This window comes from Glycine max, chromosome 12, assembly GCF_000004515.6.
Source record: "Glycine max cultivar Williams 82 chromosome 12, Glycine_max_v4.0, whole genome shotgun sequence".
NCBI classification, from domain to species: Eukaryota; Viridiplantae; Streptophyta; class Magnoliopsida; order Fabales; family Fabaceae; genus Glycine; species Glycine max.
This window is the reverse complement of record NC_038248.2, coordinates 33655331-33799509: the sequence shown is the minus strand read 5'-3', so window position 1 is coordinate 33799509 and position 144179 is coordinate 33655331. Positions and strand designations below refer to the sequence as shown.

The 144179-nt window shown below is 34.9% G+C and overlaps 11 protein-coding genes and 2 long non-coding RNA genes across 30 annotated transcripts in view; 5 read left to right on the top strand and 8 right to left on the bottom strand.

Annotated features, from left to right (window-relative positions):
- The window catches only part of LOC100805604 (protein transport protein Sec61 subunit gamma), a 4064-nt gene extending 1775 nt beyond the window's left edge, over positions 1–2289 (top strand). The window contains exon 3 of the mRNA XM_003540105.5: positions 2102–2289. The gene's annotated coding sequence lies outside the window, so the exon portion shown is untranslated. The remainder of the gene's footprint in view (positions 1–2101) is intronic.
- Positions 2290–3665: 1376 nt separating this feature from the next.
- Positions 3666–4959, bottom strand: LOC100305389 (serine/threonine protein kinase). Its single transcript, NM_001251535.2, has one exon. It carries the CDS (start codon positions 4904–4906, stop codon positions 3863–3865), a length of 1044 nt encoding a protein of 347 aa, NP_001238464.2. The 5' UTR covers positions 4907–4959; the 3' UTR covers positions 3666–3862.
- Positions 4960–11845: 6886 nt separating this feature from the next.
- Positions 11846–14552, top strand: LOC100814151 (transcription factor TCP8). Its single transcript, XM_006592605.4, has 3 exons — positions 11846–12395; positions 12501–14109; positions 14202–14552. The coding sequence occupies exon 2, from the start codon at positions 12794–12796 to the stop codon at positions 14096–14098; it is 1305 nt and encodes a 434-aa protein (XP_006592668.1). The 5' UTR covers positions 11846–12395; positions 12501–12793; the 3' UTR covers positions 14099–14109; positions 14202–14552.
- A 12624-nt stretch (positions 14553–27176) lies between these two features.
- LOC100804703 (protein EI24 homolog) lies at positions 27177–33958 on the bottom strand. Of its 6 annotated transcripts, XM_003540104.5 has the most exons (11): positions 33630–33952; positions 33083–33233; positions 32589–32641; positions 30268–30402; positions 30092–30155; positions 29881–29966; positions 29710–29792; positions 28932–29008; positions 28647–28762; positions 27655–27770; positions 27177–27525 (listed from the first exon to the last, which is right to left on the bottom strand). In XM_003540104.5, exons 1-10 carry the CDS (start codon positions 33791–33793, stop codon positions 27704–27706), a joined length of 996 nt encoding a protein of 331 aa, XP_003540152.2. In that variant the 5' UTR covers positions 33794–33952; the 3' UTR covers positions 27177–27525; positions 27655–27703. The 6 variants fall into 6 exon arrangements, 5 of the variants coding, with proteins under 5 accessions (XP_003540152.2, XP_006592667.1, XP_025980484.1 ...); XM_006592604.4 differs by lacking the exon at positions 33083–33233 and having other exon boundaries at positions 33630–33953; XM_026124699.2 differs by lacking the exons at positions 32589–32641; positions 33083–33233 and having other exon boundaries at positions 30268–30384; positions 33630–33956.
- A 9840-nt stretch (positions 33959–43798) lies between these two features.
- LOC100813614 (uncharacterized) lies at positions 43799–48182 on the bottom strand. Of its 5 annotated transcripts, none has more exons than XR_005887406.1 (8): positions 47899–48182; positions 46086–47624; positions 45764–45978; positions 45013–45524; positions 44869–44937; positions 44458–44798; positions 44277–44369; positions 43799–44197 (listed from the first exon to the last, which is right to left on the bottom strand). It is a non-coding gene; the product is annotated as an uncharacterized lncRNA (long non-coding RNA). The 5 variants fall into 5 exon arrangements; XR_005887410.1 differs by having other exon boundaries at positions 45797–45978; positions 47901–48181; XR_005887408.1 differs by having other exon boundaries at positions 45013–45511; positions 45797–45978; positions 47901–48178.
- Positions 48183–49567: 1385 nt separating this feature from the next.
- LOC100804175 (probable magnesium transporter NIPA4) lies at positions 49568–55560 on the bottom strand. 2 transcript variants are annotated; one of them, XM_003540103.5, is made up of 9 exons: positions 54980–55560; positions 54086–54142; positions 53485–53575; positions 53252–53412; positions 53034–53161; positions 52796–52933; positions 50923–51015; positions 50218–50323; positions 49568–50106 (listed from the first exon to the last, which is right to left on the bottom strand). In XM_003540103.5, exons 1-9 carry the CDS (start codon positions 55146–55148, stop codon positions 49997–49999), a joined length of 1053 nt encoding a protein of 350 aa, XP_003540151.1. In that variant the 5' UTR covers positions 55149–55560; the 3' UTR covers positions 49568–49996. The 2 variants fall into 2 exon arrangements, 1 of the variants encoding a protein (XP_003540151.1); XR_001383943.3 differs by lacking the exon at positions 49568–50106 and adding an exon at positions 51271–51355 and having other exon boundaries at positions 54980–55519.
- Positions 55561–69456: 13896 nt separating this feature from the next.
- On the bottom strand, positions 69457–76786 carry LOC121173123 (uncharacterized). 6 transcript variants are annotated; one of them, XR_005887404.1, is made up of 12 exons: positions 76272–76786; positions 75992–76066; positions 75697–75912; positions 75171–75314; positions 74309–74391; positions 73759–74221; positions 73549–73611; positions 73274–73342; positions 72770–72908; positions 72622–72690; positions 70827–72544; positions 69457–69936 (listed from the first exon to the last, which is right to left on the bottom strand). It is a non-coding gene; the product is annotated as an uncharacterized lncRNA (long non-coding RNA). The 6 variants fall into 6 exon arrangements; XR_005887401.1 differs by having other exon boundaries at positions 70827–70926; positions 72467–72544; positions 73759–75314; XR_005887403.1 differs by having other exon boundaries at positions 74309–75314.
- Positions 76787–77728: 942 nt separating this feature from the next.
- On the top strand, positions 77729–85189 carry LOC100803648 (ribosome biogenesis protein BOP1 homolog). The gene is made up of 18 exons (XM_003540102.4): positions 77729–77951; positions 78024–78146; positions 78252–78335; positions 78423–78577; positions 79672–79789; positions 79914–80015; positions 80115–80271; positions 80385–80493; positions 80570–80672; positions 80816–80966; positions 81048–81180; positions 81284–81390; positions 81641–81711; positions 81799–81859; positions 82392–82619; positions 82727–82811; positions 84000–84178; positions 84865–85189. The coding sequence occupies exons 1-18, from the start codon at positions 77853–77855 to the stop codon at positions 84948–84950; spliced, it is 2151 nt and encodes a 716-aa protein (XP_003540150.1). The 5' UTR covers positions 77729–77852; the 3' UTR covers positions 84951–85189.
- A 1171-nt stretch (positions 85190–86360) lies between these two features.
- On the bottom strand, positions 86361–88250 carry LOC100803112 (nifU-like protein 2, chloroplastic-like). The gene is made up of 4 exons (NM_001252910.3): positions 88053–88250; positions 87904–87976; positions 87484–87794; positions 86361–87005 (listed from the first exon to the last, which is right to left on the bottom strand). Exons 1-4 carry the CDS (start codon positions 88137–88139, stop codon positions 86817–86819), a joined length of 660 nt encoding a protein of 219 aa, NP_001239839.1. The 5' UTR covers positions 88140–88250; the 3' UTR covers positions 86361–86816.
- A 1464-nt stretch (positions 88251–89714) lies between these two features.
- LOC100811983 (WEB family protein At3g51220) lies at positions 89715–90564 on the bottom strand. Its single transcript, XM_003539344.5, has one exon. The coding sequence runs from the start codon at positions 90557–90559 to the stop codon at positions 89864–89866; it is 696 nt and encodes a 231-aa protein (XP_003539392.2). The 5' UTR covers positions 90560–90564; the 3' UTR covers positions 89715–89863.
- A 36408-nt stretch (positions 90565–126972) lies between these two features.
- LOC100810915 (uncharacterized protein At5g49945) lies at positions 126973–131151 on the top strand. Its single transcript, XM_003539343.5, has 3 exons — positions 126973–128040; positions 130410–130613; positions 130703–131151. Exons 1-3 carry the CDS (start codon positions 127102–127104, stop codon positions 130931–130933), a joined length of 1374 nt encoding a protein of 457 aa, XP_003539391.1. The 5' UTR covers positions 126973–127101; the 3' UTR covers positions 130934–131151.
- Positions 131152–134987: 3836 nt separating this feature from the next.
- GLYI-17 (putative lactoylglutathione lyase) lies at positions 134988–138081 on the top strand. Its single transcript, NM_001249653.2, has 2 exons — positions 134988–135324; positions 137534–138081. The coding sequence occupies exons 1-2, from the start codon at positions 135164–135166 to the stop codon at positions 137925–137927; spliced, it is 555 nt and encodes a 184-aa protein (NP_001236582.2). The 5' UTR covers positions 134988–135163; the 3' UTR covers positions 137928–138081.
- Positions 138027–144179, bottom strand: part of LOC732614 (probable ion channel SYM8) — a 7602-nt gene continuing 1449 nt past the window's right edge. For 2 of the 3 annotated variants that reach the window (XM_003539342.5, XM_006592602.4), the window contains exons 3-12: positions 144039–144179; positions 143665–143847; positions 143447–143506; positions 143140–143343; positions 142537–142785; positions 142212–142310; positions 139925–140119; positions 139163–139255; positions 138797–139063; positions 138027–138595 (exon numbers count right to left, since the gene is read on the bottom strand). The exon at positions 144039–144179 is cut by the window's right edge and continues 477 nt beyond it. In XM_003539342.5, the coding sequence (XP_003539390.1) occupies positions 138377–138595; positions 138797–139063; positions 139163–139255; positions 139925–140119; positions 142212–142310; positions 142537–142785; positions 143140–143343; positions 143447–143506; positions 143665–143847; positions 144039–144179 (1710 nt within the window). In that variant the 3' untranslated portion in view covers positions 138027–138376. Of the gene's footprint in view, positions 138596–138796; positions 139064–139162; positions 139256–139924; positions 140120–142211; positions 142311–142536; positions 142786–143139; positions 143344–143446; positions 143507–143664; positions 143848–144038 lie in introns of those variants that run through there. The other variant, XM_014764974.3, reaches the window with a different exon arrangement.

Sequence of the window (144179 nt, the reverse complement as noted above, 5' to 3'; positions counted from 1 at the left end):
TAAAAAATATAGTAAATAATACAGATTTGTTTAAATTTGTCTTTAAATTATAATTTTCCTACGGATTTTCTGCAAAATATTAAATGGACTTAATATTTTTAATTATATATATATATACAATTATATTAAAATATTAAATTCATTTAGTTATACCTTATCATTACTTATTCCCTGGATATTTTACACACTATCATATTTTCAGAAATATTTTTCTGCAAAATATTTTTAAAAATGGAAATTTTAATAAATAAATTTGTAAGAAAATTCATAGATACTTCTATGAATTTTCTTGTAATTTTTATTCTTAAAATATAAATAATTTTATAAGAAAATTTATAAAAAAAATTATGTATAAAAACATTCCTGCAAATTTTGAAAATAAAATAAAATTTTTGTGAGCATATAAATCTAGAGACAAAATTTGCAGGACAATTGGCAACAAGCGTAAAAGTTTCCTACATAATTATTTTCTAACGTATTTAAATATGCAGGAAAAATATATAATAGATAATTGTGGTAAATATTGCAGAAGTTGTTGAAAAAGGTTTACATCTTATTGATAATTCTTTGGTCATTTATCGTGCATTGTTTATTAAGTATGATATAAGATGCGGAATATTTACTTCACTTTGTTAAATACCAATTAATGAGCGTTCATACGTGGGGGACATCTAAGATAATTTGTGTTTGGTTTTTTATGTGTACAAAATGTTTCTGGGTTATCTATCGTAAATGAAATTATCGTAAACGAAATTAATCTCCGAATAAATGAATTGAAAAATATTTGTGATCTTTAACATTAGATAACAAAAAAATACCAATGACTAATTATTTTCTTTCCAAAAAATCAATTAATTATTTTTAATAAAATCTCTTATTTCAATCAATTTTTTCTATTTAAAAAACTACTTGAACTTATGTGGAGTTTATTTAAGCTAATAAAATAATTTATGACTTTTATAAGCTTTTTCCATTTTATTTCAATAAACTTTTGGGCGTAATAGTTTATGAAATTAATTTTAATTTATTTATTTTATAGTCAATTTTATCACGCCCAAATTTGACTACCACTTAATTGAAATAAGATATACCAGTTGTAATTTGTAATTGGGCGTAGTATAACATACCTTCTCCTGATAATTAAAAACTTATGTCCCCAAAACTTATTGAATATTTAATTCAGTTGTATATTCAAACAAGCCAAATTATTATATGTTGATTTGTATGTTGGTCTATACTGCTACTGCATAGTGAATGTAATTGATAAAATGGAGGGACAGTATGAAACATTGAGAGAGACAAAAAAACCCAATTTATATCCCAATTCCCAAGTCTCACTTAGTCTTATCATAGGTATACTAAAGCTGTGTACAATTTTTTTTTTCCTTCAAGAAATTAATTTTGATAAGTACTCAAGTCAGTCAAGTGTACTTAACGGTTACTAATATCCCGTATGTATCGTGTACTTGTTCGTCTAGGGACGGTGGTATGTGTTGACTAATGCATATCAATGGTGTATTCCTGGCCATAATTGTCTGGTTCTTGGACTGTGGTATGTGTTGACTATGTTCTACGTTGCCTTTGCTTATTTGGAATGGGATTGTTTTTGATGTAGATTGTTGAATTTGTTTAAAGTGTCAATAAATTAATGAGTTAATTGACCGCATTATAAAGTGACTTCTTTAGGGTATAGTCTACTGCAGCAATTTTTTAAATAAACATATTTGACAATGAGGTGCTGTGATTTATCAAGGGACAACCTGAAGATGTAATCAGTCTGTATGCATATTTCATGTTCTAACATCTCAGGGAGAAGTTACTGCATGGGTACATGAATGAGAGATGATCCTTGATTATTTGTTAGTAGCCTATCTTTGCTACCTTTTCCCAACGGAACCAACCTATTTCTATGATGAGAACTTTTATGTTTTTGGAATATCTACACTCTTTGAAAGCTTTTATAGATAATCTAGTTTTTATTATCGATTTAATGTTGTTTTTCTTTTGTCTGTTTTGAGATGTTGGCCGTTTTGTTGGTGAAACTGCGTCTTTAGCTAAGTGTGCAAAATGAATGATAAATGATCCTTGGTTATTTCTGCAGGATGAGGGGAATCGCAATCGCCTCAGGAATTCAAGTTATCAAACAAAATGAGAGGCAGAAAGAGTTCCAACTTCAAATAGATAGCTCAATGAAATTAATTGTAGTTCTGCTGTATTTCATTTTTGGTTTACCTTTGTATCTTCGGAAGCATTACAATTTTATTTGAAATGTAAAATTTTGTTTTTCCATGTGCTGGACCTTTAGACACATTGTTTTGATTCAGGAAAAGAATGAAAAATATCTATAGTTAGCCAATATCCCTTTCTCTCCATAATTAAGAACCAAAGCTGCCACACCACACCATAGTCACCTTGCATTCACCTTCTTAATACCCTCATTTGACCTTGCTAAAAGCTTACCATTAGAGAGAACCTTTATCCATAAAACCCCTACTCCTCTAACAGTTATGCCTCCATTTTCGACTAAGCTTCTGTCGCAATTTCTCACATCCAACTATAACTTGTCACAAAACTATAGTACGACCACCATAATTTGCCCGAGCTCTTGTAAATCGTCCACACCATCACCACATTGTTCTATTTAGTATTCATAGAACCTTTATCCCGCATAAACAACCGCACAGTTCCCCCTTATGTTGTGCCGAAATCCATAACCACCATGAAACTCCTGAAAATGTACTTTTGATGTAATAGGTAAATCACACATTTACGCATTCTTTTAAATTGGTGTGGTTGGGTGATGATTGGATGATTCAGAAGTGCGGGTTTCACTCTGATTTACCGAAAATAAAATGAATCATTCAGACTTTCACTTAACGATTCTAATTTAAGTGAACGTATAATTTTTTTTATTGTAGGAAATCTAAATCTAAAGCTCCCACGTGTTAACCGATAGAATTTGGGTCTGATTCGTGTCAAAGGACTTTCATCATTAGTTTGTAAATACCACTGTAAAATTTCACTACTAAGACTTAAACTTGTGTTATATTCAGAGATTTTAAGATGAAATAACTTCCCTTTCTCGTGACAACTATATGATTCAAATACAAGGCGATGAAGGTATTTTTTTTTTCTTTCAAATTTACTCGTGCCAATTGAATAAAACAAAAACGAATATAACTTGTTTTAATATTTGATATACAATAAATAACCAAGGTAAAGGACACCGACAAGTCAAGTTCGGGACATGACTACTACACTATCAAGAATCCAAATGGAAGACAACCACATGCATAATATATTTTTGATCCTTATAAACATAAATTTATGGAAGTTATTAATGAAAAAAAATACTAAAAGCACTAAAATTAAAAAAAAACTTATAAAGATCAAAATTAAAAAAATAAACTTATAAGGACCAAAAATAAAAATAAAAATATTATCTCATAATATTTAAGTCTTAATAATTTTCCAAAAGTCTAACACATTTTAAGGAAGAAAGTTTTTAAATAACAAAACAATAAAAACAGATTGTTTCAACCCAATCTTTATTTTTTTATTTTCTTAAATAAGTAATGAAAGAAAATCATTAGAGCATGCAAATATCATAAATTTACAATAGAAAAACTAGAAAGATAAAGAAGAAAAAGAAAGAGAAAAAAAAAGCTCGAAATCATCATGATTCATGGGCATCCCCTTAAAGGCTTTGTATTCTCTGCCTACCCCATACGTAACCATCACGTTAATTAGGCTTGGTACGAATGTTTGTAGTGCATTCCCTTTCCCTGCAGGCCCAAAAACAAAACATATTTTATGTATTAAAGCGGTTGAACATTGAGAAAAACGAGTTGAGCCTCAGTCATCAAGAATGGAATGTAAGATCAGCCAAAACGTCCTTGATGGTCATGGTCATCGATGACTTCTTCTTCCCACTTGACACACTTATAATACTCACAAAAGGCTTCTTCCTCCTCTTTCTGTTTCTGAACCACACCACACCCTTCAAAACGCATAATCTCCAAGCAGGGACTCTGAAGAAGCAATTTAACTCCATTTCCATTCCCATAACAACTTCCCCTGCCCAAGGACGTTCTTCTTCATTTAGTGACACACATCGTGCAGCAAAGCTTAACAAGCGAGTGACGCTACCAACCATGTAATTCGGTGGCAGTGGCATTCTCGTGTCACAAAATTCTTTCAACTCATCACTCGTCTTCACCCGCTCCACAATTGAAGCCGGCGTTTTGCACACATCAATGGCTTTTCTACCACTTATGATCTCCAACAGCACAACCCCAAAGCTGAAAATGTCGTTTTTGGTGCTAAGTTTATCTGGGGTGGTGTAACATGGGTCTATGTACCCTATTGTCCCTGCGGGAGCAGGACCCGGTTCACTCAATCCTCCTTTCACCGCGAGTCCAAAATCTGCCAACTTAGCATTCCAATGTGAATCAAACAAGATGTTAGAGGACTTGATGTCTCTGTGAATCACTACAGCTTCGTGAAGAAACTGAACTGCACGAGCAATTTGCATGGCGATTTCAACGCGTTTTGGCCACGTGGTTTTATTAGCATGGCCATGGAGCAAGTCATGGAGGGAACCATTGGGCATGAGTTCCATCACGATGAGCTTCTTGTGATCATTATAGCTACTCGTCCCCAGAAGATTAACCACATGAGGACTTTCGCGTAGAGAAGATAGAACTCGGATTTCGTTTTCGAGCTTGGAGTTGTCGTGGAGTGATTCAAGGCCTTCAGATGGCTTCTTCACAGCAACCTGCAATCTGTCGTTGAAAAGAACGCCTTTGTAGACCATGCCATGGCTTCCTTTGCCTATGATTCTTCTAGGGTTGAAGTTTTCCGTTGCTTTTACAACCTCTTCATAATCAAACTCCATCTCTTCCATTCTTAATTACTTATCACTCTTTCTTCTTTAGCATTTGGGGATATATATCAACGGAGTGCATGTCGAATACTTACGACAAATTTATATCTTTTATTTTACAAGAAATAAAGAGATACCAAAAGAAGAGAAATTAAAGAAATAAGGAATAAGATTGTTAGATGAATATATAAATAAATAATGTAACCATTTTTTTTATATTAATTTGTAGTAAGATGAGGCCGTGAGTTTCAATATCTAGATGCACATTAGCTTAGCTTTTTGTAGTACCCAGAGAATAAAGGTGCTTTGGAGACCTAAGAAAGAATTAAAACTAATATAGATTATTGAGAAAAGGAAAAGTTAAATGAAAAGCAAAAGAAAAGAAAGTGTCCTGTGAGTGTCCTCTATACCAAAGGGACAGGATTCTGACGAGGGATGCCATGCCCATTAGCTGGTTATTGGGACCCCTGTCTCAGTTCTTTGCCTTCTTTTGTTTCAACTTTTTTTAAAAAAAATTCCTCTCCCATCCTCTATTCTCATCTCATCAAATTAATTATACTGGTGTGATTACATCATATTATATTATGATTGCTATATTTCTCTACACAGGTCTTTTTATTTATCATAGGAATAAACTTATAAACACATAATATATAATTATCTTACAAATCAGTTACAATCCTTATATATATCCCAAAGACAAACCTTAACTTCTCAATCACGTACTAATATAAAGTTAAGATAAGCGAGGCATCTGAGGAGAGATTTGGAATGTGTGAAACAAAAGAGACTATGCAAAACTCGTTTGTTTATGTAAGATTCATTTATTGTTATCTACACAAGTAATTTTTAAGGTGTAAGGTAAGATCAAAAGAGGAGAAGCAATGATATATGATTCACGTACGCCACGGTACCTTTGCGTTCTTCCTGAGAAGTTTACCTCATAATAGCCTAATCAGACGATAGTCGTTTCGTTTCTACTGAATCCAAACTTTTCAGTCCCTAGTGAATTCCATCTTACTTTTATGAGTGCATGTTTAAGATTAATCTGCCTTGCTAGAGCTATTATGTTCATTTTTAATTATTAATGAAATCAATCATTCTGATTAATTATATTAGTTTAATGCTTAGTTAACATATTTTTAAGATAATAATTGTTTATTTTATTAAAATAATTAAAATTATTTGTAAGGTAGTTGCAGGTCTCCAAAGATCATATATTAATATTTTTATTTCAATATTCAGATAGCATGTTTTAAAACTAGTCATTTGGACACTATCATAATTAGCATGTCCTCTCAGCAGTTGCTTTATTAAGAATCTCAAAATTTAATCTTCTCCCTAAGAATACAGGTCATTTATTGAACCACCCAATGTCCTTCTTAGTAAATTAAATATTATAGTATCACCTATGGACTAAAAATACTCTAATGGAGAGTGAGATGACATTTATTAAAATAAAAGCAAACAATCTATTGCATTATGTGATTTTTTCAATGAACCAAAAAAAGGGTATGTCAACAGATCAGTTAAAGTATTAAACTGTGCGTGACATATTGTGCCTGGTCCAATTTAATTGTGTGCTTCTTCTTGAGCAATGTTCAAGTGAAGCGTGCGGGCTTAGGCCCAATGATTAGATCCATATTTTTTTCAATTGCGGGACTGAGCTAGCATAGCCCATAACACAAAGTTATCCACCAGATTATTAGATTACATCATCAGAACTTGTTCCTTCCAAATCTTACTTCGTAGTTCTTAATTATGAACTTGTTGCTACATTATTATTGTTAAAAAAAAAAAATCACACAGTTGAATGTAGCTTCCCGATATTCTGGTAAGAGTCTTTAAAAAGGTATTCTTAGGATCCATATATCTTTTTAAAATTTACTGTATCTGTATGTGTTACCTTGATGCTGCTCAACTGTTAAGGACTCTTTGCCTTTGACTCGAAACATGTCACACCTTTGAAAATGACCATTGTCCTGTTTTTCAGGAAGAAACAAAAATTTGTAAATCATTACCATCCTGAATCTTACTCACTATGTGTTGGTTTCCACTTTCGAAATAAGTAGAATATCGTCATGATTTACTGAGAATGTTATTCCTCTCTATATAAGGGGTTGTTATTTCGTGTTTTTTCTCTCTCCCTGGAATATCCAACCCAGGCACCCACAATTTCCTTCCAGCATCCTTTATTTTTTTTTTTAATTCCTTTCGTGAAGAAATGGGCGTATTGATGAAAAATTAATTTCACGTAGTGAATTGGGCTAGCAGACTTCGGTCCAAAGTGATCTGGGCTATGTTCAAAGCCTGTGTACAAGGCTGTTGCTACGCGCACCCAGTATAATCGCTGGTACACCCAGCAAACCAGCACAATTCCTGTTTTACTCTTCCATAAAACAGATACGGATGGGACAATCCTTAAGCCTCATACGGATTGGCAATCGAACATGTGACTTTCGTGTTATTAGCACGATGCTCTAACCAACTAAGCTAATAGGTCAATTATGTTATAAAATAGTTAATGTTGCTATATATAACACTAAAATTTCTAATGTATATTTAATGCACATGTAAATTTAGATAATAAAATTGTTTTAAAAATATTATTTCGATAATGTGTTTCAGATGCTTTCAAGATCAATTATTATTTCCACAAATCAATACGATATTTTTTAGCATACTTTATTCTTACTCACACGCTTTCCTAGGAAACTTTCTTGAATATCACTAATGTCATAATTGCTCAAAGCAAAACACACTTAATTGTAGAGTTCTTAGGTGATAGGTTACCAAAAAGTATATGTGTCTTATGATATATGTAATATCAATTAATTTCTTCAAGTCATCCTTAACGGTACAATATCATAGTTGTTCATCATTTAAATCTCTCTCATTTCAGTGTGATTCATTAGGGATATTACAATGTAAATTAAGATTCAAAATTTGATCAAACTGATTATAACATTTAAATGAACCATTTTGAATACATTTTTTAGGAGAGGAGTGTTAGTAACACCCTCTTTTTAATTAATTAAAATTTATTGAAGACTACAAAATCAGATAAGAAAATCATTAAATGTGATATGAAACCCATAAAAATTTGTCATTTTCAATAAAGTTAAACCAATCAAAGAGAGTGCATGCAAAAAAGTGTGTCATATAATGTGTTCTTAACCTTTTTTTTATAATATACATTTTATTTCAATTAAAATTGTTATTTCAGATTTAAAGAAACATCAAATTAATTTTTTTTTTATTTTACTATTTAGAATATTTGATTATTCTATAAATGCTCAACATATTTGTCAATAAAAAAATATTTTTTCTTTTAAAAAATACAAGGGAGGGATGCAAGTATCTTCACATAGAGACAGCGTAAGAAGGTCGTTTAAATTTTTCAAGTGAGTAGGTCCAATGCAAAAGTCTACGCAGCAAATCTGAAATGGGCCTCACGAAAATCCCCGTTCAACGTGGATAACGAGTTAGCTGTAGATAAAACATACTAAATACTAAATAAACAAATGGCAAGCAACATAGAAAGCTCTGCAAAGCAAAGCTGACGTTGCCCAAAACTTACCTTTATCTCCGTCCGCTATACCATTCCATTCCAAGTACAGGGGATTCAAACTATGAGAACTGAAAAGTTTTGCAAATTTTGCAGCTTTCCATTTTTTTTTATTTGACCCTTTGTTTCCTTGGATCCATGCACATTTTCTTCACATTAGATTATTGCTTAGTTTGCCCCGCTTAACACTCTTATTAAAATTATGATCAAAATATATTAACATTGTTCTTCTTTTTTTATATAATTTTTCAATTTAATTCTTTCATTAACATTTTAAGAATATTTAATAATACTTTCCTTTGTCTAATAATGAAGTAGATGTCTATTCTTGACCAGTGTATTTTAATTATATTATATTTTACCTATTACATCTATATTTTTAAAGACAAAAGTATTTAGATCAATTAATTGAATAAAACATGTGACTTGTTAAGATTACAGATAAAAAAAAAAGACATTAGAAGCATATAGATTAGTTTATTTTACTTTTGAAATATGTTCATTTCTCAAATTTTAGTTAATTTTAAAAATTAACAATTACTTATTGCTCTCTCCGTTTTAGAATATATGATGTTGTAGAGAGAAAAATTTATTTTAAAATATATCTCATTTTACAAAATCAATGTTACATTAAATATTTTTTTTAAAAAAATATCCTTAATAAATAGTTAATAAAAGTATTACATAGGAAGAATAACTAGGAACAAATGCAGTATAAAAGTGAATTTGTTTGATTTTTTAATTAAATATCCTTGCATGGTTATATTTGGCAAAGAAAAGCTTGATTAAGGCAAAGATCGCATTTAAAAAAGGAAAGCAAGTGGGAACAGAAAGAAATAAAGATTGGCACTGAAATACCATTGATAGGACATGGTAAACTTAATTTTAGCAGAGGGGCACAGATTTAAATAACACGTAAACCACTAATTTATGATCCTGATTCAAATACAGCGTAAGTGGGGCTGAAATTTCTCTGACAATCCTGTGACACATCATTTTGAAACGTGACGTAATATATTATAGCAATTTTCAATTTTTAGCAGATTTTTGTATTAGTCAGAACTTGTATCAGTTGTATAATACTGTAATACGTGCAACAAAATTAGTGAGGATAAATTTTTAAAAAATAATAGAGGAAAAATGGAGAAGTCTCTGTCAAGAATCCTTTTTTTATAGGAAGAACCAAACAAAGAGGGTGTGATGTATAAGAACAATAATTCTCACTGTGACTGTCCTCGCATAGCAGCAGGCACTACAGTGAAATTAATAGAGCTCAATTTTAGTTATTTACGAACATACCCATCGATGTTAACTGCACAAGTTTGTGATATCATCACCATAGTGAATTAGGGATTGGTTTATTATTTATGCATTAATTGTGATCTGAGTGATAATGGCAATTGATTTGTTGAATTTAATATTGTGAAGAGGTTAGAGATAAAGATGAAGGTCGGGCTTCTGTGGTTAGTAGATTTAATTATATCTGATGATTATCTGTACAAACGGAAATAGTATAATAAAGCAAGGGGGTCCAGATTGGATTGATGGCTGGCTAGTAATTTTCTTTGTTTTTTTTTTTTAAGTTGTGGTTGATTAGTTTTTTGAATTTTTTTTAGTAGGAAATTTGTAAATTTTATACGAGAATAATACTTGCTGGAAATATAAAGAAAGTAAAAGTGATAGGGGCATGCATCAAGTCCTCTTTCCAAGTCTGGTCACCATAGTTGTGACAGGACAAAATTGTACACTTCATAAAAAAACAACTCAAAGTGATAGAGAAACCCTTTTCTGTAATTTAAAAACTAAAAACAGTACAACTTATTTCTCCAGCTGGAAAACATTATAAAGTTTTAAACTCAACCAATGAGAAAAGATTGCTCTTAAATTTTATTAGGGGAAGCTGAATGTTTGCTTTGTCAAAAAGTGTTAGGTTTGTTTTGGTTAATTTTCTTTTTCATTCTTTTATTTTTCTGGAGATGGAGGAGTGAATGGAGTACTTACATAATAGGGTTGGCATATAAACATTGGAATTATACATGAGAGGCGAAATCTAAAATGTGCTAGCCAGAAAACTTTATACTATTTTCAAGACAAGTGCCAAAAAAAAAAATGAGAAAAACTTACGTACTATTATGTTTCTCCACCCTCCGTGCATTAACTCATACCAGGATTATACATTATAGGATAAATTAGTTCCTCTCTCTCAAAAAAGGTTAAATTAATTTATTTTCCTTTAATTTATTTTTTAAGTCGATTTGATCCTTTATTTTTTTTATAATTTAATTTGATTTTCTAATTTTTAATATCGATTTAATTTAGTTCTATACTCTAAATTAGATCATCGAGTTAAAAAATTATACTTTATAATAATTTAAAATTATTATTAAGTAATTTTAAACTATCATAAAACATATATTTCTTAACACCATCAGTTTAATTTGAATTATTGGACAAAATTGAGTCAATTTTTAAAAGTAAAAAATTAAAAGATAAAATTAAATCTAAGTAATAGATTAGATGATAAAAAAAACTAATTTAACTTACCGTGTATAAGATGTCAAAACTTCAAACATTTCAAATGATTGCATAACGGTCCTAACACGTGGCATGCGATATTTCGTGCTGCTTTGAGGGCTTTGAATGGTTTCGACTTTCGACTAAGGTACAAATTTATTAAGTTTCATTCACTAACCATATTTCTAAATAAAAAAATATACTAATTGCACCATATAATTTGTACTAATAATATTCCATTCTCACAGCTTTTTTTTTCTTTTCTTTTCAAACTAATTATATAAACTTTCCGAACAGGTTAATAGTTTTTACATAACTATTAGTATTAAATTTTTATACAGGTTTAAGATGGTAATATTGATACAAATTATGATTTGAACTTTTACTGAAGGTTTTCTTTGAGAGAGAAAAAATGTTGGGTAAAAGATAATTACGCAAATAATATTATTTAATCGTGATTTCAATTATTTCTCCATTTTAAGCTTAAATGATTTTGTTTCCTTTCAGAATGTTTGGTCTAAATATCGTAGGTTAAAGCATTTCAGTCATAAGCATTCTACTACTTTTAGTTATTGAATATGGCATGGGCATAAGATAAACTTTAAATTAGATGGGATCAAAGGAATAGAAAGCTAGGCAGGTTTTTGTTTCCAGTAGAATAGAAAAAAGAAAATTGCATGGAGTGGGGGCAATTGTGTCATTGTGAAGGGTCCACTAAGAAAAAGCTGGAGTGGGAAACCAAAATGGAGCATGAGAAAATAAAAAATAAAAATTATGAAAAGGCAAGGCATAAAAAACAAAGAAACAAATGTGATTTGGGTAGGGGATGAGCTGTCTTGCTGCATTAGATGCCTTTATCTGATGCTCACCTGTGCTGTTTAGCTACTCAGCTCAGCTACACTGGACTCTCTCTCTCTCTCTATACCCCCCCTTGGCCCCTTCCCTTCACTTTAACCATCTCACCCACCCACTGCCACTGCCCCCTTCCTTCTGCTTCAACCTCAATTATTATTTTCACAATTCACATTTTACATATATTATCAATCAACTCGATCTCTCAGTTAAAACTTGACCAGCCACACTTGACACTGAATCTTTCATGATTTTTTTACTTCAAAAGAAGAGATCTAGACTGACGGATGTAATATAATTGCACGGAGTTTAAAATATGTTTTGGATTTTTTTTGTTCTCATTTGTTTGGGCTAGCCAAGGGAAGGGTGTGAATGCAATATTTTGACACAAAAGAGAAGCAGGTCGATCCCCTTGACTTTGAGGTTTGAAGTGGTTACACAATTACACACACACAAAGGTGCAGGCATCTATGTATTATGTGAATGTGACTAACAAAGCACAATTTTTAGCATTCCTTTTGCGAGACCCCACGAGTGGCCTTCTGTTCCTTTTTTTAATTTCTCCTCCCAAGTAAGGTGAGGTCCCCCCCTCTCTCTCTCCTCAGTTTTAAGTTGTAACCTACACTTACTTACTTACTTACCCTTCTCTCTCTCTCTCTGTCTGTGTCCCGGTCTGAGCAGAGAGGAAGACAACAGTCAATCAAAAACCGAGAACCCCACAAACTCACAGTCTTAGTCCTTAGTTGGGTCCAAACACTCTACAATTTTAAAAACTCTCTCTTTCTCTCTATTTCCGTGTGTTTGTGTTTGTGTTTGTCTGTGCCTGTCTGTCTCTCTCTAACCCCATCTATCTAAAAAGAAAGAAAGAAATGGGGACGAGGGAGATAGTGTTGTTGGAAGAGCAAAAGAGAAGATGGGTCGAAAAGAAATAAAGAAAAAACAAAAGTAAAGCTGGTGAGAGTGATCCCCACCTAATGGAACTATCAGATTTGCAAAACAAGAAGCAGAGCAGCAGCAGCAGCAGCACAGGTGCTACTCATCAACAACAACAACAACAACAACAATCCTCTTCTACCCATCTTGTTGTGCCTTCCCCTTCCAATTCTTCCGCATCCCTCATCGACGCCTCCTTAGCCATCGCCACCAGATCTGATGATTCGACCAAGAAGACCCAACAACCCTCCACCAACACCAAGCGATCCACCAAGGACAGGCACACCAAAGTCGACGGCCGCGGCCGCAGAATTCGAATGCCCGCCACCTGCGCCGCTAGGGTTTTCCAGTTGACAAGAGAATTGGGCCACAAGTCCGACGGCGAAACTATCGAATGGCTCCTCCAGCAGGCCGAGCCCGCCATCATCGCCGCCACCGGAACCGGAACCATCCCCGCCAATTTCTCCACCCTCAACGTCTCCTTACGCAGCAGCGGCTCCACGCTCTCGGCGCCGCCCTCCAAATCAGCCCCGCACACCTTTCATGGCGCCCTCGCACTCGCTCACCACCCTTACGACGAAGCCTTTCAACACCCCGCTCTTCTTGGCTTCCACCCTCACCATCACCAGCAGCAGCTTCTCTCCGCCGATCAAATCGCAGAAGCGCTTCCCAGCGCTGGCGGCGGTGACTCCGGCGGCAACTACCTTAGAAAGCGCTACCGAGAAGATCTCTTCAAAGACGATAACATCAACAATACCCAATCTCAGAACGATAGCGGTGATGCTGATGGTGATGCTGATGGTGATGGGTCTTCGCCTAAGTTACCCAAGGAAGCTGGGTCTGGGCTTCTTCGGCCCACCAATTTGCTTCCCGCAACAGCGATGTGGGCTAGTGGACCCCCTGGAAGCACAATTTGGATGCTTCCCGTAACCGCCGCGGCGGCTTCTTCTTCTTCTTCATCTTCTTCTGCTTCGTCTGCGGCAAGTTCGGAGAGTCAGATGTGGGCGTTTCCTCAGAGTGTGAGTGGTTTCATGCCGAGGTTCAACCTTCCGGTTCCGGGTGCGCTTGAATTCCAAGGCGCACGTGCGGGTTCTCTTCAATTGGGCCCCTCCATGTTAATGCCGCCGCCGCCGCTGCCGCCGCAACAGCAACAGCAGCCCTCTCAGCATCTGGGCCTTGCCATGTCCGACTCCAACTTGGGCATGTTGGCAGCCCTTAATGCTTACGCTAGGGCTGGTTTGAATATTAATTCAGACCATCATCATCATCATCATCATCATCATCATCATCAACATCAATCTCAACCTAGTGAGAGTGGAGAAGATGCTCCTAATAGCTCCCAATGAACTTTAGTTTGGTTAGTTCTTCGCTTCCTTTTCATCTCTACTGTAAATATATACCTCCATTTAAACTAGAGTTTGATTATTTGATTTTTCTTCTCTCTTGCAGATTCGAAGTTGAGTTTAATGAATTTGTGATTAGTGAGTGCTTTTGAAATATCCATGCATGCATGCTAGCTAGCTCATCTCACTTCACTTGAGTTGAGTTCAGTTTCTAATTAGTCATTTTTTTTTTGTATTTCTTCTCTTGTTTTTTTAGCTTGATTTGGAGATCTTGGTATGTTTTATTTATTTACAGCTTGGTTTTGGTCCAAAGGGACTTTAGCAGACGGAGAGAGTTTGTATAGGAGGAAATTCGTCTTTGGTATTTTTATCTTTATTTGCTTCTTTTTTTTCTCTCTCTCTCTCTCTATGTATGACAGCATAAAAAACAATTCAAACAAAAGAATTTAAAGGGAAAGATTTGAATGCCTTCCTTCCTTCCATGTTGCTCATATATTTTTGTTTCTTTCCTTTTATATTTCAAATCTTTTGTACACGTAAAATAGCATGTTATTATTTTCCCTTCCTTTTGATGGTTATTTTTGTAAAACATTTGTTGTTATTATTAAATGAAATATTTCCTTTTTAACGTTTTTATTGGGTGAAACGTTTAATGTTATTTATTAAATGAAATACTAGTTTCAAGATTTTCTCTTCCTCTTACTCCGGAAAAGTGTATAAACATTTGTGTTGCCGTATAAAAGAAATGATTTTTTTTACTAAAATTATAAAAAGAAAAAAAGATAAGCATTAGAATTTAGAATGGAGTAGCCAACTAAGCAAAATAAGATTGCCAGGTAAAGAAAGTAGTGCGAGCCCAAAATATAAAAATACTAATTGTTGCCAGCTAGACTATACAAACCTCAGTTACTTATATGTGTCTTTGAAGATAACTTCAGGGAGCATGTCACGAAGGCATTTATTTCCACCACTTTCCTTCTCTCATTCCATCCTTTTTTTTTTCTTTTTTAAATCTTTATTTACAGTTATATGTATATTTTAAAAATATCATTTGTTAATGACTAAAGATAAGAGATGATTATCGGAAGTAATTAAGAAGAAATATACGAAGTCATAAGTAGTATATTATACCTATCATGTTCGTTGATTGTGCATACTTTTAGCAAGTGATATATATATATATATATATATATAGAGAGAGAGAGAGTTTGCTTTGACATTTTGATAATACTATAATATTTAAATGAAAAGTATGGAAACCTGCTACATATACAATGTTGATAGGTTATAATTGTGCATACATTTGTAAGTCTAGCTAGGGCGAATCACTATTGCACTGTTTTTATTTATCTTTGTAGGTTATAATAATTGCATAAAATTTAACAAATTTGAATAAGTGGATGGTTTGTCAAGTGAATGCGAAAATGGGAAAGTTGAACATTCAATTGCGATGGGCAAAAGACAAAAAGAAAAGAAAGAAGATGGGGGAAGAAAAATGAGGGTGCATAATTAAAGGATGGTAACGTTGTCTATAAGCCAGGACGGCAAGGAAAATGACTTTGGTGTTGACTTGAACAGTCAATTTCAAATGACTCGCCTCTGTTCATTGCCCAATCATTCTTTCTTTTTATTCCCCATTTTCATCACCTCACACTTTTAACCATTTACCCTTATTTGCTATATATGTACAACAGTGACGCTTTGGATTCCCAATTCATTATATACTGTGAAAGCAGTTTCTATAGCTGGATTTGAATCCTGATTATATTTTTCAATCTGACAAGCTAATTTCGGGTGTAATAATCTTGTAATGTAAATGAGAGAGAGACGGGAACTAATTACTTTACGAGTAAGTTTTTTTGGTAAGGACTTTACGAGTTAAGTTGTGGATACTTATTCTGTTTAATAATGTTCTAAAATATAAATTTAACATATATAATATTGTCTTAATAATTGTGTATTAAGTTTTAGGTAATCAAACACAAACAATCTTAAAAAGTAATTGTATGTTAAAATAAAATTGATTAATAAAATATTAACTATTTTTAAAATGATATAAAAATTTATAAATTTAATTTAAATAAGACCTGTCAATTGAACAATTATATTAAAAAAATTGTATTTATAAGAAGTTACTGAACTAAATTGTACAATAAGTGAATCCTCATTTCTTACTGTGTATGTCTAAGCGGGTAAAGAAAACACTACTATTATTCTCACAAAAAGTGTTGCTTTATTTTTACATTGGTTTTTTCCAGAATTGATATTTCTACTTCCTCTAAGAAGTGGTTGTAGACGACATGATTGATTTATATATACCGCATTCGGGTAATTTTTTTCTTACTAGTAAAGATCTATGCTATAAACGGATATTGTGCACTCCACGGGAAATTAAATTAGATCTTCCATCCTAATTCTAAAGCATAGTCATCTAAAAGACACAGATGATGCTATTTGCTACTACCTTCATGTGTGTTGTAGAATAGGATCCCTACTAAAATAAACGCCAGAATATGTATAGCTAAGTTACCAAAGCAAGACATTTTGGTCATTTCCTAATGTGTGGATATGGCATATTATGATTCTAGGGGAGGGGAAACACCATAGGATACCCCTAGCTTCTAGTTTATTAGCAGACAAAACTAAACTTTCACCCACTTTACAAGAAAAATTTACTTTTTTTATGAAAATAAAATAAAATTAAAAAAAAGGCGCATTCACTCCCTGGGATATCTTTATCACTTTGGCATTGTTTGGATATTAGCTTTCCTTCCTTGTACCAACCGCAAATCCCGCTATGAAAAGCTATCAAATTGGATATATAATAGTAGCATTTTTAATAACAAAAAGCATAAGTTTTGACCTGAGAATTAAATTAATAGAAAAATAATTTAGTTTTGAAAGACGTGTTTTGGGGTTTTATTTTATGTATTTAAGGAAAGAACATAAACAAAGATGGAGGAAGAATGAATGATGATAGAGGATAGATAATTGATCCTTGAATAAAGAAAAGGACGGCCAGGATGGATTGTGGTCACGGATGTATAGTGTACATCAACTTGTATTAAGTATTGGATGGGGACCACCTCACCGAATAATAATAATAATAATAATAATGCAATGAAGATAAAGTACCACGCGCTTCACGTGCTCCAATCATATGGCTGCCAAGTGCGGGTTTGGTTGCAACTTGCAAGTGTGATTCCACAACAGTGCCGCGCGTGGCCATCAAATTATCGGACAATGTTTCTCTTCTTCCCACCCCGATCTCCTACTCTTCCTTTGCCTTTATGTCTAAACTCTTTGCCACCGCGTATCAAATAAAATAAGAATAGGGATAAATTATACGACTAGTACTAGTATATAAAAAAAAATGTGTAATATAAAATTAAAAAAAATACTTATTACATGTTTTTAACACACTCTTTTAATACATTTATTATTATTAAAAACACAATTTTTTTTATCGCATTTCTTATTTTTTATTCTCTCCTAATTATAATTTAATAACATTAGTTAATATTGATATTCGTCACGTATAAAAGCAAAAACAATGATTGCATTTTAAATACAATACATAACAGAAAAAAATATTTTCAATGTTTATTGATTTAAAATTGATGACAAAAACATGTTTTCATTATATATTTTGAATTTGGATTAATTAGACTTCAGTTGCCCATCTTTCAAGTTTTTTTTTTTAAAAAATTTTGTCACTAAATTATAAAATTTGCACATTTTATTATCAAAATTTCAAGATTTGAAAGTCATTAGGTGGTTTGGTGGGTCTGGGAGGGACATAATGGTTGGAGTGATAAGGAGGTCTTGTGTTTAATTAATATTTACTGATAAAAAAAGCTTTTGAAATTTCACCTGTTTTGTCACTCAATCTTTTTACAAATTTTGTTGCCAAAACTTTATGCATTTTGCCATCTAATTTTCTAAACAAAAATGCTCAATTACAATATAAGAAGCAAAAATGTGAGATTTTTTGAAAATTAGATGACAAAATGTTCATAATTTTAAAAGTTTAAGTGATAAAATGTATAAATTTATTAATGGTCATAAAATTCACAAAAACATGAATGATTTATGACAAAAGGTGCAATTAACCCTTTGACTTAGTAATACACGACATAATTAATGTATTTTTATTGTGTATTTGGTGGTGTAAATAAAATATGTTCAACGGAAACATATTTCTATCAGGAGTATTTTTGGTAAAAGGAATATTCATTAAAAGGTTGGCGGTGAACTTAGCAAAACAGAGCGTAGGAATAGCAAATTCCTAAACATAAACCCAAGAAATACTATTCACTAAGATGGTTTTAAGGCAATTGTTTTGGGCACCCATCAAGTAATGTGAAGTGGCAAAAATGTCATTCACTTAAAATTTAAAAACTTTTTCCTCCCTCTTTCCCATTTCGTCTGTACAAAGTGCCTCCGTCTTCTTCCTTCTTCGTTTCTCCTTCTCCTTCTGCTGCCACCGTTCGCGCCGCCTTTCTTGCCGCCTGTGACCATCGCCAAGACTGTCGTATTCGTCTTCTCTTTCGGTAAGTTTGTCTCCATTGTTTGTGCGTTTGTTACAAGGATTGAGGGAGATGGAGCAATCCATATAAGGCATACGGATCACTAATCCGTATAAGGCATACGAATCAACAATCCGTATGACTTATATGGATCACCAATCCATATAAAACATATGGATTGTCAATTTGTATGACTTATACGGATTATGCAATCCTTCAATCTGTAAATTGATTTTAATTTTTTTATTTAAATTTGAAAGATTTTTTTTTATAAATTATCTAAAATTTTAAATTATTATTTTTGTTAAAAAATTGTGATAAATAAATTAATATTTTTGTATTTTTATTTAATTAATTTTTTTGAAGTTGGTTTTTATTTAAGAAGTTAAGTAATTTTTTTATTTTAAAACAAATGTAAATATATTATTGTAATTTAACTTTTTTTAAGTATAAGTAAATTACAATTTGTTATATTTGTTATTTTAATTACATAGTTATTGTAATTTTTAATCAATAAGTCAAGTAATTTTGTTATATTTGATATTTTAATAAGTGTTTTATAAATTGGTTAGATATGATAAATTTCAAATTTTTATTAGTATATATTTGACAATTTATTATTAAATATTTATATGGAAGTATAAAAATAAAATATTTTTAATTAGTAAAAAAAAATTAAATTTATTTTGATAGTAATTTGTTGAAAAATGAAATAGTTATTTGTTAGAAATAAAAATCAAAATTGTAGTTATATTTTGGTCATTACTTTAAGTTTACTAGAATTAGTATTGTCAACTCTATATATTTGAAAAAATAATTTCTATATACATTTATGAATATATTAAAGTAATAAAAAAGTTAATAAACAAATAATCAAAATTTTATTTATGAACTATTAAATAATGATTGATTGAAGTATTATTTGAACGCTTACATAAATTATTATGATTGTTTTAATGCGCATATTATGGTTAGAATCAAAGGTTTAGATCGGGTTTTAGGCAGGGTTATAGGAAGAGACCTAGGGAAAGAAGTTAGCCGTGATGGGATGAAGTCCCCCAGCGGCAAAGACTCACCACATCCGCACATAGGTAAAAGGAAGTTGCACCTGTTGTTGAGGATGTTCACCATATAGATCATGCAGATGATGAAGTCTATGAACAGCCTGAAGAAGCAGTTGCTAACGATGTGGCGACTGATGCTGAGGGTTTTCTAGGCAGGCCCCATGACACATCAGTGTTGCAATACTATGTTTAGCATGTGGCCGCGAAATTTTGAAATGGAGAGATAGTTATATTTTTAAATAAATGTTATTTTCGTAAGTAATTGTTATTATTGTTGAAATGATTTAAATTATCATTTTCAAGAACGTTCGAAGCTGAAATTATCCTCCCATGGAAGGAAGGTTGAGAAATTTGACAGGCATGCCCTCGAGATCGAAGGCTTAGTGGCTGCCACATGATTAAGTCCTCTAATCGCATGTTCGCTGCACACTAGTGATCGGGGACTTATGTTTGCTTTCGTGGAGAGGTGGCATAAGGAAACCATTAGTTTTCATCTGCCGGTACGAGAGGTGACTATCACCTTGGATGATGTGGCATTGTTGTTGCATTTGCCCATACAGGCGTATTCCATAGCTTTAAGCCTCTTCATGTGGACGATGTTGTCTTCCTCTTATTCGAATTGCTTGAAGTGAGTGCTAAAGAGGCAAGAGCTGAGACGGTACAATGTCATGGGGCATATGTTCAACTATCCTGGCTGTGAGACATAAATCGAAGAAAATGTGATGCAGCACAGTGAACTTTAGCACTCGTTCATGTGATATTCTTGGTTGCACACTCTTTGCTAACAAAAGTGCCACACACGTTCATGTGATATTCTTGGACGCATTTCGTGACTTGACAGAGTGGAAGCTATGCATGGGAAGCTGTTGCACTAGTGCATATGTATGACAATTTGAATGATGCGTCAAAGAACAAGACCAAACAACTTGTAGGATATATCACACTTTTACAGGTAATTTGAAATTTTATTAAAAATTTATTTTTAGTTGTTTTCTTTATTAAGAATTGTGTTGAATTTATTTGTTTTTAAAATATGTACAGTGTTGGATCTACGAGCACTTTCCTTTTGTTGATTCTATTGTTGCTGCTGAGGATTATGATGAGAGGAAACCACGTGCCTGTCGTTGGAAGTCTAGGAAGGCATTACCAGTATCGACATATCATAGGCGTTTGGATAGATTGATGTCTGATGTTGTATGCTGGATTCCGTATGGTGACCACCATGCAATCAGAAAGTTTGAGATTATCTCTTTATTTTTCGGATATATCAGATGGGATCCATCTATTGTCATACACAGCTCGGAAAGGGTCGTATGACAGTTTGGGTATGTGCAGACCATTCCTCCACATCCTGCTACTCATTCTTTCTATATACAAGACATTAATGATATATGGATTCAGTTTTTTGAATATATTGCACTAACGGGTCAGATATGTGTAGTGCCTGACCAGTGTTCACTGGACTATATGGATTGGCTCTACTTGATATCTCATCCCTTCATGAGTCCGACACAGCCTGAGGATCCTCCTGGACATCTGCCCGTGAAACATCATGACACATTTGTTGAACCAGATGTTGCTCAGCATCTAGTGGCGACAATGACTATGGATGAAGCACCTGAAGATGCACATGTTGATGTAGAGCAGCCTCGACATGCAGTGGTAAAATATATTTTCAAATGTCATTGTTACTTAATTTATGTGAACATTCATTAACCTTAACATTTTTTTTTATAATGTTCTAGGAGGCTTGCCAAGCAATAGCTAAAAGGTTGGAAAGGCTGCTCAACCTAAGGATAGTGACTGAAGGAATTGAAGCATACATTGCCGCTGAAGAATGCCTAATAATAGCAAGAGGTGTCACTGCACAACGGAATGTCTACGTTCATTCGAGACGAAGGTGGCATATGGAAGACGCATAAAGAGTTTTGCGATTTACCTGGTTTTATATGATTTATGTATGCAATATGATTGAAAAATGTTTATTATTTAATATTATTTGTTTAAGTTCTATGTGAATTTAAAATTAATGACCAATTTACATTATTATGTTAATCCTTTAATAACCATAATTAGTGATACCAACTTAATTATTAAAGTAACACTAAACTCTGATTAGTGGATTCAATGTGACATAAACACACTAAGTAACTAAATATGAAAATTTAGTGAAATACATAATTATATCAACGTCGAAGGAAACACACATATATTATCATATTACATGACAATCGCAACAAGTAACTAAATGTTCAATCTTCACCTAATTCAACAAATTTTGTGTTCAACCTTGATAAATTTGTATACTGCTGCATTCTACTAATATATGGTGTGTGCCTAGGGATGGAAATGAGCGGAGTCGCTTGTCAAGGACCTATGGTTAGGCCTATTTAAGGCTCGGCTCGGTTTGACTTGTTTACTATAAAGGTCAAGCTCAAGCTTTTTAAAAAGTTTTTTTAGATAAAAAGACCAAAGTCAAACTATAAAAAAGCTTGTTAAGCTTGACAAGCCGACTTGTTTAAGTAATAATAATAATAACTATTATCTATACCATTTTTATGACATTATGAATGACAGGATGAAGTGGTATAAAGTGCTTAGAGAGTTCACTTACATGTGGAAAATTTTCAAAACGAAAAAGACTTAAGTTAAAAGGATAATGCAACCAGATTAATACTTCCAAAGAAAAAAATATTTTGTAAAGATATTTTCAGACAATTTAAATATTTTTATTTGGCTATATTAGTATAAATCATCTCTAATCCATATATTTTTTAATATTATGTTCTTTTTTTTCATTTTCTTTTGATATACTTTGTGTTTTAATAACTTGAATTCAATATGATTTTGTTTATCAATTATTTTTGGATTTGTACATTACTTATAAGAAATTTTATAAGTTTCTTTTTTTAGTTAGTATTTCACTAGGTTATAAAACCATTAATTGGTTAAAGACGTCTTTAAGCAGACTTTTAAATAGACTCGTAGGCCAAACCAGACTTTTATGTAAGCCGAGCCGAGCCTTTAAACAAAGTCTATGACAGGTAATGAGTCAAACTCAAGCCTAATAAAGTTTGGCTTGGCTTGACTCATTTCCACCTCTATGTGTGCCACTGCTTTTCCAGATGATGACAATGTGTAGACCATAACAACGCTATTGGTGATAATGGACAACGGTCTCTTAGAAATACCTATTACATAAGCACATACTCATTGAAAATACCATGGGACATATTTTTTTACAATAATTATACAAAGAGGATAATCATGCATTTACCTGAACAAAATTATTGGCATACACATGACTGATACATATGACGCGATGCACAGAAGAATCTGTTGGTAGTTGACTTCTAAGAGGGAAAAATGTTATGTTTTGTCGAGGTGAAAGAAAAATAAGGATCACATTATACCTTGATGCAATGTCATATCCCATGGCGTTTATATTCATTCACTTGTTCATGGTAACCTACATGTAACAGTCAACAAATTGAATTTATTTAAAGCAAATTTAATCGAACAAAATGTAACAATAAAGTTATATACCATGGATAATCCATCAACAAGTAGGGACCACTTTAATTCTTCAAATCGGTCTATGCCACCAACCAAGTTCATATACTCATCAGACCATTTTGTAAGTTCTTTAAACAAATGGTTGCGCACCAATGACCATGAATCTTCACTCATACCTAATAGGGCAGCAATTGCACGATATCAACAGTTACCATCAGCTTTGACATCAACAATGTTTACAATGGAATCATGAATGCATGGATGAAATTGATCTAGCATCGGCATGATCATTCTTTGAATTGGTTGCTCAGATGATGATGCACTATGTTTGACTGAATAATTACTATTTTGCACAGAATGTAATGCATCAACATACTCTCAGCAGGACGGATCATGCTTAGTTGATGTTTGTTGCTTAGTCATCGGTCTCTTTTGAGCACCTTTTGTTTTCACCTTTTCTGGAGGAACACACATAGAGTTTAGATCAGGGTAAGCAATTTCCCGAACTTTACTCTTCAAAGTAACTTTCCCACAAACATCAAGCTCTTCAAATCGCTTGGATATGGTTTCCATCTCTTCGGTTATGGTAACTTGGGGCTCAGATAACCCTTGGTTTAAAAAATTTAGCCTCCGTCAAAACATATGGATTGTCTCAAGTGGTATGGTACCAACAACATATTTGGATAACTCACATGCACATGGAAGACCGTGAGTAGTTCTCATCACACATCCACAATGAGAAGGGTTTTTGCCAACATAATGTACACGCTCAAACTCAGCAACAATTTGATTTAAAGCATACCTTGATACCATGCCAAGTAGTCTCTTGAATAAGGTAATTTTAAAAACATGTCCAACCACATATGTACTTGTCTCAAAAGATGTGTCAATTTCAGTGTGTTGCAACGAGATTATGTTGTTCACGTCTTCCCAAATGCTACATAGGTCTCCAAGGTTATTTTGTGGTAGTCTCTATAAGGCCCAATGAGCAGACTCAATCCTGCATATGAATGCACAACCAGGTAAAGAAACACAATATTTTTTAATCCATTCAATCGCAAACCCTAATGACTACAAAAATTTACAATCTTCATACTTGTTAGTTATTGTGTTTCCTAAGTACATCACCTTATTTGTCCAGGCTTTAACAAATCTTTCTTTGTGAGGAATCACCCATGTTTGGTTGACATAGTCAACAAACATTGGTCATGGTGAGTAAACAATTTCAAACTTCTTAAGACACTCATCGAAATGTTGCTCAAAAAGATAATCCACCAAACTCCCCTAGGCTTCCATAACATAATCTCATGCATTTTTTTTACCAACAAGAGTTTTACATTTTTCCTTCACATTCTTATCAATGTGAAATCGACACAACAAATTGGTAGCCTCATAGAATACAGTTTTCACTGCATTCATTAATGCTAAATCTCCGTCGGCAACAATAATTCCAGGGAGTGCATCACATCTGAGGAAAAGACCTCGAAACCGTTGTAAAGCCATAACAACATTATTCAGATGTTCTCCCTCCAAATAGGCAAAGGCAGCAGAGAATATCATCCATGTTGGTGTCACACCAACAATATCAAGTAACAGTAGCCTGTACTTGTTATTGTCTATCAAAAATATCAAATTATAGGCATTGGTTAATTTGATTGCATCAGGATGACTCCAAAATATGTCACGTACAACATCTTCATCCTTCAATCTATGTCAATGAATATACTGATCCCGTTCAAGAAGCTTCATTAGTTGTTGTATTTCAGTATTATTGCCTCTTATGGAAGAACGATAAACATTTCTTGCATTGTATATTTGCTTGATTATTGTATAACTATTGGCATTGTGTTCCTTCAACGTTAGAAGAATATTTCTTGGTTTCACCATTGACTTTGTCATATTAGCAACAATGATCTTCTCATCCTTAGTCAGTAGACTGACATATGGATGTCCAACTAATGACTTTGTCAATTCATGATTGTGACTCCCAAAAATTAAATTCATCTTCCATCCCTTGCCTCCCACAACTAGTTTCACACGCGACTTAAAGGGACACCCACATTTTCTACTGTCAGTACATGTTCTTACCAAATCCTTCTTCTTAGTCCTATACTGACCACTCCTTTCACAAACAATTAAAACAAATGAGGTCCTCCCTCTAATACCATTATTTGTGTCTGATCTCATAATCACTACCACAAATCCATTTTCATAAGCAACAGATTTAGCCCAATGCAGAACATCATCACGAGTAGAAAACACCTACAATGCAATGCAATACATACAAGTTTAGTCTTTAAGGGACATTCATTTAAATACTATAATAACAATAAATCATATTAATACTTAAGAAGTATTGAACGCATCAGAATAATCAACATGTTCTTCATTCACACCAACTTTGTCTTCATTTTGGTCTTTCATATCAACTTTAGACATTACACTATCATACATCCATTGATCTTCGTCCATTTTAACAAAATATTCAAAAATTTCAATCACAAACAAAAAAAACCCTAACCACACCATAATTATAAAATCATGTAATTTTCGCATTTTTTACTGCATTTATTAATATAATACATAAAATTAAAAACAAAAAAATAATAATTATGTATCAATTCTTTTCAAATTAATATCACTTTCAAACTATGCACACTACAACTATCTAATGAATATTCTAGCTATATCTATTTAAAAAAAATTATCAATTCTATTTTTTTAATCAAACAATAAAAAATTAGATAAATAATAAATAAATTTAAAAGAAGCATACAGATTGATAATCTGTAAGAAGCATACGGATTGATAATCCATAAGCTTCATACGAATTGGTAATCCTTATGAAGCTTACGAATTGTCAATCTGTATGCTTCTTACGGATTGGTTGCAATCCGTATACTTCTTATGGATTGCTAATTCGTAAAAAAACATATGAATTATCAATCCGTAAGTTATAAAAAACTTACGGATTATCAATCCATAAATTTTACATGATTTACGGATTATCAATCCATAACTATTACGTTAAAAAAATCAAATGAAGAACTTACCTCCATCATTAATGACCAAACCAACCGTTGTGACAACCACCACTTTCCGATGAATCACCGTAAACAATGCACCTCCACAAAAGACAACACAAGAACAAACAACAAACTCTGACGGAATAACTCTCACGAGAACGAAGCTCAAGGAAAAAAAGCAAGGTTGCATGAAGAAGGAAAGCGCTGAACAACAACTTATAACAAAGAGGGGTATAATGGGGATTTTCAAAAATTGACGGGTGTACCAGCAATTTTGCTGGTGACCAAAGCAATTCCCTGGTTTTAATCCAATAACAGGTGTATTGTATATATACTGTCTTTTTATTTAATATTTAAAAAATAAGCACTTTGCTCCTTTGCAAGATTTTTTCGGTTACAAAGTATAAGAAAAAGAAAATACACATGAATTGTTTCAACGAAACTCAGATTATGGACTTGGTCAAGCCCAATCCCAAAAACGAGTTTTAAGATAATCTGTTTTCAAGATGATCCATACCGAGCATGAACACAAATTTTTCATCTCTAATCTAAACCGTTATTGTGTTATGTCCCTCATATATTTAAGTTTTTATATTCTTTTAACCAACTCTTAACTGTTAACCGAAGAAAATATTAAACTTCTTTTTTTAATTTTTATTTTTAGTTTGTATTTTCTGAGTATACAAATAATTATAAAATATAATGTTTCAAGATAATTCATTACTTGTCAAACAAGTACAAGTTAAGCATGACAAAAGTTCAATATGCACTATGCCATGTCAAAAAAAATTATTTTTATTTTATTTAGACTACAAATAATATCCTCTACTCAATCTTGTCTGAGTTGAGAGCATTTTCAAGAGGGTGACACAAGAAATTCTCAGTTTATGCGAGTGCGTATATACACACATAAATCCGAGACTTTGTTTTAGAGAAATCAAACATATACTACTTGAACTAACAAATAATCTCAAACAAACCCATCACTGCATCAAAGATTCATACTCTACTAAGTACGATGGCAGGGAGATATATGCACGTACTGTCAGCACACTTCACATTTCAATGACCGTGTCATTTTAAATAGTCACTCGCAAAGAGTCACGTTGCATGTACACAAAATACAGCATAATGTCTATATAAATTATAATGTTACACAGTAATTTTCTTTGTAACGTGGTCCACTTTGGTGAATTTGAATCTGGTCTGGCAGCGGTTAGTAGCTTTAACTTTCTGAAGTCACGTGTGCAACCAACCCATCCTATCCCATCAGAGCTTGTTACATAGAATTTGTCCTACAGCATTAAACAGGAAACAGACAGCAAACGAAACAAATTAATCGTAAGAGAGAAAGGGAGTTCCACATATTTTTTTACATAGTAAACAACACAGCAAGCATAAAATAAATCAGTTCGTGTTCTCACTTGTCATCTGCTATGCCATGCCATGCCAGAATAACTGACTACAACAACCTTATTGTGCTTTTCTGTCATGCACCTGGTCCCCTTTTTCCAGGGGTAAAAGAGATAACATCCACATCCTACACAAATACCAATCAAAGTACGCGGTTAAAATTATACGAATAACTAAGGTCCACTAGTAATAACTCCTTAGGTACTGCATAATACATCACGCAAGCTCATCAGCCATTATTAGAAATTTGGGTGATCAAATAGAGATTGATTGAAAAATGAACTATCAAAAAAAAGTTGAGCATCAATCTTAGCATTAACTATCACCATTCCATTTCCCTTAATAGCATCTTAAGTCCTCACTTCACCAGCGAAACAGATAGAGACAATTGAATACCCAAATTTAGCTCATAAATGAAAAATGAGAAGATCGATTAACCAATGTCTTAGATTACTAGTTAAGATACTTGATCATTTGCTAGAAACTCAGAATCATTTAGAAATCCTCTTAGACAATTCCTTTTCCAATACTCTTCACAAGTATAAAATACAGAAGGACAAGAAGAGTTTAATATCTTCTCGTAGCCAAATAATAATAATAACAATTTTAATAGAGTTCCATGAGCAATTTTCATTTATAGCACAGCACATTGGTGAAGATTTCTATTAAACAGAGAACAACATATAACAACTTTAATATATATTTTCAACTTGAGAGGTCAATGTATATATAGAGGCAGCAACAAAGAGGACACTGAAGGAAATGCATGGTAAGTTTAACTAACAAGGATTTGACAACCTAAAACTTGTCTAATTAACACAGAAAAATGCATTTGGCATCATTCTTGAAACAACTAGCTCTTAGAAGAGCAAATAGTGACTTCACACATCATATAACGTCATTAGGCATTAATCACCACACGAGTGTTTTTGGGCCACTTGCCAAGTAGTTAAGTTTAGTAATGCAATGTCTAGAGAAAAGGGATAAGCAATGAAGAACTTACGACACTTTGTCTGCAACATAAAATATTGGTAGTCTTCCCACTCCTGCAACTCTCCATTTGTGTTTTTCAAAGGATATTTCTTGCTCGGACTCTGACCCAGTTGCAGTTAGAACAAACTGAAATATAAAATGTATGTTACTAATTATTGATTCATGAAAAAGTTAACATGATATTTTAATTTCGAATAACAAAAGGAAATGCAAAAAAGCGTTAAAAAAACACAAAAATAAATTCAATGCAGGAGGAAGAAAGAAATACAAGGGAAATAAACATGGTCACCCATACCAGTGGAAAAAGTATAGCCATAATCCCATAACTCACAAGGGGAGAGAAAAAGAATATGGCCAGAACACAAGGGCTCCCTGTGTAAGGACATAAGTTACATATTGATCTCAAACATGAAGTGAATCAGAGGATACAGTATTATATATCTATACTAATAATAAAGGGAATATGATGTTTTGGTGTACACATTTCTTTTTCCATTTTGTCCCTAAAATTACCTTTTCAAATTTCTTTTTTATCTCTATAAGTACTCTCTTCAACCCACACCCCACTCACATCCTACAAACCACCCAATATTATTTTTATTTTTCAAAAAATTTAAAAAGGCACGCATGGAGTGCCTTTTCCCCCTAGTTATATATAAATATAATATACAAATTTTGTTCAATGTTCAATATTCTTCAAAAAGAGAGAACTTAGAATGAATTCTAAACTTCATCAGCCAAGGAGTCAATTTCACATATGAATTATATGGCATTCTGCTTAATAACTTCACACTTCACAATGTTGAAATTCCCCAATCCTCATCCATATTCCCTTGGTTATCCTTCCACTAAAATCCCATAACTTTTTTTGTCTCTTGCAAGTGTTACAGAGACTGCTTATTGATTTACCAAAAAAAGGAACTGCTCTTCCTCCTAAGGTTAATATTATACGTTGTTTTGATCTCGTAACCAATAAAAAGAATAAAAAAGCCAAAAGATCTAAACATATAAAATTCTCTAGTAGCTAAACATTTAATAAAGTTCCAGTAAATAAGTTAATAAAAATAACTTACCAAAACCAGCAAAAAATGGCCAGTAAGATTCAAAGTAATCCAGCCTTCTGTCAAGAGCCACTTCATTGAAATTCCATTTGTACCTAATAAAAAAGCATATTTTTGAACAAGCATTTAACAACTGTTAAAGACATCAAATAAAAAGCATACATGAAGTTATGGACCACATACTCGAAGCAGTAATATGCATACATCCAGGAAAGGAGTAAAAAGTTGAGCAGCTTCCCTATGTATGGTATGAATCCTGTTGCATAGACCTGCATATAACATCAGAAATTGCTTGTGTAAGGATAAAACGATGGAAAATCGATTTCACTGCATATCAAGGCATGTATATAATACCATATCAATTTGGAAACTGAAACTATAATGATTTTATTACCTCAAGAAAAAAAACACTCAAAAGGAGTATTGAGTACACCTGCTGTCCTATTCCAATCATGACCCTGAGTTAAGCAAACACAGTAGTTGAACCTTTTAGCAATATTTACCCAGTAAGAATTAATAGCAATTAGAAAATGAGAAAAAAAATGAAGTAACTACTAATTAGAACTTTACCCTCCCAAGCCAGATGGTCCTTTTACATGATGAGCATTTTGCACAGTTGGTGAGTTGTTTTGGCTTGAGCCTTTCTCTACAGTAAACTTAGATCTTCCCATTGCAGCATACCCATATCTGGCAATGTCATTGTACCTAAAAACATTCTGTTAGCAATTCTTATAGGAACAAATCCTATCTTTCAAAGGCAGACTAGTATATTCAGCAAGAAACAGGAAAAGCAAATATAAAAAATAAGAGCAAGAGCTTCCACCTATGGAGAAACCTCATAGCCTTCCTCTTTCCTCTAAACTAACTATCAAATTCACCCCCAAACTCACAATTTCAGAACTCTTTCTAATTTGGTTTTCACCTACAGTATAAAATATAGGGCCTTAGCTTTTGGATCTTCAGTTCAAAAGATGTCTTATCCTCAGGGCAGAGTTTGGGGAATTGACCTCTGATGCTGGTCTCCTCTTCCCAAGTGACCTCTTCTACTGATTTAGATTTCCAAAGGATCAACCATTCAGTCAGTCTTTCCTAGGACATTGGTATGATTAGAACCCAAGACTGCGTCAAGCTTGTCATAGACTGACAATTTAGGACTGATCCTTTTTGCCACTGAAATCTGCTTATGTGAGTAAAGTTTGACATAATCTCAGTCGCTGACGGTGACTTCCATCCTATTAGTATCAATACTGTTCCTCATATCTGTCCATGATATGCTGTATTTGATACTTGAGTGCCTCATATCTGTCCCTCACCCAGCATCTTAGCTACTAAGTCTACTAGTCTTGCCAGTGAGACAGCATGTACTATGAGGGAGGGAAACCATATACTGCAACAACAAGAGTAGAACTGGTAGTAGAGCGGCTAGTGGTATTGTACCCATAGCTTTTTCTTCCAACTAACCAGATCCCTCGCACACTTTCAGAATTCTTGCTAATTTGGTTTGGACCTGGAGGAATAAACACGTAGGGCCTTAACTTAGGATCCTTATTTCCATCAAATTCTCATTTAGACGACAAGTGAAACAACATACTAGTTCATGTCCACTTTACGTAATAGTTTATTGGATATGGAAATCTAAATTTGAGAATACTGCACTTGTTATTGTAATGGGAAAATGATATTCGACTGAAGCATTTTCCTTCAGAGCCAAACACTATTAGGCATTATCGATGCATGTTGAAATTAAGTGGTTTTAGGTATTGAGGGAGGAAATTGAGAGAATGCCCAGGGCTGCTATGGGATTCATATAGCAGAGGTTTTCTATAGTGGCCATAGCAGCCAAAATAGCATTTTTTTTTTTTTTTGCATGCTATAGAGGCGCTATCATGATATAGGAGTCAAAACCCCACTTTTAGCCCTGAAACAATGCTGTTTAGTTTTTTTTTTTTTGGTTGGGGGGGGGGGGGGGGGGGGGGTTACAATTTTCTCACCCATTTTGTTGCTTCAGAAACATAATAGGATTTGAAAGTTGAAACCCTTCTTCCATGACTACAGAAAGTTATCCATTTTGGCAGTGATGGGACAAGTCACAAAGGATGGTACCATTCCGATACCATGTTGAAATTATGGAACTTTAGGTATTGAGGGAGGAAATTGACAGAAAAGAGACTTAGAATAATGAGTATTACATTGACTATAATGTGACAGTATATCCTGATAAAAGCTAAAGCACGAACCCTTATTTATACTAATCATAACCCTAACTAAATAAGAAAACAAATTATGAGATATTAGGATAGATGGTAACCAAACCTAAGAGATAATGAGGAAATTAAAAAGTTAACCATAAAGATATAAGGTTAGTCCAGTGGTTGGGGAAGGGAGAAGGGAAAGGTAGCGGGTTCAAATCCCCCCAACTGACATTTCTGACAAAATTAACAAACTAACATTTACCGATATAAAAAAAGAAGGATAATCTAGGATATCCTAAGATATGATCAAGATAATACTGGATAGTTTCATACATTCTAAAAATGTATTTAACACCAATGTTGGGAGTCAAACTCTAATTTCTAACAAGAATTTTAGCCCAGAATTTATTTTGGATAGAAAAAGCAGTTTATAATATTTATTTGGGAAGGATTGTTTAGATGCATGTAAAATGGGACTGGAGGGCTATAATATTTTTACTTCTCGGTGTTCTTTTGATATCTAGTCCTCTTAAAATTACTTTGCTAATTTTACCTGCTTGAAGAAATTCCATTACTTAGTATAGAAGACATATACAAATATGAATTAACTTGACAGCAAACATGAACAATGAAGAACTGCCCAACAGATACAACATTAAAATAAAGATGCAGGAAAGAAGATTAAAAAGAAAAGATTACCAAATTGTACTAAGAACTATGCTAAACACGTATAATGGGTAAAACCAAAGCACCTGCAGGGAACAAAAAAGGACAATCACAAAATATTAATTGGAAATACATTCAAATTCAGAGTTTTTTCTTGTGCAAACTAGATACAGAAACGTATCTAAAATGCATTTCATCAAAATGAAAAATTATGCAACAAGCATTCCAAAATCCAAACATGGACTTTTGAGATTTCAAATTTCTAGTAGACCTTCCATGTTTTTCTAAATCAATGAGTTCATTTAACTCATAACAAAGCATTTGGAGCAACTTATTGATGAGACTCTGATTCAAGGCAAGACTTGTCAAAGTTATATTAGTTCAGGATAATCAATAGATTCTTTAAATACTATAATACTGAAATTCCATGCGTGTTATAAAGGCAAACAAAATCAACTTGGAGAGCAATGTAACAAAGTACTTTTACAGTCAATGTGCACTTTAAAAATAGTATGTTTCATACTTACATAAAAGAGCTGAATGAGAGCAAGACGTAAGAAAGAATAAAATTTCAAAGTGCCACCTAAGTCACAGAGTTTATGAGAAACAAACTGTGAGCATTGATCAGGTAATATCCACCACAATGCAGGGATGACAACCGAGTTTAGGACGAATATACTGCACAACAATTTAAAGATGTTGAAATAATTAAGCATGTAGATTTTAGATTCACGATTTGTGCAGGACAATCCATGGATGACAAAAACATGTAGGTATCAACCAATAATTGTCAATCAGATTTCTTTGAGTCATTACGTCAAAAGTATACATAATCCAATTCTTTGCCACAAATTCTCATTCACTGTGTTAAAATAAATCGAAGCTAGTTTCATTAATTCATGAGCTAAGCACTTCTAAGAGACAGATCTCCTTCTACAGACCCTGGCCCCTCCAAAACCCCATTGTTCAAATTGTTGGGTTAAATCCTTGTGCCCTAATATAATCGGTCACAGATACAAGTATACAACACCATAAAAGCTTGAAATTCATTAGATTAGAAAATGAATAGCATACCTTCCTAAGAAGATGAAACCATTCAAGAGGAAACACTGACCAGTGCGCATCAATAGCTTGTTGGACCTCATACACAGAATAACAACGCGATGAAGGCAACACGCCTCTACTAAACCTTCCAACCATAGAAACCCACCCACCTTCACTTTCACTTTCGCGTTCATCGCAACACTCTTCACTTCATCACCCACATTTGCTACCTTTTTGTTGCCTTCAATCTTGGTGTACAGTCATATATTGAAGTTATGGATGATTATTTAAATAAAAAACAAGACAAAGATGAAAGAGAATAAATTAAAAGAGATGATTTTGGGCTCATGCCCCGTTGAATATAAAAACATACATAAAAGGCTAAAAAGATTTAGTAACAGATGAATTAAAAGTAATAGTTTGTGAGTTGACACGGTTGAAAAAAAAAAAGTAGTTATAGAGTAACATGGGAAATATAATTCCAAAAGATATAAAAGAGAATATTAAAAATACCTATTAGAAAGTGAAGAATGAAAGAATTACTCATCATGTTATGTATTTTAATTTATAATAGAAAATAATAGTTATTATTAGATTGTGTACACGTCTAATTTTTAGTTTTTAACATTGATATGTTTTTATTTCGTTAAATATAAGAGTATTTTTGTTTTAGTTCTTTAAACTTAAAATTGCATTTTTTTATCCTTCAAATTAGTGAAATATTTTTTCAATCCCTGGACACATGATGTTAAATTGGGTGGTGACATGGCAGATAGACTTAAGTGAGATGGATTTAATTTTTATTTTTTTTTGCGGTAATTCAATTTTGATTTTACGAATCCCTAATTTAAGAGCAGGGGTGTTTGGCTTCTTCCTATACAGAATCGGGGCATATGGGTAGTTATTGGAAGCGTTTGTGTTTTATCTTTGTAAGGATTATTATTGCAATCGTTATAAGGTAGAATGTTGCATCTCCATTTTCACGTCACGCAAGTGTAGTGGTTTACAAAGACTAGATCCTCTTTGTAATTGGTTTGAAATGTGTAATACTTGTAATAGTTGCTTAATGTAATGAACAATATGCTGATTCGTGAATGTTTTGCAATGCTTTATGAAAGTAGCAAATTGCAGGTCCCATTTACTTTGTAAAAGGAACAACAAAGTTAGCTTAAACATTTACATATTCACATCAAAGTACAACAAGACAGCTACAAAGGTCGGCAAATTGTCCCCTTTGGGGCACTTTTAAAAACTATTTCAACATATGGGGTCATTTTTAAATATTTTCTGTCAGGGTGTTGTTTTGCACGTAAATTGCATGTATGTCCCAAGCAAACTGCCAGTCAAACTGACGAGTTCGCTGGCAGTGAAGAACCCATCATCCCCATTGGCGAGTTCGTGGCAAGAGAGGGCAAAGGGTCAGGGCTACGTCGTAGGGGGTGCAGGTGAACGTTGCATGGGCTACGCAGGTGACAGGGAAGCGCCATTGGCGCTGGCAGGTTGCAGGAAGAACTCGCTACCATTACTGGCAAGTTGCATGTTCAAAAAAAAATTCGCTTATATAGCACAACGCGAGGCAGCTGCTCCCTTATGCATGCATTCCTTTCTTGTCTTTGGATCCCTTCAGTGCATTCTTTTCTTCTCTTGATTCCTGCTTCCAGTGCATTCCTTTCTTCTCTTCCTACTATAGGTTTGTGTTCTTGGTAAGTATTTTGTTAACTGAAAATTTTAAATTTTTTTGTGTTATATATATGTTAAGTTAAGTTTAATTGATATATTAATATTAATCGATAAATTTTTTATGTGTTCTAGGTGAAGTTTTTGATCCTATTTGCCCTACACTGTTTGGTTGCTCTTCTTAGTACGTGCTTTCGATAAGTTAATTTTTTTTATCCTGTTTACCCTATACTTTTGTGTTATATATATATATATATATATATATATATGTGTGTGTGTGTGTGTGTGTTTTAAATTAATTTCAATATATATATATATATATATATATATATATATATATATATATATATATATATATATATATATATGTTAGGTTAGTTTTAGTTGATTTATAAATATTATTTTAAGAATATTAGTTAGGTTAGTATACATATGTTAAGTTAGTATTAATTGAGCTTTCGGTTAGTTTTTGATAATATTATTTTGTTTAGATTTTGTAAATTAGTATGGTATTATTTGTTTTATATATGTGTAGATTTTGGTTAGTTAGCTTAGGTGGTAATTTTAAATTTTAAGTAGTACCTTAAAATAATAAAATTATTTGTGTTATACATATATGTTATAATTTTAGTTGGTATCTAATTATTTGTGTTATACGGTACATTAGTTGTAGTTAATTTGTTAATATGAATTTATTGAAGTTTTTTAAATTGGTATGTTATTATTATTTGGTTTAGATCTTTTAGATTTGTATGGTATTATTTATGTTATATATATATGGTATGTTAGGTTTAGTTAGAATGTTAATATTATTTAGTTTACTTATTTTTTATTTTTTATTGGAATATATGATACGTTGTTAATTATATATATATTGTTTAAATTTTTGTTTCCATAGTATTTTTTGGATTTATTTTAATTTATTTGTATAATATATTTTATTTAATTTAAATTTTATTAATCAGAAAAAAAAATTGGTAACTTATTTAAATTTATGTATGTATTTTAATTTTTAATTTTGTTATTTGTATAGTATTTTAGTTAGTATTTTAAGTTTTGTATGTATTTTAATTTATTAGGATAGTATATTTAAATTTTATTATTTGTATCATATATTTTGTTGTTCAAATTTATGTATTTTGTTATTTATTCAGATTTTAATTAATTTGTTGTAAGTGAATTTAATTTTTTTAATGTTAAATTTTTGTTGTCAATTTTTTGTATTATATTTTATTTTACAGTATCAATGGCATCTTCGTCGTCATGTTCATCAAGTATACAAATTAAGTCTGGTCCAATAGATGGAGACGTTTTATGGATGCAACCTAAACATGTTTAAGAACATGTTTGGAATGGGGAACCAGACACAAAATTACACATCAGACGAGTTGTCCCGATTTATCAAGGTCAAGAAGAAATACCAGAGGAAATTATTCTTCTGCTTTGACAATCTGGTTTTTATTGGATAATGAAGATGGGCTACCTAAAAATAAATTCGTCATTAATTACTGCCTTGATTGAAAGATGGAGGCCCGAAACACATATGTTTCACATGAGATGCAGAGAGTGTACGATTACTCTTCAAGACGTCTCTGTATTATTAGGTCTGCGTGTTGATGGGCACCATTAATTGGTCAAACTAATCTTGATTGGGCTGAATTGTGTGAAGAATTGTTGGGAGTTAGACCACAAGAAGGTGAACTTCAAGGCAGTGTGGTCAAATTAAGTTGGCTGGCTCACCATTTTTCACAAATAAATATTCATGACGGTAACGTAGAACAACTACAAAGGTTTACTCGTGCATGGATCCTCAGATTCATAGGAGGTGTTCTATTTGTTGACAAAAGCAGCAGTAAAGTTTCCCTAAGGTACCTCCAATTTTTACGTGACTTTGAACAGTGCAGCACGTATGCATGGGGACCTGCCGTGCTTGCTTATTTATATAGAGAGATGTGCAGCGCCACCGATTACAAAATTAAATCAATCAGAGGTATGTGCATCTTAATCCAAATGTGGGCATGGGAACGCTGCACGACTTTGGCTCCAAAGAGAACCCCCCGTATTAGAAAATAAACCACTCGGACATAGGTTAGTTGTTTTAAAAATAAGATTTCATTTGAAAATAATTAATAATGTAACGCGCCGCCACTAATTATTTCATATTTTTTTTAGGTGGCTGCAACGTGGAAACCAACATATTGGCAATGATGATCTGATAGTTTTTCGTCGCAAATTAGATATCATGAAACGACATGAGGTAAGAAGATCGTTATGTATTCGTTAAATAATAAATAAAATGTCATGTTTAATTCAAAATTAACAATTGTGTTATTGTATGCAGTTTCTGTGGGAGCCTTACACAACAATTGTTATGTCGACGTTGCCTCCAATTTGTTTGGTTGATAGTGTAGTGTGGTGCATAGTGGTGCCACTCATTTGTTTCCATGTTGTTGAGTGACATCAATCTGATAGAGTATTGCGACAATTTGAAATGCAACAGCCTATTCCCAAGTGTCCTTCGCAACCACTGAATATCCATGGCCTAATGCTGAAAGGAAAACAAGATGAAAATTGGTTTCAGCTGTTGGCCTCAATGATCAGTCAATGGAACAATCGAGCTGGGTTTAGGGTCGACATTTATCCTCGACAGGAGGACCTATTGAGTTTTAACTCCGATTACATGGTCTGGTATAGGCGAAAAACAAAGATGTTTGTCGACCCAAAGAATGCAAACACAGCTACATTGGTATTTATTTCTTTTTGAATATTTAACTTCAATTTATTTTTTAAAGCATTGACATTAATTTCCAGATCCTAATAATTGCAGGGTGAAGTTGCGGAGACATTATAGTATATGGTGTCACCACAAGGGAGGAACACATGGACAGTTGATGATCTCGTGCCTTATGTGGAGAAGATAACGATTTTATCCGAAGAGCAAGAGAGGATCACTGAGTCTGTGGCACAACAGTTTCACATGCTTCAGTCAAGTGTTGAAACTCGGGGTTTTGATAGACGAATGGAGGTTGTTGAAGCGGAAGATTTTTCCCAACAAATGGAGCAGCGTGGCCATGGAATGTATTACACGGCACCAACATTTTCTCAATATCCTTCGCAGATGTATCAGTATCCTTTCGAAGGTCATGACACTGATATGTCTGCAAGCGAACATTCATTTGGTGGTGTTGCGGAAACACATCCTCATTTTTCATGGCCGACTATGACCCCTTCGCAGCAACATGATGCCCCGATGGCAACACCTAACGCACCATTAGCTCCGCAATGGAATGTACCCGGAGCAATACATGATATGGGTGACTTATTAGGTGTTGATTTGCATCACAAGTTTTCTGCTGAGGCTGATCAAGAAGGGCGGAGACAGCGCGCAAGAAGAAATGCTGATCGTCAAGCCCGAAGGTGGGATCGACCATGTGGCACATCCTCACGCCATCACGGACATCATAATGAATGATGTTGATGTCTCTGTTTAAAATTGTTGTTGTATGTTTGTAATTTGAATTTGACACTTAATTTATGGTATCTCATTTATTAAGCCTTACTTATGGATACATTTTATGTCGCGCATCAAACTAGAATAATAAATAAAGTTATAAAAAAAACTAAAGTAGACAAATGAAAATAAGTAATGGTATTAACTAACGACGAACACCAATTTCAACTTCTAAATGTAATTTTATTTCATTACATGCATCAATTTGGACTTTTTCCACCAACCTATTTGCTCAAATTATAAGGTTCATCATCAGAAGCTGCATAGATTTGAAGGGTTTATGGCTGAGGGTTTAGGGTTTAAGGTTTAGGGATTATAGTTTAGGGTTTAGTGGTTAGGGTTTAAGGTGTAGGGTTTGGGGATTAGGGTTTAGGGCTTGGGGATTAAGGTTTAGGATTTAGGGTTTAGGATTTACAGTTTAGTGTTTTATGTTTGAGGTGTATGGATTTGGGTTTAGGGTTTAGGGTTTTGGGGTTAGGGTTTAGTGTTTTATGTTTGAGGTGTAGGGATTAGGGTTGAGGGTTTGTGGATTAAGGTTTAGGGCTGAGGGTTTAGTGTTTATGGTTTAGGGTTTAGTGTTTGAGGTGTTGGGATTAGGGTTTAGGGGTTAGGGATTAAGAGACTGTTACATTCCAAAATAAGTAATGTTAAAGATATAACTAAACTACACAAATCAAAATATGTAATGTTTCTAACACACGCTTTCATTGAAGACCACAAAGTCAATACATTTAAGACAACTTAAACCAATACAAGTATCAATTTCGAAAATATGTAATGTTTCTAACACACGCTTTCTCCTTTAGTATCAATATCGAAAATAAGTAATGTATAAATTTTCTGACAAAAGTACACCTTCAAACTTAACTAACTAACGATTTCATTGAACACCACAAAGTAAATACATTGAACAGAACATAAACCAATACAAGTCACTCATCTAACATACATAAATCAAATAAATGAATTACTCCCACGGTCAGATTGCATTGGACATCGGCACCTATTGTGCCCTTCTGCTCCACATCTACTACATTTTTTTCGGTGCTCAGATGGTTCGAGCCAATCCATCTCGTTCCTTATCCTTGTTGATTTTGGCCGACCTTTCGCACGAATTGTAGTTGGGTCAGGGATAAGTGTCCATGCGTCATCAGAAGGAGGAATAACCGCTCCATTCCCAAGAGGCCACCATTGTGCGGAGTAAGCTTTTAAGATGTGCTCATTTGTGTAAACAACATCTATATATTGGTAGTAGTTCATGCTCACGTAACCACAAGCTGCAATAATGTGTGAACATGGATAGTGAAGCGCAGAATACCTTCCGCATTGACAATGATGACCATTCAAGTTAACTGCCCACTTTTGTCTGCCACGTTGCGTTATAGGGTTGAAGGTCTCCTCTACTTCAAACCTTGTGGAGTGGATATCATACACACGAACGATGTGCGAACAAGCTTGTTCTTTATTTTTTCTAAGTTCTTTAACAAGCTTTGAACAATATACTTGTCCTTCATTTAACTGTCTTTGGGCTTGGCGGCCACGATCAACAAAGTACTTTCGACACCTATTGTATGTTGATTTGACCAACGCTGTTATGGGAATGTTGCGACAATCCTTCAAAACCTTATTGATACATTCTGAGAGGTTGGTTGTCATGTGACCATATCGACGTCCTTCTCTATCATAAGTCATCGTCCATTTTTCCTTTGAAATGCGATCAATCCATGTTGCTATGGCTGGACTCAGTTGACGAAATTTTTCTAAATTTTGATCAAAAAAATGTGCTTACAAGGAGTGTAGGCTGCATAAAATTAGTTATGAACAACAATTTTAAGTATATATGAAACTTAAATTAACGTGACCATCAAATATGAAATCTTACCCAATTTCTTCAACATTTCTTTTTGTTTGGCATTATTGAATTTGCGATTGAAATTGATTGCCATGTGTCGGACGCAGTAAACATGATAACCGTGGGGAGGTTGCCAACCAAGTGTTTCGTTAGCCACAACAGACTTTATACTCGCGTGACGATTAGATATGAGATAAATACCATTTTTATTTGTTACGTGTTCACGCAAGTGTGCCAAAAATCATGACCACGCTGTCAACGTCTCACCTTCGACCACGGCGAATGCTAAAGGAAGGACACCACCATTTCCATCTTGTGATGTGACCATTAAGAGGGTCCCATGGTATTTGTCATACAAATGTGTGCCGTCAACTTGTATGATTGGCTTACAATACTTGAAAGCCTCTTTACATTGACCAAAAGTCCAAAACACTCTATGAAACTAACGGTGTTCGTGACTAACTGTATTCTCAATAATAAAATCGTCATGTAGTATTTGAAAATATGATTCAAGAGAATGATTTTGCATGTGTGTTAGCCACGACGACAGTTTCGCATATGACTTTTCTCAATCGTCATATTCTATTACAATGGCTTTTTGTTTCGTCAACCAAGCTTTTTTGTACGACACCTTGTACGCAAATTCACTGTTAATCCTATCTTGAATCAAAGAAACTTTTATTGATGGATCTTCTCTGGTCATGCCTGTCAATAGAATAATAAAATTTAAATGACAATTAACGCTAAAGAATAACATAATATGAACATAAAATACGTACCTACTACACAAGTGGCAATTAAATCTGAATCAAGCTTCTCGTGATCTTGGCTCATGGTCATATTGAGACATGTGTGTGGTCCACCCCATTGAGTGACTTTCCATGAATCAGTTTTTTTAGATAAAATTGCCCTCATATAGAAAGGGCAAGGACAATCTGCATTTTTATTCAAGCAACAAACGACATACTTATTCCATTTGCTTTCAATCACTTTGAAACTTTGATGCACATTCATAACATATTGTTTGACTGCATTCTTGACCGCATCTTTACTATCAAAATCCATGCCAACATATAATTCTTGGCCAACATTAAAACTGGATGGCATCTCCAAACCACAAATGTCCTCCTCATCAGGATGACTCCAGTTGATATTATTATAATGCAAAACATCATTCCAAAATGGATTTTCAATTCCTTGTACACCTAATAGTCCAAAAAAAATTCAAATCATACTTATTTAGCATTAAATACAATTGTCGTCAAATAATAAATGTATTGACGTATTTTTTAAGAGGAAATTATACCTTCTGCTGGGTGAACAATTCTTACTGGTTGAATCATGTCGGTGACTTCATCGTCTGTATCAGTTATACCGTCAATACTATCATCTTCGTCTAAAGACTCTTCCACGTATGAGTTAGACACAAGATAATCATCATCATCTTCATCACCATGTAAATTGCTCACATTTCTTGACGATTGCGTCTCATTATTAGATAAATTATTTCCACATGATGTAAGAAAATTTGTAGAATTAAACATAGAACCACCAGCCACATCCTTTTCTATGTACAATTCCAGAACTGACATTTGATCTTGTTGTTGAAAACTTTCGAGCATGGTTTCAACATCTTCGTCATCACAAATTTGCAACGCAACATATTTTCCAGATACTAAAAATCTACAACTGATAGCGCAAATAATTTCATTATTTTCTAACTTTACCTTATCTCCAATTTTTTTTCTTCAACGCATTGAAACTAATTTCACGTTTAATCTGAATCATTTTTTTACTGCCTTCAAATATTACACCATCATTTCCTTCATATATCCTTCCATTGAAATACAACACTGTTATAACCGAATTCATGATGTACCTACAAAAACAATATTTTAATTAATTAATCATAATAAATTCAAAATTGTAAAATGTAATTACAAAAAATCCCTTTAACACAATTTGACATGAAAACTTTATTCTATAAAAAAATTATTAACTTTAAATATTTTTTATGGTAAACATTTTAAAAAATAAATGATTCCAAGGTAGTAATTTTAAAGCCCAAATAAACCATAAACAAAGTTAGTATTATTTATAAATAATTCATTTTAACAATAATAACTTCAACATACGTACTTCAAATAAATATAATGGGAAAAAAATTTAATTTTAAATACCGTTCAAGTTGAATGCTCATAAATTTTTAGTACACACCAACAAATCATGAACTTCAACCTTATCTAATTAAAAAATTACTATAACTTTATATTAAAATAAATTTCCACACTCAAAATACTTACTTCAAATAATTATGATGTTACAAATTTTTTTTCTTTCAAACACTTTTGACAATACCCGCTTGATCAATTTTTAACACACTAACAAAGTATCAACACCAATCTAATCTAATTAAAAATATACTAAAAATTTCATACTTACAAAATTTTTTCCAGACTCAAAATATTTTCTTCAAATAAATATGATGTCAAATTTCTTCTATTTTATACACACAAACAAGCATATAAAATATAAAACTAATTTAATTAAAAAATTAATAAAAACTATACATTCAAACTGCTCTAAAAAATTACTTAAAAAAATTTATAATACAAATTATTTGACTGGAAATTACGAACCTGATTGACAAATTTAAGCCTCAAGAAGCAAATTTCAAACCTTATGCGGACAAATTTAAATCTCAAGAAACGAGAACACTCACAGTTTTGGAAACTGAAATCTAGTTTTGAACACACAGCAACACTGAAGCAATTTTCGCGTATATAAAGACACTAAATCGCCATCCGAAATGGCTATTCCCTTCAGTGCCCTAACTCGTCAATGGCAGTTGCAACTTGCCCTTAACTCGCCAATGACAGTTGCAACTTGCCTTTGGCCTGCCATCTGAAAAAGCAAGCCTGCAACCTGCCACCTGAGCCTACAACTGCAACTTGGAACTCGCCAGTTGGACTGGCGGTTCCCTATGCATGGCGATATCGCCATTGCCACTGACGACTCCTTCGCAAACAGCAAACTCGCCACTGGCGGTTTGCATGGTGCATGTATGCAAATAACGTAAAAAACAGCCCCCTCGCGAAAATACTTTCAAAATGACCCCATCTGAAAAAATAGTTTATAAAAGCGCCCCAAACAGGGAAATTTGCCACAAAGGTCACTTCCCAAATTAAAAGGTAAATATAATGGCCACATAAGATAACAAACAAAGGCCACATACAGAAAAAAAAAAAAAAAAGTTATTGTAAAGGCTAAATAATGTCAAAACATATTGTCCATCCATTTACATGGTGTCACGGGCAACCTATTCCCCCACAATAAAAAAAATTGTACAAGTTCCCTTCTTTCAAAAAACATTGTTTGCCCCAATAAGCCCTAGATTCCACTATGTTGTCCTTCATTTAACACGTGGCTACTCTGAGTGTTCCCAAATGGCACATAGCCTTGGCCTTCTACTTTTTTTGTGGATGATCCCACGTGTTGATGGGAATACTTACTGTTGTTGCTGCTTTGTTTTTTGTTGATTTGTTGAAGTTGCTTAACCTGATTGCATCAACACATGTAAGTTCCAAAAAAATGTAAACATGTTCAAAAACTAATTGAATAGATATTATATTTTTACCTTGTGATTTGTAGCAGCAACCACACATTGAGCAACAGTATAAGCTTGTATTTTCTTACCAATGGTTGGGATTAAAGGGTGGTTTTTCTTTCCCTAAAATAATATGAAAAACATATGGACCTTCAATTACAAAAAATTCAAGGGAATATGTCACACCACATCCTGAATGCATAATATTTACCTTTCCTTTTGTATTTTGGTCATGAGATCCCACACCAGCAGCAGTAGAGGGTGCACTTTTGGAAACACGTGTAGTTGGTGGTTTAAGAATTTTTGGAGCACCAACAATAGCTGGTTTCAGAGCAGCACTAGCAGTAGCTTGTTTTGGAACAACAACAACAACAGAAGCTGTTTTTTAACACTTGCAGAAGGTGTAGTTGGACCAATAGCAGTAGGTGGTTTTGAGCAGCACCAGTAGATGTTGGTTTTTTCACAGCATCAGAAGTTAATACTTTTGGAACACCAACAAGATTTGATTGAGGCATCCCACATTCCTTCCTCTTTTTTACTTGGCTTAGTCACCTACATATTAAATTTAGCATTTATAAGTAATTGCTAAAAACAATAAATAGTGTCAATAAAATTTACACACTTTTGCAGATTCAACATGTTGTTCCTGTTTTAATTGAGCAGTTTGGCGCACTTGATTCATTCTATTGCTCTGCATACTCATAAAGAGGTATGTTAATATATACACACAAATAATAATGGAAGAATTATTAACTAGCAAATATACCTCATTAATCCCAGATCCTGTCAAATTAACTGTTGTGCCATCACCATCTACTTCATTATCAAATTGTGGATTTGTAGCATCAACATTGACAGTGGCACCAACTGGATTTTCATTTGGAGTCACAGAATCAATGACTGCCTCATTGACTTCAACAAATTCATCAACAGTCTCAGGTTAAGGGGGTGGTACAGGGCATTTCCCAACATTGTGACCAACTTCCCTGCATCTACCACATTTTTTCTTTGTACATGTCCTTCTATATTTGGTAGCACTAGGTTCTTCATCTGGCTCCCTTCTCCTTAATTTCTTGGGTCTTCCCACACCTTGTTTATATTCAGGGGGTAGTATGCTTTCAGCAGGAGTCTCAGGCCAATTGATAGGACCATTAATTGCTGTAATTGCATGCTCATAGCATTTCATGTAAGTATCCTTTAGATAATACTTGTCAACATAGTCTTCTGGTTCTTGACTGTTGTCTTGAATGGCAGCACAAGCATGTCTGCAAAGAATACCTGTTATTTCCCAAAGATTTCAAGAACAAGACCATGAATTGAGATTTACAATAAACTTATCACTCAACATTGAATGTGAGACTTCAAAGACTAAATGGCCAGACAATGTTGCAAACCAATTTCCACTTTTCCCTAGCACACAATATTGTGCTATTGAAAGCGTCACACAGGTTATTCATCAATACATCACATTTAGTGTAATAAGAAAATGTGTGCTTACGCCATAATTTAGTTCCAACCTTAATTAACCAGTCATAGGCTTCATTATTCACCTCTTTGATATGTTCATCTTCTCATCCCATGCCTCCTCAAAGCTAGCCTTAGCAGCCCTCATCATCAAATTTCTTAGCAAGGTTCCACCAACAAACTTATTTTTGAAATTATTATAAATATGTCTCTCACACACCCCGTGCTCTACATCTCCCAACAATTCATCAAAAACTAAGTTCAGGCCCTACAATGCATGCACATACAACAACAACAATGAGTTTTGCAAACTGTAGTAGATCACTAATAAAATATAATCATGGAAAAGATATTTATAAAAAATAGTAAACTAACCTTTTGTCGGTCTGACATGAAGACCCACTTATATGTCCTCACATCCCCAATGTCTTGAAATAGTAAAGTTAGGAACCATTTCCAACTTTCCTTTGCCTCAAACTCAACTATAGCCTATGCCAAGGGGAAATATTGATCTTCCATCTCTGCCCACTGCAGCCAGCAATATGCCTCCATAAGGGGTCTTTAGATGGCATCCATCTACCCTTATGAATGGTCTACAAGCAGCCAAAAAACTTCTTTTACACCCGTCCAAGCACATATAAAATGCTCCAAATCTTGGTTGCACATCAAGGGAAGGTCTGAGTAACTCTATCTTACAAGTGTTTCCTTTTTTTTTTCAACATAACACAGCAACATATGAATTTAACAAGGAGTATTGCTTAGTGGCATCCCTTTCAACATCTTCAATAGCCAATTTTCTAGCCCAATCTGCCCAAGCCTGAGAAATACCAACACAGAAATTCCTTCTAATGTTATCTTGAATTTATCTCTGACAACCTTTGCTACCCATTTGGACCCAGATTTTTTTGTCAAACACTCTGCCACACCTATGTCCATCCACTAAAGTTTGAACCCTACAAGTTTGCTTGTTTGTCACCTTGCTACACAGTATGATAAATGTGCATCCCTCTTGTTTACATCTCATCCTTACTCTTAATGAATCATTCTTGAAAATTTTTAGTTGTCTACCATTCAACACTGCATGTTCCAAAAATGCTTTCTTGAATTCTTTCATGGATGAAAAATCTATACCTTTCTTAAACTTGAATTGTTTACACAATTCCTCCTTCTTAAAAGTATATGGAGTTACTTTGGGTATTACATTTCCCTCAACATCACTGTCTTCAATGTCACTAACTAGTTCCTCACTAAAATAGTCTTCCTCAATTTGGTGCATGTGCATTTCATCATCCACAACTAACTCAAACCGGAATGCAGAACCAAATGTGACATGACTGTCAAAGCCAATGCCACTGCCACTGCACCTGCATCTTGTGAAAAATGGTCATCGCTATCTTCATCATTTGGCTGATCGCCAGTTCGCCACTACAAACATCCCTGCTACTATTTTGTTTAGACTGACCAACACCATCAACGTTTTCAGACTCACCAACATTCAGAAAGTGACCATCCTCACTACCAAGTTGTTCCTTCCCACACACGTTAACTGTGTCATCATCAACTTGCTCTACAATTTCAGCAATTGACACAGTGTGTTCAACATAAATCCCTACTTTACACTTATTCAACAATGCAAACTTGGGCAATTTCAATGCATCATTGTCATTCATAAATGGTTTCAGGTTCCCTTCAAATTGTGCATCCTCTGCTTTCCACCAAAATTTCATTTTACCATCATAGACTAAACCCTTCAGCAATCCCACACCTTCAAAGAATGACCATGTATCAATGTTCAGGCCATGGAAAGTATCCTTTTTAACATCAGCATAATGCAAGGATGGCTCAAACTTGAACTTTCCCATGTGGTGCATTACAACCATGAATTCTTCTCTTGTCCAATCCATGTTGTATAACCTACCAAAAACACAATTAATATGCCAAATTAATTATTCCCAATTTAAACCCATTAAGACCCCCCCCTTCCCCAAAATAAAATCAACATAAATCGAAATCCAAATTTATAGATATCAGTTTACAAACAACCAAAACCCCACAAAAATCGAAACCCCCAACATGGAAAATTTATAAGTGATCATAGTTAACACCTTAACCCAAATTAAATACTACAATGACACATTAATCACTTATCGCAAAAACAACTTCAGCACTGTTTAACAGAATCACACACACATCGTTGAAGAAACGTTGTTGAAGTCCATAAACGAAAGCTTCAACACGGATCTTCCTCCAAGGACCGAAACGCCTCTCAATGGTCAAACAAACGCCATTGAGGCACCCATACTACACCGTTCAATCTTCAAACTCCGTTCACATAGTCCACAAGAGAAGTTAACGGTGTTTATGCTCTTGCAAACAAGTGAGGTGTGAAAAATAGGTTCTCTATTTTTTTTTAAAATAATAATAATCCTCATCAGCAAACACAAAAGGCTATAACAATATGACTATTAAATCATTTGTCACATCACTCTTTCCCATCACTATTTTTTAGGAACTAAAAACACGCAAGACCTATATTTAAGGGGGGAAAAACATACTTAAACCGTAAGATAATAATGTCGTTCATTGTCTTATAAAGTTTAGATATTTTGCTGGTCCAAGAGTTTATAATTTAATTCCAATTTATATTCAAACTTTTATTATAATTAAAATGATACGAGTTTATTGATTAAAAAAATGTACACGTGCATGCTAATGAAATCACTATTTTTCGCGTTACCATATTTTAATTTATAATAATATACAAATATATCAAAAACTACTTTTAAAATTTTTGTCATACATATTAATTTAAATTATATGACGATGTAAAAAATATTTTAAATTCTTTTCTGCGTTTTTTTTTTGGGTTTATCATCATAAACGTTTCTTTCTGCTTGTTAATATATTCAGCTTTATATATGAATAAACTTTCTATTAATTGCTAATCATTTATGGATATTTTAAACTTGAGAAAGATTGTCAGATGTTAGTCTTAAAGAAGATACATAGGGTGAGTTTGATTCTGATTTTGTTTTAGTATTTAAAAATTATTTTAGAATACAGTTTTAAAAAAATAATAATTCAGTTAATAGAAGTAGAAGAAAAGGATGATAAGTGGGGGGTGTGCTGTCCCTATTGGGCTGGGCCCTTCCCCAAAAGGCCCCACCGTCGGGGCATAAGCGCCCTCTTGCTAATATTAAAAGAATATTGTATCACAATATATGTTTAAAAATATTTATTTATTACAGATTTTAATTATATCATGTTAACATTACAACTTATATTTTTCTTATCATACTTTTATGGGGATAGCTCAAGCGACGCACCAGAATCATTAGTAAAGGTTTTAAGATTAAAGTATTTTTATTATCATAAAAAGAACAGTAGTAAAAAAAATAGAGCGTCATTACAATTTACTCTTTTAACATTCATGGCTTATGTTGAGTTTTGTATGAAACCTGGAATGTTCAACCATCATTACCGATAGCACAACCACAACAAATATGGCCAATATTAGTTGTTTACAGATGAAACAATTACTGTGATGTTTTACATCCATTTATCTCAATCCTATTAAGCACCAATAAATTATGCAGTTGGCCAGATCAAGAGAACTTACCCCCACTCCAAGCATAGAACTCTGATGTAACAAGTATTTTATTTTACATCCCTGTTCACCACGGTAAAGCTATGAATATGATGCACGCTAAGATATTTATCAAGTGAGGAAAGGAAAAGACTAGGGCCTATGGATTTTGTTATACCATATATTTCCCAGAAAGATGCCAAGACCATGCGTAGTGCTAAATCTACAAAGCGACTAAAATTTAAAACAATCCACCGTATTTAACGATGCATTTGACCTGGAATCTACACATCCTAATTTTTATATTTAGCTCCAACAAGCACAAAATATTGAGGTCAGCTCGAGTTCAAATGGCAGCAGACACTGATAATAACATTGCAATGCTGTCCAGTTCAAAATTTGATGATGAATATTTTCATTTAACTGAGGTACACTATATATAATCAATGTGCAGAAAATTACATTGGCCTTTGTCTCCGCTATGGAGTGTAGAGGGGCATGCTAGGCAAGATCAGAAAGCATAATCATCGGGAGACCAAAAGAACAGTGATAGGAAACTCACATCCTTCGACTCCAACTGTATCAGGTAAAAAATATGATGGGGAGGGAAATAATCAGTAAATTACAGACGACCTTGGCAAAATCCCTCCCCAGCGCCTCAAGCTCATTTAGAAAAGCAAGATGTGATGCAAAGAATATATCATGGCGATCTCATGGCTTCTTGCCGTCTAAGAGGAATGCCTTCACCACCATCAAAGCCATCCTCTTCTGAATGCTTAGGAAGTCTAACAGATAAAGATGGTTGTAAACCTGCACATGAAGAAAATATTAACAAAGTCATGTCTGAAGAAAGTGCATGTGAGCACGAGAGTGTAATCTAAAGTTACATGAAATTGCTACTGTAGGATCACTAGATCATACCATCAGCCATATCCTTAGTTTTGTGAAGAAGAAAAGTTCCTGATAGAATGGTCACAAACCCACATATTTCTGTGATAACTTGTGTTGGACTTTGTCTATCCCAGTCCTGACATCAAAATCAATTCTCAATCAAAGGTCAACCCTAAGATATGGCAAAGAGGGGACAGACATTGAATGTGAAAGTAACAATTAAACTGATTTTTTTTTTTAACAGCAACAATTAAACTGATGATTTGCACATCAGATTCAAGACAAATAGTGAGACAAAAATTAAAGATTTGCATCTCCATATGCTTGTTAAGGGAAAGAGCAAAAGAAGTTTCACACCCTATTGAAATTTACGAGAAAACAATTTTCACATCAAGACGTAAATGCCTCAGCAGACACTCGTTTATTCATAAAAGCATTCACCTCTCACACTTCATTTGCAAGCAGTTCTTTACACAGGTATATGCAGGGACCTACCAAGAGAATCTTGACTAGCAAATAAAATTAGGTTCACATAGTTATAGGCAACAACCAGCATGCAAGTATCATTGAAGATCTAGTGGCAACACCAAAACAAAATGATATTAAGCATTGCCTTAACAAACACAGATTATACAATATACAATCAATCCGGATTATTTTAACACAATTTATACAATCTTAAAATTAGAGTAATGAAGCAGTGTCTAACTATACCAGTTAGGTAACAAAACTTACCTTAAACATAATAACACTAGCCACAATGGTAAATGTAGTGAACATAACATAATATATGGGAGATACCACTGCCGTATTAAAAGTATCCAGTGCCTGATTGCAGAAATGAAAAAAATATTATCACATGAATTATAAAGCAGAAAAAACTATTCATCAACCCCCCCCCCCCCCCAAAAAAAAAAATGGTGACAGTATGTAAAAGTAATTGCCTAATACTAGTAAGTAGCAGAATCATGACAAATCGACATCCAGCACCAAGGAAACATATAGCTTTATCCTAATCCAGCATATCCAAGTTTAAAGCCAAAGAGAAAATGAACTTGTTCACATAATAAACCATCCAGATACCTAAACCCAAGTTTGTCAAACTCGAGAGTCTACGTAACCCGGGCAACATTTGTAGACTCGATTCGTAAACTCGTAAAAGTTTTACCTAATATAAAAAATAATATAAAAAAAACTATTAATGACATATTTGCATAACATTAAACTTTTAACACAACAATAAATCAACATTTCAACTTCATAATATAGCAAGTAACAAATAACAACAATAAAGTGTGATAGTACATTAGTACTACAAAAGATCAAACCATTAAAATGACCAAATCATATATAAATTAAAAGTGTTTGATAGCAAGTTAACTCGTTTTCTCTACCTAGACCAGTAAAATCATAGGAGTCTAAGAGCTAACTTGAGTTTGACATCCATGTCCAAAGTTGCCTTTATGTGCATTTAGATTTAAGAGGAGTGCTAGCAACACAACTCTTTCAACGCATTCTTTATTATTGATTAAAATTTATTGGAAACTACAAAATTATGAGTGGGGGCTCATTAAATATGGAATACGACCCACACATATTTGAGATTTTTAATAAACATCAGCCAATAATAAATAGTGTTGCTAACATTTCCCTTAGGGGGGATATTTGGTATACAAAGTCTTTTTTCATCCCCGAGAATCATGTCTCCAAGGAATTATATTTCCTGGGAATGTCATAAATATGTTCGGTTTGTCTAAGATATTCCCAGGAATGAAAGACATAATTATACAAAAAACTTTCACCCTTCGTAGGAATCTTGGATTCCCAACCCCTCCCATGGGAAAGTTTTAGTGGGAAATTTAATTAAAAAACAATTCCTGGGAATGATTTTTAAAATATTTATACCAGACATAGGAATTTAACATTCCCAACCTAAGATTCCTAGGAAACTTTAAAAAAAAAAAACTACCAAACACCCCATTGGATTTAAATTACAAAATTCATCACAGTAGCTTTCTCATATCTTCTTCCCAAAAAAATTAAAAGACAGGGAAATCTTGGCCAACTGACAAACGAGAGTCAAACTTCTGTTTTCCTTGTTGACCTTCCTCATTTAGCTGTCAATTTTCCGATCAAGTTCTTTATCTTTAAACCAAGGGATAAAATTTTCAATCAATCACAGTAGTTTACTTAAAGATCACAAGGTTATATCAGATGGTAATATGTTTAAAGTTACAAGATTTACACAATAAAAAGAATTATGGTTCAAGAAACATATCATGCATAAGTCCAACAAGAAGATAAATAACCAACACTTAGACAATTTTATATTCTTCTCAACACAAGCAAGAAAAGATTACATACATAAAATGTTTAAAAATCAAAATACATTTAAAAAAATTGTGAGCATAAATACATGATACTTTCACAGATTTCACTGAATGGTAACAGAAATTCAATCAAACTATTTTCATGTACATGATACCTGTTGACCAAAATAAGTAGTGAAGTACATTACAAAACTTGTTGAGTGTTGACAAAAACAAGTACATAATAGTACATCAAATAAATAAAAAGTTCAGGGAACTAACAAGAAAAACTACTGTACCTTATTTAAATAATTCATTTGGGTAAGAACACAAACAATTACAACTAGAGTGAATGCCCAAGTTTGAGGGTAAATTAGCTGATTCATCCCCGACAGTGTTAACTTTATGACAATTCCAAGAGCCTTAACACTCATAACCTGTCAAAGGAAAACCTTACAATACAAATACAGGGGGGAAAATAACAAGGGGAGACAAATACTATTAGAAAGTCATCAATGACTACATAATGAGACATACCGTTAGAGAACCTACAAGGGAACAAACACCGATATAAACCATTATGTGTGTCTGGCCATAGAGAGGAATGAAGTGGAAGATAAGGATAAAAGTAGCTGTTATTACCAAAGCTGCATAAAAGAGAAATGCTGCAGTAGAAAGATTATGTTCTTGGTTAGTCGTTAAATACGATATCTATTGAGTAAAGACAGTGATATATCAAGTAGGAACATGGCTACCTGGTTCCATAGCAAGATCCCACACTTCTGAAACAGATTCAATTTCCCGTTCTTGAGGAGCATGCAAAACAATTGTTGTAGATCCCACGACACACAAAACGCAACCAAGAATTCCAAAAATATGTAGCCTCTCCCGTAAAATAATATGAGCAAGAGCAGCACTGCAAGCAAACATCACAAATCAGAATTTACCATGAGTCAAGCATCAATTTGAAGCTAAATTTTTATCATGCCTGATAATAATGCTAAGAGCACCAAGAGGGGTGACCAATATAGCTGGGGCAAATGCATAAGCTGCAAAATTGGCAATCTCCCCAACAATCACTGTTGAAATTGCAAATGTGTTAGAAAATTATAATAGAAATTTTAATCCACTTAATAGTATATGCAACTCATAGCATAGCATCTTTATATGCCCTTTGTGTCCATGCTGAGATATTCCCTTGGAAAATATGTGAAGCAAAAGAAAGGATATAAAAGAACAAGTTAGGATGAAGGTACAGGCTTTAGCAACTTTTTTTTTATTTATTCTTTATTTTGTGCAATGCATAAATTTGGATAATAAGTAGCAGAAAGATGGATTATACATGGATGAAGGGGAAAACATACAGATGAGTGCCCCTCTTTGGATTTGTTAAGGTGCTACATAGAACTCAATCTATAGTCTACAGAAGTATAGTAACTACATTACTTTCTGCACTTGTAAAATAACTGTAAAATATATATAAAAAAAAAGGCAGGAGCTCAAGAGATACACTTGGGAAAGGAAAAATCAACAATACATTCAATTCATTTGTCATTCCAAAACCAAACAGAATAATATGTATTACTCACTTGTTATCATTCCCACCCACCAAAGCGGCTCATACAAGTAAGAATAACCTCCACTTCCTGTCAGATATAATTTTGGATAGTCAGTCACTATTGCACATGATCCATCAGGGAGACAATGAACCAAAAAAATAAAAACTATTAACAGCACACGATAATACAAGTGCACTGACTTATATTATATCCATCCTAACAGAAAGAGCAAATGCTAGAGATACAGAAACATTAGGCAACAACTATTTTGTAGAGTAAATTAAATAAATCAAAGAAAAGAGACCCATATAGTTTAGAGTTAAGCATCCATTTCATTAAAACATAATATAATTTCTCTATAGGAGAAGAATAAAAGATTTCCCTAGTGATGAGTTGCTACAACATGAAAACATGAAACTAGCAGACAGTTTATCCACCGATTTCTAAAATTTAAAGCAAGATCTCAAGTCACACAAACTCCATTTTTCTTCGTGGCAATAAAGACGCGGCTAGAATAATATAGATCTATCATCATTCCATACCAAGGAGCAAAAGAAAAGAATTGTTAAAATTGCCAAAAAAAAGTTGGATGAAAATCTTAAGGATGAGAATCGAGAACATAAAAGTGTTCCCTTCCTCCTCACGCCGAGACCAAATAAGCTTATTCTACAACAATTTCTGGGCAAGAAGATATAAAAAAAAAAGCCAGGCAAAGCAACGCATCGAGTTTAAACTTGAGAGATTTGAGACAGATGAACTCGCGGCCCAAGAGAGTAAAGAAAAAAAGCTCCAGATCCCAAGAAAACTTAACCAAACACGGAAAATAAACTCAATACAAGTGAATAAAAACTCCTCGGGAGATCAGCGAAGCACGAGAAACGAGTACTAATTCAAAAGAAATCGAGAGTGAAGGATGAACGATACCGGCCCTGATTCCACTAGCACCGGCCTTCTTCAAACCCTTCTTTTTGACAATGAAGCTGGCACCGATGAAGAAGCTAGAGGAGAGAGCGAGACACAGTCCCTTTATGTTGTCGGAGGACATGCCCTCGCGCCAGCTCGAAGTCGAAGAAGAAGAAGAAGAAGTCGCCATGCCAAAACCCTAACCCTAGGTGCAGAGTGAGATCTTGCCGCGAGAAAGAAAATAAAAAATCAACAATCGGAGTGGATACAGCTGTCACAAAAGTTCTCTCCCTCAGGATCGGAAATGCTTTGCAATTGCATATGCATTTGAGATTTTGAGAGATAAGTAACCAAAAATTTACAGTGTGACTGAGACTGCTAACAAGGTTGATGACTACTATACTCCATTCTTCTTCATTCCTGCTAATCTAAATCTTTACTTGATTGGGAATTACTCTCTCTCGTTTGCCAAATTCCCAATACTCTCTTGTCTTCCTCCTCACCTCCTTTTTTCTTTCTCCTTTTTTTTTTTTTGTTTTTATCTCTATCGTACGATTAATATGAATATCACTATCTCGTCAAAAAAAGTAGTAATATGAATAATCTTATTGTTGCCATATCATCTCTCGCACAACCAATACCAAACGTTTTTTTTTTTTTTTTGTTATTTTATCGTGGAGACCCTTTTTCTATTTTCTTCATGATTTACTTAAATTTAAACAATTTTACTTATCAAGTTTTTTAATAATTCAAGCAGATTATTTGAGGGTGCATGAGTTATATAAATAATTATTGCTTAATTTATTTTTATTAATTAAAGAATCATTTTTTAATTAATTCAAGTTAAATACTCTATCTATCAACTTTGATATTGAAATTAAATTTTTGTGTAAAATTTTAAAATTTATGTAATATTATAAGACTCATAAATTTAGAATAAACAACTGATTTACATAATTATGTACATAGATGCTCTTAGTTGTAATTTTAAAAAGATTAATAATAATAATTTATCTACATCGAATTTTACGGATTAATTTCGAGTTAAAAACAATTATAATCGGCTGTTGAAGCCCATGGGGATAATAAAAGAAAATTTGCCGCCTTTTCTTATTTTAGGATCCAAAATTGTCGATCAAATCTATGCTGTTTTTTCTCAACAACAAAAAAAATCTATGCTGTTTTTTGGCTTCACTTTTATGTTTGATTGAGTAACGTCCATAAATGAAATGAAGTAGACTTTTCACTTAAACGAGTAAGCTAAAGGCTAAAGGGACAAGGTAACAAGTTTTGGGTGCACCTGTATTTTCTCATGGGTTTAATTGCATTATTGATTTCATTTTTATTAGTAATTACGAAACATCACGTTCATTCTTTATTTTTAAAGGATTATACAACAAATAAAGTAAGAAAACCGTAAAAAAAATAAAGTAATAATGAATTATCATTTTTATTACTAATACTAAACACAGTTTTGTGAGTTAAGCCTAGTTAAAAAAAATGTTTTTTTAAATGATGGTTATAGCAAAATTCACAAACATGTAGACATTGATTAGGTCAATCTAAGTGCACCCCACCTGACACGTGTTGTACCTATCCACCATTGTTGTAGAGCATTGGATTTATTATTGTTGAACTGTATGGTTTAGCTGTAATTTTTGCAACTGGTATGAAGAGTATGGGAACGAAATTTGTTGAATTTGTAAAATAGCTTTTAATCATATAAAAATATGTTTATTTACTCCATGTAAAAATCATTGGTTGTGTACTCAAAAATATATTTTTGACATTTTCATAATTCAAGTGCTACATAACCTTTCAAAATACTAAAAACATGTTTGATACCGCATCTAATAATAAAATAAACACAAAAACTACACAAATTAGCTTGTCAAATAGCAACATAAACGCAAAAGCTACACAAATCAACTTCTATTTAGACGCGGATCGAAGTGGATGTGATGGAAAAACAAACATGCAAGAAACGGTTGCATATGCAGACAATGAACACTCCCCTCCCATTTTGTTCATGGCAGTGGTGTAATTCAGTTAGGATCATTGATAAATATGAAGAAGATACAAAGGCATTGAATAGTAAGTTGTCAAAGAAAAACTATTTGTAATAAGGAGCAAGCAATAATAGATAAGATACAATACTTAAATTGAGGCCAACAAATAGATCGAGTTTTTAATTTAGGCATAAGTGAGTGGTTAAACAAGCTAATGTTATGATTAAAGTTGAAGTTTGGAGAAAACTAGAAAGCATCGAATTCAAAATGTGTTGAAGTGTTTTCAATATATGGAAATATAAATAAGGTGAAAACAAGATGGTTGCGGGAGTCAATATTGTATTGTTTGGTCTGGGACAGAGATTCAATTGTGCTTTACAAAATTGTTAATCTAATTGACAAACCCTGATGTGTTTTTCCTCAAAAAAAATAAAAAAATACTACAGCTTTGTTTTCATATTTAGGTGAAATGAAAGATTAAAATTTTCAAGGCAAAATTATAATTTTATAACATGAAAAGATACCTTCAAAGAAAAAATGAATTGATTCATGCCCTTACATTCTAATTGAGATTATTTTGTTTCTGGTTATTTGGTAGGTGATATAAATTATCCTTTATGAAAGAAACAATGTTAACTTCTCTCTTATAATAAAGATGAATTACTATTACAAAAAATACTCCAATAAAGATGAATTTGTTAAACCAATAGTTTTCATAAAAAAAATTACCAAAACTTTAAAATATATAAGTGATTGTTTAATAAATTAAATAAGTCAAGAAACTTTTAATAGTCATTTTTTTCCTTGTTGTATCAATACAGCAAGCTACTAATTATTGTATCTTGGAAACCTCAATTTTTTTATAAGATCTTGGACACCATTAGAGCATCTTCGATAATAAATTTGACTTTGAGATCTTAGAGTACTTTTTCGTGAATCTCACACAATATCACGTATGCATTAATATATTTCTTATTTTTTATTTTAACGGTAGATTTCAATTTGAAATTTTTAGACACATTTTGTGGATCCACTTAAAATTCACACTACACACACCAACCTCCTTTGCCACCTCCTTTGTTGGCCCCCACCCTCCTCTGTCAGCCCCACCGTCCTTCGCCCCCAACCTCCCTTTATAACCTCTACTTTCCTTTTTTCTTTGCACCTCAGCCTCCACCTCTTCTGCCCCCACCTCCTTTGTTTAGAAGTTTCACCACACACACCTTGGTGTTCCGCGATTTATCTAATCGTTGGTGAGGGTCACCACGCCTACCTTGATGTCGTTGTGCACACCTCTTCATACCAAATTTGTGTTTTTAATTGTATTTCATTTTTTAATTTATTATTTTCGTTATAGTTGTTGTTGTTTGGATCTGTTGTTCTTCTTGTGTTTGATCTATTTTGTTTCCTTCTTCCCTCTTTCTATTTGTTGGTTCCCTCGAGAAGCTATTAGGGAGAGAGAGATTAAAAAATATTTTTTTTAGAATAGTGCATATCTTTAAGGTTCTTGTGGAAGAACTCATTCTCCACTTTGGAGATCTTGAGTCTGCCTCTAATGGTAGATTTTGTCAAGGCCAGATCTTGAACTCAACATCCCACCTCCAGACACACCGTTAAAGATGCTCTCTTATACCCTTAAATATAAGTTATTTATGATTCCACCTAATCCCTTTAAGTAAATTATAAGGTTAATCAATTTTTTAGTCTTTCAACTTTTTCAAATGCAATTTTATAGTCTCAATTTTTTTTACAACTTTTAGTCCTTCATTCATTTTTTTGTTAGTATTTTTAGTTCTTCTAAGATTTTTGTCCATTTTTAATCCCTCATTTATTTTCACTACTCAAAATTAGTCTCAAATATAAAATAAATGAAGGACTAAAAATGACAAAAAATGAGGACTAATTTTGAACAATAAAATAAATAAGGGACTAAAAATCGGTAAAAATATTTAGAGAGACTAAAAATACTGACGAAAAATTAATAAAAGACTAAAAATTGTCAATTCTTTTCTAAAGACTAAAAATTGAAATTTATAAAAATTGAGATTATAAAAACTTAATTAACCAAAAATTATATATAAAAAAGCTTAATATCATTCATGACAATGTATTTTATGTTGTGTCTTTCTACGTTAGTATTTATTTATTCAAGTGACAACTAAAATTCATTATATTACTTAGGGTGTGTTTTGTTGGTAAGGTACTTAGGGTGATGTTATGGGGTGATGTCATGTGTCAATTTATATTTATTTTCTCCAAAATTATAAATCTACTATATCTACTATAAAAGAAGGTTTGATTCTATGTGGTGATGTCATGTGACAATCTTATATTCATTCCATCCAAAATTATTAAATAGTATTATCCAATTCAATTAATTCATTTTAATGGTTCCTATTTCATTAATTGATCATAATACTATTAAGTGATACAATTTTTCTATTTGAAAACAATTATAATTTAAATGATGTATGTGATTAAAAAAGAATTATAGACCAAATTGATTTATTACATTTTAAATTGATTAAGAAAATTTTATATTATATGATATTCAATTTATTTAATGCATTATTGTAACATTTCAATTTTCCTTGTGTGTGATGAGTAGACATTATTATTGCTTTCTTGTGTGATGAGTAGTGTTTTAGATTATTGAAATGGTAGAAAATGAGATGTTACCGTATGATACCTAAGCATGGTTAAGCTCTTAAGTTTTTAAGCTAACGTTTAAAAAGAATAATGGTCAACTCATTAAAGGCCTAAATGTTAATAATTGGATTTTAGTCTAGAAATAGATATTAGAAGCTTGAAAGAAGAAAATTAGTATTTAATGCAAGTAAGGTTAGAAATTAAGTGTGAATAATTAAGGTTGATAAATCGTGATCTAGATTTCATAGAATTAGAAAAAGGGTAATTAAATAATAAAAGTTTAAAGTGGAGGGCATTTCGTAAATGATTATACAACTTGTCTTAAAATAGAATTTTAGTTTATTTATTTGGTGACTAATTAAAGTGTTTGATTATATGATATAGAATTGTGTGTGTGTGTGTGTGTGTGTGTGTGTGCGTGTGCGTGTGCGTGTGCGTGTGCGTGTGTGTGTGTGTGTTATTTTTCTATTCTTCTTAGCTCAATTTACATCTCTTTGATCCTTACTTTCTCACTTTACTTAGTTTTGATCTTAGGCAAATCATTGAGTTTGATTAATAATTGTGGTTTATTTTCGGATTTTTATGTTTATTTGGCCCATCTTCCTTGGGCAAGGCCTACAGGACACTAAAGAACTCAAAATGGAACATGTGAGTAGTCCCTGGAAATCTAAGAAAAACATCTTCAATTTTGTCACAAATAAGCTTGGGTCAATTTTGTTGTCTTGAGGGTCAAATTAGGCTTGGAATTTAGAACCTCTGCACTCGAATAATTGGGCTATGAGTTTGGGCTTTGTTTTGTGTAATTAGTTTAATTAGGTAGATTAGATGGGCCTAATTAAGGTTCATCCCTTCCTTATGAGTAGTAACTCTATATATGTAAGAATTAGTTAGTTAGTTACTTCGTTTTGTAAAAAACAATAAAACAGATTTAATTACTTGTTGTGCAAGCTTTAGGATCAAACTATTTTCTCTTTTTTTTTCTCAATTGTTCTTCATTCTTCTTCCTTTTTTCACTTTCGTTATTCCTTCCTCTTCTATAAATTTCGTGGCTTTTCCATTGGTGATGATCATGAAAGGCTAAACACTTAATCAATCCAAGGATCCACTCCAATCAAGGCTGAATTTGAGTTCTTGTTTAGTATTTCTAATCTTTATGAATGTTCATCTTTTCTTCAATCCTATTCTCAATTTTCATGATTATGATTATGCTTAGGATTGAAAATGAATTAGTTATGGATTCATTTCCTAATTTTTAAATTTAATCACAGATTATTTGAATGATTTTCCAACCTAATTTGCGATTTTAAACAATTTAGGGATTGATTCGATTGAACTATCTTTAATGCATTTGAATGAACTTTCACACTCTGAACATCATTCGTAGTAACTGTTATAATTCGATTTGCATGATTTGGTGAATTGGATTGATGTTATTAAACTTGATTTGTATTTTGTTTTGTTTTGTTCTATTTCTTCATCTTTGTTTTTGTGTTTTCACATTCCTTTACATTCATGTACAAACTATTCGTTGAAATTCTCCATGTTGTTTATAAGTGAATTAAAGTAGGAACCAAAATGAATTGTATCTCTGAGTCAACCTAGGTTAATCCTATATTACAAAATTTCCTAGTTTTATTTGTTTTGGAGCGATTTGATAGTCGTTATCAGAGAGCACATCATAGGCTATCCAAGCTACCCATTAGTCATATTAATTGTCATTCAAAGTGCTTAGATTCAAAAGATAAGAATTAGGTCTTGCAATTTCCATTAGTCCAAGCATTTCACCTATAATAAGTGTTGTTTTTAAAAGCCAAAGTTCAGGTCATTTCTCCCATTTTGCTTGAAGCTTTTAGAGAGAGGGGAAACCATATATTTTATTCTTCTTCCAAATTCATACATGTGTTCTTGAAGTTCCTTCCATGAAAGCTTATGTAAGTTGTCTCAAATCCTTCTTATAGACATGTTTTCTTCATTAGAATCTTGCTAGTTTCTTATCTATGGATTCAAATTTCATTCTTTTTTTTCATTCTTAGAAGTTGGAGACATAAGCTTTTAAGTCCCTTGAACAACATGAGATTTCTTTCTCATCGTCCAAGGTAATAGGGGTTCTTCTAATTCTTAAACCCCAACCTGGTATTGATTGGAAGCTAAGCTTCAATAGGAGTTATTTTTTAATGCTAGAAATTCATAGTTTCTGTAATGTTGCGATCGGTATGATACACTGTTTTCTCACTATAATAATGTCAAAAATGGACTTCGTGCATGCCAAAACCCAGGGTTTGATATAAAATTCACTTAAAACGGAGTTCTATAGAGAAAGTTATGACAGATTGAGTTTGTAGTGATTTTGTAAGAACCCTAAACTAGTCCAAATTGAATATGGCCAAAATGATCCCATAGGTTACTTTTCTTCATAAATTGACCTCATAAATGGATAAATTAGGGTATAAATTATATGGTTGCATGTAAAATTTATGAAAAATCAATTTCCAGAACACTTAGAAATTTAAAAACAAGTTTAAGAATGAAACTTTGTGAAACAAGGTAGTAGCTTGATACCAGACATTAGATGACTTAATTTGGTAATTTTAAGACTAAAAATGGATTTATAATGAAGAAAAGCCTAGGGAAAGTGTCAGGGAGCCCTGAGAATTGCTCTAGAATCCACTATAAACTTATAAGCTAAGACAAACAAAATTACTAAACCCATGATGACCAAGTCGTATTAATTCTCTAATTTGTAAGTTGATGTTGTATGCAATATTTGTGGATTGTATTATCAATGCTGATATGAATTTGCAATTGTTCTTTGAGGGTTACTGTTATGCCTCAAAATGTACTGGATATTGTTAATGTGACAGTTGAAATATAAGGTGAATGTCATGTTCAATGTTGAGATTGATTGTATGCATGTCCGATGACTACTGTTATGTTTTGCGTGAATATATTGTCTGCTAGTGTGACTGTTATGATATGAATGAATGATGAAATTTTATTACTGCTTATGAATACTTAAGACCGAAAGAATGTGAACTCTCACAGCGTGTGGTTTATATTTCTGCATTATATTGATATTCATCTATATGCCTTTTGGTCAGAGTCTGGGGGTGACCCTCGGCAAATTGCTTGTTATAAATTCTGGGATGTTGTAAACATAGCCATTATGTTGACGAATTTTCAGTAGATTTGGGTGAAAAGTGATTTATATCACTTGAAGGGCCTAAAATGGTTCCTTGAAAGTAGTGCATAGGATTGAGCCTCGCCTCTCTCTCTCTCTCTTTCTCTCTCTCTCTGTGTATGAATGTTTGTTTTGTGTATTGTATGCAACATGAGGGCTATGCACACAATGCAACAGAAAGATGCAAGATTGAAGGAAGAGTAAGGAACCATTAGTTCTATCCCATCTGTAAAATGATGTGATTATGGTTATGTTCCATCTATAAGATGGTGAGGTATGCAGTTATGTTCCATCTATAAGATGGTAATATATATGATTATGATCCATTTGTGTGATGGTGAAGTATGTGGTTATGTTATATCTATAAGATGAAGAGGTATAAGATTATGTTTCACCTATGAGATGGTGATGTTTATGTTCAAAAATCGATGATTTATAGGGTACATTTGGGTATAATCGACGGAGAGGTTCGAAAAACCTAAGGAAATTAGCAAGTGGTGATTATCCGACATTTGGTGCACTAATTTGGCACGAGAAACTCACATGCCTCACTTTACTACTCCTGACAGGCTCCGAGACTATACTTTTTGGAGTTGGGAGCTTGGGGATTGGTATACATTGTACCCGTATGTGGTGATCACTCCCAACTGTCATTCATGTGGTTGTGTAAGACCACCAATACCTAGGAGGCTTGGTGGCATTGTTGGACCCTATTATGTGTCAAGTGTGACAATTAGTTGTGTCCAATGTGATTATCAATGATGTCAAGTGTAGTATTTGATTGTGTTAAGAGTGATAGTCAGTGGTGTTAAGTATTATAGTCATTTACGTAAAGTGTGATAGTTATGCGCTCTAGGGCATCGAGAGTGTTGTTTGCCTATAAAAATTATACGTCATGGTTATGTAAGTTGTATGCTTTGTTTGTGGCGTTTGAGGAGTAGAGGACTCACCCTTACAACCAACAACTTTCAGGTATCGACATCAGAGGAAACCATGATGATCTCATGCTTGTGAAGATAAAAGAATGTAGATAGTTGTTGTGGCAGTTAGAGCCTTCATCTAAGGAGGATTCATCTTAGATATTATTTGGTACCTTGGGTTAGGTAGATGTCTGCTTTGAGACTTAGGTTTTCTTTTGGATGTATCCATTTTAGAGTTGGGTGTACTTAGGTTCAGATTGTCATATTTGTTATAGATTTACATGTTACACTTACTTTTAGACATTTTATAGGTTGTAATTCCATTTTATTTTCCTATGACACGGTACTATGTACTTTTTATTATTATGTATAAAACTATGTTATTTCACCCTTGTATTTAATTATTTTCTCACAAGGTTTTACGAATTTTTTTTAATTGTACTGACTTTCAAGAGATGATGTTAATGTGCTTTTATATGTTTTAATGAGATTTATTTACACAAGTTTTACAATGAAGTTTATCCGTATATGTTTTCAAAAAAAAAAATATTACTCGAGTTTTGTAGAAAATATTAATTTATTAATATGCATTTGAAGAATAAAAAAAATTAACGAGAGTTTTTTAAACAATGTTATGATCTAGAATCTTGGGTGTTACAACTATAATTATGATAATTTTTTTATTAATTATCATGAGTCTCTATAATTTACATGTATAATTAATTTACTGATTATGCATTTTTTTTTTTGCGAGATACATTTTTTTGTGACATTTTACGGATTCCATATACATTCTATTATTTAAATTATTATTTATTTTTCTTGTTATCTTTTTCTTTACCTTACTCCAAATTTCACACTTTCAATTCTTTATCTTTTCTTCTTCTATTTCTTCTCATTGCTTAATAATTGGGTTTGCATCATTTTAGTATAACCAAAGTTCCTCTGAATTCGATACTTGAACTTCCATTTTAATTGTTACTACTTGTGATAAAATTGGTACATTTGCCAATGAGTTAACAATATATAAATTCTTGCATACAAAATTTTCTAATTTGATACATTTTTTCTTCTGAAAATATATTTTTAAAATTTTAACAACTTTAATATTTAATTATTCTAGATAATATATTATTATTTAATAAATAAATAAAAATTGATTTTAATCAATTTTCAAATTATTAGTTATATTATTAATACTTAAATCTAACAAAAAATAAATTAAACTACGTCATACCTATAATATATCCAAATAATTATACTAATTTTTATCACTATTTATAATAAATCAATTTTATTGTTTATAATATTTTTGTATATATAATAACTTTAACATATTTAATTAATTAATTTAATTTAAAATCTATTATAAAAGAATGTTTTGCCACATGAACAAATGTCACTTTTGATGAAGTTTAGTCATCAACAAAGCAACTAGATACTTTGGATCAGTAACACAGTTACAAAAAAATAAAAAATAGAAAACTAAATCAACTTTTTGAAAAGAAAGTTAAAAGGGAACATGTAAAGCATTACTAAAATGAAGAGAATATGATGCATAAGAATAATGCTCTCACAAGGATAAGTGTTCCTTACGCTATAGTAATAATAGACTAAAAGTTTGGTTATCGAATCCTAAAGATCAATTGTATTTTTAAATAATTAAAATTATTAAGCTAACACTTGAGATAATTCGAAAGAAGATTTAAGTATTTTTTGTGGTTTTTAGTTTTTAAAAGAAAACAATTAAACTACTGTAGGAAAGAGATTTAAGTGATAGTAAAAGTGAACAAAGATTATGATTCACTAGTATCAATTTTCCTTCAATCTCAGTTCTAAATGAAGTTTCTTCCACAATTAATTATCGATTTCCAAAGCCAACCAAAGCCTACGATCAAGGTCAAATGATACTCTTTGTCTTAAATCAATACTCCTATGATCATGGATATATCAATTTAAGTAAAAGGATATAATCTATTCCAGAGATGATTAATTAAGGATTAACTAATCCATCATAGATTACCCAAATAGTTTAATCATGCAATTTGGTGTAAAACATTACAGATGATTCCCACAATACATTCAATTAAACATAGGATTGATAAGTTCCCAATTAAATAGTAGAGATAAGGAAAAAAATTAATTAACATAAAACATTGAGGGATTTCATTAAGAGTAGAGAAAAAGGTATAATTGGAAAATTACATTATAATCCCTGAACTAGGGTGACTAACTGCTCATGATCAGCGCACGACTCAAAAACCTATATGAATTTAGCATAGACATACGAACAAGGTACGAATGATGATCACATCCATTTTCACGAAGTTGTTCATGCTTCAGAACTCTCAATATCCCTGAGAATGCTTTCAAATTCATAAATTAGGTAAAAGATAAGATACAAAAAAACAACCCCTATTTATAACTTCCTAAAGATATCAGCCAAAAAGGCACATTACGGTTTTGTTGAACTCCACCATGACCGTGGTTGAAAACTTGTGACATTGAAGCTTTAGGATGTGGTGGAATGACTATGATCTTCATGGTGTGGACTACGATTGTACTACTTACCACAACTATAGTTGGAAGCTGACGTTGTTCAAAATGAATGTCAATCATTTTACCTTGGGCGTACTGTTTACCATGACCATGATGAATGTACCATAGTTGTAGTCAAGTGAGAGAGTTCTTCAAATCTTCAAAAACATGCAATTTCCAACTCTTGCACTCCATTAAGCGACTATACTTCTACAAGACAAAACTAGTGTCCAAATGTGAGTCATGCCAAGAAAATGCATGAAAATAACACAAAATATCACTCAAAAAGTGATTTTATTAGAATCCTACCAAAGATAATACCCTCAATAACAACAATTTTCTGAAGCATATGTGTATATAAAAATATATTTAAATATATTTTGATATATCTACTAACATATATGTATTGAAATTTAAACTAAATTATTAATAACATTAATTTTTTAAAATACAAAAACTACTCTTATAAATTAAAAAAATGTGAATTTAATACCTGTGGAAGGAATGGGATACTAAACTAGTTATAAGTATAATCAAGGGTAGATTTTGTTTTTTGTCCTTAATCTTTTAAATATTTATGATTTTGGTCCCAAAACTTTTAGACAACCGATCAACATTCTCAAACTTTTTTGTCCAATATTTCGGTCATTTGCTCATTTTCGTCTATTTTGATTGTTAATCAATAATGTGATGTTTTTTTATTATTATTTTATTCCATTTTATAGTAGTTAAAAACCATAAAAAATATTGAAGTAAAAAAATAATACTATGACATTATTTGATTTAGTTTGTTTTATTATAAATATATTACTTAATGTTATAAAAGAAAATTTGTGTATGTGGAAAGAAATGAAAAAAAAGTTATGAAAACAATCATAATAAGAATTGGTGATATATTGAGAATATAAAATAGTCCAATCTCAATTCACTGCACATAATATTTTTCTTATAATAATCTGTTATTTTTTTAGAATTATTTTATTTTATTTTATTATAAAAACAAGAATAATAAATAAATAAATAAAGATGAATGCTAACTAGTGCTCGGTCAAACATTGGTTAAGAAAGTAAAAAAATAAAATGTTTTATTAAAGGTATGTGTGCCATGGTGATAAGCATTTATTAAAGTGCCCGTTTTGATGACAACATTACTTTGTAAAGTAAAGAAAGAGGATGAGTGATGCCACTGCTTGCCCAACTAGATTGTTTTTCTTCATATTCTGTTGTAGGAGAATGAGAATGAGAAAGATTTTAAAAATTCTACAATGCTTTTATTGAATTATGAAGTTTGATCAAATAACCAATTTCTGGTTGGCTTTTGTTAAACTTTAGGTATTTCCATTGTGTGTGTGTTTATGTTTTAAGCTATGGGGAGAAGTTGTGGGATGTGAATTGTGGTTAACTATTGGGCCAAAGGTCTGTTGGCATTGCACTCTGCTTTCAGTGAAATGACAAAACAAATTTGGGAGTTCTTTATGTGGCAACATCTATTGCTGTGATTTTTGGTTAGGATTTTACTCATTTCATGGTGGAACCAAATTTTTTTTTTGTAGAAATTATATTCCCTTCTCAGACATAAACTTTCCCATTTTATTCCTTTGCATATGTGTGCCTCAGAAGGCACTATACAACAATGGAGAGTGGTGAGTTTCTAAAACTAATGTTAAAGTTGTTTTTCGATTTATTATCATCTATCGAATTGTTGAAGATACCTGCGAGCTTGTGGGGGAAACATAGGAGATGATGGTGCAGACAATACAATTATAATACTAGTTTTAGGTAAATTATTATTAGTCTATATATATAATTCTTCTTGTCGCTGGCTAGCTGTGAACTGAGTTTCACCAGAAAATGATTTAAATCCATTAAAAGCTTTTGCTTATCATGTGGCATTATATTTGAGCTAAATACAATGCTTTCTATTTTGACTTGTCTATTAAAAACTATGTGGATGTGATTCTCGTACTTGGTTTCCTATTGACTACACTCGTATGATGCAAATTAGAGGCAGTGGAGTTCTTATATCACCCTTGACTTATGTTTTTGATGAAGAAACCCCAAGATGACGTCAACTCCTATCTGAACTTGGGTTGATCAATCCATGGAGTCATTTGTGGATGTTTCATTTTTCATTTACTGCCAAAGTAGATGAGCATTACCTCTATGGTGAAAGCTGCAAGAAACAAGTACACCAAAATGGAGGACATAGATAACTGAAATTGCATTTTTAGCTCATTATTCATAGAAGAACTCCTATCTCCACATCGCTTTATAGATTGAAATTTTTGTAGCAAGCTTGTATCTTCCTTTCCTCCTCTTCATAACATTGTCTTCTTTGTCCTTTCGGGGGAATTGTTAAAAGTTGAATTGGGATTTTGTTTTATTTGTATTACAGTTATAATTAGTTAGGAGTAGTTACAAAATTAGTTAGTTAGCTTTACAACTTTGTATAAAAACTCATTTTCTGTACTTTGTACAAACCAATTTCAATGAATACTCTTCTTAATAATTTGTGACCTTAATGAGTTGGCCATCTTTTGAATGATGTTTGATACATGTCAGCCAGTGAAGAAATATGTCTAATGAATAAATCTTTGGTTTTTGAACTTCTTATTGGTCAAATTTGCTAGCTGTACTCTCATAATGTCATGTAAACAAAATAGGCTTTAAAATTTTAAATATAAAATAAAATCCAATATTCAAATATTGTACACAACACTTATAATATAATTATAAAAACAATAATATTATAATATTACACCTAAAGTTACATAAAGGCTACATATGAATATAATTTCACACTATTTAAATATTTAAAAATTATATAATTATTTTTAAATATATTCCTTTTTGATATGATTTTACTTTATTTTTCATTATTTTTTACTTCTTTTTTATTTGATTTCTTTTTTTGGAAGAAAACATCTCGTATCTAGTGATAGTTATAATTTATAACAATTATTTTTTGGTAATGCATAATTATGAGATATAAGATTTTTTTATAATTTTTTTTCAATTTTAATATATTTAGTTTATTTTATTTTCATTGCTTTTTTATTTTATTTTAAAACAATCATATTGAGCCTTAATTTTCATTTGTGTTGTGGTCATAATTTTTAATCATATAAAATAAATTTAGATATATACAAGATATTAAACTATCCAATAAAAATATTAAATAAATATGTGAAAATTTGTTCATGTTCATTAATAATTAATAAAATAACTCGTGTTTTGGTGATAGATAGATTGACGAACATCTACTATAAAAGAGGTTTTCTACATCAGTTAAAATAGGCATTCTATTAACCGTCGTTGTAGGAGATGACGTAGAAAGTTTTCACTTTTTACGACGGTTCAATAAATAATCGTCTTAAAAAAAATACCTTTCTAAGATTATTCTTAGTTAAAAACCGTCCTAAAAGGATACACTTTCTAAGACAGTTTTTAACTAAAAATTGTCTTAGAATGTATTTTTTAAAAAAATTAAAAATATATAGAGGACTCTAAGACAGTTTTCAAAAAACTGTCTTAGAACGTAAATATTCTAAGACGATTTTTTGAAGAATCGTCTTAAAATGTGTTTTTTTCTTTTAAAATTAAAAATATTTTGAATCAAATTGTTGTTTTTTATTTGGTTAATCCCCTCAACAGCTGCCACAGCTGAAAATGCCCAACAACTCCCTGCATGTCACATCAAATTAAAATATATTGATAATTTGGCAGTAAACTAACTTTTGTTAATTATCTAACCGAAATTAAACTGCTATTAGATCTTGTAGAAATTACAGGTAACAATGTGATGCATCATATACTGACTAGCAATTCTAATGGTACTTACTGAAAATTGATACATCAAAATGATCAATTAATATTACTATAATATATCACAATATTAATGTAAACCCACAACAATTATACTATCTTTTTCTAACAATAATAATTAAGATATTTTACTTTTCAACAACACACCGCTATATCTCAACACACTTGATCCTTTATGTCTATTATAAATCAAAATTGTATTTAAGTCAAAAAAATATTAGCATTTTATGGTTACAAATTTATTTATATAATTATTGTCTCCACTACATTAAATTTTTGGATCTGTTAGAAATTATTGACTCTGAATTTAGTCACGTCTTTACCGCTCCTAAAAGATATGTATTGTTGGGGGATAACAATACATGTATTTATTATTAGTTTAATTTATGGTACAGAACTCATCATGCAACAAAAGCAATTAATCCTAACATTTCACATTATTTATTTGATAATAAATGTTTTTTCCCTAATGAATTGAAATTTGAAATGCATGCATGATGGTTGTTAATTCTAAATTAGTTAATTAATTTTTAATATCATTAACAACCCCTATTCAATTAATCCAAGAATATACTAAACAAAAAGATATACATGTTTGCTTCTATTTACTTTTCCTTTGTTACTTTGTCTAAGATGAATATCTTATCTTCCTTTTCTTTGTATGTACCTTATAATAAAATTTCTTCTTTTACCATATCTAAGCTAGAAATCAAAATGTAAAAGATTTTTTTTTTGTAATAGCCACTTACTTTAGTAAAGACTCTCACCGAGATGGTTCTAGGTAGAAGTTGTGGTTTAGATCCAAATCTTTGAGTGTGGTATTCTCGTCAATTTCTATCTTGTCAAAAACTGCAAGACAAAAAATCATATTCAAATATTAGCCTCGATCCTATTTGAGGAAATGTACATGAAATTGAAGATGCCCTTTTATTTTTTTGCTTCTTCTCACTTTCTCTCCTATGTGTATAGGTGATAAAATGAGCTACTCGTCCAATGTGGGTTAGTCCCATACAAGTTGTGAAATATAATGGGTCATGCAAAAAAAATTCAAATTTAATTCGAGCTTTAAAAATAAAACTCAAATCCTATAAAAATTCAATCTTTATGAGTATGAGATTTTACGAATTTAGCTTGCATTGAATCATGATTAAATTAGATTTAAAAAAAATTGTATTTAATCTAGACAAACAAATTTAAAATATAAGTCTTATATTTCATTGTGATAGTTCCGCTCGGCTAGTTTCTCCCCATTTTACCATTACATTTATGTATATTTCGTAAACCGAGACAATGCATAAATTCAATGCAGCATCAAACTATACAATAAAAATAGTAAAATAATTTATATGGATCACTTTTTCTAAGAAGTTTTGGAATAATTCATGCTATATACTACCACTATATATAAAGAAAGAAAAGGCAGAATTGTAATTATCAAGAGAAAGACGCGGGACATGAAAAGGTTGGTGGTCAAAATTACATGCTCTCTCTCTTCTGGACAAAAGAAGATTATTAGATGATTCCATTATGTCACGATGAAACCAACGGAGAAACAACAGATATGTTGTCGTTGGGCTGAATATGAATTTACAGAAATCACAAGGGTATATTCAACCCAACTAACAGATATTTAGAGAGAGTTTGAGACTGGAGAGAAATATTATTCAACCCAACTAACAGATATTACAAAGCTGGTACTTATAGTACCTTAGGAGTTCTAACTATACTAGCAAACTGACAGTTAGGTGTTACAGCTGGCATAAACCAGGGAGCCTAGAACTATGGTTAGTCCTGCTAAGAAAAATAATAAATAGGAAGAATACTCTAATAATAATCAATATCAATTAAGCTAGAGCATGAAGTTCACACTACCTGTTCTTCCATCATGGAACCTAATATAGAACCAATTGCCCAACAGAGTGTATTCAAATTGTTCCATGTCCAATCCTCACCACTCAGTTGTTTACTTAATTTCCTAAACATTTGGACATTTCACAAGAAAAGACCATTGAATAAAGGTGCATGTTCTTATCAGCACAAACATACAACAATTGCACAACAAGAAGCCTTTCATCATATCAATCAACCAAAAGAATATATTCATGCAATGTTACATTACGTCTTTAGGTCATTCAATTTGACTTACACCATTAATATCATATTTTAAGAAAATTGGCATCTTGGTTTTACCATTCAATAAATACAAAGTTCAACTCATATTTGGAACAATATGAATCCCCTACAATAACAATTAAAATAGATAAAAGGAACCTATGAATGATATCCAGCAAAGCAACAAAAGGATTTCTGATCCACATACCTTCTTTTCAGAATCAAATGAAAAAGAATGCAATATATTTTACATAAAAGGAGATCAATCCAAACAAACCTACAATTGGACCATGAATATGTTATACATCTTGACATACTGTACATCATAATAATTCCCAAATTGAAGGGCTGCCACCTACAAATATAAAAAGTGAATATTGATGTTAAAAATTTCAGGGAAAAACATATAAGCATTTAAAAGGAGGAATATACCTCAGTTAAACATTGCAATGTGAGGTTCCGATATGCTAGGACAAGGAAAAATTTCAGGAGTGTCACAAGCTGGTGAGAAACATAAAAAAGATTTCAGTTTCTGAATTCCTCCAAAATAATTTCATTTTAAGCAGAAAACAACACCTACCAGGGGTGATTCAAATATATAACCCAAGGGAATCCATGATAAGAAGGCATGCAATGTAGATAGAGTAGCTTGTGTGAGTTTAGTCCTTTGGGATGCTGATAACACATATAAGCATAACTCATGTATGAGTTGAAATTCACTGCAAACAACCAAGTATAAACCTTAATGATAAATACATACTCAATATAAGTAAATGTAGAAAAATCACATCCAATCACTTAATACATGACTAGCTAAAGCATGTATGGTGAGGGGAAGCAAACACAAATATCAAAGTAACATGTACATATGTCAAGCCAGTTTAAATAGTAACCAAAGCACTCTAAGGTATGTTATCTCAAAAAGAGGAGCAATATGTTCAATTTACAACAAAGGAACTTCTGGTAAGAACTACATAAAATTAGAGGCATAGCTAGTTTGTTAGTATACATATTTTACATAGCTAATGATGAATAATTAAGGTGAAGTAACTAGGAAAATAAAAAGAGTATATTGAAGGTATACCTCAACTTGATTCTGTAAAGACTGAACATAATTGATTATTTCATCCAACATAAGGGCCTTTCTAGTCACCTAGTTAAAAACCAAACCACATAAAGCTGTCAGAAGAAATAGTGAAAACTAACATATAAAGGAAAATTCTAGCAAGAGCACATTCACAAAAACACACAAGTTACCTACCAATAAAAAAAAAGATAACAAATGAGTTGTTAAATGAAAATAAATACATTATTGGTCCTACTACATGCAAGTGTGACATGAAGTTCAACTTTACCTACCTTATCACAACCTGGCACAAGCCGTTGCAACACCTTCATCCTTTCACTTATCTTTCTTCTCACCTGAAAAATGAAAATCCATTTTCTTGCAACATTAGAATGAGACATGAAGATAATAAAAACTCTAGGGAAAGCCAACACACTGGTGGGAACCATGTAGCCATACATAGAGATAATAATAATTTTCTAGTTGTTAAGAGAGTACAATACCCTTCCAGCAAGCTTGTGGCTATCCGTTGCCTAACCCCTTCTTGCTCTGACGTGGATATAGCCTGTTGGGGGCTCTTACAGTATAAATGGAGAGTGTAAAACAATAATTATACTAAAAGTGGATAGAAATAACTCAATTTATTTATCAGACATAGAAGCATAATTTATATTTGAGAAAATCACAAATTAGGATATCTTTATGAACATATTTCTAATTTTAGATGAATTACCTCCAAAGGGATGATTAATTAAGTCAGCATAGAAAACGTCTTTGAACACTTTTAAGTTTTAACTACTAATAGAATTAGAAGTGGTAGAATCATTAAAAGACAGTCCTTTTATCAAGAAACCTCAATTTCAACTCATTTTTATTTATTGGCTGATATCATATAAACTAGTAAAGCCAATAATCCTGCCAACAGTGTCCTGAATCCTCTGTTGAGCCCTTTGCATAAAGTTACCCCTAGAACCAAAAGAAATTAAAAAAATATTAAGATCATGCGCAAATAACGAGGATTAAACAAACTTGCCAAGCATTTGGGTATGCTACCAACAAAAAAGTTATATGAAAAATCTGCAACTTTTAACTGAGACAAACGACAGAAGCCAGTTAAATTCACACCCGAGGCATACCTAAAAAAATAATAGGAAACATAAGAGTTAGATTAATACTATCCAAATTTTGATTGTGTAACTTGGTATTTTATACGTAATGGGTGAGCTTGACAATGTTTTCTAGATACAACAATTTTAATGTCAAAGGTGATTTAAGTCATGTTAACTATATATATCCTTATACCCAATGACTTGCTTCCTGAGCTCAATGAAAATTTGACAATTGTAGCAATGATAAATTATCATATCACATGTCTCACATGCAAAAATTATTGTATTCATTTATAGTAAACATAAAAGATAATGCAAGAAACTATGTCTTGTTTGCTTTAGCAGACACAAATGAAACTGGTAAATGACATTTGAAGAAAAAAAGAAATTTGAATCCTACCAATTATATGTAGACCAAAATGAAGCCTATAGACTAACCCATCTCACCATGGTAATCTACCATAGATATAAGAGTCCTACAGGCCTACACTTTATAGCATGCACTGTAGTCATAGAGAAAGAAGAGTTTTATCAATCTGATGAGAAAAGACTACATGAATGATGATGATGAATTAGTAAACAAACTAAACTAATTCATTTTAGAAAATTTTACTCTCATCCCATGCATATTTGAAGAAAAATTTGAAGGTATTTCAATTTTCCTAGCTCTGGAGGTAGCCTACCAGTCAACCCATTGGACTGTAGGTTTATGCAAGAATGCAATGGAATTGAAAACACTACTCCATCAAAATAATTTAAGAGTCGACAATTCTGGAAGAGCAAATTAATTAATAATTTCCTTTTACATTTTCATAACTTGGGTCAAATTTCCAATCTCTGGAGGAATTGGTCCAATTAAGTGATTAATTCCCAAATCCAACACCTTAAGAGATTTCAACATGCCCAATTCTTTAGGTATTACTCCAACGAGACTGTTGCCATGCAAGATCCTACAACAATAAGAACCAAAAGTTAGTTACAACGATGATAATTAATTCCAGTTCAATAAGTCATGGTAATAACACTGAATCACTAATTAAATGAAGCTAGGTTTGCAGAATGATGTATATGAGAAACAAGGAACATTCAATTCTTGTAAGTAGGTGATTTTCCCAAATTTTGGTGCAAGAAATTCCCTTAATGAAGCCCCTGATAAGTTACTGCAAAAAAGGATTCCACTCTGTCGTATTAGAAATGTGCTATCTTAGAAATGTATGTCATTAATTTACTGTCTTAGCCATGAAGCATGTTACATTTCAGGACAGGACTAAATTTACACCCCCAAAGAAATGTATTAAATGCTAAATGGATCCATGGTATTTTAAATCTTACAGCTTGATCACATGATCTCGAGTTGCAGTGCAAGAAACACCATTCCAGTCACAAAGATCTGAATCCAAAGTATTCCAATTGGACAAAACCATATGTAGAACAAACCAGAGCAACCTCGGAGAGCATCGATTATGCTATGGTAATCAAATGGGTCAGATCGAAAAACCTTAAGCTTATCAGGATCGGATGAAATTCCATTGAATAGGTTTTCTTCCCCTGAGAAATGACTCCAAAGCAAATCAATTTCAATTTCAAGGGATCATAGTCCATAACATAAAGAATTAATTTAAATTACCATATTTTTTAACAGAGGCATGAATAGTGTATCCCCTTTGGAGGAGTCTTTGGACAAGGCTGAAGCCCAAGTGACCTGAAGCATCCATCACGCATATCGTGTGAGTACTTATGTCAAATGAAGGAGCCATCGATAGTTTGTAGTTTTTGATGCGATGATAAATGAAAAAAAATAGTGTTAAAAAGAAGATTTGTGTGTGTTGTGATTTTGTAAAGTTAGGGAAAGAAAGGGTAGAAACGAAGAAATTTATTTCCACCACTTTCCTTCTGAACACAAATACCTCCAGTGCCCTTGCCTGTTCGTGTAGTTAAACATCGCCATGTCGTCGAAGATTCTCACTGGCAGGAGCATGTTGCTATTGTTTTCCTTCGATTTCACCTTCTCGTCGAGCCACATCATGCTGCACATGTCCCTCACTCTATACCAGAGTTTGATGTAGCTCTTCCTTTGGTCCCACAGCTTGGTCGATGCCGCGATTCTGAGCACCAAGTGGCGGAGGTTCGTCTGGTCCTCGAGATTCGTCTCGAGGGAGCCTCGTAGGAGAACTGCGACGACGGAGGTGGTGGCATTGACGGCGATGATGGTTTTGGAGAAGGTGCCGAAGGAGAATGGGGCATCTTTGCAAGCGCGTGAGATGGAGACAAGCTTGAGCGTGTAGATGACGTAGGTGACAGAGACAAAGAGGATGAGAAGGACAAGAAGTTTCGGTAATGTTGGGTGCTATGGTGCAATGGGAGTGGCAGATATGGAAAGTTGCGGTGACAGAGATCTCACGCGATGTTTGGGAACCCTAGAGGTAAGAATAGAGAAAAACATTTTAAAAAAAGAGAATACAAGGCGCCACAAAATATAAAGCAGGAACTACATATTAAAAAAAGTAAAAATCATCTAAGACCGTCTTAGAATGACAGTCTTCTAAAACGATTTTCACAAAACCATCTTCGTTGAAAAATCCGTATTTATAAAATTACCACCGCCTTATATACTAAGACAGTTCTTGCAGAACCAATGTCGTTTCGCTGTCGTAAAAAATGCTTTTTCTAGTAGTGATGTATTTTAATAACTTGTGTATAAATTTTTACACTGCCAATATATAATTATTTTCTCATATATTTAGGTGTTATTTATATTCAAAATGAGACTATGTTTTATTTCATAAAAAATATATTTTTCACTATAGCCTTAATAACATTTATAAAATACTTATATTTTTGAATTTTATTTAAGGAGAATAAATATTTTTTTTGTCAAATGTTCCTTCATTAAAAAAATACTCCACAACACTTTAAAAAATACATGATGTTAAAAAAAGAAAACATCTGGGCACAACAAATCACACTCAAACTAAAAGATTAACAACTAAACATATTAAAGAGTTCTTGGCCCAGGATAGAAGATAACAAATCACGTGATTTATGTAGAATTTGTTTTCCTTTTCATTCTCATTGAATTTCGTTCATAGGTCAAAATAAGAATGAAAAGACAAAAAAGAGATGTGAATTTTTAATTATTTAAAAATAAATATTTTTCTTAAATACTATCGTCAAGAAAAGAGATGTGTTTAGTGGAAAAGAAAGTTATATATATTTTAGAAATTTTGACAATTTGTGTGTGATTTGTATAGTTTAAATTTACCATTTTCATCCATATTCATATAGTTATTCTATAGGGTATAGTTTTTTTTTTTTTTTTTCATGAAGTACAGGGTTTTAAAAATGAGTAAGGGAACAGTATGTTGATGATTGTTGGGCCTAGCAAACAAGCCGAAAGTATAAGAAATCAAATTGCGGCTGGGTGGGCAAGTAAAACCCTTTCCCTCCTCCAAACAAAACCCTAACTCTCCCTACCTTTGATTTTGAAGATGAAAGGGAAGAAGAACACCATGACCAAAAACGACGTTGAAGACGACGGAGCTCCGGTTCCTTCACCAACAGTATCCGATTCCGACTCTGATTACGAGGTACTCTATCCTCAAGGGATTGTGAATTCACCCAACTTTGTAACTATACTAACTCGTACATTCTGTTTGTAGGACTCTTCAGCAGATGACGACGACAAATCTTCTGACTCGCTGGATTCTCAATCTGAATCGGAATTAGAAGATGCTTCACCTGAGAATGGTGGCTCCGGCGATGTAGAATCTGCAGAAGATGAGGTGCATCACTTCACTTTTGTTCTTAATAAAATAACCTAGCATGCTTAGCTAGAAGGACTATGTTGTTGTAGCCATAACTAATATGCTTAGAAGCAACCATTGCAGGACACTGTCAATGATGAAGACGGTGGAAGTGAGAGCTCTGATCTCCATCAGGAAGGAGCTGAGAGTGATTCCTCCGAGGATGAGGTGGTCATCGTCTTCTAGTATACACGATTCCTCATCATTCTATGAAGCTGAGTTTTGTTTTGCTTACTTTGTTTGTCCGTTTCATAGGTGGCTCCTCGAAACACCATTGGAGATGTGCCATTGAAGTGGTATGAGGATGAGCCTCATATTGGATACGACATCAAGGCAAAAAAGATTAAGAAAAAGGAAAAGCAAGACAAGTTGGATTCATTTCTTGCAAGTGTTGATGATTCTAAGAATTGGTTAGTTTCATTTGCCTGCATTACTTATTTTCTTCATTTCAATTTCCATTATTGCATTCTTTTCTTCTCATAATGCTTGTAAACGCTGACGCACAACTTTCCATCCATCTACTTAGTGCACACAGAGAGTATGTTACTGTATGTACGTAGTGTTTTCTTTGAATGCTTACATTTGGCATGTTTTCTACAATGTTGAAGCCTAAAATTTGAATTAACATGCTGTTTTTTTTTAATCTCCAAAGCAAAAACAGACTTACAATAGATAAGATAAGGTAAACTGGACAATTTTCAATACAGCAACGAAGAAGCTGGGAAAAATACACATTATTTCTTCTGAACAAGTTCCACCAAATGCGCACTAAATATGTCTACCAAAGACCAATAGTGGAAACGTAGGTAGAATCATGCATAAGATTGTTTAAACATGTTAGAGGAAGTGCTCCTGAATAATAACATAGAGTGCTTCTCTAGGATGGAGTGTTCCTCTGACTCAAATCTTAGATACTTTTTGAATAGAAATCATTATTGTTCAAATGCCAAAACTTTGATCAAGGTTTACATTGACATTTTATATAGAGACCAACAAAATCTAATAAATCTGAAAAGATAAAAACCCAAACTAACTAAATCTAATAGAAGGTACCACTAATCTAAAAATGTAAAAAAATGTGAAAGATAAAGCCAAATCCCTAATTAGGATAAAATTCCTAAATACAAAATCAAATTTCTAAAAATTAGCTGACCAGTTAGAAGAGTTGATCACATGTAGGATAGTTCAATAACTTGAGAGGTAGAGGCAGATTGATAGCAACTCCAGGTAAAACTATTAAAAAGAATTTATAATTAAATGTACTCACTGAATAATTGATTTTGGACAGAACATAAAGGTGACATTTGGTTTTTGTAGTTATTATTGTTGTAAAGAGTTCAGTCTAATAATAATTCTCATTGAAATATCAGGGCATAAAGTTTAATAAGAACCAATTTTTTTTACACATACTTCTGTGGGGGGTATATTCTTGCTAGTTTTATTAATGTTACCTTCCTTCTAGAAAACATCTTTGATTTGTCTGCATTATTATTAAACATTTAAGGCGGAAGATCTATGATGAGTACAATGATGAGGTAGTTGAGTTGACAAAAGATGAAATCAAACTTGTCCGTAGACTGCTAAAGAATCGGGCACCCCATTCTGACTTTGATCCATATCCAGTAAGTATTTGCTTTCCATTCCTTTTTTGGTCCCTTTGGCCACTGATCTTGACTATGATATTAAATACAATTAGTATGCATAGTTTTGTTCCTTTTAATTTCATCTCTCCTTTCTTATATCCAGGATGGTGTTGACTGGTTTAAATGGGAAGACGCCAAACATCCATTGTCTAATGCACCTGAACCAAAAAGAAGGTTTATTCCATCAAAGTGGGAAGCTAAAAAGGTAACCAGTCCTTCATTTACTAGTGTGGAGATGATTCAGGCTAGATGATGAAAGCAAATTGGTTTTTCTTATCACTCATACACTTCCATGATTCTACAGGTTGTACAGTATGTTAGAGCAATCCGCCAGGGATTAATCACTTTTGACAAGCCAAAAGAGGAAGATGGTCCATATCTCTTGTGGGGAGATGATTCTGGTTCAACAGAAAGAGCAAATCATTTGGCTTACATTCCTGCCCCAAAGCAGAAGTTACCTGGTATTAAATGTGACTTAAAATTATGGAGTTCCAAAATCTACCAATAGATGATATTTGTTTTTCCTTTGACTTTGATGTATCTTCATTGTTAATAATTTAACTTTGCTTCTTAGGCCATGATGAGTCATATAATCCTCCTCTAGAGTACATTCCAACCCAAGAAGAGGTCAATTCTTATCAATTGATGTTTGAGGAAGACCGCCCTAAGTTTATTCCTAAAAGGTACTGTGTTTCAGGGAAAACATTTTTGCTGCCCCCATTTTATACAGTTGAACTAATAAATATGGCTTTTGATCAGGTTTGCATCTATGAGGAGCATTCCTGCATATGAGAATGCTATGAAAGACTGCTTTGAACGTTGTTTGGATTTGTATTTATGTCCTCGAGTTCGGAAAAAACGTGTGAGTGAAATATCTGTATTGAAGAACTAATTTTCTGATTTTATTTTTGTTGCAAAATTTTTAATTCCTTGCAGAGTGAAATATATATATATAAGTCAGCAATATAATGGTATAATTCATTTACTTTTCTTTCTGTGTTCTAGCTCAATATCGATCCTGAATCTTTAAAGCCAAAGCTTCCAAGTCGAAAGGAGCTTAAGCCTTATCCCACAACATGCTATATCGAGTATAAAGGCCATGAAGATGCTGTTACATCAATTTCACTCGAAGCTTCAGGACAATGGATGGCTTCAGGTATGAATGTTGATAGCATATCTTTCGGTCTCAATTAAGGTGGGATGGAGATGGGTCCCTTATTTTCTGTTATCTGCAAAGGTTCAAGTGATGGAACTGTCCGTATCTGGGAGGTTGAAACTGGCAGATGTCTTAGGCGGTGGGAGGTTGGTGAATCTGTTAGCTGTGTTGCTTGGAATCCTCTGCCCAATATTCATCTTCTGGCGGTTTCTGTGTAAGTCTAATTTTATTTTCTATAAAGGTCCATATATTTTTTGTTCTATAAAATATATATGGCTGGATTGTGAAAATAAATCCATGGTAAATCTTTGATTTAGGGGCCAAGATGTACTTCTACTTAACACTTGTTTGGGGGATGACGAAGAGCAGAAACAGATTAAGGAGCTTCTCTGGGTTGACTCATCTACAGCATTGGATGACTCTGGTTAGTGTTCTTGTCACTTCTTTGGTTCTAATCTAAACATTCAAAAGAAGGCTCCGAGATATCCCAGCTCTCAATTTGTCCTTTGAATTCCTAACTAAACTTTTAATTGAAGGGGAAAAATTCAGTTCAAAATGTAGACCTAACTAGTCACTATGGGTGGATATTGACTTGCTATTTGCGTCAATGCTGATGATTTTTTCTGTCCCATGCTGGTGGTTCTGTTATTTTCTAACTATGCTTGTGTTTGCAGGCAACCAAGCACCTAGTGTAAGCTGGCTTAAAGATGATAAACATATGGGTTTAAGGTTAAGGCACTTTAAGGTATTTCCATATTTGTTTCCATTTCCTTTTTGGTTTGCTTGTTGATTGAAGTTTTCTTATTAAACGTTAGTGGGTGTGTTTATGCAGACTGTTACTGCTGTAGAATGGCACCGGAAAGGTGACTACTTTTCGACAGTGATGCCGGCAGATATCCTTTGAGTGTTTCCTCTGGGCAATTGATGCATACCTCATTATTCATTTGTTTATTTCTTGACAACAATGATTACATTGTCTCAGTGATGATTGTTTATGAATCTTTTAAAGATTTTTTTGGTATACTTTTGAAATTTATTTGCTTCTTTTTGGGTGTATGCCCATAAATGTGCACATGCTTTCATTGCATCCATATTACTGCAATAAACCTTGACGTTTGTCTTATTTTGTTCAACACAGCACAAGGCATGGCTGGCTTTTGACATGTTCATAAATATAACCATTTAGGCTTTAGATGTTATTTGTCATGTCATTCAATCCGTTCCATGTCATGTGCCATTAATGGCCGTGTTCAGTTTGTGGGTACTTTACCCGTGGAACTTACTGAAAACAAACTGTACTAAACTAGTTCTTGAATGCCAACTTTTTAGCTGATTTGTTATCTTAAGTGGATGAAATGAAACTTAAAGGTATAAGATGTTAAACTGGGGGTTGGGCTGTGCGTTTTTCCTTGACAATATCTTTACGTGAATCAAGAGCAGTTCTGATACACCAGTTATCCAAAAAGCTTACGCAAAAACTTCCATTCAAATTACATGGACTTGCTGTTAGGTCAACCTTCCATCCATCCCGTTCCATCTTCTTTGTATGTACCAAAAAGAGTGTTCGTGTGTATGATTTATTGAAGACCAAGATCATAAAAAAGCTTGATACTGGGCTTCGTGAAGCTTCATCCATTGCAGTTCATCCTGGAGGTATATGGTTATTGTTATTATGAAAATTATATTGTAATCTGTTTCTCTTCTACTCATTAATACAGAACATTATTCATCATAATTGTTTCGGTACACATTGCATGCAGGTGATAATTTAATTGTCGGTAGCAAAGAGGGGAAGATGTGTTGGTTTGACATGGACCTTTCATCTAAACCGTATAAAATTCTTAAGTAAGTCTTAGTATTTATCTGCTAATTGAAAGCAATGTCAAACTCGTTACATTCTTTTGTGTCAGAGTGGGTTCTCTGCTCACTAATGCAGATTATACTATACAGTATGAGCTATAGACCTCTCTGAATGGAAGAGGAAATTATTTTCCTTAGGGCATAAACAATAAGAAGTTGATTGATGAAAAGAGAGACCTGTGGGAGGTTCTATATGTTTTGTTAAACTATTCCTTGTTATTTTTGTCATTTACCAATATTTTGTATGGTCAGAACACTCCAGTGGTCAGAACCTTACATATGTAGTCCTTTTTGAGACACCGACGACCTTGCTTTGATACCAGTTGATACAACTTGTACCAGAATTAAAAAAAATCAGACAGGCAGAGAGAAGGTTAGAGAGGGAAAAAAACTGTTATTTTGTAATGACTACTGAGAATTCCAGTCTCAGTCCTCTCTTACACATTGAGGTTTCCCAAAAACTATACCGCTGCAGTATCGACATTTCTGTTTATAGCAATTAATTCCTAACTACCTAACTGACCCATGTAAACTAATTTATATATGGGTCAGTTGGGTTGGCTATCTTCTTATTCCCTCTGGAATACACTTTAGTAATAGATCCCTTCTTCTTAACACATGCATCTGCTCGTTAGAAAATTAGCTATGCAGTTGAATGCGTTAACTTGTGTTGATATTATATTATAGAAATAGTTTATGTAGCTTGTAACTCTTTATCAGTTGCTGGTTCAGAGATCTATTTTAATCTCGAGCCTAACACTGATTATTATATTGTATCTTTTAGTACCCCTGGTACTCAATTAATATAATTACTATTTTTGCTGAAAAAAAAAAAAATAGAAATAGTTTTTTATTGTATTAAAAATCTTAGTTTGATTTCGTTTTTGTCCCTTATATCGGTAGTTAAGTTGAAAATTGCGGTTCCTGTTAAGTTCTACAGCATGTTATTGATTGAACTTTTGAATTTATTTACATAATATATAGGGACTAAACTTCATTCTTTTAAAAGACTAAACAAACAGGGAATAGAGAACATAAAAAATAACTATGGTCTGTTTGTATATTATTGGTTAATGAGCTATTAGTTATTTGACAACAATTTGGTAAGAAACCTCATTTTCTGTATTTTAATGTCATGACCTTGAATATTTTAATAATTTGATTACATTGCAGGTGTCACCCAAAAGATATCAACAATGTCATCTTTCATCGCTCGTATCCCCTATTTGCTTCATGTTCAGATGACTGCACTGCATATGTTTTTCATGGAATGGTTTATTCTGATCTCAATCAAAATCCTCTTATTGTTCCTTTAGAAATTCTACGAGGTCATACCAATTCAAATGGGAGAGGTGAGACTTCAGCTGTTATGATGTCATATATTGGTGTTGATAAATGTTGAGATCTAATTTTGTGCAAATTTTAGTTCAGCTCAACTTAAAAAATGAATGAGTCAAGCGTTTTACCTATCAAATCCCTTAAGGATAGTAGGATCAAATGGTCAAGATGTTGGATTTGTTTATATTGACATAGCCTTGTCTACAAAGGAAAAAAACCAGTCAAGCATTTGAAGTTTAACTATAAAATCAGTTTACGATGGTAGTTAGTAGGATCAAAAGATCCAAAATGTAGGATTTGTTTATACGGACATAGTCTTGTCTACAGAGGAATGGGATAGACGTGATGCTACTTGCTGCTTTGGTGCTCATTTATCTCTGTCCTTAAAGGTTGGTGTTTAGATGATTGATTCATTAGCATAGCCAATGAAAGGAAAAATATACATAACATGTTAATGATTAGACCAACCTTCCTATTAAATGAATCTGCCGTCATGGATAAGTTAGAGTTCACCTTTACACCATGTGGTCTTTGTAGATGTAATTTGTTAACATGATTACCGTTATTTGATCAACCAACCTTGAGAATGTCTTTGATGTATTTGCCCTTGTCATTTTACTTTTCCATTATACATATTATTCTTATTTGACAATGCATTTGAAAATAATTATTAAATACTTGGAATTTGTCTGCGTTGCAGGGATACTGGACTGTAAATTTCACCCGAGACAGCCATGGTTATTTACGGCTGGTGCTGATAAACTGATTAAACTTTATTGTCATTAATATAAACATGGACATACGTGCATGTGATAGGCGGACAAAACGTCTAGGAAGGTAGCTTGCAACTTCATCACCAATTTTGTTCCTCAATTCTTAAATAGATAGCTCTGTAAACCGAAAGGAAGGGCAACGGAGGAGTGAGTTTCTTTCTCTGGTTTTATGGATTGCTTGTTTTGTTTTCCACACCTCACATTTGTCTTTCCAAAATCTTTAGCTGAAATATAACTGCAATTTTGATGTAATATGTTTAGCTATGAGAAGCCCATTATTTTAAGGCATCCAGCAGATGCATCTTTTTGGGACATTGAATGCGGCATTCTGTTTGGTTGTATTATAGATAACATCAAGTAACGCACTTCACAGTTTCTTTGAGTAAATGCTAAATGGTACGAAATATGGTCGTTTGAAAAATTTGTTGAAACACATGCTTTAATCTAATTGGTTCAATTATTAATTAAAAAAGAAAATAAAATTGTTAATTAGCGGAAAATATGGGTGGTCAGTTATGTACAACAATTCGTGCTGCAATTTCATTTCTTTCTGTCCTTTTCTATATCGATTCGTGCTGCAATGAAACTTAAGATTTATCTTACAAAGGCCCCTAATCAATTCTCATTGAACCGGAAAATCTCATTATTGCGTAAACTTTGCACAATTGTCTTTTAAAACTGATACAATAGTTAGTGGTCAAGGGGTTATGAGGTTGATTTTGTGGTAAAGAGATGGGAGAGAAGATTGTTGGTTCAAATCCTTCTATTAACAAAAATTGATAAATTAACAATTAATATTTATTGATAAAAAAATATTAATTAAGCATTGTCAAGTAATTATGCTAGTGTTTTTGTACTTAATACACACATTGCCAAATGATGCTTCTTACTCAGCTGTGCAGAAAATTAGCAAAACATATCATGACGGCATTACAAAATGATTGTTCTGAATAAATAAAATTGATTCTCGAGATCCAGTTGAATTGTGCTTATGAAAGAGGTCAATGACTTAGTTTAGGTAGATGGAGATAGTAGTAGACTGAAGAACAGGGAATTAAGTTTGGTATCAAGTAATCGCGAAAAATGCAGTGCAACTTAATTACGGTCCGTGGGCAATATTACTTTTTTCTTTTCATAAATTCATACCATTCTTAATTTCTCAGTGATAGCTTGATCAACGAATATCCTTCCCAATTTTTGAGTTTATTTTCTCCTTGCACTTCTGTATTTGAACCAATTATTCTGTTTTAGTGTAATAAGCCGGGAACCGGGAATAGGGTGGAACTAACGAACTGTGTAACTGACTCAGCAGTCAGCACACTCCATTTTGAATCAAGGATATACTCATAAGGGGAAAAACAAAACTAACGATACTATAAAAAGAAAAGAAAAATCTCACTTAAACCTAAATAATAGATATTTAGCCACTTGATTGTTAAACAGAAAATATAGATTTTTAAAAAGGACCAAAATGTTGCCGAGCTCGGTTAAAATTCTTTTATTTGTAGCAAACTATGAGGTCGACAATCTACAGGTCCTTTATCAAGGAAATCATGTGTGAATTGCGACAGGACCTTTATCAAGGTGTTCATAATGCGGTACCTGCGACACTATATTCAGGATTATATGCATATGTACTAGTTTCCTTAAATCGGGTCAATGAAAAACATGGTGCAAATACAAAAATAATACGTTCTTTTAAAATTACTGAGAAACATAACATCTTCTTCCCCTGTAAGAGCATTTAAGAATTAAAAAAAAAATCATGCGGCCACATATACTATACATCACATGCAACACATTATTTCCATTAGTGTTGTTGTACATGAAAAATGACAAGAATGCCATGATAGTTCTATTCTTGTTTTGAACTAAACTATCATAAAAGCTGAACTGCTGCTATGGCAGGTATTTTTTCTCGCAACTTTTGTGTAACAGCTACACGCACAGTCAGGACACTAGCAGCAGGACCTGTGATTCGGACCTTCACAATTGGCTCATCAATGGCCACCAATTCAAGAGTTCCATCAGCAGCCCCAACCAAGTAGGGTCTCATTTCCTCAAGAACCTGAAACAGTTCATGAATATTAAACTCAACATTTTATAGTCATACTAATGTTACAGAAATTTTAGACAAACGTGATTCATTCAGACAAGAACTGAACAAGTCCTGCAATCAGCAATGACAATAGTAATTAAGCTAGCTGAGAATGATGTTATTCTTGATATAATGACTTAAAAGGACAAAATAAAGTCCATTTTTGTCCCATTTATGGGCAGATAAAACCACAACAATCCTATGCATATAACAAATGAAGAACAACATTTACAGTTTAACAACCTAATGGGATAAAGCATCTTTCTTCTACTTGATATTGAGGTCTAAACCTCATATTAACAGCTAGTAGTTAATCAGAAATCCCTTTCCATCAAATAAACAGTGTATATAATTAAAAATTATATCTTTTTCATCCTATTTGTTCAATTAAGTCCACTCAATCACTATACTATATGCTTGCATATTAATAATGAAAGACAAAAGTAACCTTCTCTATATTATCTTCATTGAGCTCAAGACCAGTTTCTTCATCAGCAATTGGTTCAACTGCCACAATTTCAGGGATCTTCTCCATTAACCGACGCTCAATGCCCATTTTCATGGTGGTAACAGAACTTGGACAGGAACCACATGCGCCCTGTAGCTTCAAGCGCACAACATTGCCATCAATTTGATGTAAAGCCACATTCCCACCGTCTGCAATGAGATAGGGTCGAATTTCATCCAATACACTTTCTACATTTTCAGCAGTTAATGGCAATTCCACAGCTGGGTTCGGAGTAACAACACACTTTAAAGCTGTAGAAGATGAGATTCAGTTTCCCAATTGGAATTAAAGGAGCAAGCATGTCATAGGGGAAGCATTTGCGTGTTATGTATTGAAACAAGTTTGAGGGTAACTACTAACCAAAGCTACGCGATAAATGAATCCCAAGAGAAGGACGCAGCAGCAGCCTCCTGAAACTCAAAGTCCTTGTTCCCTGCGATTCGAAGCAAAGGAAATTATAATCGATTATTATTATTTTCCCAAAAGAGAATAAAAGAAAAGAAACCTACCTTGTTGGAAACGACGGAAGGAGAAGATGAAGGAGGTTCTAGGCCTCTGCAGTAGGATTGCGTGTTGAGCACCACAACAACATGCATCTTGCTTGTGGTGTTCTTCAAATTCTTCGATCCCAATTTGCTCTTGTTTTTCTTCGACCTCTTTGATTTGGAATTGAAACAAATGCTCGTGTTGTGTATAATAAATCCAAAAATAAACAACACATAAAAATGATTTTTTTTATGATTCTTAAAATACATCACGTCTCTTCATACTGGGCCTTTTATCTAAGCCCAAACTTTTCGCTGCCTCCTTGGGGGGCTTTGTTAGATGCACCAGAAAAATTGCTTCTGCACCCAACATTAAATCAAAATTTCAAAGTTTCCTTAAGTGTTTTTTGTTTTTACAGATTACATAATCTGTATACCTTATATGGATTACGTGATCCGTAAAAGTCATACGGATCACAAAATTTATATAAGTTAACTCATACGAATTACGTGATCCGTAAGTATTTTTTTTAATTTTTTTTTAAATATATATATTTTAATTTATTAATACATTATTTTTTAATAGTAAATATTTTTTTATTTATAAAAAATATACGGATTAAATAATTCGTATGAGTTATATCAAAATTAATTGTTACAAAATTTATTATTTCAATTTACATGCACATGAAATATACATTAGAAGTTTTAGTGTTATATATAAGAACATTATTTATTTTATAATATAATTGACCTATTAGCTCAGTTAGTTAGAGCGTCGTGCTAATAACCTGAAAGTCACTATTGCTTATAACATTACCTAGGTGGATGCATTGTGCAATTGAGGATGAAAAATATATATAATGGAAGTATGTTTTCATCACAACGAAATTATGTTTTTGTTGTGTATTTTTTTTTCAACCTCCAATTATACAATGTAAATACGATTTTGTCGTGCATTTTTATCACCCACACATATAACACAATAAAATTATGATTTTATTTTGTAATTTTATTGTTTCCTTCACTGTATAATGGAATAATGATTTTGTTTTGTTAATCAACATAATGAAAGTATTATTCAATTGTGTTATTCACTCAATAACACAATAAAATTATACTTTCATTGTATTTTGAGTTGAAAATCACAACAAAATCATATTTCTACTGTGGTGTTTTTTAAAACAAAACAAAAATCACAAGGAAGTATGATTCGGTAGTAATTCTCAACCCAAAATACAATGGAATTGTACTTCTATTGTATATAAAAAAAAACCAAAAAAAAAATGCAAGGGGAAGGGGAAGGGGAAAGAGTGGTGAGAAGAATGGGGGAAGGGGAAAGAGTGGTGAGAAAAATGTGGGAAACTTTTGTATACCTACTATTTTTTAAAAAATGGTAGTGAAAATAGAAATTTTCTATGGGGCAACTTAAAAATACCTTGGACTTTATTTTATTTTCATTTTAAATTGATTATCACATGACGAAACAAAACCAAAAACAAAAGAAAGGATTATCACCTTTCAATACATAAATTATCTCTCAGTTACCATTTTAAATTTTTAGTATTTATTTTTATACAACTGTGGTGGTAGGATGGGCTAGTTACTTGAGAAAATAAAGTTAATGTTGTTAAGTTTAATATTATTACTTAAATTAACTAAATTCTTTATAGTAAGTGCAGTATATAAAGCCAGAAAAAATATAAACCATGGATTTTACGTGGATACTAGATACATACCAACTTAAATTTTTTACAAACAATAGAAGACATAATCCGAACCCAAGGCCACGAAAAAAAGAAAGACACACATAGCAGAAACAACACATACATAGATTAAAAAGGAGAAGCGTAAAGAGGATTATGGTGACTAGTTGTAGAAGATGATTTTCTCTTGAAAAACAAATCCCCCACGAGAGGGATGATAGGTTTCTGTTTCTGTTTCTGTTTTTTGCCCTTTTTCCCTCCGAAAAGATGATCTTTTTCTCCAAGACTCAGCATGTGAGACAAACTTTGTGACTCTTTTTTCTTCTCTACTGTTCCATCCTTTCTATCTTCGCTGATCTCAAACCTCACCGTCTTTGTTGTCGCCGCCTTCCCCGCCGCCGTGGCCTCGGCCTGAGCCAACTTGGACATGTTCTTGTGAAGCTCTGCGTTGAGCGTTGCCAATGCCACCTCCGTTTCGCTCCCTCTTTCCTTCAACAGCTTCAGCTCCACCTTTGTTTGCTCAAGCTCCGCCTCCAGCTTCTTTATTATATCAGCAAGCTGGCCATTGTTATTGTTGTTATTCTCTTCATCAGTTTTCATTGGTCTTGATGAAGGTGATGGTGATGGTGATGACAGCCTCCATGATGATTCTCTCTTTATTGGAGAGTAGATTTCTCCGAGGAGAAGGCGTTCGCCAAATATGGCGACGGCTTCTTTGACGGAGGTGAAAGGACGAGAAGTGTCGACGGTGGAGCTGAAATCCATTGTTGGAATGGATGAGAAGAATTTTGGAGATGGAGGGTGTAAGTAATATTTGAGGATCATTGGTTTGGTTGGTTAGGTCCATTTATATTCTGTTTTCTTTGCTTCTACTTCAGAGTTAGGCATAGAGTAGTGAAAGAAAGACATCATGGGGTCATGTTGTTTTTTCAAGCCTAAGACAAACACAAACAAAAAATACATAATACTGTGTTGCTGTGCTTGAACATGACTGCCGAACTACCCATAACATACTTATTTATTAATTTTATTCATTTACGGATGAGTTTGTTAGTCATAACAAATTAACTTAAAAATATTAGGTTTTTTTTTTTTATTGTTCTTAGATTAAAATTACAGTTTGACCTTAATAATCGTCACTAACTTATATTTCGAAAATAAAAAACACCAAATACATCAAAATTTTATCCGTTAACAAAATCTATTTCTGATTGAACTTTGAATTTATTACAACCTAACTAGGCACCTAGAGTTAGCAAGACCCAAAGGGCAAAACTTAATATTCTTTAAAAAAACCAAATTAACAGGGAGTAGCTAAAGAACAAAAAAAGGACCTTTTTTTGTGTGTAGATTTTAGCAACATTTGGGATAAGAAACCTCACTTTCTGCATTTTAATGTCATGACACTTATTTTTAATAAATTGATTATATTCTAGGGGTCACCCAAGAGATATTAACCATGTGATCTTTCATCGTTAATTTCCGTTGTTTGCTTCATGTTAGATTGTTGCACTGCATGTGTTTTTCCTGGAATTGTTCATTTACTCCTCTTAGTGCTCCTTTCAGTCCTTTGAAAATATGAATTCAAAATGGGAAAGGTGATACTTCTGTCGTTTATGATTTTGTCCTTTTTTGGTGTTGACAAAAGTTGAAATCCAGTTTTGTGAGAACTTTAGTTTTGCCGACTTGAAAAAATAAACAGAGTTGAATCAAGTTTTTAATAGCAGAAAAAGTTTAGGAAGGAATGATCAAAAGAGCGAAAATTTAGATGTGTTTATTTACAGAGTAGTGGGGTAGCCTTGTCATCAAGGGTTTGCTCGTTTAAAAAGGCATGAATAGCCTTGTCTACAGGGTAATGGGATAGATGCCATGGTACCTGCCGCTTTGGTGCACATTTATTTCATAATTTCTTTTCATGACTGACTCGTGAGTTGTTACCGAAGACAAATAAATTTACCAAGAACAAATTTATAAGTTTAGAACATTAACATAACACTTATTTGATGAAAATATGGTCAAGAAAATGAGAACAACTTATAAGTAATGCAACCGGTAAAAGTCCAAAAGTTAAGTTTTTCTTTGCTTGATCACAATTTTTAATTCTAGAGTTTTCAATGCGATAAACTCTAGAAAACAATTAATAACACGATGACAAAGAGTCCTAGCCTTGTTTTTATTAACCTTAAGTACCTCCCATTATGGGCTCAATGGTTAAGCTCACATTATTTTCCCACACTGATCAAAATTAGGTGTCCAAAACCTGTAAATAATTAATCATATTATTAGTAGACTTAAGTATCATTAAATGGATCATAATATTAGTCCTTTTTTTATAAAATAAAATATTATAATTAATTGTGACCCATAAGAATATATGGAAAAATTCTAACATTCTTCCACGTGAGCAAAATTAATTATGTTTCTTACTCTTCCACAATATCGCACCCTTAACCAACATAAAGATGTATCCAAAAGCCAATCTCCTATCATCAAGGCACCCACCAAGATTTGAATCCGTGCACCCCACAACCTCTAAGTTGTCAACTCTCCTATACACGAGCATATACTCCTTAGTCTCTTACAAGTACTTCATCACCTTCATAGCAACTATCTAGTGATCATTCATAGGGTTTGACTGGTATCTACCAAGAACGCCAACTATGAAAGCAATATTGGGTCTAGTGCATACCTGAGCATACATGAGGTTGCCTAGAGCACTCCCAAAAGATTTGTCGTTCATCTCCGCTCACTCAATCTCATTCTTAGGACATTGGTCCTTGTTGAATTTGTCACCTTTGACAACTGGAACATCTATAGGTTTACAATTTTGCATATTGAATCTCTCTAAGACTCTATCAATGTAAGAATTTTGAGATAACTTGAGTGTATGGCATGATCTATCTCTATGAATCTCAATCCCCAACACAAAAGAAGCCTCAACAAGATCCTTCATGTCAAAATATCTGTTAGCATATGCTTTGTCTCATGGAGCATGCCAAGGTCATTAGAAGCCAACAATATATCATCCACGTATAGCACAAGGAAGATAAATTTGCTACCATTGACCTTGACGTATATGCATTAATCAACCTTATTCTCCTCAAATCCCATGGAGTTCACCACTTCATCAAATTTTAGGTACCATTGTCTAAAAGCTTGTTTCAAGCCAAAAATCGACCTCTTTAGTTTACATACCAAGTCCTTATTACTACTAATAGAAAAACCTTCAGGTTGTTGCACGTATATTATCTCACTCAAATCACCATTCAGAAAAGCTATCTTCACATCCATTTGGTGCAACTCCAAATCGAAGTGAGCTACGAGGGCCATAATGATTCTAAAGGAATCATTTGTTGATACAAGTGAAAAAGTCTCTTTAAAGTTAACACTCTCCTTCTGCATAAAACCCTTTTCCACCAGTCTAGCCTTGAATATCTCAATGTTACCATTTAAGTCCTTCTTTTCTTGAAGACCCATTCACAATTGATTGCCTTAAAATTCTTAGGTAATTCAACTAGCTCCCATATGCCATTAACTGACATAGATTGCATCTCTTCATTCATTGCATGCTTCCACATTTCTGACTAAGGGCAAGAAACAACTTCATGATAGCTCTTTGGATCAACAATGTCTCCAATGTCATATGCATCCTCGCTAAGATAAACTTGAAAGTCATCACCAATAGCATGTCTCCTCTTTCTAATTGACCTCCCCAAAGGAAATTGTGGAATCTGCTCAATTAGTTTGTGCATTCTCATCCCCAATAGGAGGATCAAACATATCATTGGCTTGAGAACCAACTATATCTCTAGTCACAATTGTGGTCTCAACTATATGTAAAAGGTTGTTTTCAAGACTTCTCCCCATAAAAATTCTGGCAAGTTACATCTACTCATCATGCTTCTCATCATATCTTTAAGTGTTCTGTTATGCCTTTTGGCTACACCATTTTGTTCAGGACTCCCATGTATGGTGTATTGTGGAACTATTCCATAATCCTGCAAGTATAAGGCGAATAACCCCATATGTTGTCCAGTTACACCATATTTACCATAATACTTTCCACCACGGTCAAACCTCACAATCTTGATGACTTTCCCCAACTCCTTTTCAACTTCGTTTTTAAAAATTTTGAACTTTTCAAGTGTTTCAAATTTTTCTTTAATCAAGTAAAGATAACCATATTAGGAAAATCATAAAAAAATGTGATGAAAAAATTTGTTACCACCAGTTATAGAATTTAAGGGTCCACTAATGTCTATATGAATAATCTTTAAAAGATCTGAATTTCTAGTAGTGCTTTTATTGTTTTTTAGTAAACTTTCCCCTTATACAATCCACACAAGTAGCCAAGTCATCAAAAGCCAAGGAAGGTAGAATATATGTCTTTGTCAATCTCTAAACCCTTTCCCTTGAAATATAAGCTAAGTGCACGTGCCACATAAATGATTTTTCTTCAACTTTAGATTTATTAGAAACAAAATTCTCAACAACTAAAGATGAAGAAATATTGTCTGAATCCAAAGACAATTTATATAAACCATCAACAAAAAATCTATAACCAATAATTTGGGAGTTTAACATCAAATTTATTTTCCTATCACCAAAAGTAAAATTAAAACCAAGTTTGTCTAAACGAGAAACATAAATCAAATTTCTCCTAAAAGATGGTACATAACAGATATCCTTCAAAACCAATTCAAATCTAGAAGCTAAAACTAGGTTGATGTCTCCCACTTTCATAATGCAAACTTCAAGATCCTTTCCTACCCTTGTTTTCCCTCTTACTAGGCTCCCTAAAATTTATGAACCCCTCCTAATTTTTGCTTGCTCTCTAGCCATGCCTTGAAATTTCCACAATCAGATTTTTTATGCCCCTTCTCCTTACACCAGAAACACCAAATACCTTTCTTAAAGATAGCTGACCTAGGACCTCCTACATTGTGGTGCTGACCTTTACCTGAACCTTGATATGTATGAGATGCATTAGATTCATTATTTGTATTTTTCTAGTGTCCCTTGTAAAAAGTGGGTTTGCCATGGACTAATAACATGGCTATGCCACTCTTTTCTTTCTTGAGTTTTGCTTCCTCAACAACACACTTGGTAATAAGGTCATTCATAGTCCATTTCTCACCAATGGTATTGTGGGCAATTTTAATTTGTGTGAAATTAGTGGGTAGGCTATTTAAGACATGTTTAACTATGAATTTTTTAATTAAGGTCAATTTGGTGAGATTTAAGCTTGGTTTGGATGTGAACCATCTTCATAATGAATTCCCTTACACCCCTAGCATTATCATATCTTATGTTTGTTAATTGTTTCATTAGACATTTGGACTCAACGTCATTAGATACTTGGTACCTCTTTCCCAAAGCATTGAGGAACTCCTTAGCTATTGCTTTCTCTGGAAGACCACTCAAAAGATGTTCAGAGACAGTCTTCTTGATAGCAATCAAATTCAACCTATTAGACCTCTCCTACTTAGCCAAACATTTATTTTGTTCAGACATGCTCTCCAAATTGATCACAAACTTACTCTCACGTAAAGCTAAATCAAATTAGAAATTCCCCAAGAGAATTTTAGATCTTGCTTCCAATTGCAGTAATTTGATCCGTTCTAGATCTCAATGGAAACAAAACAGTTATTCATAGAAAAGTTCACTATTAAGTCAAAACAAGAATGCATTAGGACATATTACATGACAAGATATAGCTAAGAAAAGGAAACAAGCTATCAATGTGAAACCAATATAATAGTACATTCCCATTTGGACAAAATGCACAAACCAAGGTTACAAACTAGGCGAATACCATAGATGGATTAATCCATGAGCATACACAAAATTTAGAAAATTGTCCCCTTTGGGCAGACAAATCCCTCAACTCAGTGCATTCTCCAATAACTCCATTCATTCTTAACTCTCAACCTAAACATACAACAACTTCCCTTGGGCAAGCAATCGCATGCAAAGACCGAAAACATTCCTCAAATTACAAAAAAAAAAAATCATGAATCAATATAAGTGGTCCCACTTTGGCAGTAACAACTTATAGTAGCCCATGAAAAAAATTCTTGTACATTAATCAATTTTTTCTTGTCCAAAACCATGACCGGGCCAATAAACAAATGCATCAAAAAAGCATTCTTATTAGTCATAAATCAATTAAAGAGCATTCTCCACATGTTTTGAACTCAAATAGTAATAACCATAAATCAAGGCATTCTAGCATTTAAAATATAAGTAGACAAATATCAACAATATTCATAGCAGCGGAAATTAATAGGATGTAGAAGATATATATTTCAATTATTAACACTAGTTCATACTTAGAAAAGAAAACAAAAAATTAAGGCATTCAAGTAACATGAATATGTTTGGTTTAGTGAGTATATCATAGATTCGAACTCGCAAGTTGTTAGCCGCAAATTCATTATTAGTAATTCCCAATAAACCATGTTAGAACCCCACAAGCATCATGAAACAAATTGCACACAACAAGTTCAACATAAAAAAAAAACTCAATGTGCATTCAGTAACCAATAGAATAAACAATATTTATTAATGTACAACAACTAGCTTGAATTGAAAAAAGAAAAAATAACTTAATACCATAGTGTTTGAAAACACACAAAATAACAAATCCTTTTTTTGTTTGTTTATATTACATAATATAATATTATATTAATTGAAACAAAAGATTGCAAGGATAACAATTTAGTTAAAAAAATCTAGATTCCTCAATTGCAATTAACAATGAGTGCGCAATAATAATCAAAATCAAAAGAATGTAATAAATAACGATCAGGTTCTAAATCATATAAAATTTGGCTATGATGCCAAATGTAAGATAAACAAATCTACCACAAAAGAATTTATATGAGTTTAGAACATTGACATAACACTTACTTGTTGAAGACATGGTCAAGAAAATGAGAATGACCACGATCGACAGAAACCTAAAAGCTAAGCCTTCCTTTGCCTGATCACACTCTTCAATTCTAGAGTTTTCAATGGGGTAAACCCTAGAAAACAACTAATAATTGTAGAAGCAAAGCTTCATGGTGAATCAAAGGTGATTCAAAGGTGTTTTGATGATAACAATGATGATAACAAAAGATGATGACAAAAAGCTCAAAGATCAATCAAAGAACAACTCAAGTGAATCAAAGATCAATCAAAGAACAATTCAAGAGTTCAAGATAAGAATCAAGAAGAATTCAAGACTCAAGAAGAAAGTTTAGAGTCAAGAATCAAGATTCAAGGTTCAAGATCTCAAGAATCAAGATCAAGATTCAAGACTCAAGATTCAAGAATCAAGAGAAGGCTTAATCAAGATAAGTATGAAAAGTTTTTCTCAAAAATTGAGTAGCACATGATTTTTCTCAAAACATGTTTACCAAAGAGTTTTTACTCTCTGGTAATCGATTACCAGATTGCTGTAATCGATTACCAGTAGCAAAATTTTTTTGAAAAAGTTTTCAAATTGAATTTACAACGTTCCAATTAATTTCAAAAAGCTGTAATCGATTACAATGTTTTGGTAATCGATTACCAATGCCTTTGAATGTTGAAATTCAAATTCAAATGTGAAGAGTCATGTCCTTTCACATAAAAGCCTTGTGTAATCGATTACACTGATTTGGTAATCGATTACCAGTGTTTGTTTCTGAATAAATCAAAAGATATAACTCTTCAAAAGGTTTTTGACTTTTTCAAATTGGTTTTAAGTTTTTCTAAAATTTATAACTCTTCCTTGACCAGGCATGAAGAGTCTATAAAAGCAAGGCTTTGTTTTGCATTTCAATCATCTTGAACACTTATTCATACAATCCTTTACAAGCCTTGAATCTCTTTGAACTTCTTCTTCTTCTTTGTACCAAAAGCTTTCTAAAGTTTTCTGGTTTTCTAAACCTCGAAAACTTGTGCTATTCATTCTTTTCTTCTCTTCTCCCTTTGCCAAAATGAATTCGCCAAGGACTAACCGCCTGAATTCTTTTTATGTCTCTCTTCTCCCTTTTCCAAAAGAACAAAGGACTAACCGCCTGAATTCTTTTGTGTCTCCCTTCTCCCTTGTCAAAGAATTCAAAATGACACAGTCTGAGAATTCTTTTGATTCTTCCCTTTCCTTTATACAAAAGTGTTCAAAGGACTAACCGCCTAAGAATTCTTTTGTATCCCCATTCACAAAGTATCAAAGGTTTAACCGCCTGAGATCTTTGTCTTAACACATTGGAGGGTACATCCTTTGTGGTACAAGTAGAGGGTACATCTACTTGGGTTGTTGATTGAGAACAAGAGAGAGTACATCTCTTGTGGATCAGTTCTAGTGGAGGGTACATCCACTTGGTTCGAAGAGAACAAGGGAGGGTACATCCCTTGTGGATCTTAGCTTGTAAAAGGATTTTTACAAGGTTGAAAGAAATCTCAAGGACCGCAGGTCGCTTGGGGACTGGATGTAGGCACGGGTTGTTGCCGAACCAGTATAAAAACTCTTGTGTGTTTGTTTCCTTCTTCCCTACTCTTTTACTTTCCGCTGTGCATTTAATTTCCGCTTTTACTTTCTGTTAAGTTTCTCTTCTACTCCTCATTCTCTTAACAATTTAGTAAAAGTCTTAGAAGAGTAATTTTTTAATTAGTAAAGGTTTAGGAACAATTAATTCAACCCCCATTCTTAATTATTCTGAGGCCACTTGATCCAACAAGTGGTATCAGTGCAGGTATCTTGTTGAAAGTTTAACCACTTCAAGATTAATGGCCTCTTTAGATTCTTTGTCTTTCAAAAGTATTTTCAGGAACAAGTTATTCCAAGATCATGATGAAGACCAAGTCAACTTTTGTCTCATGACAAAATCTCATGATAACAACGAAGAAGAATCTGTAAGTAAGAAGTGGTACATAGACAGTGGATGTTCCAAGCATATGACGGGTGATGTATCCAAATTCACAACCATTTCTCCCAAGAAAAGTGAACACGTTACATGTGGCGACAACAACAAAGGCAAAATTATTGGAGTCGGTAAAATAGGTACGAGTTCTTCTACTCCTATTGAAAATGTGTTGCTTGTAGAAGGTTTGAAGCATAGCTTATTAAGTGTTAGTCATTTATGTGATAGAGGATATAAAGTATCTTTTGATTCTGAAAAATGTGTTATTAAGCATGAGCATGACAAAGATATTGAACATATAGGTTTTAGAGAAAATAATGTTTACATGATTGATCTAAAACAAAAATCTGAAAATGATAGATGCTTTTTAAGCAAAGATTGTGATCCATGGTTATGGCATAAGAGAATTGCTCATATTAACATGGATCATCTAAATAGATTAATTTCAGAAGATCTAGTTATTGGTTTGCCTAAATTAAAATTTGAAAAAGATAAGTTATGTGATGCATGCCAAAAAGGTAAACAAACAAAAGTATCTTTTAAATCTAAAAATATTGTTTCCACCACTCAACCATTACAATTATTACACATGGATTTGTTTGGACCATCTAGGGTCATGAGTTTTGGTGGAAGTTACTATGCATTATTAATTGTTGATGATTATTCTAGGTATACTTGGACTTTATTTCTTACTCATAAGAATGATGCATTTCATGCATTTAGAAGACTTGCCAAAGTCATTCAAAACAAAAAGAATCTCAAAATTATCCCCATCAGAAGTGATCATGGAGGTGAATTTGAAAACAATGATTTTGAAATGTTTTGTGATGAGTATGGCATAGAACACAACTTTTCTACACCTAGGACACCCCAACAAAATGGAGTAGTAGAAAGGAAAAATAGAGCCCTAGAAGAAATTGCTAGAACTCTTTTAAATGACACACCTCTTCCAAAATACTTTTGGGCAGAAGCGGTTAACACCACATGTTATATTATGAATAGAGCCTTAATCAGACCCATTCTTAAGAAAACCCCATATGAACTTTTTAACAATAGAAAACCAAACATTGCACATTTACATGTTTTTAGATGTAAATGTTTTGTTTTAAACAATGGTAAAGAAAGCCTAGGAAAGTTTGAAGCTAAGGCAGATGAGGGTATCTTCCTTGGTTATTCTTTACATAGTAAAGCATTTAGAATATACAACAAAATAACCATGACAATTGAGGAATCAATACATGTTACTTTTGATGAAACTAATATTACCTCCCCGAGAAAGGAGTTTGTTGATGATATTCCAGATACTTTGGAAGATACTCAAAATGAAGAAAGAAATCTGAAAAGAAAGAGAAATGATGAAAACAAGGATGATCAAAATGACACAGCACAAGAAAATGATAATTTTCCCAAAGAATGGAAAACTTCAAGAAATCATCCTCTTGACAACATCATCAGTGATATCTCAAAAGGGATAACAACTAGACACTGTCTTAAAGATTTATGCAATAATATGACATTTGTTTCATTAATAGAACCTAAAATTTTTAAGGAAGCTATTATAGATGATCATTGGATAGTAGCTATGCAAGAAGAATTAAATCAATTTGAAAGAAATGATGTATGGGAATTAGTATAAAAACCTTCAGATTATCCAATCATAGGAACTAAGTGGGTATTTAGAAATAAATTGGATGAAAATGGTATAGTAATTAGGAATAAAGCTGGACTTGTAGCAAAAGGATATAACCAAGAAGAAGGTATAGACTATGAAGAAACTTTTGCACCTGTAGCTAGATTAGAAGCCATTAGGATGTTATTAGCATATGCATCTATTATGAATTTTAAACTATATCAAATGGATGTCAAGAGTGCTTTCTTAAATGGTCTAATTCAGGAGGAGGTATATGTGGAACAACCTCCTGGGTTTGAAGACTCACAAAAACTAGACCATGTCTATAGATTAAAGAAGGCAATTTATGGCTTAAAACAAACACCTAGGGCTTGGTATGAAAGATTAAGTAAATTCCTATTAGAAAAGAATTTTACTAGAGGGAAAGTAGATACCACCTTATTCATAAAAAGGAAAGATAATGATATATTGTTGGTACAAATTTATGTTGATGATATAATTTTTGAATCTACTAATGAATCTTTGTGCAAGGAGTTTTCTATTGATATGCAAAGTGAGTTTGAGATGTCCATGATGGGTGAGTTAAATTACTTTCTTGGACCACAAATCAAACAAACAAATGGTGGGATCTTTGTCAATCAAGCAAAGTATTGCAAAGAACTCATTAAGAGGTTTGGAATGGAAAACTCAAAACACTTGGCTACTCCTATGAATACAAGTTGTTATCTTGACAAAGATGAATCCGGTCAACCTGTTGATCCAAAGCAATATAGAGGTATGATTGGATCTCTACTTTACTTATCTGCAAGTAGGTCAGATATTATGTTTAGTGTATGCACGTGTGCAAGATTTCAATCAGATCCAAAGTTTTCACATTTAATGGCAGTAAAAAGAATCATAAGATATCTATTAGGAACAGTTAGTTTAGGATTATGGTACCCTAAGAATTATTTATGCAATCTAGTAGGATACTCAGATTCGAATTTTGCTGGATAAAAAACAGATAGGAAGAGTACTAGTGGTACATGTCAATTTATAGGGTCTGCTCTTGTTTCTTGGAATAGCAAGAAACAAAATAGTGTAGCATTATCCACAGCAGAAGCGGAATATATTTATGCTGGTAGTTGTTGTGCATATATTTTGTGGATGAAGCAACAACTATCTGACTATGGAATAGTATTAGATCACATTCCCATAAAATGTGACAACACAAGTGCCATAAACATATCTAAAAATCCAGTTCTTCACTCTAGAACCAAGCATATAGAAATAAGGCATCATTTTATTAGAGATCATGTTCTAAAAGGTGATGTTGTGTTAAAATTTGTAGATACTAAAAATCAACTTGCAGACATCTTTACAAAACCACTGAGTAAAGATACCTTCTACAACATTAGAAGAGAACTAGGACTAATAGATGTTAGTGACTTATCAAAATAAATCTCTATTATTATAATATTTGAACAATTTACTATTTTCTTATTTGCATGGTATATGGTATTTGAACAATTTACTATTTCCTTATTTGCATGGTATGTTTGAACAAATATTGAGTATGTTGTTTGACTATATGGGTTTTATAGATAATCTATTTATGATTGTTGCTTCATGGTTTGGTTGTTAGTTTCTCAATGAATGTTGTATGGATGTTTAGTTATGTTTGATTATTTCAAATTTGTTACGCACTTTGGCTTTTTGTTGATGCCAAAGGGGGAGAGAAATGCCAAAAGGGGAGAGAAATGCCAAAAGGGGAGAGAAATGGGATTAAAATCAAGAACTCACATGAGTAATCAATTTAATTTTAAGATATGTACAAATTTAAAAACAAAGGGGGAGAATTTATGTGAGTGATCGACTAGGAAAAAGTGTGTGTGTGTTTCTTGATTTCAGAAGTTTTCATCATCAAAAAAGGGGAGATTGTAGAAGCAAAGCTTCATGGTGAATCAAAGGTGATTCAAAGGTGTTTTGATGATAACAATGATGATAACAAAAGATGATGACAAAAAGCTCAAAGATCAATCAAAGAACAACTCAAGTGAATCAAAGATCAATCAAAGAACAACTCAAGTGAATCAAGAACAATTTAAGTGTTCAAGATAAGAATCAAGAAGAATTCAAGACTCAAGAAGAAAGTTTAGAGTCAAGAATCAAGATTCAAGGTTCAACATCTCAAGAATCAAGATCAAGATTCAAGACTCAAGATTCAAGAATCAAGAGAAGGCTTAATCAAGATAAGTATGAAAATTTTTTCTCAAAAATTGAGTAGCACATGATTTTTCTCAAAACATGTTTACCAAAGAGTTTTTACTCTCTGGTAATCGATTACCAGATTGCTGTAATCGATTACCAGTAGCAAAATTGTTTTGAAAAAGTTTTCAAATTGAATTTACAACGTTCCAATTAATTTCAAAAAGCTGTAATCGATTACAATGTTTTGGTAATCGATTACCAATGCCTTTGAATGTTGAAATTCAAATTCAAATGTGAAGAGTCACGTCCTTTCACATAAAAGCCTTGTGTAATCGATTACACTGATTTGGTAATCGATTACCAGTGATTGTTTCTGAATAAATCAAAAGATGTAACTCTTCAAAAGGTTTTTGACTTTTTCAAATTGGTTTTAAGTTTTTCTAAAAGTTATAACTCTTCCTTGACCATGCATGAAGAGTCTATAAAAGCAAGGCTTTGTTTTGCATTTCAATAATCTTGAACACTTATTCATACAATCCTTTACAAGCCTTGAATCTCTTTGAACTTCTTCTTCTTCTTTGTACCAAAAGCTTTCTAAATTTTCTTGTTTTCTAAACCTTGAAAACTTGTGCTATTCATTCTTTTCTTCTCTTCTCCCTTTGCCAAAATGAATTCGCTAAGGACTAACCGCCTGAATTCTTTTTGTGTCTCTCTTCTCCCTTTTCCAAAAGAACAAAGGACTAACCGCCTAAATTCTTTTGTGTCTCCCTTCTCCCTTGTCAAAGAATTCAAAACGACAGAGTCTGAGAATTCTTTTGATTCTTCCCTTTCCCTTATACAAAAGTGTTCAAAGGACTAACCGCCTAAGAATTCTTTTGTATCCCCATTCACAAAGTATCAAAGGTTTAACCGCCTGAGATCTTTGTCTTAACACATTGGAGGGTACATCCTTTGTGGTACAAGTAGAGGGTACATCTACTTGGGTTGTTGATTGAGAACAAGAGAGAGTACATCTCTTGTGGATCAGTTCTAGTGGAGGGTACATCCACTAGGTTCAAAGAGAACAAGGGAGGGTACATCCCTATTGGATCTTTGCTTGTAAAAAGATTTTTACAAGGTTGAAAGAAATCTCAAGCATCGCAGGTCGCTTGGGAACTGGATGTAGGCGCGGGTTGTTGCCGAACCAGTATAAAAACTCTTGTGTGTTTGTTTGCTTCTTCCCTACTCTTTTACTTTCCGTTGTGCATTTAATTTCCGCTTTTACTTTCTGTTTAGTTTCTCTTCTACTCCTTATTCTCTTAATAATTTAGTAAAAGCCTTAGAAGAGTAATTTTTTAATTAGTAAAGGTTTAAGAATAATTAATTCAACCCCCCTTCTTAATTATTCTGAGGCCACTTGATCCAACAATAACATGACGACAAAGGGGACCTATCCTTGTTATTTATTAACCCTAGGCACCTCCCATTATGGGCCCGGTGGTTAGGCCCATACTATCTTCTCACATTGATCAGAATTAGCTGCCTAAAGCTCGTAAACAATTAATCACATTATTAGTGGATTTAAGTATCATCAAATGAATCATAATATTAGCCCATTTTTTGGCAAAACAAAATTTTACAATTAATTGTAGCCCACAAAAATATATGGGAAAATTCTAATAGGTACCTCTATAGTTATACTTGAATTTAAGTGTGAGGAAATTTCACTCACATGACTCTTGATATTCATGTTTCAGCTTACAATTTATAGAGTACAAAGCATAAGAGAGAGAAAGGGGGAAAAGACAGCCTAGCCTAGTCTATGTGGCAGCCTTGTCTAGTCTATGTCTGCTGACTTCTAAAACAAGAAAAAAATATTTAGTAATGATGCATACAAATCTAATTTAGAAATCCCAAAAGATATTCAACACTCCCCCTCAAGCTGGAGCATATAGATCATATGTACCAAGCTTGGAACAAATGGACTGAATCCTAGGTCCTCGCAATGACTTAGTCAAAATATTTGCTTGCTGATCATTAGAGCTAATGAACTCAGTGATAATTTCTTTGGACAATAGCTTCTCCCGAATGAAATGACAGTCAATTTCTATGTGTTTGGTTCTCTCATGAAAGACTGGATTTGAAGCAATATGGAGAGCGGCTTGATTATCACAATATAACTTCATCTGCCCAACTTCACAGAATCTCAATTCTTGAAGTAGTTGTTTGATCCACATAAGTTCACTTGTAGCCATGGCCATAGATCTATATTCAGCCTCTGCACTGGACTGGGCAACAACAGTTTGCTTCTTGCTCTTCCAAGAGATAGCATTCCCTCCAATGGAAACACAATATCCGAATGTGGATCTCTTATCCATAGGACAACCAGCCCAATCTGCATCACAATACCCAGATACTTGTGTATTACCTTTGTCTTCATAAAGTAATCCTTGTCCTGGAGCTCTCTTAATGTATCTAAGAATATGCATAACAACATTCCAATGATCAACACGAGGATTTTGCATAAATTGGCTCACCACTCCAACAGCAAAGGAAATATCAGGTCTTGTAATGGTGAAATAAATGAGTTTTCCCACAAGTCTTCTATATCTCTCGGGATTAGGACACATTTCACTCTGATCTGACAGGAGCTTCAAATTTGGATCCATAGGGCTATCAACAGGTCTACAATTCTGCATGCCTGTTTCCTCCAAAATGTCAAGGGCATACTTCCTCTGAGAGATCACAACACCATCTCCTGACTGAGCCACCTCAATACCAAGGAAGTACTTCAAATATCCCAGGTCTTTGGTCTGGAAATGACTGAATAAGTGCTCATTTAGCTGAACAATCTTAGTAGCATCATTCCCTGTAATCACTATATCATCAACGTATACTATCAAATAAACACATTTCCTAGGGGATGAATGACAATAAAAAACAGAATGATCAGCCTCACTTCGTTTCAACCCAAAAAGTTGAACAATATGACTGAATTTACCAAACCAAGCCCGAGGGGATTGCTTCAACCCATAGAGAGATCGACGCATGTCGCAACCTACCCTTCGGCGGGAGGCGACGCGTGACTCGCGGGATGCGTATTCCACGAAAGGAATACGCGCGGAGTCGCCACCAACGTTTATTTGAGGAAAACGTCGGAAAAACCGGAAAAGACGCGATCTACGAACTTTTTAGTGAAAGGTTCGGGAGTTGTATTTACGCACGGGGAAGGTATTAGCACCCCACACGTCCGTCCCAAGGGACGGCAGCCTTTAATCGAATGTGCAAACATGACTTTGATTTTTATGTTCCCTTTTATGTTCTTATATCCTTTATACCCTTTATATTTTTTTCGTTTTTGTGGTCGACAAGGGTGTTTCCCTTTGCTCCTACGTATTCCTCAATTTGGGATGAGAAAATCAGACCTACGTAGTTCTTTTGGAACAAAGTGTTTGGTTAAGTTGTTTTTGTCTTTTTTGCAAAATATGTTTTTATTTGAACAAAAGGTCATTTAAGGTGTTGGACCATTAAACGGTCTTTTGATTTTGAAAGGGGAGAAACGTTAAGGCGTTGGACCATTAACGACCTCTTGTTTTTGAAAGGAGAGAAACGTTAAGGCATTGGACCATTAACGATCTCTTGGGGTGGTCGACAAAAGCGGGGCTTTTGCTCCTACGTATCCTCAATGAGGAACTCAGACCTACGTAGTTCTTTCTTATCAAGTGATTCTTTTTATTTTAAGAGGTGATCATTTTAAGGCGTTGGACCTTAAAAATGATCCATTTTACTTAGTGAGAAATTGAAATGACAAACTTCAAAAGCCTATTTTTGTGGACGAGCTTGACTAGGCGAGTTGATTTTAGCCTTAGTTTCACCTTAGTTATTAATCAATTCGATTAAGAATGAGAAATCCCAAAGAGAAAACGTCCGATTGATTTTCCGCTTTATTTTACTAAAAGATGTTTTTTTGATTATTATATTATTTTTTACCTCTTTTTGATTTCCAACGTGGTTACGGCACGACCGAACGGTCGGAATTGATTTTAACCGAAGTTAATGGATAATACAATTCAAACGTTCGGTGGAAATTTATTTTATTTTTAAGTTAAGCGAGAAACGACTTAAGTAAAATGGCTTAAGCACGTCAACAGGGGGTATAAAAAGTAAACAAAATGAGAATAAAAACGCACGAAACACAATGTGGACCACTACGGGTACATAGAATGAATCGAAAAGCTTGGTTCGAGGTACTTACCCGTTGAAGATCGAAGAACGATGAAGAACGAATGAAGAACGTCGAAGAACGGTCGAAACCTTTGCGAGATTCCTCACGGAAAACGTTACGGAAACGTTTCGGAAGCGCCTCGGCTTAGATTTTCTTCACGGAAACAATTTTTCCAAGCAAATTTAAAAGAGAGAGAAGTGCCAAAGGGGCTGGACCATTTCCTTCTTCCCTTCCTCCCCTATTTATAGCAAAATAGGGGAGGTGGTTGCCGCCCAGCTCGCCCAGGCGAGCAGGGTTGCTTCCTCCAGAAGCAACCGCCTTCTGGAGGAATCTTCTGGAGGGCCCAAATGGGCCTGGGTGCTATTTGCACCCCCATTTTTACTAAGTACACCCCCCTCTGCTGTTTTTTGGTGATTCTTTTTTCGTAAAGTTACGGAAACTTACGAATTTCGTAACGATACTTGTTTTCTTTCCGTAATGTTATGGAACCTTGCGGATTACATAATCATCCCCTTTTTGACTTACGGAATGTTACGGAACCTCACTTAATTATGCAACGATGCTTCCGTTTGATTTCCGGTGTGTCACGGAAACTTACGGATTGTGCACCAATATTTTTTGTTTTTTTTTTCGGCATGTCCTGGAATTTCACAAATTGCCTAATGATGGGTGCCAAGCACCTCACGAGGACCAAAGAATGGTCGCACGTCATCGAGCAAAGGTCCCCGGACGAAATTAGGGTATGACAGTTGCCCCTCTTTACTTGTCTTTTATTGGAGATAAAAGAAAAGTAAAGATAAGACACTAATTTCGTCCCTCTCGATTGACGAGAGTCGCGGGCGACCATGAAATTTCCGCATGTAAATGACTTTGTTGTTCCCGGAGGAACAAAAGGTGCAGAAGACTGTGTCAGCCCCTGCATGCTATCAAGCGTTCTGTCTTACAGATAGCAAAAGAATGGGTGCGAATAACCATAAGGTATCTCCGCGTATCATGGGTGCAGAATGACCAAACTTGGTCTCTGCTTGTCATCGGGCCCGCCGCCTCTGGATGACAAAAGGGTGCGAATAACCATAAGGTATCTCCGCGTATCATGGGTGCAGAATGACCAAACTTGGTCTCTGCGTGCCATCGGACACGACTGTGTCTGAATGGCAAAGGGGTGCGGATAACCGTAAGGTATCTCCGCGTATCATGGGTGCAGAATGACCAAACTTGGTCTCTGCGTGCCATCGGACACGACTGTGTCTGAATGGCAAAGGGGTGCGGATAACCGTAAGGTATCTCCGCGTATCATGGGTGCAGAATGACCAAACTTGGTCTCTGCTTGTCATCGGACACGACTGTGTCTGAATGGCAAAGGGGTGCAGATAACCGTAAGGTATCTCCGCGTATCATGGGTGCAGAATGACCAAACTTGGTCTCTGCGTGCCATCGGACACGACTGTGTCTGAATGGCAAAGGGGTGCAGATAACCGTAAGGTATCTCCGCGTATCATGGGTGCAGAATGACCAAACTTGGTCTCTGCGTGCCATCGGACACGACTGTGTCTGAATGGCAAAGGGGTGCAGATAACCGTAAGGTATCTCCGTGTATCATGGGTGCAGAATGACCAAACTTGGTCTCTGCGTGCCATCGGACACGACTGTGTCTGAATGGCAAAGGGGTGCAGATAACCGTAAGGTATCTCCGCGTATCATGGGTGCAGAATGACCAAACTTGGTCTCTGCGTGCCATCGGACACGACTGTGTCTGAATGGCAAAGGGGTGCGGATAACCGTAAGGTATCTCCGCGTATCAGCTCTTGAGTCATGGCAACAAAAGGTGGTGTGGTCGACAAAAGCGAGGCTCTTGCTCCTACGTATCCTCCAATGAGGAATTCAGACCTACGTAGTTCTGGATAACTTGTGAGACTTGAAAAAGTCTCGGTGTTTTCTCCACTAAAATGCAAACATGCTTTAGCAAAGAGACAAATATTCCAGTATATGCTTTTTGAGTGAAAAACAATGCGTCTATCGGGGAAGGAGAGTCTGCTGATGAAATCTCCCATAACCATAAATGAGATTTTGGATGTTAGCATTTCGTTTCTAAATGACCATTTAGAGGAAACACCGGGTTCGGCAAAAATAGAAGAAATCCACTCAAAGTGTATCAATCTCGCACAGGTAAGTGTTTCATCCTAATTCCGAACCATAGATATGTCATGACTTGACTTTGCAAATTATTTCCTATCAAATCAAAAATTACATGCATGATCATGGATCAATAGGGTTTCCCTTGGGAATGGGTTCTTTTGGTGGGTTTTTCGGCTTTTGTGTGTTTTTGGCTTTTGATTTTTTGTTGGCTTTTCCTTTTCTGTTTTTGTTTAGTGTGGGGCGAAAAAGTCGCTAGCGCACTGATTTTGGTTGGCAATTAAAGGGAGAAGACCTATTTTAGGTCATGGTTTCCTTTCCTTCTTTTTGTTCATTTGGTGACAATTCTGTATTGTTCAGATATTGTCCGGTCTAAAGACCTCTCTGCACATTTCTTCTGGTTTCTTTGACCAGGAGCATTCTTCTTTTTTACTTTCTCCCATTCTTTGGTTGGGAATTTTCTTTCTTTTCTTTTTCCTTTCTCCCACTCTTTGATTGGGAATTTCCTTGCTTCCTTTTTTCCTTTGATTGGAAATTTTCCTTCTCCTTTTTTGCTTCCGAGGGTAAGGATTGACATTCTCACCCTGGGTCAAGGTTTATGGTGAGTCAGGATTTTGGCTCAAGACTTGTAGAATGGCTAGGCATGATACATGTCAGGGTTTGGTTTGGTTCAAGGATAAAAAGGGTTGCCTTACATTATTTCCATGACACAAAATGCAAAAATGATGATTTGGAAACTTTATGCAAAACTGGTCATGCATGCACCTATGCGGACACTCAAGTGTCAAATTTTTATGGTCATGTGATGCTAGGGTTCAGGATTCATTTCCTCTATTTTAGTCAACCCAACGTTTCCAAAATATGTTCTTTTATCAATTTGTGCATTCATCCGAGTCCATTTCGGGCGTCTGGGAAAATCTTCACAGCATTCACCCTTCAGGTGTATACACATTTTCCAAAAATTGGTTATGATCAAAGAATTTTTTTTCAAAGAAAAGTTGGAAATCGTCTCTTTTCAAAAGCATGTCGTTTTTTAGCTAGACAACTTATTTTCTCTTTTTCCACCTTTTTCCTTACTTGCCTTCTTTTTTTCTTATTTGCTCTCTTTTTCTTTTCACTTTCTTTTCTTTTCTATTTCATTTTCTTTCCTTTTCTATTTCATTTTCTTTCCTTTTCTATTTTTATTTTTATCATGATTTTTTGTTTATTTTACATATATACTTTTGGACGATGTTCCTAAACGAAGAACTCTACACGGTTCCAGAATTTCAAACATCATCGATAGTAATGATATATAAATACTAACGCACCAATCTAAACAAAATGTATGCGCTGTACAAATGACAATCGAAACAACAAAAACAAACATTAGTCTCTCAAGTCAAAACAATAACATAGAAAAAATGACAAAAGAAATATGAAAGAAAACATGAATCTGGGGATCTCCCAGTCACGTGTCTCCACTCCCTCCCAAGAAGTCAAGCAAATCAGCCATCTCCTCATCCTCGTGGGCTTCTTCTCCATCGCCGGGAGCTTCTGGGGGTGCCTCTCCGGCTTGGGCCTCGGGCCAATCTCCGGGCCATGCAACCTCTGCCCTGAACTGGTCTGGAGTAGGGCATGAAAAAGGAGCGAAGCCCTGGCTCTGCATGCTAAGGCTCATCTGGTACAGACAATCATGGGTCCGTACATGTGCTCGGTGGTTGGCCGCCTGCTGGCGAACCAAATGCCGTAAATACTGCTCCATGTCAAATGCCCCAGCCTGGCCAGCCTGATGAGGTGGTGGTGGCGCGCCTGCGGCCTGTGGAGCATCACCCTGAGCCTGTCTCTGGGTACAGTACTTCTCAATAAAAGCCCGGGTGATGGGCGGCCGAATCACCTTGGTAGGTGCAATGGGGACTCCGAACGACTGGCAGAGTCCTGTGATTAGTGGGGGGAATCCCAGGGCCCTGTTGGACTTATCTGGGTCCAAAGGGTGCCTAGTGGGCGCCATACCTGCAAAAATATATATGGCATCAGCGATCAACTGAGCCACATGGATGCTCATCCGTGTCAGGATGGCGTACACCAGTTGGCACTTAGGCATGGGGAGGTCGGAATTATGATCGGTGGGCAGGATGTTGCTGAGGAGCAACGTCATCCATATCTGGGTCAGGGTGGTCATATTGGTGCGCATGATTCGCACTCGCCTCCCTGCAGCAGTCCGGGCGAAATCCTGCCCCGGTATACATAGCAGCTGGGCGATGGCCTCCTCATCGAACCCATCAGACCGGTTCCTCCTCTGGCCATACTCGCATTCCTGGCCCTCTTCCAATACCATCGGATATCCCAGGAGCTGGCTGATAGCGTCGGCATCGAACGGGATCCACTGACCCCTAACCCAGGATCTCATGTCACGCACGCCTTCCTCTGTTGGCCAAGCATTGGCGTAAAACTCAAGGACTATTTCTGGATCAAACTTGGCCATGGGAGTAACCAGTGGTGCCCACCGCCGGCGCCCTATTTCCTCCTGGAAATCAGTATACTCGTCCTCCCTGAGCTGGACGCGTCGCTCTCGGAGAAACGACCATCCCTTGATGGCTTCGAAACGCTGCTGGTGTACAACGCTCCTAAAGCGGTGACTGTCGTACTCCGGGGCGGAACTAGTTCCTTCGGCCGCCTTGTCTTTCCTGGACCTCTTTGAGGCAAGCTTCCTCGGTGCCATTCCTGCGAAGGCAAACATTTGGAAAGTTAGTTTTAGTGGGACATTACTCTTAAAGAAAAAATGGCATGTAACCTCCTCCCATAAATACAAACATCAATGTAAATTTAGAGCAAGCTTATGCGCCTATTCCCTTACAAACGTTCTCTTGCACAAGACATTTAACCGAAAAAATGCACCCATATACAATCAAGGCAGCTTCGTTACCTAGATTATTTACACGTACCTCCAAGGTGTATTCGTTACTTACATCACACACATCTCTTTGGCTAAATTCACATACATGCATATTCAAAGCATTTTGGGGTACCAAAAATTGCACATGTGCACATCTTGGCATTTCTAATACCTATTCATACGCAAACTTCATGATGAATCTTGACTACCCACACAATAAGGTGCTACATTTCATGCTCCTTTTTTCAAGTTTTTGCTACCTAAAGCCGCATGCAAATTCAAGCATATTTTCCTTTGCTGACTAAAATTGTATTCAAATTAAAAGGTATATATTTTTTTGTAATATGTTTTCTTCACATAACATGCAACACATTTATATACATTTTTTGTGAGACATTTTTGACTACCAAAAATTGTATATACATACATTCAAGTATTTTGCTATTCATACCCAAAGTGCAAATTGCCAAAGGTATCTTGCTACCTATTCTAAACCTACACATTCATGACGGGCCCAATTCCTAAACATCTAGGCGTAGGGAAAATATTGTAGCGTGGCCCATAGCTGATTGCTGGCCAAAAAAGGGTAACTTTACCCAACATGCACCTCCCTTTGTGCTCTTTTTGCATAAAATTTCAGTTTCTAGGACTAGGATATATGTGGGGCAATTACTCTAGCTCTTTCAAAAATGAATGCATGTCCCAAAAATATGTGCAAACCAAATTGCCCCATGGCTTGTTTCCCTACAAAAAATCACGCGCTAATGCCATTGAGACATTTCACCGAACACTTGGTGGGCGCGCGTTTAGGCATCAATAGCAAGAGAACGGAGACAATGTGGTATGCCCCATTACTTCAAAATGCATTATAGGCCTAGGGCCATCTCATACAAACCCCCAATTCAACTTAATCAAGCGAGAAAACAAACCAAAATTGCCCCACATATTTGAGCACATTCCCACAATTTAGAGCACAAAAAGGAGATCAAAATACACCAATGAAAAGCTAGAAAGCTTAGGGATGGAATACTTACTTGTTGGTGATGAACAAAAGCGCAAAACGGAATCAAAAAATGCGAAAAAGGATGACCCTAGGGCTGCAAATTCATCAATCCCGTGGGTATGGCTTTTGAAAGGGGGGAAGGGAAGTTTTTTGAATGCAAAAACGTCCCCCCTCTCGTCATTCTTATATTTTGGTGCAGAGGTGGCTCGCCCAGGCGAGCTAACCTGCACCCCCCCCCCCTTTTTTTTTTTTTTTTTTTTTTTTTTTTGAGGGGAACATTAACCATGTCCCCTCCCTTCTCATGGATTAGCATTTTGCCTAACTTGAACTTACTTAGGTTAGAATTAGGCGTTGATTACTTATTTGATTATTACCCTTTTCCTTTTTAAAACAAACAAATAGTAAAAGAAAGCTGCAAAATACAAAGGATACGGAGCTGCCTTGCAGCGACATTCCCTGTTTGTTTCGCACAGAGAAGAGCAACGATCGGTCGGTCGTGACCCCATCCCCGCTTGCGTTCATCCTTAAGTACCTGCAAGTAATAAACAACCAGGTATGGCCAATCTTGGCCGCATCATTACCCTACCTTGACTGGTTTCTGCCATTCATGTTTTGTCTTCACTCCAGAAGGTAGCCCAAGGTGATCCTGCCCTTGTTTTACCACAACAATATACATGCGTATGCGTATGCGTATGCATGAATGTTTTCAAACGCAGAAAATTTAGGGAAAGTTGGTTCAGGTTCAATTCTAATTAAGCGCTTGGGGGATCCCATAAACTGAGCGGAAGGGCTCAGGCGATCACAAATTAACGCAAGGTGTGAAACTAACGTGAGGACTAAAAGCCTCAAATCCATGTTCATTTCTTTGAAAGATTGTAACGAGAGATACAACAGACAGGAAATCCCTGGGGGAAATCCAGAAAACGCATAAAGATAAAGAACATGCAGCGACATCCTTAATTGCCCCAGCTTCTAAGCATAATATTGTTTGACGACATCAGAGTTCACGGGTGAAGGTAGCTCTTCGCCATCCATGTTGGTAAGCACCAGGGCTCCTCCGAAAAAAGCCCTCTTCACAACAAAAGGCCCTTCGTAGTTCGGGGCCCATTTCCCTCGATGGTCCTTGACAGCATGGGACATTTTCTTTAGCACAAGGTCTCCCTCATGGAACTTGCGTAAGCGTACTTTCTTGTCGAATGCACTCTTCATTCTTTGCTGGTATAAGCGCCCATGACTCATGGCCGTTAAGCGCTTACCCTCGATGAGGTTGAGCTGATCGTAGCGTGTTTGAGCCCACTCTGATTCCTTTAATCCGGATTCTGCCAAGATCCTCAATGACGGGACTTCTACCTCGAACGGTAACACCGCCTCCATCCCATATACTAATGAGAACGGCGTTGCCCCAGTTGACGTTCGCACTGAAGTCCGGTAACCGTGTAACGCGAATGGGAGCATCTCGTGCCAATCCTTGTATGACACGGTCATCTTTTGGATAATCTTTTTGATATTCTTATTGGCCGCTTCCACGGCTCCATTCATCTTTGGCCGGTAGGGCGTGGAATTGTGATGCTGGATTTTAAACTCCTCGCACATTTCCCCCATCATCTTGTTATTCAGGTTGGTGCCGTTGTCCGTAATAATCTTCCTTGGCGAACCATATCGGCAGATGATCTCCTTCTTAATGAACCTGACCACCACATTCCTCGTGACATTGGTATATGAAGCCGCCTCGACCCACTTGGTGAAATAATCTATCGCTACGAGGATGAAGCGATGACCATTCGAGGCCTTGGGCTCAATGGCCCCGATGACATCTATTCCCCACATGGAGAAAGGCCAAGGGGCGGACATGACATTCAGAGGATGCGGTGGGGCATTGACATTATCCGCGAATGCTTGACATTTGTGGCACTTCCTCACATGGACACAACAATCACTTTCCATGGTAAGCCAGTAATAACCTGCTCTTAAGATCTTCCTGGCCATAGCATGCCCGTTGGCGTGCGTTCCAAACGAGCCCTCATGGACTTCCTCGATCATGTGATTTGCCTCCTTGGCATCCACACACCGCAGGAGTGTCATGTCGTGATTTCTCTTATACAGTGTGCTTCCGCTCACGAAGAAACTGGCCGCCAACCTCCTCAATGTCCTTTTATCGTTGTTGGCAATCTCTGGCGGGTATTCTTTGCTTTCGACATATCGCTTGATGTCGTAATACCAGGGCTTTCCGTCCCGTTCCTCTTCCACTTGGCAACAATGTGCGGGTTTGCCACGACACTGAAATTCAATGTAGGGTAGGTCCCCGTGCGGTGTTAGCTGGAACATAGATGCCAACGTAGCAAGTGCATCCGCCATTTGATTTTCCTCGCGGGGAACATGATGGAAGGAGATCTCATCGAAAGTCTTAGCCAATTCCTTGATGTAGGCTTTGTAGGGTATCAGCTTGGGATCTCTAGTTTCCCATTCCCCTCTCAGCTGATGGATTACCAACGCTGAGTCGCCGTACACCTTGAGTAGTTTGACATCGGAGTCAATTGCTGCCTGGACGGCTAGGGCACATGCTTCATATTCGGCCATGTTGTTGGTGCAGTCGAATCCTAGCCTGGCTGTGAAAGGTACACATTGATTGTCCGGAGAGATCAACACTGCCCCAACGCCATGACCTAGAATGTTTGACGCTCCGTCAAACCATACAGTCCATTTGTCCCGATCTTCGTCCAACTTTTCCTCGAACAAGGCCATGATGTCCTCATCCGGGAATTCCGGATGCATGGGCTGGTAGTCGTTAAGAGGCTGTTGAGCCAAATAATCTGCCAAAGCGCTTCCTTTTATCGCCTTTTGGGTGACGTAGACTATATCAAACTCAGATAGCAAGACTTGCCACCGGGCGATTCGTCCTGTGAGAGCTGGCTTTTCAAAGATGTACTTAACCGGGTCCATTTTGGATATCAACCAGGTAGTATGGCTCAGCATGTACTGCCTTAGGCGATGGGACGCCCATACTAAAGCACAACACGTTCTTTCGAGCAAGGAGTAATTCATCTCACAGGTCGTGAACTTCTTACTTAGGTAGTAAACAGCGCGCTCTTTCTTCCCGGATTCGTCATGTTGCCCCAGCATACACCCCATTGACTCGTCCAAGATTGTCATGTACAAAATGAGAGGCCTTCCAGGTACTGGTGGCATAAGCACGGGAGGATTCATTAGGCACTTTTTGATCCTTCCAAAAGCCTCTTGGCAATCCTCATTCCACCGATCAGTTTGGTTTTTGCGCAAGAGTTTAAACAACGGCTCACAAATGGCTGTGAGCTGCGATATGAATCTGGCAATATAATTCAAGCGCCCCAGGAAACCTCGGACTTGCCTCTCTGTACGGGGTTCTGGCATCTCAAGGATAGCCTTCACTTTTTCGGGGTCTACCTCTATCCCTTTCTGGCTTACAACGAAACCAAGCAATTTCCCTGATTTGACCCCAAAGGTACACTTAGCGGGGTTCAACCTTAATTGATATCTCTTAAGCCTTTCGAACAACTTCCGCAGGTTGACAAGGTGTTCTTCCTCAGATTTAGATTTAGCAATTATGTCGTCCACGTAGACCTCGATCTCTTGATGCATCATATCATGGAACAAAGCTACCATGGCCCGTTGATAAGTTGCCCCGGCATTCTTGAGTCGAAAGGACATCACCTTGTAACAGAACGTTCCCCACAGGGTGACGAAAGTAGTCTTTTCCATATTCTCGGGCGCCATCTTTATCTGATTGTAACCAGAGAAACCATCCATGAAGGAAAATAAAGCGAAATTGGCCGTGTTATCTACGAGGATATCGATGTGTGGTAACGGAAAATTGTCCTTGGGACTGGCCCGATTCAGGTCCCGGTAATCTACACACATTCGTACTTTCCCACCCTTTTTAGGAACTGGTACGATGTTGGCAACCCATTCTGGATACCGAGCGACGGCCAGAAATCCAGCGTCAAACTGCTTTTTCACTTCTTCTTTTATCTTCAAGGACGTTTCGGGCTTCATCCTCCTCAATTTCTGTTTTACTGGGGAACACCCGGGATTTAGAGGCAATCGGTGCTGCACAATGTCAGAACTCAAACCGGGCATATCTTGGTATGACCAAGCAAAGATGTCTTGGTAGTCTTTTAGCAGGGTTATTAATTCTTCACGGATAGGTGCGGTAATGCCTGTACCTATCTTTACTTCCCTCTTTCCACTGCCAATTCCTAAGTCTACTAGCTCTGTTTCTTCTTGATGAGGCCCCATTTCTTGGTCCTCATGGGCGACCATTCTTTCTAGTTCCGAAGGAAGTCCCACATCCTCATCTCCTTCATCTTCCGTTTGGTTCATTTCTTGCTCGAAGTTGATAGACGGGTCCCAGGTATTAGTACCTTCGGGGGACTCGTCATCGAATCTGCCGTTTCAGAAAAAGAAGTAAACATGCAAATGAATGAGAATGGGTAGAGACCAGGAACAGATGAAGAAAGATCCTTGTATTATAAATTCAAAAACAAAAGACACAAAGCCTTAACAAAAAGAAAACTCTAAAGCCTAGGCCCAACTATAGAGCTTTTAAAACCGTAAAGGTTTACATTATGCTCGTTGCGTAAATGCCGGGGCGTTCCTCCACTCGCCAATTTCCCAGCTGGAAATCAGGAGGGCATGGTCGGACCAAATCCGAAGTACTTGGAACATCATCTTCACATATCGCGAACACTTGACCTTCGTCTCCCAGACCCGCACTTATAAAGCTTCTACTTATGTGGCAGGGCGGGCTTCCTTCACTTTCTTGTCTCCAACGCGAGCTCTGACCACTGTCCTTCCTTCCCGCGGTGCTTCTTTTCATGTCCGCCTGAGTGGGCTTATAGCCTAAACCATACTTCCCACGATTTCCTTGGGTTTTTATCAGGCTAGTTATGCCGCCATTGTCTTTGCCTAAACCCATCCCGGGTTCATAACCGTTCCCCAACATAACTCGGGCCATCATTACCGCCGCATCGGACAGACAAGGTTGCCCAAAGAGGGAGTCCACGGAGGAAATGCTGACCACCTCAAAAGACTGGAAAGCGGTTTCTAACGATTCTTCTGCGGCTTCCACATAAGGCATGGAGGATGGGCAGCTTACCAAGATATCTTCCTCGCCTGATACGATGACCAAGTGCCCCTCCACTACGAACTTCAGCTTTTGGTGGAGTGTAGAAGGCACAACACCCACTGAATGGATCCACGGGCGCCCCAACAGGCAACTGTAGGGTGGGTTAATGTCCATTATTTGGAAGGTGACTTGACAGGTGTGAGGGCCTATTTGTACTGGGAGATCGATCTCTCCCCTAACCTCTCGGCGAGTGCCGTCGAAGGCCCGAACCACCATTGAACTTGGTTTTAAATGGGAAGCATTGAATGGTAACTTGTCCAAAGTGCTCTTAGGCATCACGTTTAAACTGGAACCATTATCGATGAGTACCTTGGCCACGATATGGTCCATACACTTGACTGATACATGTAAAGCCTTATTATGCCCTCTCCCCTCGGCGGGGATTTCTTCTTCGGCGAAGGCAAGATAGTTGTTGGCAGTGATATTGTTGACCAGCCCTCCGAAACCTTCTACCGAAATATCTTGGGCCACGTGAGCCTCGTTCAGCACCTTTACTAGCAGAGCCCGATGAGGCTCGGAGCTCATAAGTAACTCTAGCAGCGAGACCCTAGCCGGGGTTTTGTTGAGCTGTTCGATAACCTTGAATTCGCTCTGCTGAATTATCCGAAGGAACTCGCTGGCTTCCTCTAGCGACACCTCCTTTCTACCATCCCTTTTCTCTGGGGGCCCCTTTGCTGGCATATCTTTACTCGAAGCGTGGGGTGCTTCGCCATCTTGTTCCTCCACCACTTTTCCTTTTCCTTTGACGTCGGCGGGTTGGACTGGTAGGTCCGGAGGTGCGAACACACGACCACTACGGGTCACACCGCTCAGCCCCGTGATATTTGTTACTTTAGCTGACAGCGAGCTGACGTCAGTGACTTCTTCTTCCTCCTTCCCCGGAGGTGTATATCTCCACGGGACCGCGTGACTATTTTGGTACGGGAAAGGAACAGGTTTGGCCATTAAGGGGTGCCCGGGCTTTTGCGAGGCTGCACTTTTAGTGAAGTATATCACCAAGGGTTTGGGCTTCGCAACACCGCTCCCCTCCGTAGATTGCATGCATATATGCGGCTCTTCTTTTCCTTTAATGCCGACTTCTAGTCGACCTTGGTCTATCATCCGTTGTAACAATTCCTCTACTTCCAAACACGTCTCCATATCATGCATCTCGCCGGGATGTAGCAGACAGGAATCCTCCTTACACCCACTATGGGGAATTACACCTCCCTTTTGTAGGGCCTCAAAGATAAACCTCCTAGGGGTTGCCACATCTCTCAACGGTTTAGACCTGTGGGGCCTATCGGATTCAACTGCATTAACTGCTCCCCCTCCATGATTGGCGAGCGGGTTGGTCCTCACATTGGGCCGATCCTCTTGGAAAGTCAGCCATCCGGCATCCATTAGATGTTGGACCTTGTATTTAAGGGCCAAGCATTTTTCGATGGAATGCCCCGGGGCACCCCCATGGTACTTGCAAGTTGCATTAGGGTCATACCACTTCGGGAAAGGGGGTTCGAGGACCCTTCCGGGAGTTACCACGGCCAAATGATTGGCGATGAGGGATGGTAGAAGATCTTCGTACGTCATTGGGAGCGGGGTGAATTCCGGCAATGGCCTTGGAGGGAAGTTCCTTGTCGTGTTGGAATTACCGGCCGGTCGAGTCGCGTTCGGAGTTGGAACTTGGGGAGCTTCCCTCTGGGTGGGTGCCTTAGGCTGCACGGGTGTTGAACTAGAGGCGTTCCCCGCATGAGCCGAGAAGCTTGGGTGATGTTGCGCGTACTGATGGGTACCATGAGGTGTTTGCTGGGGTTTGACCCATGCGGGTGTTGAAGAGACGGCATGGGCATCTCCTTCCTTCCTTTTTGCCCCTGTTGCCCCGATTCTTTTGGCGTTCACGTTTGTGGAGGAAACGTAATCAAACTTTCCTCTCTTCAATCCCACCTCGATTCTTTCCCCGGCAAACACCAGATCCGCAAAGCTGGACGGCATGTAACCCACTAGCTTTTCATAGTAGAACACTGGCAGAGTGTCTACCATCATGGTGATCATCTCTCTCTCAACCATGGGAGGAGCTACTTGTGCCGCCAAATCCCTCCATCGCTGCGCATATTCTTTAAAGGTTTCACCCTCTTTCTTGAACATATTCTGCAGTTGAGTACGGTCCGGAGCCATATCAGAATTGTACTGATACTGCCTTAGGAAGGCGGTAATCAGATCCTTCCAAGTACGGATACGGGAAGCTTCCAAATTAGTATACCACACTACCGCAGCTCCGGCCAAGCTATCCTGAAAGAAGTGTATCAACAGCTTTTCATCTTTAGAATGGGCGCCCATCTTACGGCAGTACATTTTGAGGTGGTTTTTGGGACAAGTCGTCCCTTTATACTTGTCGAAGTCCGGCACTTTGAACTTCGGGGGAATAACAACATCGGGTACTAAGCAAAGATCCGTCATGTCTGCAAACGGATAGTCCCCAAATCCTTCCACAGCCCTCAATCTTTCCTCAAGGAGATCGAGCTTCCTCCTTTCTTCAGTTGCCGGGGGCGGCCCTTCCATGGACAAAATTATTGGCGAAGCTGCGATGTTGGGTTGAGGCAACGTGCCTGGTGCCGGCCCTTCGGGGATCGGGGGATAAAACTCGACATCCCTCCGAGCATAATCTTGAGGGTCTTTATGGACTTCGTCGGGCTGCTGAGGAGGCTCTTTTTCATGGATGGGAGAAGCAATGTGGCCCGCATCTTCTTGCAAGATGGGTGGTGAATAGTTGGGCGGCAATCCATAAGGGTAAGCCGCTCGGTTGTATCCCCAGTGGAGTCGCCAACTGTCGCAACCTACCCTTCGGCGGGAGGCGACGCGTGACTCGCGGGATGCGTATTCCACGAAAGGAATACGCGCGGAGTCGCCACCAACGTTTATTTGAGGAAAACGTCGGAAAAACCGGAAAAGACGCGATCTACGAACTTTTTAGTGAAAGGTTCGGGAGTTGTATTTACGCACGGGGAAGGTATTAGCACCCCACACGTCCGTCCCAAGGGACGGCAGCCTTTAATCGAATGTGCAAACATGACTTTGATTTTTATGTTCCCTTTTATGTTCTTATATCCTTTATACCCTTTATATTTTTTTCGTTTTTGTGGTCGACAAGGGTGTTTCCCTTTGCTCCTACGTATTCCTCAATTTGGGATGAGAAAATCAGACCTACGTAGTTCTTTTGGAACAAAGTGTTTGGTTAAGTTGTTTTTGTCTTTTTTGCAAAATATGTTTTTATTTGAACAAAAGGTCATTTAAGGTGTTGGACCATTAAACGGTCTTTTGATTTTGAAAGGGGAGAAACGTTAAGGCGTTGGACCATTAACGACCTCTTGTTTTTGAAAGGAGAGAAACGTTAAGGCATTGGACCATTAACGATCTCTTGGGGTGGTCGACAAAAGCGGGGCTTTTGCTCCTACGTATCCTCAATGAGGAACTCAGACCTACGTAGTTCTTTCTTATCAAGTGATTCTTTTTATTTTAAGAGGTGATCATTTTAAGGCGTTGGACCTTAAAAATGATCCATTTTACTTAGTGAGAAATTGAAATGACAAACTTCAAAAGCCTATTTTTGTGGACGAGCTTGACTAGGCGAGTTGATTTTAGCCTTAGTTTCACCTTAGTTATTAATCAATTCGATTAAGAATGAGAAATCCCAAAGAGAAAACGTCCGATTGATTTTCCGCTTTATTTTACTAAAAGATGTTTTTTTGATTATTATATTATTTTTTACCTCTTTTTGATTTCCAACGTGGTTACGGCACGACCGAACGGTCGGAATTGATTTTAACCGAAGTTAATGGATAATACAATTCAAACGTTCGGTGGAAATTTATTTTATTTTTAAGTTAAGCGAGAAACGACTTAAGTAAAATGGCTTAAGCACGTCAACAGGGGGTATAAAAAGTAAACAAAATGAGAATAAAAACGCACGAAACACAATGTGGACCACTACGGGTACATAGAATGAATCGAAAAGCTTGGTTCGAGGTACTTACCCGTTGAAGATCGAAGAACGATGAAGAACGAATGAAGAACGTCGAAGAACGGTCGAAACCTTTGCGAGATTCCTCACGGAAAACGTTACGGAAACGTTTCGGAAGCGCCTCGGCTTAGATTTTCTTCACGGAAACAATTTTTCCAAGCAAATTTAAAAGAGAGAGAAGTGCCAAAGGGGCTGGACCATTTCCTTCTTCCCTTCCTCCCCTATTTATAGCAAAATAGGGGAGGTGGTTGCCGCCCAGCTCGCCCAGGCGAGCTCAGCTCGCCCAGGCGAGCAGGGTTGCTTCCTCCAGAAGCAACCGCCTTCTGGAGGAATCTTCTGGAGGGCCCAAATGGGCCTGGGTGCTATTTGCACCCCCATTTTTACTAAGTACACCCCCCTCTGCTGTTTTTTGGTGATTCTTTTTTCGTAAAGTTACGGAAACTTACGAATTTCGTAACGATACTTGTTTTCTTTCCGTAATGTTACGGAACCTTGCGGATTACATAATCATCCCCTTTTTGACTTACGGAATGTTACGGAACCTCACTTAATTATGCAACGATGCTTCCGTTTGATTTCCGGTGTGTCACGGAAACTTACGGATTGTGCACCAATATTTTTTGTTTTTTTTTTCGGCATGTCCTGGAATTTCACAAATTGCCTAATGATGGGTGCCAAGCACCTCACGAGGACCAAAGAATGGTCGCACGTCATCGAGCAAAGGTCCCCGGACGAAATTAGGGTATGACAACGCAGATTACAAACAAGACCATACTCCCCCTGAGCAACAAACCCAGGAGGTTGCTCCATATAAATCTCCTCCTCAAGATCACCATGGAGGAAAGCATTCTTAATGTCAAGCTGATGAAGAGGCCAATGACGCATGGCTGCCATAGCAAGAAACAGACGAACTGTGGTGATTTTAGCCACAAGAGAAAAGGTGTCACAATAATCAAGGCCACAAATCTGAGTATAGCCTTTAGCTACCAATCGAGCCTTAAGCCGATCAACCTCACCATTAGGCCCAACTTTAACTGCATAGACCCATCTACAACCCACAGTCTTCTTGCCAGGTGGAAGAGGAACAAGTTTCCAAGTACCATTATTTTCAAGGGCCTGCATTTCATCAATCATAGGCTGTCGCCATCCAGGATGACTAAGTGCCTCATGAACATTAGAAGGAACATGGTGTGAGGATAAAGAGAAAACAAAGGAAGAATATGAAGGAGACAAGCGATGGTAACTCAAAAAATTATAAATAGGATGAGGGTTGCGAGTGGATCAAGTACCTTTTCAGATGGCAATGGGCCAGGCTGACTCAGAGTGATGAGAGACAGGTGAGGAAGCAGGATCCATGGTTGGAGGACTAGTTGGAGAAGGATGAGAATCACGAGGGGAGACTTCGGGAATTGTAGAATCAGCTGGTCGTGCCCTGTGATGATATGTAAGCAGAGGTGGAGAGACAACTTCAATTGAATTTGGTAGAGAAGATGGGACTTCATTGACATTTTGGTCGGAGTTACCTAAAGGACAAGGAATTGGCAGTACTTCCTGGAGAGAAGAAGAATGATCAACAAAGGATGAGAAGAAAGGTGTGTCTTCAAAAAGGTTACATCTACAGACATATAATATCGTCTTGTGATTGGAGAGTAGCATTTGTAACCCTTTTGAAGACGAGAATAACCCAAAAAGACACATTTTACTGACTTAGCTGAAAGTTTGTCTAAACCAGGGAAAAGATCATGGACAAAACAAGTACAACCAAACACTCTAGGAGAGTCATGAAACAATGGGTCATGAGGAAAGATAATTGAGTGAGGAATTTGGTTTTCAAGAGAAGAAGAAGGCATCCTATTAATTAAGAAGCACGCAGTAAGCACTGCGTCTTCCCAGTGATGTGTAGGAACATTAGAATTTAACATTAGGGAACGAGCAGTTTCAAGAAGGTGACGATTTTTCCTTTTAGCTATGCCATTTTGTTGAGGTGTATGAGGACATGTGGACTGGTGTAGGATACCTTTTGAGGATAAAAAAGAGGAAAGATCATGACAGAAATATTCTTTTGCATTATCACTTCTGAAAATCTTGATTGTTTTTCCAAATTGATTTTCAATCTCATTGCAAAATGACTTATATATGGGCAAAAGTTCAGATCTATCTTTCATTAAATAAACCCAAGTACATTTGGAGAATTCATCAATGAAGGTTACAAAATATCGAAAACCAAAAGATGTAACACGACTTGGTCCCCAAATATCAGAATGAATGGTAGAAAAAGCCGAATCATATCTTTGTACAGTTTGAGGAAATGATGACCTAACATGTTTTCCTAGTTGACAAGACTCACAGTCTAAGACTTGAAGATTTTTAAGACTAGGAACCATTATTTTTAGCTTGGATAAACTTGGGTGACCCAGACGATCATGCAAAAGTTTGGGTTTTGAGGATGCAAAACAGGATATCAGAGAGCTGGATTCTAAATAATACAGTCCTCGTGATTCACGTCCTTCTCCAATCAGTTGACCCATCCCATGTTCCTAAATAACAAAGGAATTAGCGGTAAAGGTTACTAAACAATTTAATGAGCGAGTCAACTGACTTAATGAGATTAGATTATATGGACACTGAGGAACAAATAATACAAAATTTAATTTCAATGAAGGAGATAATGATACTTGACCACTTCCTTGAGACGCAACTTTGGACCCATTGGCTACAGTAACAAGGTGAGGAATCTTTGGAAAGAAAATAGATGAAAAGGAGGACTTGTTACCAGAGATATGATCAGAGGCACCTAAGTCAAGTATCCAAGGGCTAGGACTTCCGATTGATTGAGAAACACATGTTGTTGAGAAACATGGTACTGATGAAGATGATGCTTGATTGCTGGATTTCTCGGACTTAAGCTTCAAATACTCTTGGTATTCTTCATCAGAAAACTTAGACTCAGATTTTTCTGACTTGGATACCTGTGCCACTTTGTTAGGGAAGCCATGCAAAGAGTAACAATTTTCTTGAGTGTGGCCCATCCTCTTACAATATGTGCATTGCGGACGTCCACTTCTTCCATTGTGGCCTCCTCTACTGTTACGGCCTCCCCCTCTCCCACGAGGTGCCACCATGGCTGATGTTTCCACAGCATCAGTGAGATTTTCATCCTTCAACGCATGAGGTACACGGAGAAGCCTAGTAATGAGAGAATCCATCAATGTGACTTGATCTCCAGCTAGGACCTGATAACGTACATGATCAAAATCTGAGTGTAGACTCCTCAAGATAAGGATCATGTAGAACTTGTCCAGTTTCCTATTCACCTCTTCCAACAAATCAGCCACAAGAAACCTTCTCAGCTCTTCTACTACTGCCCGAGCTTTACCCATATGTGCAATCATGTCATGGTTAGATTGCTTGAGAGCTGTAACTTTCACAGTCGCATCAAATAGGCTTTGAATATCGTTGGCGAAGATCTCTTGGGCCTTCTTCCAAAAAAGATGTCATGTTTTAAAAGATCTGAGAATTTCCAAAACATCTGACTCGACCGATTGCCACAGAACAACACATAGTTGATAATCTACCTTCTCCCATTCAGGTTTCTTGTCGTTTGGAACAACATTGACGTTTTTCTCTAGGTGGTCATGGTACCCTTGACCAAGAAATCACAACTCAACTGAAGCAGACCACGACAAATAATTTTTCCAGTTGAGCTTGCGGCGGCGGATGGTGGCCGGAGGCGGTAGACGGTGGCGACGGTGATGGCCGGAACCCGCTTTGATGCCAACTTGAATTTAAGTGTGAGGAAATTTCACTCACATGACTCTTGATATTCATGTTTCAGCTTACAATTTATAGAGTACAAAGCATAAGAGAGAGAAAGGGGGAAAAGATAGCCTAGCCTAGTCTATGTGACAGCCTAGTCTAGTCTATGTCTGCTGACTTCTAAAACAAGAAAAAAAATATTTAGTAATGATGCATACAAATCTAATTTAGAAACCCCAAAAGATATTCAACAGTTATCATAATTTTGAACACTTCTCTTGTTCTTAATATTAGGAACCTAAGTGTTCTTCTTTTTCCTTTACCCATCTGACATTTTCTTAGATCTCAAAATCTTGTTAAAAATCTCTCAAATAAAACCTTGTTCTCCAATACACTTCTAAACTTTAATAGGAATATCATTCAAACCAACAATTTTATCTTTGTCCATCCTTTTAAAGTTCTCTTTAACCTCTCCGATCTGAATTATATAATAATAACCCATTTTTCATTCATCTCCTTTGGTTTCTATCCTTTTGTAATTAGTATTTTATCTTTAATCTTTGTCTAAAATTAAAAGGAATATAAAAATTGCCCTCTCATGTCATATTTGGGCTGACTTACCATGTTTTGACCCAATAATTCAAAGTCTTTTTGTGCTTATGTACTCGAGCCTGAAGGGTTAAGTCCTCTCAGATCATTTTTGAATTGACCCGACTAGTTGTCTTGGTATCCAACCGATCCAGATCTTACTCAATTGGTTCGCATACGACTCATAACAGATACTAGGGTGACTTTTGGTCTAACATACTATGAGACCACAAAAACCTTATCTCATTTAATTATCTTATCTTTCCTTAATAACCTTATCTTCCTTTAATTATCTTAACCTTTTGTAATAATCACATCTTTTCCTAATTATCACGTCTTTTTCTTAAGATATGATATGATCCAATCATTAAAAAATGCCTATACAAGAATGGGTCAAGCCCTAAGTTGGGATAGATTAACACATTTATATTCTAATTAGACTACTCTGAACCCTAGGCTGAAACAAAAACAATTCCCATATCTTACTTAGATATCATGGTGACCAAAACTTTTTCATTCTTCATCCTTGATCCACATCATACAATAAGTCTAATTTCTTATATACAAACATCAAATGCCCTTTTAGGTAATTGATGAGAGAAAATGAAAATTATAAATATTCTTATTGTTTTAATGATATCTTTTTTTAAGATATGATATCATTTGTTATAACTTTTTTTTTTCATTTTGATACGAAAGTTTAATGAAGGCTAATTTTAAAAAAAAATCTAATTTTTAAAATGTAATTAAGAAAAAGGAAATGATATTGTTTAACGCATAAAAAATTAGATAAATTCACACAGCAAAAAATGAAGGCAATGATGGAATGAGGCATATGATATGGGCCTCTTGGGTAAGGTATGCTAACCCAATCGAATTAGCTATTATTTTCTCTTTTTCATTTTGTTTGTGAGCTTAGCACCACACCAGACCTCACCTATGGCAAATCCAATTCTCTCCTTTCTCTTGTTGGCCCTCCTCTGCATCCTCGCCTTGGCTCACGCCGATTCCCATTTCGAAGGCTTTGAAGCCGAAGACGATGACGACCTCGAAGACTCTTCCATCGATCCCGCCTCTCTCCGATCACCGCCCCTCTCCGACCCTACTCCCCTCACCACCGATCCCACCCCCCAACCTCCTGCTTCAGATCTCCCCAAATCCCCTCCCGCCACCACCTTCGATTTCTGGGACGACGAAGAATTCGAAGGCGTCCCCGTCGAACACCCCGCCCCCGAGCCTCCCTCCGATCCCAAATCCCCCGAAAACTCCACCACCACTCAAACCCCTCCAACCCTCACCCCTCCGCGCTCCTTCACCGTAGAGATCGTCTGCGGAAGCTTTCTTATTATGTTCGCAATCAACTACTTCACTGGGAAGCGCGAGAACGAGAACATCGCGCTATCGTGGGCGGCGCAGTTCGCGGCGAAGGATTCGATCTTCGAGAAGAATTTCAGCCTCTTGGGGATCGGCGACGGGGGCGAGGAGGCGCCACTGCTGCTGAAGGAAGGGCAGACGACGTTCAAGTTCTACGCGAGCGGGAGAAGGTACTGCCAGGGTTTGCTGGCCACTCTGGAGTTGAAGAGCAGACACGATCTCATCGCCAGGATCTACAATATGATCGTTCCCTGCAGGGACGAGATCGCCTTCGAGGTCTACATGAACGACGACGCCATGGATCATGTCGTTTTCGCCATGGCCAAGAAGAAGGCCGCCAAGGCCATGCATAAGGATGTCAGGGATTTGCAGAGGTTCGCTACCCTTCTCTCCCCTCCCACTGCCACTGCCTCTGCCCGTAAGTGGGTCGCTGATGACCTCGCTGTCATTTCTGAGTCCAAAGAGGTCGCTAATGATTTCATCACTGATGCCGTCATTGATCAGGTTCCTTTCACTCTCTTCATCTTATTTTTATGTTCCCCTCAACATTCCCCATTAGTCATTCATCTTATTCTCACTCTTTTATTTCTCTTTGCTCACTGTTGATTATTTATTTGAAGAGCTAGAGCAATCATTAGGCTGCAAATGCTTTGTAATCAGATGTTGTAGAATGTATTTGTATTCATGTGTATATAAAACTTATTTATACTAATCATTTTCCTAATCAATTAGGGAAACAAATCATGAGATAAAGAAATATGGTCACCAATCCTAAGAGATAATGGGACATAGGAAAACTAATCCTAAAGAATAATTTAGGATATTATATCTTAATATATTCTAATACTATCCCTCAAGCTAAAGATTACTAAGCTTTCTTCAAATAAATCTTTTTTAAAAGGAGATTAAAATGTATAGTGGCAGGACCAAGATTCTCTGGGACTGACATGGGGCCAAATGATACCCCTAGGGCCCCAATAAAGTTGTCGGGACAAGCTGGGTTTTTTTTTCCGACAAATGTTAATTTGTTAGTTTTGTTAGAAATGTCAGTGGAGGGATTTGAACCCATGACCTCTTCTCCCCCTTTCCAACTCTCCCAATCTGGTTTCTTTAGGGAAGCTTCGAGGCGTTGACCAAGTTATTTTCTCTGATATTAGTGAATGATTTGAACCAAAGAGGGAAGATCTGATCTGAGTAGATGACATCATGGGTCAACAAGATGAGAGAGAAAATGAACCAAATATGGGGGAAAGGAAACTAAATAACGAGCCATTAACCTGGAAACTGATGAGGCAGTGGCTCATCAAGCACGATTTGGATAGACCCAAATTTGCCATGATGCGTCGTTATGTTTGGAAGAGGATTGCACATCAAGTACGAGTCAGATAGACCAAAGTTGATCATGATGCATTGCCACGTGTGATGGAGGCCGGCGATGCATGCAAAACCATGTATGCCCAAGAATAGCATGTGAAAGTGCATCTTAACTTTGATGGTCCTGAGATTTTGTGGACTAATAAATTGACATATACAGCAGTTTTGATGTGATCTTGCTGGAAAAAAAATTCCTGGTAGTGGAATCAGTGGTAGAAGTCTGAAACATGTCAGAAACTTAGAGGTTGGAACTCAGAAGCTCAGAGCTGGAATCTGTCTGAAACACGCCAAAAATGCTCCATGGTGGAGACTGAAATCCAGAGAGAAACTCGGAGACCAGAATTTGTCTGAAATTTTTGACAGGCGATTATTTCTTGTAGAAAAACTTGGAGCTAGAATTTGTTTGAAACATGCTGGAAAAAAGGCACAGTGGAGGATATGAAAACCTTGAGAGAAACAAGGGTCGTAAAATTGTATGAAACACGATAGTAAAGTCACGTCAGAGGAGATACAATCCTGGAGAGAAACCCAAGTGTTAAGGCACATCAAGGATATTACAATGGTGGACAAAACCAGTGAGAGAGATGGTCAGACTGAAGAACGCAACCAAGACATGGCAATGGTGACCAAATGCCAGAGAAGAAACACAACAAGAGAGACTAAAATAAAGTAAAACTCTAAATTTGGCTCTGTAGCAGAGTAGTTACAGAACAGGTGATAGATGATGGTTCCGCTTTGATACTATGTTAAAATTATGAAGTTTTAAGTATTGAGGGAAAGAATAGAGAGAATAATGGCTTTGTATAGTTCAGTTATGAAATGAAATATATTGCAGTGTATTGATGTGCTTTATAAATTATTTAGCACTAACCCTTATTTATAATAACCACAATCCTAACTAATTAGGAAACTAATTATAGGATAAGGAAATACTGTACAATCCTAAGAGATAATGGGAAGTAGGGAAACTAATCCTAAAAAATATTCTATAAGTCTGTATAGACTTATAGAATTTGTTATTTCTTGTTAAATTGTCATATATTTTGGTTAACTGTCACTTGTTGAGAACTTGAGATGGAGTGTGTTAAACTTGAAACAGTACTATGACTGATAATAGTTATATATTCAATGATTTTTAGAGGAGCAGTATTTATCGTGTTCAACACTTCATGCAGTTGTTTTTCTGATATAAGTTGGTGCCCTCCTTGGTTCTCCTTGTTCTTTACATTGCTAGTGCATATTAGTTACATATTCTTTTGATGCCATATATGATTATATGTGAACTGACCACGCGCAAGTGTTTTAATTTGCTGGAAAAGTAGCTTCGTTACATTTGGTTTCATTTAATGCATGCAATCATATTCAGGACTATGTGATGTTTAAATTTTGCTATGGTAAATATTGGTCATATTTCATCTGCACAATTTCACACCCTGCTAAAGCCTAAAGTTGAAGTTTATTTATTGGACTCAAAACTGGCTATTATTAACATACTGCAGGTTTTTGGTGAGAAAGCTTTTGAGAAATTTGGAAAAGGTTTAATTTCATTACATTTCTCCGACCAGCACCCTGGTATACACAAGAAGGTATTGTTGTTCAAGTTTGTGCTTCCAGCTGCTAAGAACATGGCTGATATGACTCGACTGGTGGCTCTTGTTCCGTATTACATTGACTTGATCGGACGATACAAATTAAGTTCTCAGGTGGGGGAGTCATGTTGCCAAGTATGCTTGGCTTGTAATTTATGAACTTTTTATACATGGTCCTTAATTGATTTTTGTTCATAATTCAGGCTCGGTCTAAGACAGAGGCTGCGCGACAAAAGGCTGCTGTAGAAGCACAGAAAGAACTCCGAAATGCACAGCAAGAGGCCATGCAGAGAAGAAAGGCAGAGAGGAAAAAGATGGTGGAGGAGGCTGAGGCAAAGCTCAGTGCAGAGGCTATTCGAAAGAAAGAAGCAAAAGAGCGTGCTCGTCAAATGAAGAAGGCAATGCCAAGGATGAAAATGGCTCGTGGTGCCTAATTCTTGAATTGATGATTCGTTTGCCAGTAGAATTGAAGGCCTTCCCCGCCCCCAGCGTACGTTGTATTGTAGTTGGCCTTTTGTAGAATTTACGGCAATGTACGTTTTCAGTTGGCATTTCCTGCTACACTAGCTAGATAGGCGTGACCACGTCTTAGGCGGATTTTGAATGTACCAAAATTTCCATTTTAGAGACATTTATGAGCTCTTGATAACAAGTTAAATCTCTTTATTCTGGCTTCTATTTGACAATGTTGTAATCCCATTTTCTTTTTGTCATCGTGCTGTGACAAATGTCTAATGACTTTTTTTTTTTTTACCTATTTCCCCTATTTTCATCTTTTAAGTGGTGCTCTTCGGTCTTATTTTTTGAGAGGCCAAAGTTAAAAAATCAAGGTTATTGATTTTTATTGTTTTAACTTACAACGTAATTGATGATTTGGTTGCATAAACTGAGCTAAAAATGTTGATTTGGGGTGAAAATATGAAAAAAAACTATCGGTTGCTTCTTTTAACCGTGCATGCCTTTCAAAGATCACAAAAGTTCCACATTTATTCCTATTTTTACTAGGCCAACGTTAATTCTTGAATCATTGAAATTCTCTATTTCATTCAACTATTTTTCTATAAAAATAAAAAAGGTGATACTTGTTGTTTTGTAACGGAACCGTTCTTTGCTGAAGCAACTGCATTTTCATGTGGGGTGTTTAGTTAGCATCATGTGGAAGTTGACGCTATCGATAGAATGGGTCTAAAGAGAGAAAAAAAGGAAAATTAAGTAATTTAAGGATTTTATAAGAGGACCTTAGAATATATTTTTCTTTTGGAATAAACTCAAACTCTAATATGTCCCTCTAGAGAATGATTAAATCTGACTAATTCATCTGCGACTTTATTCGCCTCACACAGGATATATATCCAAATAGACCTTCCTCCTAACCTCTTGAAAGAAATAATATTTTGCACCAAAGGTAAGCACGAATGAGAATAAAAAACATCCGTTAGATTTTCCCCTCATCCTTATTTTCCTTTTTCTTTGAACATAGGATAATGTTGTACCAAAACATAATAAATTTGAGTTTAAGTATTACATATACAAACTGAGTTAAATATTTTAAAAAATTGTTTACTGCTCGTAAGAATTTTATATTTGTACTGATTTAAAGTATTTCTTAAGATATTGATTAAAAAATTAAAATGAAAAAATATTAATTGTGTAAATGATCGGAAAGTGTAAAAAAAATCATAAATAATATATTTTTTCCTTCATATTTTTATTTTAAATTTTGAACACTCTTATGGTGGTGTTTAGCATTTGTCTAAAAAAATATCTCTTATACACGTTACGTGTAACGTGTCAAGTGTGGCGCATAAAAAAAATATCTCTTATATCACACCAAATCATAACTATACAACACTCGTATAAAAAAAACGCACGTGTCAAGTGTGGCGCAGCAACAATTGCCGACCAAGCTGACTTTGTCTTATTTTGCTAGATTGAAATCACTTATTATTTTGTACCAAAAAAAAACATTTATTATATATATACATATATTGAAATAAATTGGCATATTTCTTTGTTTTTTTAAATTAAAGGCGACAGAAGGAAACGTTTTGACCTTTTCAAAATGACGCGGATCCAAAAGGAGACATGTTTTTTTTATGTTATAATTTTCCAATTTAAAATCTTAAAAAGCAAATCAAGGTTATTGATGTACCTTTTTAATTTATCAGTCATGCAAATACCCTTCAAAAAGTAAATTCGTTTGTTTGAGAAAATTGATTTTCTTTTTTTCTTTTATCAATAATTAGAAATATTATTCATTTTCATTTTGTATTATTTTTAAATATTCAAATAAAAATTAAAAAGAACATATTTTGTTGTTTTTAAGGGGTGTTAAAATTCAATCCGATCAAAAATAAAAATTGAAAATATAAGTAAACTGATTTTTTCAAAATTTATTTAGATTATTTTTCAGTTGTTGTCTTCAATATCAATCCAAATCAAATCGAACTAAAAATAATAAGAAAAGTGTGTTGTGCAGTTTGTAAATAGCTAAGAAGACACTCATTTTATGTGTTTTTCATTGTAAGTCATTAATTCTCGATAAGAAGAGACAAAAGTTATTATTGAGAAACTAAAAAGGTTAAACTTTGGAAAGATTTATACTAATATTTAACTTTTTTAATATTATCCAATATAAAATTTTATCTCATAGTTGAATAGTTATTAGTGATGTTGAATTCCATAGATATAAATGAGAAAGGGTATGGGAAGAAATTACTCAATAGGTAAGGGTGACTAAAATATATGCCACTTTCATCCGTTCTAGTAAGGGAAATGGAGCTAAGTCTTTTCAAATGTTTGAATGACAGCATCAAGTACTTCCAATTAAACATACTTAAATTCCTCAGTAAAAAAAAGCATAGTTCATAGTTAATATATATATATATATATATATCATCCTTTTCTTGTTTCCCCCCATTGACGTGGTGGACTGGTTGTTGGGACTTGGAGTTCCCAATTTGCATCCATCACCAGAACTTGATGAATTTAACTACAAATACTAGAAGCTGAATACCCTCCTTAGCGCTTCCAAACAACTTGTGACATGGTATTATAGCTATGTATTGGGGACTATCTTGGTAATTTTGTAGCTGCATTTTCATCCTGGTTTAATGGAATTCCAACTCCACCCAAGGCAGAAGCCATAGCTCTTCTTACGGCTATAAGTGGGTTTCTTCCAAGAATTTGGCAAATGTCATACTTGAGATTGATTGCAAAACACATTGTTGATTTCATATGCACACTAGGAAGTACGTGAACAATGAGCTTGGAGATATTTTCAGGATTTGTGAAACTCATCTTTCGCATTTTTATGATTACATTCCAAATTGTATTGATTCTCTTTTATTGAATGAGATTAAATGAATAAGTTTCTATATATATATATATATATATATATATATATATATATATATATATATATATATATATATATATATATATATATATAAAGAAATTAAAATTTATTCGTGAGCCTTTTTACCTAATTAAAGTGTTAGGTTGTAATTGGCTATTGGTTGCATCAATAAGAGCGTGTTTGCTTTGCCTAGGAAAGTGTGGTAGTGCGAAGTATAAGACACCTCAATGGAAAAATAGTGAAAAACATGCTTCTCCAATAATCTTCATTGTAGGGCTCTCACTAGCAATTCAAACACACATAAGGAAATTAAAATATATGTTAAAATATTTAACGGTAAAAATTGAATCATCGAATTTAATCCAAATCATGGGATTGGATTGAGTTTTTTTTTTTTTTTTAAGAACGTCATCCAAATTAAACCAAACTGCAAAGTCTTTTTAATCTTAGACTTAAATGATTTTCTGGCTCAAAAAAGATCCAAACCAAAATGATACACAAACACGCCTAGTTTTTATCATTTTATACAAAAATACTAAAAAGGTAGCTCTTCATCATTGTAATAAAATTAAAATAAAAGAAATTAAGCCAAACAAGTCACAAGTATATTAAATTTACTAAACATTTTTAGTTTTTATTCATGACACTAATTTTAGTAAAATAAAAAAATTGTTTAAATTTTATATATGCGTTTTTTTAATTTAAGTTAAAAAGTAATATTTAAAATATAATAATAATAACAGTCAATAAAGATCGACATTGTTAAAAAATTCTTTGTCAATGCAAATGCAAATATAACGTTGTTTAATTTTCGAGATTTAGTGACAATTTTTTCTTAAAATAGAAATGTATTAACATATTAAATTTTTAAAATCAAGTACGATTTTTCTTGAAAAATAACATTGTTCTATCACAATTTTTTGTAAAAGAAAATAGCATTTTAGAAATAATCTCAATTTAAAATGAAAATAGAAAATAGATGATCCTCACTCAGATTTGTTTGTTTTGTTTCAAAAAGGTTGTTTCCCATCGACAATAATATTAAATCGTGTGGCACGTTTTGTAAAACAAGTAGGGCCATGGTGAAACAATGGCAAAAGATATAGGTAGTTGTTGAGATGATGATAATTGATGAGGTGTGAACAGATAAGCGATCTCTTTCTTCGTTTATCTGTAAAGTAACCCTCTAAGCTTCAATTCTGCCTTTATATAAGCTCAGTGTATAAGGTTGGTTGCTCCAACCACAACACAACACAACACAACACAATTACACACACGAATTTCCTTAGTTAGGCATTGCTTTGCGATGGAAAAAATGGAACTGGCAGAGACACCTCTACCTTTGCTTTCACTAAACCACGTTTCTTTTGTATGTAAGAGTGTGAGTGAGTCAGTGAAATTCTATGAGGATGTCCTTGGATTTTTGCTCATCAAGAGGCCATCTTCTTTCAAATTTGAAGGGGCCTGGTAAGTTCTCATTCTCAACTACTACTTGCTAGATCTTTCATTTTCTAGCTACTACTACCTTACATGTTTTCAAAAGTTCTTTTAGATGGTGGATCCTATGAATATGATATGTATATTCACCAAGAAAAGCTACATGAAACAAATTATCTGCCATTTGCTTAACTTCTCCAGTCGCTTGGCACTTTCCTTAAGATGCTTTCATATAAGTGAAAATGCAAGGACTACAAGAATAATGAGTGGAAATATTACACTTTTAATTTGACACATCTACCAGCAACTTGTTGGTTGTTGTTCAGAGTGCTACCAAACTTCATCTTTTAAGGTTTTAAACTTAAATTTTATGAATAAAAAAAAATATAATCGAAAGAAGAGATTTTACTAAAAGATGATTTTCTAGCTTTAAAAAAAATGTAATCCCATCTAATTTCAACTTCACCGTTTATCACGGCCAACAACAGTAAATGAGGCTATAAGTAAAATCCGAAAGAAATTTTTGTTTTACCTTAAATAAAAAATGATATGTCGAATCTTTTTGCTTACGTATATAACATTTTTTTTATTTTAAAAAAATTAATAATAAATATTTTTTATTGATGCTAAGTTTAAAATTTTGAGCTTTAGTTGCTTTATATTACCTGCCATTTATCAAGTATACTGTTAAATTGTTTTTTTTTTTAAAAGCAAATATGTTAAATTGTTAATGTTTCTAGTTCCACTACTGGCAAGTATTTGTAGATGATTTTATCCTTTCACTTATTCATTGTTCTAATTTGAGGGTTAGTTCCACCATGTTATGTTTGTGAGAATACCCGGTTAAGAACTTACAAAAAAAAAAAAACATTATATAATTGTTTAGTTTTTTTAGAAAAGAAACACTTTTAAAAAGGTTTTATAAAAAAAATGTAAGAAACCTGTCTTGATTAAAATTAATAATAAATAATTTATGCATAGATACCAAATTATATATATATATATATATATATATATATATATATATATATATATTATAATAACTGTCTTAATTTTTTTTTAATTGATTGACATTTAATTTTTGTTATACTAGGTAAAACTTTTGCACCGACACTTTATATATATATATATATATATATTTATGTCTCACGCTGGCAAATTTTCTTTTATATTCGTACATTATTTACTTAGCCAAGAGTACATACTCATGTACCTGATGTACGTACCATTGAGTGTGTTTATTTTAAAAGAAAAATTGAGCTAGGGAAATACATCTTACAAATCACTGTCAATAATACATACTCGTGTGCCCTACATGTGCCACTGTTTATTTTTTTTTTTCTTAAAAAAGTTTCTTACAAATCACGCAGCCTATTATTATAATTATTAATGAAGACAGGTCCATTTATTTTAATATTAAGTATTCGGGGTTTAAGTATTTTGAACAAAATTTTAGGTTTTAATTTTGTTGTCATATATAAAGTCTTCGGCACTTTCACAATCAAGAACCTTTTCATAAAATATTAAATTTACAAATTTAACCCTAAAATTATGTAATATAGCATTATGGCCCATAGGTTTAATAATGATGGCGATCGATCAAATTTTATCAATAGATTTGGGGCCATGCCGTGCCACACTGATTAATAAGTTGTATGGCTTATACGGGTACGTAACTATTGTCAAGTGCCCACTTACTGACACCTCAAATTCGCAAATAATTGTGATTATTTTTTTTTTTAATTTTCATCACGGACACTTGAGTTCCTTGTCGTATTTGGTGTCTGACACGTGTCTGTGTCAATGTCCGACACCGACACGACACCCATATTATATTCTATATTTTGGACATTACAGATGTTCACGTGTCCGTGTCATGTTCGGTGTCTGTATCGGTGCTTCATACATTTTCACACAAAGATTTTCATCTTATCCATTATGCAAAAATTTGTCTCGCCTCTCACGAATTAAATCTGAGGGGCCCTGCTCTCGAATTTTCTCATCTGTCATTTCTTCCATCACGTGTTCCACACCTACTCTTCTCATCCAGCTGTCTAAACTAATAATTAGTATTAGATGCATACATTGGTGGACACATGAAACAAAAATATTAAATATTTATGATATATAGTTGTACATATCATTACCCTTATCCCTAGTAGGTAAGAAGCTTGCTTATTAATTGGTCCATTTGTAAACTAAACTAAAGTAACGAGACGAATGAATGTTGTTTAATTAGGTTATTCAATTATGGCATTGGCATTCACCTGTTGGAGTCAGAAAAGGTTCCGGTGAAAAAAAGAGAGATCAACCCAAAAGAAAATCATATATCGTTTCAATGCTCAGACATGAAAGTTATAATGCAGAAACTGGATGCAATGAAGATTGAGTATGTGACAGCAGTTGTGGAAGAAGGTGGAATTAAAGTTGATCAGCTGTTCTTTCATGACCCAGATGGATATATGATAGAAATATGCAACTGCCAAAATCTTCCTGTGCTTCCAATTTCTTCCTGCCCTCTAAAGCAGCTCGGAGGAGAAGCTACATTCAAGATTAATTGCTTTGCAGAAGAATCTATGTCTATGCTGATGATGGACAATTTCGTGATGGATATGTTGAAGATTTCAATATAATTAAAGCTTTTTGTAAAAAAAAATATTTGTAAAAGCCTTTTTGTCCGACGAGAGAAGAGGGGAAATAAAAAGTGTAAGAGTAAATTATATCACTTCCAATTAGAGCAAAATCTTTGTTTATCATTGAGCAATGGGTTCATAGTTTGTTTCTACATATGTTAAGAGTTACCCTACACCACTTGAACTCCTTCCCAGTTACCTATCGTTTGTATGTGAAAGATTATTTTACAAGTTGCAATAACGTTATAAATTTAAATATAATATTCCACATTAATAAAGAGATTAAACAATAACTTCAAGAATCATGGAACGGGCAAAATCTCAGCTCCAAATTCCCAGCTAGTACCTTGGGCAAGTTTGAGACGAGGGTCATCACAGGGTTCATCAGTATAGCCAAAGTTACCAAACCATGAAATGATCATCATCAGGACTTACTATTCCCTTTTTAGTCAATCTCCTTTGGCAATAACAACAAAAACATCACCAAGGGACCATTTTCTTGGCACTGACTTTTCTGAAGGGTTGATAATAGCTCGATCTTGGTTAGCCAGGCGATAGCCGATAACAATCTCCTTTCTTGTACGACCCCTAATCATTATATTGTAAAAGCACAGTTCTTCCTGGTCAAATAAATAGAACTCTGCTGGTTTAATGCACATCTCGTTCCCCTGCCATAAGTGAACAAAAGTTCCAACATATATGTTATTTTGATCTTGTAATCCAAAACCGTAAATGAAAATCTTTTTTGCTACACTACAAATTTAGAAATTAGAGAATTAAATGATCCAAATGGAATTTGAATTCAACAGAAATCTATATCAATACCAATATCATGAGAGAAAGCAATAATAAGTTCAAATGATAGATACCTCCTCTGCAAATAATTCCTCAAGAACACGGTTAATTTGCTTGTCTTCAGCCACCATAGCTAGTGCCATGCTTACCAGCTCATTAGATAACACATAATCACTGATTCTGGACACAGACACTAGATTTCTAGTCCTAGAATCTAAAATTTCACTAATTATAATTGATTTATCTGAAGCTTGCTGCATTTCACGGATCCAAGAGTTGTGAGAGAACCCAGATAACCTCAGAGAAGTTGATTTTGTGTCTCTGTATGGTAGACGTCTTGACTACAAAAAAATGGGAGGGGGAGTGTTAGAAGTTCAATTCACAATAGTCAGTGATGTGAACATAATAACCTTAATTTGAAATGCAACAAAACTGGATACCTGTATATCGCGAATGAGTAGAAGGGTAGCTAGAGACCTTGAATCAGAGTGAGCAACAGAGTCCTCCACTGACTCATCTGCAAGAATAAGGATCTGTCCTCTTAGAGTTAGTATACAGTTGAAGAAAATTTTAATTTACTTAGCTTGACAGCCTTTAATCTAGAGATATTTTGTTACACTTAATCCTATTTCAACACTTTGCTCATAATTTTACTTGGGTACAATAATGTTGAAAATTGAGCAAGGTATTAGAATGCTAGAAATGAGACAAGGAGAAATGTTAGTGAAACACGATCTAAAGCTTTTGCAGAGTTTTAGAAAGATCTTGGGACAAAAAGTGGAAAATGTAAGATAAGCTTGCCATATTTGGCAATTTCTCACCTAGTGAGATAAGGCTTTTGTGTTGCTCATAATTATTTTTTGACAGCATGGATATTTTATCCCATCTACCAACCATGTGGTGGAAATCATTCTAATCAAATCATTTTTTCTATTCTTGAAAGGAGGAAGGATATTGCTAAGATTATAACAATGAGATAGAAGCATACTCAATCAGTTATCCAAAATTCTGATTGAATTAATTTGCATAAATCTGATCATCTATTAAAGTTCAGCTTTACCTTTTGGTTATTTATGTTATGACACCAGCCTCTTAATATTCACATGGTGCATAAGTGCTAGAGGATTCCTTCCTCAAGACACACCGATTCATTTCAAACCTGAAATGCTATAAATATGAAGAGAAAAAGATTCAAAACTTACAGAATCAAAAGTCTCCAATGGAAGACCCTCCAGGTGCCGCCTAATCACAGCATTACCCTCCCTATGGACAAGTTTTATGTTCTCTAGCTCAGAGACATCAAGTCCACCATCAACAAGCTTCTTCTCTCTTTCCTTTTCTGGAACCTCATTGAACATCCAAAGTTCTGAACCAGGAGCCAAGAGTGCCTCTAAAACCTATGAAACAACAATGATTAAGGAAATCTTAGAGGATAATGAAGCTAGAGTCAAGTTGCATATTAGTTGGAGATGGATCTATTAGATTAAAGCTATTTGACTATTTACAATTACCACAGAATCCCATCCAGAGGGGTGAAGAGCATAATTCAAGGCATATGCACAACTAATACACAATGTCGTTTATGCATATATCTTCATTGTTATTGTCATAAAAGTGTCGTTCTGATTCTGACATTTCCATAAACAATTGTAATTCAATACATTAAAACTCAAATAATTAGAACAATAGAGATTACTGGATGCAGTTTCTGCATATATCTTCACTATTATTGTCATTCTGATGTTTCCATTTTTTTTTTGGAGAATTTCTGATGTTTCAATAAACAACTGTAAATCAATACGTTAAACCTAATTAATTAGACCAGAAGGCATTAATAGATGTTGTTTCTTCTTAGTTGAAAGACAATAAATCCAATGCATTAAAGTAGAGATTATTGGATGTAGTTTCTGCGCATATCTTCATTGTTATTGTAACAAAGGTGTCGTTCTGATGTTTTCATAATCAACACACTAAACCTAACTAGTATTTTAGCTAAATATTTTACAATTAAAATTTATAATAAATAAATATTTTTTAATATATAAATTATTTTATAATTAAATTAGAAATAAATCTTTGAACATATAAATTATATTTTAAATTTACAATAAATAATGTATATCATGATATAAGGTTATTTTTAACTAAAGATAAATTCTTTTTAATGTTCACGTTACCTAGTCTCTCTTTTTTCTTTTGTTGCCCCGTTAAAATCTAAGCTTCACTACGATAGAGTATGATTGGTTGTACAAGAAGTCAGAAATACAATAAAGCTTCATTTTTAAGTTTGGTAATTACTTTGGGGTCACAAATGAAATAACCCTTGATGTATATCTGTATCCATGTTTTAAATTATACCAAAAAACCAGCCTGTCTATTTTTTAACTGTGTTTTGAAAACTTATTCTCCACAACCTGTTTTTGGAGTAGAAAATTAGGAACACATATGTTTTGTTTCCTTTAACCTATATTCGAGGATTCCCTACTCTCACTTTGAACCACCATCACCACCCTGACCTCCACTGCAGTCAGAGAGCATATGTAAGTTTTCAGAATTTAATTTTCAAAACAATATTCATAAAACAGGTTTTTGGATATTTTTAGTCTGAAATAGTTCTATGAAATAATTTTTTGTTTAAAAAAAAAAAGAATCAAACAGGCCCCTAGATTCTGGAAATTGACTCCATAAACCTGTTAACACAATTAAGATAAAAAATTTAGTTGGGAAAGATGGCTATGGATAATGAAGATATGAACACTGACGGAACCTCCATAGGCAACCCTGTTAATGCTGGATTTGGTGGTATCAACGGGGATCAGCATGGCAACTGGATCACTGGTTATTCTGGAAGCTGTGGTTACACTACTAGCTTGAATGCTGAGCTCCTTGCAATCTATTTTGGTATGAATTTGGCTTGGAATTTGGGTTACAAAACCATCGTTTGTGAATCCGATTCCAAGGTTGCATTGGATTTAATCATGAAAGGCATCAACTCAACGCACCCTTATGCTCCTCTTATTCAGAAGATCGAAGCTCTTCGTCGTCAAGCTTGATCCCTTTCTTTTATCAATACTTATAGGGAGGGGAACTAATGTGTGGATTGATTAGCTAAAGTTGGAGGCACCCTGGATTCTCCTCTCACTGTTTGGGACCATTGTCCACCTGCTATTAAGTTTACTCTTTTAGTTGAAGCTTTTGTCATTGGGACCCCTAGAGGGCAAACTTAGTTTGTTAGCTTCTTGTTTCCTGTTTCTGTTTAATCTTTCTGAATGATTGAAAAAAAAAAAACCCACCAGCTTGCAGGGATTTGAAACCCACAGGAGGCCCCTTGTGGCCAAGGCATGGCCACCAGAGCTGAGAATAATACCACAACCAAAGGGTGTGGCCATGTGGGGACATCAATAGGATAGTGCATAATACTAGTGTCACTTGTAAAAAAAGTAAGGTCACATAAGACCATAATATAGCGTATGCAATTTAGAGAATTACCATGATCATATCATCAATATCACGGCGCCAGCCACAAAATAATATCTTCTCAGGATATTTAGGTGGATCACGTATCCATGGGCAAAGTCCCTTACATACCTGTACAAAGTATTTAACATTAAAAAGCATGTAATACACATGCACCACACATATATAGACGTGTGTGTGCATGCGTTTCTGACTACTGAAATTTATCATGAGTCACCTACTATCATTAATTTATAAATCCAAGACAATGTGCAACATATACTAGATTCTAAGCACCAAATCAGCATATTTTCCAATAAAGTATAGACCCAGTTCAGCAAGAGAACAGAAAGATAACCTCTGGAAGAAGACCTGGAGCATAAGTGTCATCATCCTCAGCTATGACAAGGACTTCATCCCCATCTCTCAGAACATAGCTATCATCTGGATTTATGATAATCTTGCCCCCATCTGCAGCAACCTTAACTCCAATAGGTATTGCATCCGGAAATGAAATTAATACGTCTTTGAAAAAGAGACCATCCAGTTCAGGCCACCTTTTGATGTAAAACTCGGCATTCTCAAATCCCAAAATATCCTCCCATATCTGGCCAATAGAGGGAACACTGAGTCACACCAAGGGCAGGTACATGGAAACCAAATACAACAGAGGAGTGATAAAGTCCATAAAGTTTGAGACACTATAAGTGGTAGTCAGTTTCTGTATCTAGATAGTGGACTTTATATTATGATTGAAAACAGTTCACGCAGAAAGAAATTCATCTAGTAAGAGTCAGGGTTTACGTGGCATTCTATATGTGACTTAGTAAGCACACACCAGCTATTGTAAACACTAAAAATACATGAAGAAAAGGGGAGCAACACCTCATGAGGGTGGGTGGAAGATATCATCTCTCAATTTCAGTAATGCTTACTAGAAGGATTGAGTTATCTGACAAACCTGTGCAAGGCCAGGCTGTAGAGCGCACTGAATCATCAAACGTCCAATTACATCATGTGCAACAACTGTTTCAATGAGTTCTCCACCAACAAGTTTCACTAGAGGTTCGTTGTCAAGGTCACTCATCTCCACAACAACATGACCCCCTAAGCCCTCCCTTACACCTGTTAGGCTAAGAACAACTCTCAAAGCACGTGCATCACTCTGGAGATAGAGATTTGAGAAAAACATTGACCATGAGAAGTTTCTCAGGAAGAGTTAGACAACAATAACAATTAACAAAGGAGTAATGAATTAGGTAAATGACCTGATCTGCATTTTCATCTGAAGCTAATACAATGATTGCACGTGCCTTAGAAACTGAAACCTGTGAATAAATAATAATCAAATTTGAGAACATAGAAAATAGGTAAACAACTAAAAACCTATTCTCTACATAATATGATTCACATCGCAGAGATTATAAAAAAAGGTATCCTTTCCCCTGAAAGTAGAACAAATTGTCAAAGATACCCCCATCAATACCTTCTTTAGGTCAGCCAGTATAAGAGGACTGCCACTTCGACAGATAACGGATGTCCCCATGAAATCAAATTCCAGCTTTGCTATATCCATTTCCATTTCCTCCTTTTCTTTTTCTGCAAGCACCACAATAACACCACCACCAACACTCTTATTTGCTATTGCTAGCTGCTTCAAAAGTGAACCCTGCAATTAAATATCACTTATCAGCCTCTTTTCTTCTTGTGAAGAAAAATAATTGACGCAATCAGATGCACAGAACTCATACAGATTAACTACCAGAAAAAACAAATTCCCCAACATGACAGTCAACATCATATTCCATGTGAAATATCAAAAACTCAAAACAGTTCATTGGGAACTGACGAGGAGATTACCAATTTGTCACTCCACCCAAGAATGAGTATGTGGTTTTTTTCAATCACTTCACTCTTCCCTTTTCTGAGAGAATCTACCTTCTCTGATATAGCGTCTGAAACTAGCCCAAGCATCATAGCAAATATTAGCATACCACCTGA

Coding starts and splice junctions, on each gene's coding strand:
- LOC100305389 (NM_001251535.2), bottom strand. CDS start 4,906: ATGGAAGAGATGGAGTTTGATTATGAAGAGGTTGTAAAAGCAACGGAA.
- LOC100814151 (XM_006592605.4), top strand. CDS start 12,794: ATGGAACTATCAGATTTGCAAAACAAGAAGCAGAGCAGCAGCAGCAGC.
- LOC100804703 (XM_003540104.5), bottom strand. CDS start 33,793: ATGAACGCGAAAGTGAAAGTGAAGGTGGGTGGGTTTCTATGGTTGGAA. Junction 29,009..29,709: donor GCCATTTTTTGCTGGTTTTG/GTAAGTTATTTT, acceptor GTCCTTACACAG/GGAGCCCTTGTGTTCTGGCC. Junction 27,771..28,646: donor TATGTTGCAGACAAAGTGTC/GTAAGTTCTTCA, acceptor GTATTTGTGTAG/GATGTGGATGTTATCTCTTT.
- LOC100804175 (XM_003540103.5), bottom strand. CDS start 55,148: ATGGCGACTTCTTCTTCTTCTTCTTCGACTTCGAGCTGGCGCGAGGGC. Junction 54,143..54,979: donor TGCTAGTGGAATCAGGGCCG/GTATCGTTCATC, acceptor TATATCTGACAG/GAAGTGGAGGTTATTCTTAC. Junction 50,324..50,922: donor CTAGTGTTATTATGTTTAAG/GTAAGTTTTGTT, acceptor TTTTGATGTCAG/GACTGGGATAGACAAAGTCC.
- LOC100803648 (XM_003540102.4), top strand. CDS start 77,853: ATGAAAGGGAAGAAGAACACCATGACCAAAAACGACGTTGAAGACGAC. Junction 78,147..78,251: donor TAGAATCTGCAGAAGATGAG/GTGCATCACTTC, acceptor CAACCATTGCAG/GACACTGTCAATGATGAAGA. Junction 82,620..82,726: donor CATTGCAGTTCATCCTGGAG/GTATATGGTTAT, acceptor CATTGCATGCAG/GTGATAATTTAATTGTCGGT.
- LOC100803112 (NM_001252910.3), bottom strand. CDS start 88,139: ATGCATGTTGTTGTGGTGCTCAACACGCAATCCTACTGCAGAGGCCTA. Junction 87,977..88,052: donor CTTCCGTCGTTTCCAACAAG/GTAGGTTTCTTT, acceptor TTCGAATCGCAG/GGAACAAGGACTTTGAGTTT. Junction 87,795..87,903: donor TCATTTATCGCGTAGCTTTG/GTTAGTAGTTAC, acceptor CATCTTCTACAG/CTTTAAAGTGTGTTGTTACT.
- LOC100811983 (XM_003539344.5), bottom strand. CDS start 90,559: ATGATCCTCAAATATTACTTACACCCTCCATCTCCAAAATTCTTCTCA.
- LOC100810915 (XM_003539343.5), top strand. CDS start 127,102: ATGGCAAATCCAATTCTCTCCTTTCTCTTGTTGGCCCTCCTCTGCATC. Junction 128,041..130,409: donor CTGATGCCGTCATTGATCAG/GTTCCTTTCACT, acceptor AACATACTGCAG/GTTTTTGGTGAGAAAGCTTT. Junction 130,614..130,702: donor GATACAAATTAAGTTCTCAG/GTGGGGGAGTCA, acceptor TTCATAATTCAG/GCTCGGTCTAAGACAGAGGC.
- GLYI-17 (NM_001249653.2), top strand. CDS start 135,164: ATGGAAAAAATGGAACTGGCAGAGACACCTCTACCTTTGCTTTCACTA. Junction 135,325..137,533: donor TTCAAATTTGAAGGGGCCTG/GTAAGTTCTCAT, acceptor TTGTTTAATTAG/GTTATTCAATTATGGCATTG.